Source organism: Simochromis diagramma, unplaced genomic scaffold, assembly GCF_900408965.1.
Source record: "Simochromis diagramma unplaced genomic scaffold, fSimDia1.1 OVJJ01000305.1, whole genome shotgun sequence".
Taxonomy (NCBI): Eukaryota; Metazoa; Chordata; class Actinopteri; order Cichliformes; family Cichlidae; genus Simochromis; species Simochromis diagramma.
The window spans coordinates 978,634-1,092,969 of NW_024387169.1; the positions used below are offsets into that span (position 1 = coordinate 978,634).

Genomic DNA, 114,336 nt, shown 5'->3' on the forward strand with positions numbered 1-114,336 from the left:
CTTAAAAGCAATTTATAAGAACAAAATGAGGCAGAACTCAAGACTTGTACAGTCCTGTAAATAGTGCCCAATATCAAAGTAGACCCCGAGCAGCAACTGTCTGCAAAATAAAGCTAAAGTGAAAGTGCCAACAACTGCAGTTCCTCTAATGTCCACTTGAAGCTGAATCAAGGAGTGCCCACATGTTTACCGTCTGCTACAAAACCTGTTTTGGCCTCTAAAGCAAATTTCACCCTTCATAAGAACTGTACTTTGGACTAATTGTTTTATTACTCACCCGTTCGGATTCAGTAGGGCTTAAAGTTTGGGGCATGGCCCCTTTGACTGACGAGTATGCCAGCACAGGCAGCTGTGGCTGCAAGTCGTTTGCCTGGTTTCACCTCCACTAATTTCACTCACTGAACTCAACCTCTCATGCTGTCGGTGTTTTCTGCAGAACGTTTTTTAAAAACAAAACGATCTGATAAATAGCAAGACGTCTGTGCGCCGCTTTGGTGTCTGCAGTTTTACTTGCATGCTACTTAGCAACAAAGAAAACACCACGGCAGCTGCCAAAGAACCTGTGGGTGCCATCGTGCAGACCTTTCACATCATTTACATACAGTGTGTAAAGTCTGGAGGTTCTTATAGGCAATAAACATAAACAGACCACATGACTGAGCAGGTCTTAGCAGAAACTGGATCCACACAATGAGAAGCCTCAGTCTGCAGTAGAGGAGGTGTTAATTTTTACTGTAACCAGCAGAAACCCAGAGAAGGGCTGTTAAGATGAGTCCAGGGCCAAACACAGCTTGTTAATATAGGATGGAGACAGCTGGGGAGTTTGTCTGTTTTATGATGGCTGATGAAAAAGAAAACAGACACATTTCCAACCAAAGCAGGATTCTAGGTTATGTGGTCTAGCCACAGAAGAAATGAACCCTGGAGGCTTCCGTAGCTGGTGCAGAGAGAACACAGGGTCTTGTCCAAAAATGGCACAAGTGCACGCACGCACATACACACAATGTGAAGCTTTCCCGGCAAGCGACAGTCATCTCGGTGGAAAAATACGGTAACCGATGCATTAAAGCTCAGGACTTTGAGGGATTGCAGGGACGCAGCGACATTAAGACATGCAGACCACACAATATCCAGAAAGCAGAGGAGTTTGTTGGGACTGATGGGTCAGTGCAGCAGCGTACGCCCACAGACTGTTGAAAGGGAATCAAACCAGTATGAGACGGGCTGTAAGTTAGTGTATATGGGAAATGTGTACATATCGAAATACTAGCATGTTCACCATCAAAGCTAGACCTACCCAATAATTGCAGAGATTTGAAACAGTGTAGGCCACAGCTTCTTTTACCAAAAGTAGAAGGACCTCGCTCCTAATAAACAACTTTTATAAAAACAAGATGCCCATAAAAGTAGAACCAGAAAACAACTCGGCAACACAAAAGCCTCCTTGAAACTGGTGACACAGGTCTGTTGCCATGTAGCACCAAACAATGCACTCCTCACCCCATTCCTATTGAGCCTCTTTCCCTACTTCGAGCCATAGCTCTCTCCTCATTAAGTGAACTATACAAATGCCGAGAGCTCCTGGCACTTCTTCACGTTTGTCAGTGTGAGACAGGATTTTACTGCGCACAGTTCCAGGACCCAAAGTTTACGGGGTGAGTGAGCCGCAGCTTTCACTGCTCAATCGAAACAAATTCCCCAAAGTCTAAAAGTTAATCCAGCTCCGGGCTTACCAGGAGCAATATAGCCAAATAAAAGCTTGAGATGACGACAGTAAACCAGCCTTCTGGCTTTCTGATCCAGACTGGTGTGTTCCTGATGAGCTGGCAGACCAGAGAAGTAACACCGACTGTCTTATTAATGCTTAAAGCATTCTGACAGAGCCTTTTGTTACTTACTTAAACCACGCTGCCTGCAACGACCTAATGGAAGTCTAAAAGCCATTAGGCTAGAGGGCTTAGCCAACACAAACCAAGAGCACAGACTATGAAAGAACAGCTAAGGGTAATCAATACATCTCCCCTCATCATCATCCTCCTGCTGCTGCTGCTTTCCTCCTCCAGTGTTAAAGCTAAATGTCATAGCATCGTCTATGGTTGCTGGCGTGTAAAGGAGACACTGGTTTAAATCAGAGGAAAACCAGCAATGGCGGGTGAGCAGCTGGAGAAAGGGGAGATCAGATTTGTCCATTAATACTGGCTGCTCTTTAGCTGCTTTTCATTCTAGGCTTCTCTGCACTCGGGCTTGCACTCTGGCATGCTTTTACCAGCTAGAAATCACAACAGAAAGGAGCGTTACTGTCAGTACGGGGCATGTGAGCAGAGATGGGCAGTAACGTGTTACTTGTAACGCGTTACTGTAATCCGATTACTTTTTTCAAGTAACGAGTAAAGTAAGGGATTACTATTGCAAAAACGGTAATTAGATTACCGTTACTTTCCCGTAGGAACGCTGCGTTACTAAAACCGTGATTTTTTGAGAGAATGTCTCATGGCAATGACGTTAGCAAGTGCGACGTTTGTGACAACAGCTGTGTGCAGATCAACAATAGATCATATATCCAGTGCGGGAGAGAGTATGAGCGTGCAGCGTTTAAAGCGTGGAAGTACTGACCTTACTTTGAGTTTGATTCCATAAAAAGTGACAAAAACATTCGCGTCCATTAGCATTGTGCGTGGGAAGAAAACCTCTTTTTACAGCGAAAAAAAACCCCTAAACTTCCAAGCAAGCACCAAGTGCGCTATGACGTAATGGGAAATTCACAGAGAAACTCGCGGATTCTTCCACTGACCGCTGCGGCACACCTGCACCGGGATAAACCTCCGCCTACCCGACTCCTGCTTTACAGGTGAAAATAGAGCAACAGGACCGCTGAGTCTTTGATTTTATTTATTTTCTGCTGTGTTTTACTTGCATCTATTTGAAAGACTGAGTGTAAACACAAAAAATATATATTTTATGTGCTGGAATGTGCAGAAAATAGGTTTAAATATTAAACAAATCCAATTCCAGTCAGAGAATGTTGCATATAATTACATTTTTGCTTGATGCATAAAGTTAAAAGATTAAAACTAATAAAACAAGTTTTAAAAAGAGACTTTTCCATTTGATTACATTTTGTATGATGGATTATGTAGAAAAAGTAGAACTGGGCTGAAAGATCTATCGCTTTATCACCTCTTCAGGTTGTAAATCGTGTTTTTAAAAAGTAACTAAGTAACTAAGTAATTAATTACTTTTGAAAATAAGTAATCAGTAAAGTAACGGGATTACTTTTTTGGGGAAGTAATCAGTAATTAGTTACTGATTACTTTTTTCAAGTAACTTGACCAACACTGCATGTGAGTGCAGCCTGTTGTCATTTTACCAAAGAGACATGGCAGGGAGGAGCCAGCTGGGGTGTTTCTCTTTAACAGGCATCTGCAGTGGCTGGCATGAAAAGAAAGCCTGAGAGCTGGAGACGGATGGCAGAACCAAAACTTCAAAGACCTCTTCTCCCTCTCTCTCCCCCTCGATGTGCTGTATAACTCTGAAAGAGAACCTGCTAGTTCACTTTAGCACAAAGACACGCACACACACATACGTGCGCTGTCTGTTAAGCACACACACCTGGGATTATCAAGACACCCAACAGACGTTTCCTGATTCCTTTAAAAATGAACAACAGTAGTATGGTGCATTGTGAAAATACATGGTTCAGACACACAGCATTAAACTAATGCACAGCCACACAGACAGAGCATACCAGACAGGTATTTGCCGCAGGCTCTGATACACTAAGGTAGCATAAACTGCAAGGTAAATGTGCGGAGCGAAGGTCAGGGTGTGGCTGCTGACAGAGCAAAGCCTTTTATGTCTAATAGTTTTTTTTCCCCGTCACAGACAAAATAAAACAGACCACTGTTGTAGTCCTATAAAGAGACTAAACAACATGGACAAAAGCTGCTTGAGGCAGCAGAGCTGACGTCACAAGGTGTCTTTTAAGTACTGAGGAGGGCTCTCTGCCCCCCTTTTTCTCTTTAAAAACATCTCCTGTAAAAGACAAACATCTCTCTTTATTCTTACACACACACACACACACACACACACACAACTTCTTGTGCTTCCTGCGAAAAAGTGCTGACCATGTAAAAGAGATAAGAAAGAAACCCCGCGGGAAGAGTCTGTGCCAGCTTTCTGAGGTCCCCCTGTTTTGGCTTACTGTGGTTGAGTACCCTCTAGTGGTAGTTAAAGTGAAAGTCACATCTGCTTGGATTTGCCTCCTAGAACCCCTCACTGTGCCTCTTTACCAGTCAACAGCTGCAGTTAACCGCAGCCCTGCCACAGGGTGTGACTGCAGGACCCAGATGGGGTGAGTGGTGAGCCGGGGAAGGGGGTTAGGCAGCTTTTTGTGGGACGCCCAAGGGGTCCACCGCATTCCCCTATCTCCCCACCACAGTAGCCAAAAAACCCTGGAGAGAGAAAGCCAGCTACCACGTTTTAATGAGGGCTAAAATAAACAATGCAAGCACACAAAATCCACCCTGACTGGTTGACTGTAGGCACTGAAGAGGTGCAGATAAGCTGGGTTGTTACTCTGTGGTCTAAAAACTCGAACGGTAATGCAGAACCGTACGGCTCCCTAAATAATGGGTGCCAGCGTTTGTGTACTGAATGGAAACAGACGAATAAACACATCTTGTACCTGTGGTGCTGCTCAGAGATGCAGACAGCCGAGATGTTCCTTGAGATGTCCATCTGATGATTTCTGCTCCTGTGCACAACAAGAAAGGAAATGATTTATATCATGAAAACACATCAGCAACATTTGTTCCTGTAAAATAAACTTGTATTAAACTACCAAATTGCACACAAATATCTAAAAAATACTATCCTACTTGAACCAACTACACTAACAATATGTGGCTTAAATATTTTGGGATCACTAATAAAACCAATCCACTTACATTAGTTATGATAGTATGATATTATGTTGCTTACACTGATCGTTTTCTGACCTTCTAATATTTTCAGACCCATTATGCTCATTTCTACCTCCATATTTTTATTCTGAGACTCTACTAGAGCAGCTCTGCATGATCGACAGTTTCAAATAATCCGTATTTATCATATCGTGAGCCTTTGTGCGGTCATTAAGTTCATCTGCTGTCTGGAACAACTGTTTTAGCGCCACTTCTTTTTGCAGACTGGTTGTGGATGACTGGAGAGAAAAATATGAAGTCAAAATAAGTTGAATAAACACAATTTTTGTTGCTAAAAGAAACAAAAAAGCATCTGCTGATAGTATCACGCTGACTGTAATGTTCTTAAAGAAAACTGCCCGAGCACTTGGACCCAGTTTTACTGTTAATGGTTGATAAAAGGTGTGGAATGTTGGTCATGATTCCTTTTTTACGCCGACCTCAGCGTATATAAAAGATGCCACAGAGTCGCAGACAGAAAAAGGAAGATTTTGGATGCAACAGTGGGACAATAAAATATATACAGAGGAGCTCCTGATCCTTTGCATCAAGAGGAGCCAGCTCAGGTGTTTCGCATGTTCAACATAATAATAATAATAATAATAATAATAATGGATTGCATTTATATAGCGCTTTTCGAGACCCCCAAAGCGCTTTACAATTCCACTATTCATTCACTCTCACATTCACACACTGGTGGAGGCAGCTACAGGTGTAGCCACAGCTGCCCTGTGTGTGTGTGTGTGTGTGTGTGTGTGTGTGTGTGTGTGTGTGTGTGTGTGTGTGTGTGTGTAAGAACATGAAGGAAAATGTGGGGCAAAACCAGGATACACTTTTCTCAACTGGCTTGGGAAACCTCCAAAAAGAGGTTTTGGCCTTCAATTCACAAAAATCACTCAAATATACTTGAAACCAGTTTTTAAAGTGGAATTTCACTGGAGAAAATACATGTTTGTCTATAAAATGGCCATGAATAACAGGTAAAGAATATCATAAAAGGGAATTCACTGCCAATCATGCATTTCCAGCTCAGGCTTTCTTTTCATGCCAGCCAAAACTGCAGTTACATAGAAACATCCCTGCTGGCTCCTCCCTGCTAGAATGACAATAGACTTCTCTCACATGCCCCTTACTGACAGTAAAGCTCCTCCTCGTTTTGATTTCTAGCTGGTAAAAGCATCCTGAAGTGCAAGCCAGAGTGCAGAGAAGCCAGGAATAAATTACAGCCTCAGTTTCTTGCTCTCAGCAGACAGGAGTGGCACTCGGTGTGGCCTTCTGCTGCCGGAGCTTCAAGGTTTGACGTCTCGTGCTTCAGAGATGCTCTTCAGCATTCCTTGGTTTAATTTGAGCTACTGTTGCCAAAAAGAAACCTAAACAGACTGGTCATTCTCCTCTGACTGCTGGCACTGGATACCTTCTGTTTTTAGGACCATTCTCTGTAAACCCTGGACGTGGTTGTGTGGGGAAATCCCAGCAGATCAGCAGATTCTGAAACATTCAGACCACACACTCAGTCTCCTCTATCCTGATGCTCAGCTTCAGCAGGTCACCTTGACCCTACATGCATGCCTGACCGCACTCAATTGTTGCCATGCGATTGGCTAATTAAATATTTGCATTAAGAAGCACTTGAACAGGTGCATCTAATAAAGTGGCTTCTATGTAAGCATGTAGGCAACTTTTTGTAGCCTTGCTTGCAACAGTATTGGCTTCCTTGTACTGTATCTTTGGGTGGACTACACCTTTAAAACACCGCCCCTACAACACGTGAACCATTTATTACAGTCTTCACACTGTTAGTTTGGTAAATTGCCAAAATATTGATATTTATTACATGTGAAAGCCAAATAACGAGCACTGCGCTCGAGTTTCGCGCTTTCCTGCAGTGTGCCACTCCACATCACTCTGAGCGTATTGACGGTTTTTTCCAGGCCTATCAGACATGGGTAACTTACCACTAGAGAAAAAAGAAAAAGGAAAAAAAGTTTCTGTTGGTGCCAAGAAAGACATGCAAGATGATGGGTCAGTGACAGCTTCTAGGAGTGGAAGACGTTTGGCAAGAAAAGCGCACCTTGTTGAAGGATCAGCACGCCGGGTCGGCGCTCCTGTTAACCAGCCGCAGACGACGGAGGGTTTTAAAGGAGGCGAGCTCATGCCAGCATATTTTCTGAATAACATTAGTGTAGATGTAAGGAGCAGATAAAGAGCATGGAAAGCATTATGGGGGCTGTGAGGTCTGCAGTACTCGAGAAATGCCTGAAATTCACCGCAATCCAACAACAGCAGCAGCAACACCGCGGGGTCTGTGCCAGGATGGCAGCAGCGCCACACTTTCTGCTCACTGTTGAATACGGATACACTCGCACAGCCGCAGTTTAAACCACGTGCAACGATGTGTTGCGCAGTCATCTCTGGACAAAATGGCTTTTCATAGCAGGCAAAGCACAGGTGGAACTAATAACATTAATTATGATTGTGTTCCATATATATGTGCCAGTATCCCGGAGCTCAGCCAGCATGCAGGTTGCAACTGGCTCACCTGAATGGAATACAGCCACTATTAATGTTATTAGTTCATTTACAAGTCACACTCTGGTTTACAGTGTGTTTAGACAGCTAAGACACCCTATTAAGGCGTGCCCGACTGTTGTTACAGAAAAATAGGAAATGCATACTTTCAGAACCACATAATTATAACTATGGTAATCGCTACATAGTACTGGTGCTTAGTGTTCTTCAGGCATTGGCTTCACACATCAGAGCCTGGACCTCACAAGCCACTGAAAAACCAAAAGTAGAAAGGTTGTTTTGTTTTGCTTTCATATGTTCCTGTAATGGAAATAAAAAATAAAGTCAGTCTTTATTTTACTACAATCACATGTCTGATGGTCACTTTATTAACATTTTTGGAACCAACATATGGACAAAATCCACGTCTGCTTGTATCATGTTGTTATTTTTGCTGTTTTATAGTTTTTTTTTTATTTACTGTTTAATGTGTTAGGAAGCATATGATAGTAAGACCAGAAGAATAATGCTGCCTTGTTTCACTATATGATATAAACTGTGGTTTATTATAAATATGCAGCAGTGTATTCTTGTCTTGGCCTGCCAGCAGGCTTCTCTTTGAGACCGCTGAATCAAACATGTTTGTTTGGCCCCCTAAACTATCATAAATCTCAACCCAACAGAGGTTAACTCAGTCTGATGTTGGCTGATGTAGAGCTAAAGCGATCACGACAGAGGTCAGATCATTTGTATACACGTGAGCATGAATACTATGACACTGTAAGTGCAAACAGCAGTGTTTGAAGTTTTATTTCAATCCATCTGTATTATATGCAGTCCTGTGAAAAAGAAAGTATTCTAAGTTCACAATAATTGGACTATAATTTATACACAGCTGTCACAGCATTCAAATTTCTGGAATTGTGACTGATTTGACTCTTTTCTTTGTCAGCCGTGCTGCTGTAGAGCTGCTGCTGAGTGTGGCCTCATTGTCCTGTTTGGGCCAAGCTTTAGCTGCTTGACAGCCTCACATTTGACTCTGGAGCACTTTGGCGTACAGTGACAGCAAAATGCCCAAATCATCAACCTTCGTGCTGGCAGCTGGTATGAGGAGTCTCCACTCTGGTCTTGTCTGTCCAAAGTACATTATTGCAGAACTCTTTGTTTATTCAGATGCAGCTTTACAAACCTGTTTAGTCTTTTTGTAACTGTACTATCATGAACTTTAGGATGTATCCTGCTAACTGAGGCCTCAGAGCAGCGCTTTGTTTTTTGTAGTTTCTCCGAGTATGGCACGGTCTGACCTTGGGGTGAATTTGCTGGGATGTCCTCTGCTGGGTAGGTTGTTGACACACACCTGAAGCTTCCAGATCTACAAACAGACAACATTTCTGTTTTGATGAAGATGCTCACGCTTACTGTTGCTGATTATTTAATAAAGTGCACTTGATTAGTAGCAGCTGGCTGCCAGTTCCTGTTGTTTCCTATGGAAGCAGTAAAGGTGTGTGTAGGATTGAATAGAGTCCTGTTGAAATGTACTTTTTCACAGGACTGTGCATGTTTCATTTAGCGGTCTGTTTGATATTTCTACGACTAAAATCCAGTAAGAGCAAAGATTCATGGGACTGCTTGAATGTGTAACTTTAAATCTTGCCACAAACTGGACACCATTACCCTGAGTGAGTATTAAGGTTCATGGCTGTTGTTTAAATGTTGGCCAAACCAGTGCTTCTGTAACCGTGCGGTGTACGGGGCACAAGAATGAAACAAAAGCTGAGATTTCTGCCTCTGAACGCATCATTTAAATATTGTGTGTAAAACACTCTTAACTTTTTAAAGCAAACGCAGGCTATTCATACTGACAGTTTATTACAAGCTTTGGTGAACTAAGGTGAGCGTTTAACTTACTGACAAACTTTAAAGTCTAATATTTTACACCACAGCAGTGTTTCTGGGCAATATTCACAGCAAAAAGCGATAATCTCGGGTTTTCGTGGCATATAAAATGTTCAGGTCTGTGTCCTGTCAGTCAGCAGGATAAATCAAATACATGGAGCCACATCAAGTGTCAGGTGCACAGAGTCCATATGCAAAGAAGGTTTTTAACACATTGTAGGTCCAAAACCCAGTTGGGATATCACTGTGTACCCTTGAGCGAGCTACTTTACCAGTGTAAATATTTGGTCAGCTGTATAAATGGGTGTCGTGTAAAAACTGCAAATTGAACTGGCAGTGCTGGGAAAGAGTCAATGCCAAAAAGAAACGGATCCACTAAAGCATACACAGCTGATTGAGTTAACATGTTAAAGGTAAAACAGAATGGGGCAAAACTAAAGCTTCAATGAATAATAGATGGGGAAGTTTTCTCACTGAGACAAAGAAAGATCCAAGATTATAAATGTAGTCAGTGTGTCTTTGTAGTTTAGCTGACGTGCTGGCTCCCTCACACGGTGTGTAATAAAGAGAAAAACACACAGATGCACACATGCATGCCTGACCTCGGTCTAATTCTAACCTTAACTTGGAAACCAACTCTTAGCCCTCAAACACCTCTTTGAAGCTCGCTCCAAAAAGCAGAACTCTCCTCACTTTCCAAAAATGTCCTCAAGGTCTAAAACTCAAACTGCTCCTTACGAAGATAGACTTACAAAGCCGCACATTCCCAGTCTACATGTTTGAGAAATAACATTCGGCCCTCCTGGCCTCACCTTCATTACCCAATTACACTAATACACTCGCTGTGTGCTTGTAATGATTGTGTGGTCTGAACGATAGCCAGCCTTGTTGTGTTGGTTCTTACCTCACACACCAAAACACACATGGACACACACACATCTGTCTGTTTGCATCTGGGTGGATTTCCTGCCTGTGAATTACAAGTGGAGTCCGTGTCTTAGTGCTCACCAGTGAGCAGGCGGTCCATGAATCTCTGAGGCTGAAACATGACACTTTAATGAGCTGGAGGGCATCCAAAAATTTTACGCCCCCACACCTTTTTTTTTCTTCTCTTGCGAAAGTTTGGCTGCAATCAGCCCTTCAGAATGGGCTTGTTTATGCGTAGGAACAGTAGGGAATTGGCTGAAAACATCACCAAGTTTACTGCAAATGGGTGTCTTTGGGGGGGGAGGTGGAAGCCACAGTGGGCGGACACCCACATGACACATTCCTTGCAGAAGAACAGAGCTGGAAACAAACATGTTTTGGTGCAAGGATTCCTGTAAATCTGTGTATCAGATCTCCAAATCCTGTAGACTCACAGCAACATATTTGAAGGTAAAGCAAGAAAGTCAAATAGATGTTTTTATTATCGTGCCGAAAACAAATTCCTGCTGAACTTAATTTGATTTCATTTTTAAGAGTTAAAAATGTCAGGCTGACCCGTACCTCTGTGGGATGCTTGGGATGTTTTTGTGCTACCGGTTCCAGTCATTCAGATGTGGATTTCCTCTCTGGCAGAGGCACACATCTGTTTTTGTTAAACACGAGTAAGCGGAAAATAAAACTAAATGCGATACCTCAAATTCCCGTTCAGGCCTCATTCACAGAAGGCTATAAATGGTTCCATAACTGCTACATGTCTACTTTTATTGCAGTGAAACTTTATTCTCACATCACAGCAACACGCAGAGAGACATTCATCACACCAGGAAAAGATAAATAATAACATAAATCTGCTGCTAATGTGAAATCAGGATCCTGATGCTGTGCACCTGGATAAACTGTGGTGCCGATACTCATTAGAAGGTGTGTGTTTTGTTCCAGGGTAAGCTGTTCGTTGGTTGTGAGAAAGCTTGTTTTCAATGTAGAGAAGAAGCTGGACCACAATGTTTGTAGTGTATTCAATATTCTTCATCATAGTCCAACATCAGACAGGTCAGACCAAAGGTGAGAGTGCCAAGGACCTTACATAATAAAGCTAGTAAAAAGCACCAAGTTAGACCTCTTCTACTTTGGGTTGCTCCCTTTAGAGGTCGCCACAGTGGATCTGCCTCCATCTCACCCTATCCCAGCATCCTTTTCTGTCACCCCAACCCTCTGCATGCACATGCAGAGGGTTGGGGTGCATTCACGGATCTTCTCTGCAGTTTTCCCCTTGTCCGGTGTATCCACTTTCTCTCTTCTGCACATGTCCAAGCCATCTCAGCCTTGTCTTTCCATCTTAGCCTCCAAACCGCTCAACCTGAGATCTAATATCAAAAATACTATATCCTAGTTTCCCCTTTTCTCTCAGCTGCTCCTGTTGGAGGTCATCGCCACAGCAGTATCATTTTCCATCTCTCCCAGTTCTCTGCATCTTCCACTGTCACACCAATCATCTCCATATCCTCTGTCATGACACCCATAAACCCCGCTTTGGACTTCTTTTCTTTTTCCCTGGCAGCTCCGTCTTCAGCATACCAATAATGACTCCTCCACACTTATCCAGAGCAATTCAATATCACCTCTCTTAGTTTTTCCCCTCTGATATAACCATTCCTAATCCTGTCCATATTTACATTTCCAACACAAATCTTAACATCACTAAGTCAGCCGCCTCCATCTTTCCTCCTCCTTTTTCTTAAATGGCACTGTTTCCAACACAGCCGCTCTCATCAGTTTGACACTGAGTATAAAAACTCATCGACCGCTTTACAGCTTTACAACATATTTCCATCTGTATTTCATTTGTTTGGAGCTTGTTTTTAATTGCCTTAAGGAACAGTAGACCTGCATAGGTTTTTCATCTTTTGTTAAACACATTTTATTTTATTTTATAGCGCCAAATCACAACAACAGTCGCCTCAAGGCGCTTTATATTGTAAGGTAGACCCTACAATAATACATACAGAGAAAAACCCAACAATCATATGACCCCCTATGAGCAAGCACTTTGGCGACAGTGGGAAGGAAAAACTCCCTTTTAACAGGAAGAAACCTCCAGCAGAACCAGGCTCAGGGAGGGGCGGGGCCATCTGCTGTGATTGGTTGGGGTGAGAGAAGGAAGACAGGATAAAAGACATGCTGTGGAAGAGAGACAGAGATTAATAACAAGTATGATTCAATGCAGAGAGGTCTATTGACTCTGTGCACGTTAGCATATGCTACTTCCGGTGTGGAAACTCCTGTGGGGAGCTTTGTTTCCGGTGTCCTATTCGCGCCTGGTTTATGGTCCAAAACAAGTTAAGCAAATGAATGAATCAAGCGGCGATTTACATTTCTATAGATGTCTTGGGCATTTACCCAATATATCTGTAAATGATGTTCATCGACTTGTCGATATTTTTCCCCTGCACCTCAGGGCAAAAGAGAAAAGGGATTCAAATGTTATATTTCTCAGCTGTCCCTCGTTTATCCCGGGTGTTATGTTGTAAAAATAACCAGCGATAGGTGAAATCAAGTAGCCAATTTTATTTTTTGACGGTGCAAAACGTTTCGTGGACATCGTGGACATACAGTACTGCACTTCAGAGTCACACTGCTAGCGATCGATGCGGCGATTCTGTACTGTACAGGAGAAACGTCACGGAGGAGATCGTCTGCAGCGATCAGGACGCAGGACACAATGTGACGTAAAAATAAGCATGCAAACTTGCACTAAAAAATCTGCGAAACAGCGAGGTGAAAGGTGAACTGCGTTATTAGTGAGGGACCGCTGTAATTTTTAAGGTAAGCCACAACATACTCTTCGTAAATACTAATGTATAGAAACCCTTACCAGCAATCATTCATTTTTTGTGTGGCTTTTTTCACGGTTTGTTAACATGCTGTGTAGGTGTGTACTTGACTAGCTGATCTCGACATAACGGGGGAAACATCTGGTTTGACTATTCTTCACCTGTAGTTTGAATGCTGAACATTTGCCTGTTTAAATCATAAGACCAGTCACTATACAGAGATGTGCTTCTGAATGTGGACGATGTGTCTTCTGCTGCAGTGATGCAGTTCTGCTTGTGTTGAGTGATGTAAACAACTGATCGATCTAAACTCTTTAAACGTCAAAATTGATCATTAGATTTTTTGTGACACAACAGTGGTGAGTGTTCCCACCTTCTGCTTTTTGTACCTTAACGCGATTTTTCCGTTTTCAAGTTTTGGACATGATTTTGGAGGATATCGTCGCAGTAGCGATTGACTGCAAAGTAAAGCTACCGGAAATGTACAACCCCACATCCGGTCTCAAACCAGGAAGTTAGCATTTTCTCGTGCACAGGGTCAATTAACACACAGTGAGTGAAGAAGAAATACTAAATGCATCATGGGAATCCCCCAGCAGCCTGCACCTATTACAGCATAACTAAAGGAGGATATGCTTTAGCAAAAAGGAAAGTTTGAAGCCTAATGTTGAAAGTAGAGATAGTGTCTGTCTCCTGAATCCAAACTGGAAGCTGGTTCCACAGAAGAGGGGCCTGAAAACTGAAGGCTCTCCCTCCCATTCTACTTTTAAATACTCTAGGAACAACAAGTAGGCCTGCAGTAGCGAGAGCAAAGTGCTCTAATAGGGTGATATGGTACTACAAGGTCATTAAGATAAGATGGGGCCTGATTATTTAAGACCTTGTATGTGAGGAGCAGGATTTTGAATTCTGGATTTAACAGGGACCCAATGAAGGGAAGCCAAAACAGGAGAAATCTGCTCTCTCTTTCTAGTCCCTTTCAGGCTTTTCACACACATCTTGTCCTGTTTTTCCATTCCAGCACGTCTAGAGTGATGTTAGGGCTTTAACTATGCTTTTCAAATTCATCTTCCTGTTAGAAGAGGGCTCTCCCTCTCCACTTTTATCACCATAGCAGATCTTCACACTGATGGATTCAGACTGTCTTTATGTTACAATATAACGTTTAAGTGAATTTAGCTAGTTTCATTTGGTATGGGATGTTGCTTTTGGCTGTGAAATGTAACTGAAACACTGATGGTTTAAACAAACACACAAGCCCCGAGTGCCAATAAGAAGTTTATTTAATTCAGTCAATATTGTTAAAAAGAAAAAAAAAAAAAAAAAAGAAAAAAAAAAAAAAAAAAACAACCCAAAAACAATGACATAGCTTGGATATTTTCTTGGTACAACGCCACACTCGCGTTGTCATGAAATGATCTCGTAAAACAAAAATCCTTCCTGCGAAACATCTGCAGAGAGAAACGAGTAAGGCAAAGAGGAGATGCTTTCTCTAGTGTTCAAATCCAAGCAGGCAAGAAAAAGGCCCACGTTTCCTCAAAGGTTCAGATGAAATGCTTTAAATTTACAATCTGAGCAATGAAAACAAATATTTACAATTCCCTTTCCATCAGATTTGTTTTATAACAAATTCACGAAAGGAAAAAAAAAACAACAAAAAAACAAAAACATGGCAAATGGGAGAAAACAAAAACAGGTTTTGCTTTATCCACACTAAAGCACTTTTTGGAGCTACTACATTCGCTACCTCGGAGATCGATCTACATACGGACTGATGACAGAAATCTGCACAGCTGTTCCTTCATTGCTACTCTCCTCTATTCTTCTTTTTTAGTCATAAATATCTTTAGAGTTGCTTTTCGCGGTGCTCAACCCAACATTAGTGTCCTTCAACCTGTGTGTTATGAAGCAGGAGACTGTGGGCGTGTGTGGTTTCTTCATTTGTCATCCACAGTGAGACCAGAATAATGTGCCCCCCCATTTTTGGTTCATAACATATAATCCAAACTATGGCTACAATAAGCACGATGTGTTCGATATGAGAAGAAACTCTACTGATTAAAACAGCCGCTTTCAAAGGCAATAATAAGCTACATACAGGTGAATATTTCTTAGACCTCAGGCTGCATTTTTCCTGCTGTTACTTCTGCAAGCAGTACGGGAAATTTCCTACAGTTCTACCGAGCTACAAGACTTGTGCCCACTTAGGGCAGTGAGGAAATCAGAGCATGGTTGCCAGGTAGATTTACCTGCAGTTACAAATATTCTCATTTATTTTAAACAGCTCAACATTAAAATAAAGCATCTCTCAGTTGATATGTCGACCACTTAGGTTTGGATTAGCTTCTATTTTAACCTGTCAAATACTTGAGCCAAAAAACACTGAAGCGTCAACACTGTTTACATAAACAAAGATGAGGGGAAAGAAAAAAAAAAAAAGCTTCTTAGTCTTCAGAAATCCAAGAAACGGACGACAGTGAAATTTAAACAGACGACAGTGAAATACCAGCGTGTGGCCTTTCCCCCTGCATACGGAGGAAAGGTCAGCTTGAAGGTCACTTATCAGGGAGCGCGCTCGACTCCCAGCATCGACAAGCACTGACGTGCACGCCTGGCTGCTTCTCCGTCGCCTCACAACATTCATTGGCAAATGAAAAACAAAAAGCAATTAAAGGGGACAAACATGAGCAAGGGTGATTCAACTAAAAAGACCTTCATAATGACCGGAAGAAAAAAAAAAGAAAAAAAAAAAAAAAGAAATGAATGACCAAGGGTTCATGCATGGAGTTCACTCTAGATGAGGAGAGAAGGAAAAGAAGTCCAAAGTTGTTGTTTTTTCCTTTATGGTGAATGAGCACATCAGTCCCGGTGCCGAGGATGGGGAGGTGCAGGGGAGTATAGAGAGGTGGTGAGGGGATAGAAGGAGGCGGTCGCGACGGAGGAGCTCATTTGACCAGCCTCTTGGCTACGTCTGCGTAGGCGATCTCGATCTCGTTGTCAGCTGGGGCAAGTGTTGGTGAACTCTTCGCGCGTGTAGGCGTTGTTCAGGTACTTCCAGATGCCAGTCATCTCTTTGGGGATTTCGAAGCCTCTGTACTTCTTAGTCACCACCTGAAAGAATGACGTGAGTCATTCAATCACACTGTTGATGCACAAGTTCCAAAAACTCCACAAATATGACACGTTAAAGGTTAACTGTTAAGATGTACCAAGGGAGCCGGGGTAGCTGGGTAATTTTTGAAGCAGAGCAGTGAAAAGTAAAAAGTATAGAGTGGCAACGGCACAACTTCTGATGATGCGCCAATATTTGCTAAAGCATTTTAACATATAACCTGTGGGAAAATGCTCTTAGTATTTTCTTGAAAATTTATTTCTAAAATGATCACAAACTAAGAAAATTAACTGCCCTGTAGAGATATATTAGGACCGTTAAGTTTATTTCCAGAAGCATGAACAGCAGGTTCATTGCTGGTGACTGAAAAGCTTCAGCTCCGAACAACGAGCCGTTTCTATCCGACCAGCCCGAGCATGCACGCAGGTGTTCTCCTTTATTCAGATTATTAGCCTGAGAATTACACGAGAACCATTTTCATTTATTCCAGTAATTGAAGCCAGTCCCTCCCTTGCAGGTGCAGCATGAGGCGAGAGTTTCCTCAAGTACAGCTTGTACGCTCTCTTCTTAAAAAAAAAAACATCTGATTTGGTGGTTAAATGACAATGCCTGCAGGTGTGTTTCACGACTCACCTTAACTATATGCAGTTTGGGCAGCAGGTTACAGTCAGCCAGGGTCATTTCGTCCCCATCCAAGAACTTGCGGTTAGAAACTTTGACGTCTTCTATGCTGTTGTGATCGATCTCATCGGGCAGCGGCGAGCGAAGATACTCGTCCAGCTTCTGCAGGGTCTTCAGCAGCCCGCGCTCTAGAGCTGCAAAGAAGGAGACGGTTACTGCAGAGCAACCACACGGTGGCAGCATTTCATCAAGAGACGCACACAGAGAGCACTTTATAAATATGAGAGCGCTTCAAATGCCGTCTGAAAAGGAATGCACAGGTGATAGTTTGTCCTCATATTCCACCCATCTACAGATACTAAACAATTCATTCCACAAATAGAAAGTATGTCATGAACACATACTAGGTGTAGTGGTTTGACAGTAGATCTAATCCGTAACTTATCACTGAACCATGACATTCACTCTCTAACTCTGTTGACATAGCCTTGGCTTTCACATCCAGCTCACTGTGGTTTGATATTTTCTCAGAGTGGAGATCAGCCAACTAAAGCATGATATGATAAGTCTGTTTTTTTACATTCCAAAACATCATACTCCCACATTTCCCCCCAAAGAAGGACACAACGGGATTTCAAAGACAATGGACTACTTTTTCTTCACATTATTCCAATAATATATTAAATTTCTGATAATCGTTTACAGACTGTGGGCTACATAAATCTGGAACGAGGGTGAGGTTATGAGCACCAGTTCGCTCTCTGGATCATGGCTGTGCACTTTTCTAGAAAGTTCCAGGTGAGACTGGGAGCGAAAGGACAGGACGAGGCAGCAGAACAAAAGCGCCGTGTGTTCCCGAGTCAGGCTTTAATCCACCAATCCAGGCAGGGCTACCAGTGTCACCTAGCAACCAGTAAAGCACACTACACACTGAAGTCCTGCACCTTCCCGCGTGCATGCGCGTAAAGACTTACCCTCGTTCCCATCTGGTTTGGAGTTCTTGATGTATGCAGAAAACTTGGCAAAGATGTCCATGCCAGCGGTGTTTGACTCTGGATGTCTTGCACCAAGCTTGATGTACCTGCAAAATAAACACATATGAAGCCACGTATGCTGCTGTTATTTTACGTTTTCTCTGTGCAGACATCATTAGAAAATAAAAATGAGCAAAGAACAGCTCAATAAAAGCCCCATTTACTACTGACAGACACCAACACTATAAGTGGAAGGCTCATAAAATGTGTTGACAATAAAATAAATACTGCAAAACTTTATTTAATCGTCATTTACGATCAACAAAAGGCTCTGTAATTAACTGCTCACGGTGCAGTTAATCATAAGTGGGGGGTGTTTGGTGTCTAGGTGTGGCAAGCAGTCATCGCAGGAGTTTGAAACAGAAAGCACTCACTTGGGCGGGGAGAGAACATCCTCGAGAAACTCCTCGATCTTGTTGACGTCAGTTTTGACCTCGCCGTTGAAGGTGATGAAGGGCGGGTGCGTGCCGGGGGCCAGGTTCTGGAGGTCTGCGGGCTTCCTGGGACACGGAGTGGAGAAATGTCAGTGGGCAGATGAAGGCAGAACCAATCCAGGAGCTCGTTTCTAACATGTAAAATCTGCTTTTATCCCCACAAAAGGAACCAGAGATTTAACTTAATACTGTGTGTATAATATACTGTGTAATTAGTTTAAGTTCAAATATTTAAAGGGCTGCGTTTCTGCTGCGTGTTTTTTCAGACCTCTACAACCCCCCCTCCTCCTCCAGCTGGAGCCGCTGTGCTGAGAGTCTGTTTGTGTCCCCTTTTTTCTCTGTGGCCTTCAAACCAGCACATTTGGTGCCAGATGTCTCTGGCAGGCAGATGAGGCTGACACACAAACAGCAATGAGCATGTGCTGAATGAGTCTTCAGTATAAAAACAACAAAACAGCAGTGACTCAGCCGCTGATGGGTTTGTGGGGACAGTAAACAGTGACTGATATTAATAATACCATCAACATCATTCATCCAACAGTGCAGGTTTTTTGAGTCCATGCCCATAATGATGGCGAGCTTTGGGACAAACCATTTAAGGGCAGAAAAAAGGGGAAATTACTTCAACTCTTTGGCATGTCAGGGGGAAGTGACATGCCCACCGATTATCACCGAGGAGCGAGGAAGGAACTGCCTCGAATCACAGAAAAACAGGAGAGCCTTGAAAGACGACAAGAAGAAATAAAACACCATATTTGACTTGGTTGCCATTTTACTGTTGACCCAAAATTACACCAGAATCTGTAGTACAGCCATGAAACTAGTCCCACTTTCAGTTAAAATAAATAAATAAAATAATCAGGTTCTTTGCAGGTTTTAAAATGAGAAAAAACACATGGCACGTCATGCTGTGTTGTTACCTATTCAACAAAAACCAGACGAACCGCAGAAAGTGTGTGAGACCAAGTACACCCCACCATTCAGTAACTTACAGAATCAGTCTTCTGCTTTGTTCAGATGCAGCTTCGCAAACCCAAACCAAGAGAGGAGGCTTTCTCCCAACTAGGGCTGGGCATATCATACTGTTCACGGTAATATCGGTATAATGTAAGGCAACAATAAGAAAATGAAATATCGCGATAGAATATGGGTAAAACACGCATGCGCAGCGCCTTCGTTTTCATACGCACACGGCGGAAAAAGCATGGCGGCGACGGAGAATGAGAAGAGCGAAAGCGGATCGTTAAATGAAATAGAAGAACCAGAATTGGTTTGTAAAAATACTGCAACTTCAGTGGTGTGGAACTGGTTTAGCTTTCGTCCGTAAGATACACAACAAAGCACTATTTTTGGTAGAGCGTGCTAGCGGGCCGACGTTATTACCGAACCGTTTTTATGTACACGGCGCTCAAAAATGTTTTAGTACGACTTTGCTAAGCTACGAAGCTGCACCGCTTGATGGATTGTCGGTGTATTACGGCTATCGGAGGCAGGAGCCTGGCGGAGTGATACGTACTGTTCTTCAACATAATATTACCGTATTGTGTGTGTATAACCTCTTTTTAAGTTTTGTGGATATTAAACATGGTTATTCTGAGGATGTGTCGGCCAGTTTCCACTGGAAATGCCTTTTGGTTAAACTGTCAGCAAGGAATTTGCACTGTTACATTTGTATATAACTTTAATGCACATGAAAAACAGCTGCTTGTTTAAGTGAAAATACATTGTTAGTGCAAAAAACCCACCAAAGTTGTAAAGTATTTTGTTTTGCTTCAGTTAAATCGTTATTGCAAATTTTCAAATATATATATCGTGATAAATATTTTTGGCCAAATTGCCCTGCCCTACTCCCAACAACCCTTCCAAAGAGGCCACACTTTGCAGTTTTTCCTAACTTTTAACACATGCAGACTGACACCAAGTCAGGAAGTCCAAGCTGCAGCTCGTGGGATTTTTTTTTTGCAGTTTCCCTGCAGTTCTTGCACTTTTCCACTCAGCACTGCACGGTCTGACGGGGTCAGTATGCTGGGACACCCACTGCTGTGAGGATTCACAGCTGTGTTGAATGTTTGCGACTTGTGAATAATCTCTCTCACTGCAGAATGATGGGCACATTCTTTCACAGACTGATGAGCAGCAGCAGTTGCTTCTCTGAAATTACTGATGTTGTTCCTTCTTGACAACAAACTGACAGAATTCAGCTTTTATAGCAGTGCTCACACTTCCTGATGATCAGTTACTCAAATGCATTTATTTAACTGGCTGCTACCTACCCAACGGAAACAAAAACGAAACAATAATAATATTTTGGTTTTTTGCTTCTGCAGCAAATATGGCCTTTGGCCAGCTACAGCAAAAGCAGTGAAGGTTATTCGCTCCCTCACACAGAGACTTTCTACCCGGGAGGAAAATATATGCAAAATACCCAAACCCATGCACTCATCCTGAACGTCAAGGCATGTGTGAAAATTAAGCCACTAGTCAAATGGCTCTCACTTTCCTCCTGTGAGCGGTCTAAAAAAAACAAAAAACAAAAAAACAAAACAAAGGAAACACTTTTATCAAATGCATCTCTGCTGTTGCTACAAAGGATGAACGACACTGTGGAAACCAGGGTCGGTAATCTTAAAAATCTAAAGACACAAAGAGAGACTGCAGAAACCAGGCGTCCATCTGACTGGTGGATACAGCTCAAAATAATCAGGCCTAACAAGTGGATAAACATTTAGGGAGTATTTAGATGAATCATACAGACGGAAACGTAGTCTGTTTGGAGCTCCTAGTACTGGAATCCACATGTGAAAGTGTGTTGGCTTGCAGCTGGCAAGGAAAAACAAAATTGTAGAGGATCACTGATCCCAGTGGTTTTTAAAAAAAAAAAAAAAAAAAAAAAAAAAAAAGACAGTTGCCCAACAAATTCTAGGCAGGAAGTGAGCAGAGTCAAGAATCTTAAAATAACCTCTCCAGAGTCTGAATGTTTAGTTTCCCCCAATTTTCCCTGGCCTGGGAAGGGGTCATGGGAAAACCAAATAAGCAGTGGGGAAGCAGCGAGTGTGTCAGAGGTGGGGCTGGATCAAAGCAGTACACTGGGAAACGCCCAGGAACGCTCCAGTAGGCTAACAAAGAAGGAAAAGTGATGGAACAGATGATTATAGAGGAAAGAGAACAGCGCTCACCTCTTTAGATCCACAGTAGTGACGTTGAAGACGACTCCTTTCAGCCACAGAATCATGAAGAGTCTCTGGGAGAAGGGGCAGTTCCCAATGCTCTCGCCATCACTTCCTGCCTTCAACAAACACACAGACAGAGGAGCAGGATTAACCACCAGAAACATATTCCAGGTACCAGTCCTGAGAACTGAGTACACAAAAGATGGGTGGAAGCATCTCACATTTAATTACCACTTGGCATACAACCCAATCTAGCAGACAAAGAGCTAAAAGCACCTATGACTGGTTCCCATGGCCGACAGCACTTTGCTTACTGTTTAGTCCAAAACACAAACAGGTCCTGATAACCTTTTCAGCTGTACTGCACAACCTGGGCGCTTTGCTGCGCTCACCCACAGGGGCCCGTTTCACACAATGACTCTTTCAGACTCGAGCAGGAGGGAAAGACTGACGAACAGACTCACTTGCCTTTAAAGGCGTCTGCACACTTCCCCCTTCCATTTGGAGAACCACAGCCTAAGAGCAACAGGAAACTTGTAGAGTGATTAAGGCTCAGATAGCCTTGTGCTTCCTTCTTAGCCAGACTGCACAAAAACAAGGCCGAGTTGTGGGGGGAACGAGATCAATGGAAGTGGTGTGCGCTCCAAATTAATGACCCACACTCATCGTTTACCGATGGGAAGGAGCGCGGTAAAGACGCTATTTGGATATTAAATTTAATCTGTTTCAAACAAACAAATCAATAGCAGTTCAGCTTAAGTACTGTAAAACTAGGGAATGATGCAGCAAATTAATCTGCGCACAAACACACACAGCAGGCTGTTTTATTAGTTTTACACCACATGGGCACAAATATTATCTGGATTCCACATCAGAAGGCAGAGTAAGCGTTTCATGTGATTAAGAGTTTTACGCGGTGTCCTAAAGAAATCCTGCTTACTTTCTTTTCTTAATTGTCATTTTTAAAAACATGCATTGAGAAAAATGGCATTTTCTTTGTACTTCCTCTTCAATATTCACAAAAGCAGACACACAACAACCTCCATCATCCAGCTCGTGCGCTCTGTGGTGACCAACCCTGCCAAGCTATTCTATTAACAAGGACATACATGGAGGTCGTTGAAACCCTGGCACTCTGGAATTCACTCATTCATTCAGTGGATGACTGTAGCAGAGCCTCTGAATAAGCTGAATGTCATTTATTTTTTGTTGTCTGCCTCGTGTGACGTCACTCGCTGCTCATTCCCTTCAGCTTTGCTTCTTTCGTCCTTTTCAGCCTTTTTCCACCTGCACAGAGGCGTCTGCTATACCAAGTAATGCAAAAGACATACAAATCACACATAAATACCACCGATTTGCAAAAGAGTGCTGAATAAACATAAGATTCAAATGATTTTTAACTTTACAAATATATATTTGTTATTGTCAGATATGCAGGTCCTCAATAGGGCACTTTGTTGTGCAGGGTTCAGTCAGTGCAGCAGCTCCTTGCTGCTGCGGACAGGCTGGCTGCTGTTGTCCTCTGTGTGACGCCCAGTGAGACGGCTCTGTTTGATCTGCCTGCTGGCTCCCATTGTACTGCCACTGTCCTCTCCCTCTCTGAATTCAATTTCTGAAAAGCTTGGATTAGATCACTGCCATTGTTTAGCAAATGAAAGTCCCCTTTTCACATTACACGATTCAATTCCAAAATAAGGCTTTAGCCCTGAGGTGCTGGACTAGCATTAGCTGAACCTAAGGGGATCAGAAAGACATCAATGGGATGATTACTCCATTTTCCCCGCAGCGCTACACCTACAGAGAAGCATTCAGGTCTGCATCAAGGGTGGTAACGCAGCACAGCAACTGTTCCCATGGCAATGGCCAGAACGTATGACATGGAAAGCAATGCATGCATTGTGAAAAGGATTACAATGCACAGGTGAGCGGTCTGCAGCCGGCTCTCTTTTGGTGGTGATAAAATGCAAATACACTGTTGAATGTCATTTGTAAAGATGTTACTGCACATCCACTCAGTGAACCGCTTTCAAGGAGAGTTCATCAGAATTCTGCAGGTCGAGTGGTGAGACAGGAGGCCACAGCAGCTGAGAAAGACATTTCATTTTTTCTTCCTATCTCAGTGCAATTTCAGGTTCTGGGCATTCAGACTCTCTACTACTCTGGACTCTGAGGCAGAGCAGGCTGCAGACACAGAGAGAGAGAGATTACAGGAAACCAGAAGGAAAGTGGGGATCATGTGGTGCTAACCAACAGGAGGGAGAACAAGTGGTAACGGATGCTTAAAGCGTGACGAAGAGGAAAGATAGTAAGCTTCAGTGTGCTTTTTGGCCCTCTTGTTTCTTCCTCCTCCTTCTCTTCCCTCTTTATCCCTTACCCCTTATCCTGGGCCCCTCTGTGGAGTCAGAGGGGGGTTGGGCATTCGGAGAGGAGGGAGAAACTATTCCAGAAATGTCCTGTTCCTCCCGCCGAAGATGGCGCTTTGTTTAGTTTAAGCAGTGATGCTGGCGGAGCTGCATTTCCGACGTGCTCCTCGGGAGCAGCTGCTAGGCACTAAATGAACTGTAAGAACAGCTTTTGATTGACATTTTAAGCACTTCTGCTTTTAAAATAGCCGAAATAAATCCAGAAGGATCAGAAAACCTTAGATTTCGGTTTTTTCTTCTAATATGGAGCCTATGGGCCCAACTGACACTTTCCAGAAGGCCTATATTAAGGTGTGACATTCAGGAAAGGGCTTCAACACAAAGCACTTTCTGTTTGTAGATCGCCAGGTACGTCATCAGCTAGCAGGCAAAAAAAGGCAATAAAACTCTGGAGTTAGGGGAGAAAATCTTTAGACGGCAAAGCCCACGAGTTTGGAAAGAAGCACATTTTACAAGAAGTAAACAGATTCACACAAATCGGCTGCAATAACGTCTGGCCCACAGCAGCAACAGCTGACTGCTGCCAACAGGCTCTCCAGCTTTATTTTAGGCTCAGTGGATGGTAAGTCAGCAGATGCTTGTTTATTTAATCCCAGCGCACACAGCTGCTTGATGAAGGGTGTGAGTCATGTTTAATCTTGGATGTTATCTAGGAGTTCAGGACAGTGTGACGCATCGATGAGTACATTGAGGGTGGGTCTGGGTGGGCAAACACACGCAGCCTTCTCCAGCCAGTGAGATCATACCTCTTATCACTTCCCCTTTCCCTTTCTTCATGGAGCCAGTGATGTAACAACTAAGCCAAAACAAGTCAAAGTAACAGAAGACGACAACACACAAAGTGGTCCTTTCTACCAGCCACTCCCACAAGCTCAAGTTTTCCTTGCCAGCAAAAGAATTCCAAGGAACAGCAAGTTGACCAAACCGATATTTAGAACAAAACACACAGAGGAATGTAGGCAGCGGTACCCAGGACAACCGGCACAAACTGGCTCCAAGTGTGTGACATGGAGGGAGTGCACACTAGTTTCTGTTAAATCAAAGAGAGCAAGTCATCTTTTATAGCCTGGAAAGCCCAGGTGAGCTGCATCAGCTGATGACCTTCTCATGTCAGCCAATTACCAGCAGGAGTAGGCCAGGACTCCCTTGGAGACACTGGAAGGGCCATGACAAGCAGCCAACTCGTCTTGAACGCGCTGAGGTCACACCGCTCATCGCTTCCTCATCCACGTTTTTTCCTATTGGATGGTTCAACATTACTTCCCTTGCCAGGCGTCAGCGGGGATATTAGCAAAGTGTCATGTTTCTTTATGTATTATTGTACAACGCCAGCTCACGGTTGGCTCTCAGATGCTACACAGCCACCCCTCACTAGCCTGGGCTGCACCCCAGGAGATCGAATCAAGTAAGGTGGAAATTACTTTTCAACATCCTTCATTTCCAACATCAAAGCACTGCAGAACCACACTGGGTTGTGAGGCTTTCATCCACCTTAAAGTGGGGATAACACTCAGTTGAGACCTCTTTGAAATCTACATTAAGTACATAGCTGGTGCTGTGCAGTGTAGTATCATCCTCTTGTAAATACGGTTTTTAATCCCAACAATCTCCATACCCTCATGATCACAAATAAATAAATAAAATTAAAAATTAGAAGGCATTTAAAGATCTCCACGAAGCCTCTCACTCTAGCAGACCTGCACACCTGAAACTATAACATAAGTCGAGTCTGTGTGCAGTTTTATCCACAAAAATCCACTCAAATGTTTAAAATGCACTTTGTTTACTTAAGAATCTGATTAATGGTTTCAAATCATCTAAAGCCACACGCAGTATCTGTAGAGACAACGTTCAACTTCATCCATCCATCGCCTGTTGTGTGTCATATTTAAATCACTAAGCCAGTCAGGAACCTGTTGGTGTCCAACAGATCTCAGCAGTGATGACAAGGATTCCCGAACGTTTCATTGCCATCTGAGCTCTTAAAGATGGCTGTACTTTTAACTGGGACGCAAGGTATCCTTTTATTCACTGCAGTCCAATAACATTTTACAACCTGGCACATAAAAGAGTTGCTCAATGTGCAACAACACCTTTCTCTCACTCACAGAAAGGCTCTCATCATTATCTAAGACAGACATTCCTTTTCTAGAGCAGCGGTGTGATATCACAGCTTCTATAGAGAGCAGCTGAGGACAATGATCCTGTTCATGCTGGGCCCAGTCCTCCCAATCTCTGCTCACCGCCTAATTTTAGTAACGTGGTGGCCCTCGCCTTCCCCTCCCCGCACTTCACATTCTAAATAGGTTGGGCTGCTCAGCGAGTTCAAGCCACACTTGACCGAATAAGGAACTGACGAAGTAACGAGCTCTGGAGCTCGGCTGCTTCGACACACTGCAGGAATGTCCGTTTGAGGGTGGGCAGCCCTGCTAGCGTCATGGCAGCGCCTCTCCCTGTTTGCTGGACACACACTCACACACATATAGGCCAAGGTAGGATTAAAAGAAGCTGGACCCAAAAACTGCCCGCTGTTTGTCAGCTTATGCTGGCATTGAATGATTAAGCTAAACAGAGTCAGGCTGGAATTCATGAGACACACTGTCAGACGTGGCAGGGTGAGAGTCAGCTAAAGAACCACAGCCAATTTTAATATTTAACAATGTAAAATAACTGAAAATACAGAAGTTCTGCTGTGGCATTTTCTCCAGAAACTTTCCTAGTTGTACATGAACTGACTCTGTATATGTCACCGCCTTATTCATAAGCTGACGTCTATGAATAAGACGCCAAAAGGAATAAAAACAATAATATGTTCTTATTTTATTAGGAAAGGATCTAATTAATTTTTATCAAGTTTTATTTAAGAATAAAATAAAAATCTGTTTTAAAAACTTTTACACACATAAACTATCCAGTGTTTGGACTTCTGAGACATTTATAGACCAAGCTGATCATAAAGAAGATATAAAAACATAAAGTAGATTATGGATAACAAAAAAAAAAAAACCAACCATTTTTATGTTAATACCAAGCAGCCTGTCAAGTCTGCCCAAATAAATCAATCTGAATTCAGCAGCCGTTTGATGAAAATCAGAAAAAGTAAGAAATGAAGATGAGCAATAGTTCAACATGTGAAGTAAGTTTTAGGTACTTAAAAGGGTTCCTGGCAGACTGACCAAATCAGCCAGTCAGATTTGACCTCTTGGTTGAATCACTCCAACCTGAGACAGGGTGGGTGCCCGAGCGCGAAGACGGGTCGGATTCGGCTGGGACATGGAAACATCGCAACATCCTCTCTGTGGCTGTGACTCAGGCTGACATCACTCAGGGGAAAACTTAAGACTTCCACTGAGACACAGGCCTACTGTTCACAGTCAGATTCAGTGGAAAGTTGTGGAAAGCTGACGTCTAAATGAGGCTTACTCTTGCTGTGGCAATGATGCAAGTTTACTGAATAACCAGAGGAGATAAGCAGCAGCCAGGTCAGGTTTCTCCAGGCCCAGGGTGAGTGGAAGTGATGAGTAATGCATATCCAAAATGAAGGCAGAGCAGACAGTAAATGTGGGAGACGAGCATGAACCGACTGACTCCTCGCTCTGCTGTTTTTTTCAAGTGTCTAATACAAACAATAAGCTGCATACTCAGGTTGGCCCCGACCCCACCTCTGCAAACACTTCACTGACCATAAAGGGAGACGCGCTCTTACTCGCAAACACAAAAGCCAAATGTTTGCGTTGTTCCTGCCCGTTTCTCCTCACACTTTCCTTTGAAATGACACAAAACTGGTTCCTGAAAAAGCCTTTAACAGTAAACTTGAAGTCTGCCTGCACAGTGTTGTAATCAAAGCAACCCCGAACCCTGTAGTGATTTCTTCAGGACAAAAGCCCCGTCTAGACAGCTATGAAGCACTCTTTGGCATCAACACATCCTTAGTGTGCCATTACCACACATGCCAGATACACATATGGCAGCAGAAGCCCAGACCGTGGCTACACAAACACCAGCCACATCATCAGGATTCACTCTGACCCACCAGCGAGCTGCATTTCAGTGCCTGTCTGGTGCATGATCGACAGTTTTTGTTTTACACCATCATAAAAATCTAACATGCAAAACACTCATGGACAAGCCTGACTTTGCATTTCCACATATACAAATGTTTGCCACAAGCAAAGCATCAAGTCAGCAATAAGCATGCACCTTCATCAATGATTGGGATTACAGTCAGTACTGATGTAGTGCATGTAGTTTAACCTCTGAAAATAAAGGTAATAGAGGAGCTACAGCCAGAGGCTGCGGCAGGTACAGCCTTAACAATAGTAGTATAACACATGACTCAGTGATTGGATCCATTCTGTGCTGCTCTGGACTGACCTCATTTCCGGTCATTGAAAAAATGCGTTATTAGCCATCGGCTTCCTGACTGAACAGCACAGAAATGAGACCAGCTCTTCCGCCCCTCAATGAGATGACTCAAGCTTTTAAAATTTGAACATCATTTACATAAGAGCCACTTATTTAGGTACAACTAGGGCCGTGTTGCTTAAGTACATGTTATAGTCCACTGGCAAGAACATAAATTAACTTCTGAGTGGTTCCAAAGCCCCAGTTCAGATTGGTGTAATAACACACTGCCAGATCGATTAGGCCAGTGGCCAAAGAGTCAGTCAACCAGACAGTTACAAAGAAGAAGTTGTGACAGGCCAGGTGCTGCAAAAGCAAGTCCATGGTGCAGAAACGAGGACACACAGCACAAGCTCAGCAAGCTCCACACCACTAACAAGCCATTAATCTCTGTCCTCTAACTCAAGATGCTGACTGCAGCGTTACTCACAAAAAATAAAGCGCTCTATTGATTTTCCTATAAAGAAACAGCACTTAGCTCCCTAGAATACCACCCGAGGGACAAAGGAACGGTTTATTTTATGCTGAAAAGAAACAAACAATAAATGGAACCTCGCTGCTAAGGGTAGCGATACTAAACCTTTCAAACTACCGACATTTTAATGGTTACACCTTTTGGGTGAGCAGTGCATTGTTACGAGCCGCAGTATATAAGCCATGCATCTGACAGTCACATGCTCCAACTGATTGCACAACATGATGAGCCGATCTTGGCAAAGCCTGCAAACAGCTCAGAGTGTAGCGCGTTAAGATGAAGTTAAACCCGAGCTGTCATTGTTCTCTTTTACAGACCGAGCTAACAACGTTTTAGCCTCCTTGACCGCACAGAAGCGCTGCATAGCTGTGAGCGCCTCTCTGGGCTTTGTAGGCCTTCATCTCCACGGCTCCCATGGCATTGTAAACAGTCTGCCACCCAGACCTAAAAGCACTTCTTGAACATGTTTTCAACCTCTGCTGGCCTGAGAGCTGGAAGCAGCAGAAGGCTTTGCGACCGGTCGTGTGACCCTGGCACAGTCTCAGCCAGCAGACGCACAAATGCGAGTGGAGATAAAGGCTGTTTGTTTCCTTTGGCTCATCTATATTCCACTCACTGTCATCCACCCATGATCATATGCTGGTGCAGAATGACTCATTTGCATGCATGTCCCGAATTAATTCAGAGAATCTTCGTAAGGAAAATTGAATAAAACATACAGAATCATTTGAGTGCAAGTTATGAACACAAAACCAACAATGAAGAATGTAAAGAACCAGCATGGCTGTGCTCTCATCTTATGCACAGCTTTGCATTTACATGTTGTTGCTGCATCCTGTCACCAGGTGGCAGTACCAAAAACATGTGGAATAACCATAAACAGAATATAAGATTATAGCTACAATGCTGGCAGGTAGTGTAGGCACAACAAGTTATTGCTCCTGCTCATTTGTGACCATTAAGTAAAATGCAGGTGAAAGAAACCTGAGACCTGGAAGCTTCCTCTAATTTTTGGAAATGTGGCTGATTAATTTTCTAACGTTTAATCAAACAACTGGTCTGTGGGCTAACCCTTGGTTGCATCACTCTTGTGCCTTTGGCTTGGTACGGAGAGGAAATAAGTTTCTCTGTGTCGAGTGTGTCTGTGAAACATCTTCAAGCAACTTTAAGGAGCTTAGAAAGAAAAGTGTCTGGACTTCTTTGAGTCTCTGGAGTGCTTCTGCTCTTATGATCTTAAATGTTGTGTTTTTTAAACTTCTCCTCTGGACAATGAGAAGACTTGATGGAGAAGTGAGGCTGAAGGTTGAATCTGGAAGGTTAGAGGAGAGTCGCCTTCTACCGTGATAGCCCCCAAAACCAGTAGAAGGGTTGGAGCTGAACGCCATCAGGGCGGGAGAGCTGATCGTCAGAGAAGGAGATGAAGTTGGCGAGGAAATGATGTGAGAACCGTTGAAGAGCAGAATGATTGTGTTAAATGTGAGGATTTAGAGGTTGTAAGTGTGAATCTTTCAGGTTACATTTGTAGCCCGAGCACGACTGACCAATCACATTTAAGCAGAGGTTAATTTTATTCACAGAAAAGCCCAACAGTTGGCGTGACCATGGAAAGGGGACCGACAGGAGACAGCACCATTACCACAAAACACTGATCTGCAATGCTCGGCGCTTAGATCAAAGCAGTCTAATGTGCTCCCAAGTCTGGATGATGTCGTGATTAAGAGGAACAATTTCAAATAAATAATACAAAAACAAAAGATAGATACAAGCTTTATTCTCCCATTTAATTACGACATCTCATTTAGTATTCTAATGTGTTGGGTGGATGCTAGGAAGTCACCCGCCACAGCCCAACAGCTACTCATGATCAAAAACAATATCTAACCTGCTGCGCTGTGATGAGGTCAAGGGTCGATCCTCCCACTTACAAAGTCATCACGTTGTGCTGATGTGACAGAGCAATAAACAGAGACAATACGAGCTTCACCTCCCTACCCTCGATGAGCCCACTGCAAGTGTTCCCATAGCAGTTTGACAACTGTTGCTATAAACACTGGTGGTAAAAAGCTGCAAGATAATCGAACAGTCTCTGAACTGGGTGAACCAGCTACTTTTAATGAGTAAACAGTGTCGACGCCTCTCAATCTATAGACATGGACACTGTGGCAACTGATATTATGGAAGCATAATTAGTCAGCTTTGATATGTGGCAGAGGCCTAACAGATCTGACAGCTGTGTGTGGAGAGCACACACACACACTTTGTTATCAGCTGTTCCCAGAGGCCCAGCTAACAGCAATGTGCCTATGGCAACCTGCATGCCAGCCATTGTCTCCCATGGCTGTGTTTAATGCAACACAGTGAAAACGGCTGCATGAATAATAGATGTGTACAAGTCAAACTCTGGTACATGCAACACGGAGCCATGTGAGAGAGAGTGAAGGGAAACGCTAGCACACTTCCACGCAGACGTGTCCAGAAGATACACAATGAAGAAACTTCTGGCTGCGCGGGCTAGAAAGGGAGGGGTTGGGAGGGAAGAGCCGGCCACAAGTGCAAACCTTCCAGGCCTCGGGATGATGTAACCTCTCCTGTAGGCAGTGAAATGCAGTAGTAGAAGCAGCACTGGACAGTTTGTTCCTGTAGTTTTACACTGAGGAGACCTCCTCTTTAAACTCAGGGTCTACAAAAACACCACAAACAGGACGGAGGCGGGGTTTGTACTGCATCCAACTGATATGATCTAATGGAGGTGGTTCTCCTAGATAGGGATCCCTTTATAAATTGGGCTTATTGAGGGTAATTGCTCTCATATGTAGTATGTATCAGTGTTTTCAAAGCCACAATCATCCACTGTTACTGTTATGAGCCTGCCGTTTTGGTCAGTGACACCCTAACGTACCAACACCCATAAACTCCACCACCTAATTCACTACCCCACAGCCTCCTCCCACTACCCCAGCCCCCTTCAGTCCCAGTGTGCTTCTCCCTCTATTCTTCCTGGTGCCATTTTCCCGCTCTGGGAAGCATCAGGCTCAAAGAAAGAAAAAAAAAAAAACAGGCATCCACCGCCACCACCTCCACCAGGGTCTCCACTGAGCAGGAGATCATCCATTCAGCTACCCAACTGCCCGCTTTAAACAATTTTAATGAAAATGCACCAACAGCATTGTCTGACACACAGTTTCTTTTGTGTGTGAAACAAAGCTGGAAAACTGGTGAAGCAGTTTGTCCTTCAGGCTCTTTGTTGCTTTGGTGAACCAAACATCAAACACCCTGCACTCTTATTTACAGCTGAACCAGGGTCAGTTCTCATACCATCTACCACTTAGTGCCCCAAACACGAAAATGCAGCTGCAGCATGTATCCCACTGTCGGGTGGAGTCTTGTGAAGCACAGCTGCTGGGCTTTTGTTGCAGAATTAGCGCCCAGTTTTCAGCACGGCAGGTTGATCTGCACCCACGCTGAGGGGTGGAGAGGTGGGAGATGGCCGTATCCGCCCTGCTGGTGACACTGCAGGCTCCACATGGCCACAATGGCAAAGAGGTTTATGGATGTAAATGAACATGTAGCTCCGAGCCTCTCAAACACACGCCTCCATACAGCCGTCCTGCGTGGAGACACTATTTGTGCAAATCTCTAACATTACTCGCTTTCGAGGCAGAAATAAAGCGCGTGAGAGCACAATGCGCAGATGTGGGTTCAGCCAAGTGAGAGACAGAGAGAAAGAGAAAAACTTATCCTGCGGTCTTACCTTCACAAACAGCTCGATAACGGGCTCACTATCCGCCTTCACTCCGTTCTGCGGGACCGACAGCGACATGGTGGCTGCTGCTCTGAAGTTTCTCCTCACAAAGATGAGTTTTCCCCGCTACCACGCCCGACTTAGCTCTTATCCGCCTCCCCCCTTTTTTTGCGCACTCAATCCCGAAGACGCCTTTTTCTTCCCTCCAGGTTCTGCACAGCAAAGCGGACCAGAGCAGCGGCGCCTTCCAGACAACAGAAACGTTTCCAGGCTACACACGTACGGCTGACCCGTCACAGGATCTATCTGCTGGGTGGGTGGTGATGGTGACGAGGACGGCGTGAAGAAGCTACGGGAATATTTAAAGCGTGACGTCATCAGCGGGGAGGGTTGGAGGTGGAGGGAGTCCGGTCGCTAAGGATCCCAGTAAAACGCAGGGGCGTTTCCAGGACTTTCATAGGGGTGGCACAGGCACCATAAAAAAGTAGTATCATTGTTTGTTTGTTTGTTTTTAACATTCAGTAAGTCAGTTGAAATAATAGTTATATCTATCTATCTATCTATCTATCTATCTATCTATCTATCTATCTATTACGGAAGAGGATTAGGGCCACTGGGGGAAAAAAAGTGGGCACGTCTTTTTTTTTTCTTCTTTTCCTAAATTCTGAGAAAAAAGTCAGAATTCTTTCCTTTATTGTAAATATACATTTAAATATATTTTTTTAATTTTTAAATATTTTCCTTTTTAAAAAATTATATAATAAAAAAATAATTTAATTTAATAATTTTTCCTTTATTTTAATTTCAGCTTACTTTTTTATCTTATTTAAATATTTGGGTCTATTCTGTTTTATTGTAAGCTGCAGGCATTGCTGCTTGAAAGAAGGCATTAAGTTTTAGAGAAATCAGTCAAATTCAAAGTTCTGCTGCTGACTCGAGAAGCAGTTTTTCTACACAGAAACTGCTTTTATGAACAGGTCGTTCAATAAAGGACTCTTCACTGATGTTGATTTATCAGAGTTCTGGGTGAGGAAAAACTAAACCTTGGACTTAATCTTAATGATATTTTAAAAAAATCAAGCAGAACCTAGAGTCACAAAATTCTTCTTAGGGATTCTATGCAGTCCTATGAAAAAAAAATCATTGTTTCCTTAGGAATTAGGAGGGTAAGTGGAAGCCAGGTAATCAAATCTACTTGGTTAACTGATCATCTGCAAAAGAGCAGAAGCTTTTGCAGCCTGCTGGTCTGACACATTCATGCATGTGTTAACATAATGCTACAATTTTGCCAGGTTAGGAAATCCCAACAAATTTACCCAAAGGTCAGACGGTGTAGTACTGAGAGACATTACACAAGCACTACGTCTCAGACTCTTCAGGCCCCAGTTAGCATGTTAAATGTTAAAAATCATGACAGTAAAATTAGAAAAATAGTAAAAAAGTATGAATGGAGAAAACTTCTCTCTCTAAAAAAAGAGTGAAAAGGTGATGATTTGCACTTGTTTTACAGCCACACAATCGGGGCACCTCGGAGTCTCTGAGTTGAAAACAAACTCCTCTGTGTACCAAAGTATTCTAGAGTCAGATATGAGGCCATCTGTCCAAAAGTTAAAGCTTAAACACATTGGAATGAAAGGAATTAGGGCCCAGTCAAAGTTCTGACCTGACTAAAATGCTGTGGTGATTGCAAACCTCAATGAACTGAAGCAATGTTAAGAAGAGTAGAGTAAAATTCCTCCATAACAATGTGAGAGACTGATAAAATTATGCAGAAAACTGTTACTTTGTGTTGTTCCACAAGCCCCTTCCATCATGAACTTTACTTTTTTCACAGATTTCTTTCTTTCTTTCTTTCTTTCTTATTTTTAAAAAAGGACCTCCCTCTTTTTCCTTTTAGTGTTTTTCATCGTCATGAACCTGCAACATATGGAAGCCATCATGAGGAGGAGACGTGCTGCTGAGATCACAACACTGTATGTGTGTGGTGGAGATAATGACATTTACCACAAAATGTCAGTGGTGGTAGAAGCTCATAATTCACAATCATATTTCAGGCAGTTAGAGATCCACCCAGTCAGAGAAATTGTTGCTTTGCTGAGTAATGGTATAGTACTTTTTTCTTTAGGTAAATCTGCCTGGGGGGAAATACACGTTCTGAGGGAGGTGTCTCCTGCATCTGCACTGAAGTCTACACCTACTACTGTGCAAATGTTTGGAACCACCCCAAACTTCCTTAAATTTAGCTTCCAAAGAGCCAGACTTGTAATTTTTTTGTTAAGTGGTGTTCAGCTTTGGTCTTTCAAAGCTTTTCTTTGGCTGTTTTTTGACTCGTTTTCAGTCCAATCCTTTTGTTTGTTAAATCTTATGAATTATTTGAGTATAAAAAAGGCTAACTCAAGGGATGAACCAGTGTTGTGTCTACACATCACAGACAACTTGGCAAAGAACCCATTTTAAATTGGATCTTTAGGAACTTTGTATTAAAAAATAAACACTTCTTTAATACAATCAATGAAAAATGACAAAAGATAGCACAATTTACTGACAGTGATTCCTAAACAGCTATTATCTGAAAACCATTAAGTTCATAAAACAGCATGGTGTGTGTGTTATGAAAGTGGACGATACAGGTACAACAGTGAATCTGCAGCAATCTGTAAAACATGGTGGAACGCCTCATAGTTTGGGGATCATGTAAAAATTGATAGAAGATTAAGTCTTCAAATTTCGATCCAGCATAAAATACTGGAACGAGTCTGTTTACAGCTTCATTTCAAAGTCACAATGATCCCAAAAACACTGACAGCGCACTAAGATCATATCTGGATTTAATTAAAAAAAAATCAAAAAAAAAAAAAAATCTATCTATCTATCTATCTATGGAACACGACCAGTCATGGATTGGTCTCCAGAGCCCAGACCTCAACATTACTGAAACAGTGTGGGCTCATCTTAAGGCAGACAACATCCAAACAAGAGCTTTGAACGTCCCTCAAAAGCCCAGAGAACAATTCCTGAAGAATATTCAAATGTCAGAAGTTACTTAGCTGTCTAAATTAGTTCAGGCTGTGATGAAAAGGTCCTGACCCTTCCAGGTGTTTGTGCTGCTGTATGTTTGTTAAGCTCACGGCTTCTTAAATTTGATCTCATACATTGAAAACAGTTCTATATTATGTAAACTAAATCTAAGCTAAACGAACTCAGGCCTTATACAGAACCTTATTCCAAAAATGTTTGTCGTTTAAGATGGATTTAACAGAATTTTACTGATTTGACACAAAAATGTTTGGCAATTGCACTTTTGATTACGTACAGAAAATAGAAACTAGCATTTTTGCTGCTTGTCCTGACAGCAGCCTATGTTTCCAAACAAATAAAACTAATAATAACGAGGAGAATAATAATAATCCCTTTTTAGATTCTTTTCTACAACATTTTATTACACCAAAAAAAAAAAAAAAAAGAATGACAAAATGTTCCAAAACCATTAATCCTATAAAAAAGGTTTTAATTCTGAAAGGACAAGATGACAAGAGGCAAAATTACTAAATACAAAGATACTATTAGCAGTCCCACAGAGATTAGCTTGGTACAAGAGTGTCAACACAAACTGCATCATCTATCAGTTTGGGGGAAAAAAACAAAACAAAACAAAACTTAAAGCAGGTATCACATTGTCTTCAAACAAGAATTTAAAACTCAAAAATAAGCAGGTTAAATGATGCTGAAACCTCTATTAAGTTACAATATGGGACAAAAGGTTCCGTTACAGCCTCTTTAATAGTGGACACAGCCGTCTCTCACAACTAAAAGGCAAAAGTAACTGTATGTTACTGTATAGTTACCTATACTTCATAAGGTCAGTGGTTCATGCACATCAGAGACAATCACTGCACATGCAATCATTTCTCAACAGAATCTACTGTAGGCTGTGGAAATAATATTTAACCTGCCCAAATCAAAACCTCTGAGCCTAACTTGTTTCCCTGCTGACAAATTAAAATTATGAACATCACAAGCTTCTTTACAGTTCAGATAATACACTAACCAACAAATCAAACCCTTCAGAATGTACCAAACCAGTAAAAAGAAACACAAAAGTCAAGGTTTAACAATTTGTACATTCTAAAGCTGAACCAGGTTGATGACAAACATCAAGAGTGATTGGAAAATTCACGAGTGAGAGCTGCTCGCTTTCAGGACATCTGTGATGGAGACATCTGGGCCTTCCTCATGGAGCGCAGCGCTTTCTCTCTAAGGTGCTTTTCCAGATCATCCAAGGTGTTTTCCACGTCACTGTCCGATTCCTAAACAACAACAACAACAACAACAACGCATCATTTACTCAATGACCTATATCCGCTGTTGTACCGAACAGAAATCAGACAGAGGGGAAACTGACGTTACCTTTCTGGAATCTCTGTCCTCCTCTGCAGCCTGGTTCTCCTGTGTGTCTCCAGTCACAGCAGCACTACTGCTCTTCTCCTTCTTATGCTTCTTGTGCTTTTTATGCTTCTTCTCCTTCTTGTGTTTCTTTTCCTTCTTCTTCTTCTTTTTCTTTGCACCGCCGTCAACATCCGAAGTCTGAAAGAGAAACATCAGAACTTGACGACACAGGCATGAAGCATGTTTATATCAACACAAAGCTAAGAGAAGGATTATGGCAACGGTGCTGCAGCTCAGCTTACAGTTAATGTGTTTCTGTTGGAGGAATTTAGAATTTTACAGTTTCAAGTTTTAAAAACACTGAACATATATGATGACATTTCCTTTTAACAATGCTGCAAAAGTTCAACTTCCTGAGGCTATAACTTGGCATGATTGGCGTACACAGATTTTAACAGTTAGACCATTAACCCCCACCCTTCATTTAAAAAAAAAAAAAATTTCAAAAATTTTTTTTTTATATCTGCGAATAAGCTCAAACCTTGCTTGGAGATCGACTTCCAGAACCGCTGCTGGCTTTCTTGGCTGGTGGTGGAGACGCACTGGCAGAGCGAGACGGGGAGGGGGAGGCGGATGCTTGAGTCGGACGTTTCTGAGCTGCTGGTTCAGGGGAAATAGATCTGGAGGACGCTCTTCTTATAGGCTGAGGGCTTGGAGATGGTCTGAGAGAGATGACACAGGTGACATCAGATAATTGGCACACAAAAATGTCACAGGTAAACAGAAATTGAAACGCTGTTCTGTCTGATACATAAGTGATCCCTACCTCTGGTTGTCACGGCGTTCTGGGGTGCGTGAAACTCTGCGGATGACTTTATTGTGTGGAGGTGACTGCTGTCTGCGCTGGTTAGACGGAGATGTGCTCAAGGTTTCATAGCGCCGTGGGGGGGTTGTGGATCCTCTAACAGCGTGACTGCGGTTTGCAGGGGATGGGGAGAGGCGTCTGGATGCTGCAACAGGGGATCGAGCATCTCTGCTTCGCCGCCCAGGTGGCAGCATGGGGCTCCTCCTGTGTCTGGGTGGAGATGTCGAGGAGGGAGGGGATCGTCTTCTTGGAGGAGGAGAGCTTCTATGTCTGGGGGATCTGGAGGGACGTCGCTTGGTAGCCGGTGAAGAGCGTTTCATTGGCGAGTTAGACAGTTTCCTCTTCTGAGAGGGCAAAGGTGAAGGGCTGTAGCGACGTTGGATAGGGGGAGAATATCGTCTGGGGGATGGAGATCTACGACGGGGTGGTGGGGAAGGAGACCTGTGAAGCAGGAAATACAACCTTTAGGAAATACTTTAAAATTGGTAAGTAATTCATAAAAACCACAGGACAGGAACAATGACTCCTGTATGAAACACATGCTATTGCCCAGGAGTCTGTTTGCAACACAGAAGTTTGGAGAGATCATTTGTCTAAATTTAAAAGGAAACATTCTTATACCTGCGTCTTTGAGGAGGAGAGGGAGATCTGCGACGCCGAGGAGGAGTAGGGGTGCGACGTCTGCGTACTGGAGATGGAGAGCGTCTTTTCCTGCAAGGAAAAAACAAAATCAGAGTCACCAACTTGTGGCCGCCCGCCTCCCATAACTAGACAAGCTGCAGCTTTATTCAAGGTCTGTAAAGAGTCAACACATTTGTTATAAAGACCTTGAAGGAATTTGGTAATAAAGGATTCACTGGCCAAACTAAAGCAATCACTGGATTAAAATATATGCACACACCAGTAAATAACTGCCAGTGACAAAAAAGCTACAAATTCTTAATGTAAAAATTGTGTCACAATCTTTAACTTAGATTTGACTGCAAGTCAGCTTCAGCCACAGTACTGCAAAGCCCAGGGTCGAGACTGGCCCACTGCCAGGGACGAGCACAATGAGCAAGACTTTATATATAAAAAAAAAAGGAAAAAAAAAGATATTAGCTGTTCTATGAACAACACAGACGGTGATCCAGTGCTCTCCAGCTAGTACAGCCTACGTTACTATGTTATGTGGAAAATAAACATCCACTTTTAGGAAGAGCAGCACCCACGCAGCTCCATTTGTGCCACATTATGGATGAAAGTGGGCGGATAGTGATACACTGTACTTAACGTAACACTGTCTGGCCCTGAGTAGGCCTCTGTCGGCGCAGAGGAATAAAATTAATACATACAAACGATATAAGCAGAGCACAAACTATTAAGACTTCGAGGTTAAAGTGAGATAATGTGTAAATACTGTGTTATCTGACCTCGGGGAGGGATCCCTGTGTCGCCTTCGAGGAGACGGTGTACGACTGCGCCTCCTCCTGACCTCACCATTTCTGGCACCTGACCCTCCTGTTGCCCTCTTGGGCGCCTCATCTTCTGAGGATGAAGACCCCGTTTCTGAAACCACACAAACAAATGACATCAAGAGCTGCTTCAGCGAAGCCTTGGCAGTATGCGGTCAGGGAAAAAACACCAAGGTTGGGGTTAGGACACAGCTTCAAAAGTCCATGAGACGATGAGTGCAAGATGACATGGACAGACTCGTTAAAGAGAGAGGGGCGGGGGTATGGGAAAAGAAAGAACGGGGATAAAAACGCTTTTAACCTGAAGACGATTGTCGGTTCTGCCTGCGATACTGACGTCGCTGTTGCACCGAATCTGCTGTTGCCCCTTTCTCATTTTTATCCTCCTCTGAAATGCAGAGCATTGAGTGTCCCATCAGTGTTAGAAAAGCCGGAAACAGACTGCCAAGGAAATGCTACAAGTATTACAGAAGACAGACTTATAGCTGTGATGCTTGGTCTGTCATCATGTTACAACATTTATAGTTTCCCCTTGCATTAGCACACAGTTTCTTAACAGTTCTGGTGGCTCAGCTTCACCCTGTAAAGAGATCCTTCAGGTTACACAGATGCAACCTTCTTAGTGTGGGAGCAAGCCAAAGGCTGAGGCTCGGGAATGCTGAGAATTTCACACAAGTACCCGACTATGTGTTGGTAAATTAAATTTCTCAATGAGAATAATTACAACTAAGCTCTCCAAGTACACAATACGGTGCACAAGCATGACAAGTGAACATGTACATCCTGCTGAAAGCCACAGTAACTGCACAGGGCGCAAAGTGATGAGTTAAAGTGTTAAACAGTCGCCATATTTAGAGATCCGTGAGGTGAAAGGCAGCATGGTTCTTTAACACGTTTTACACTTACCCGAGTCGGAGCCTTCAGATGGTCTGGGCTTGACGTTGTCAGGGGGAGAATCAGCCCTTCCTCCTTGTTTTCTCTTAAACCCTGAAAAACAATGCACAGCAAAAATTATATGCACTTGTCACAGATTTATTAAAATAACAGCGACGAGCTTAGAGATACTCATTAAGTTTAACATTGGAATCCAACATTGGTTGTGCAGAAGAAGCATAAAGTCTTCAAATGTTTTCATAGGTAAAAATATTTTAATATAATGTACAAAGGAGGAACTGAAGCACACCTGATGATCTGGGTGGGGAAGGAGAGCCCCGGCCCCTTCTAGCTCGTGGAGACGGTGATCGTCTGTTCTTGCCTGTGGGACTAATGGAAGTATCAGGATGATGGACCTGTTTTCGGGGTGGTGTGGTAGATATTCTTTTCACTGCTTTTTTAGGCGAGCGAGAGCCTGATGAGCTGCTACCAGAGGATGAAGCAGAGCGGGAGCGCCTCCTGTAGGACAAAAAAAGGCTTAAAGGCGTCTGTATACCACAGACAACATGAAGTAAAATATTAAATCCATGCCAATACAAAAAAATAAATAAATATGCCGACCTGCGGACGGGGGAACGCCTGGGTCTGTGCCTGGAGCTAGCTGGCGCACGTCTAGGAGGGCTCCTACGACGAGGAGACATTCTCCTTCTGGGACTTTGTCTTCTGCGAGGGGAGTACGATCTGATTGGGTAGAGAATCAGCAAATATAGAAAACTCCTTTACAGACTTTGATTTTTCATAATGAAAGTTTAAGTTAAAGCCACACGTCAAATCACCTAGAGCGCGAGCGGCGTCTGCGAGAACGAGAATGAGAGCGTGAGCGATGGTGTCTTTCCCTCCTTGTGTCCTTCTCCCTTTCTCGTGACCTCGGTCTCTCTTCTTTCTTAAGGGTTTTCTCTGGCGACTGTTCTTTGACTTCATTCACAGAGTCGGCTTTCACTACTTCCACAACTGTCTCACTGCAAAAGAAAAGTATTTAAATGTCTTAAGTTCTAAATAATACCAGTCCAACTAAATGCCCACTTCAAATAAAAGCAAGAATTCCACAAACCAGGTGGAAGAAGCTTCTTGGACGACTGCCTCTGGCACAGCTCTTCCTGAAGTATCTGGTTCTACCGGCTCCTCTGAAGATTTTGTGGACAGCTGCATCAGGGGCGGAGGGGGTGAACTGCCACCAACTGGACTAGCTTGTTGGCGCCTTGGTGAGGGGCTGCGTTTCCTTTCCCGCTTCGCTGGTGACCTCCTCCGTGGTGATGGCGACCTCCTTCGCGGCGATGGTGACCTCGTTTTCCGTCTGGCCAGAGAGGCAAATACAAGTGGTTTGCATGTTCTACAACGAATTCACAAGCTGTAGTTCCATCTATGGGTCTCAAAATGAAAATAATCGTACCTCCTGGGGCTCTTTGACTGAGCCCGTTCTCTAAGGTCCTTTTCCTTCTTTTCCTCATCCACCTTCTTCAGAGAAGCAAGTTTCTCCTGTTCAATCTGCCAGAAACAGATCAATGAGAGATGAATCATTTTACTCCTATTTTTAAATAATTACTGAGTTCAACATGATATATTTTATAGTTTTTTTTTTTTTTAAACAGAAAAGGGGTCTTATTACTGCAATTTGTCAATACTTATTTTACACCATTATATTCCCGTGTCTGTGCTACAGGTCCCCTCCTACATGTAATTGGTTGAGGAGCAGCTGTGCAAACACAACAAAAGCCACCCCCCCACCCAAAAAAAGAAAAAAAGTCTTGTATGACACACTTTCAAAAAAAGATAAATGGAAAGCCACCAAGCTCAGCGTGATCTTGCCCATCCCCACTTCCACCATTTAGAAAAACTCACCTGTCTCTGTTTGATTTCCTCTTTCTTCTGTTCCAGAAAAGCTGATGGGATGCCGGCAATGTTCTCCTGGGCGCTCAGCAGCAGGGGCCAGAGGTCCTTCATAAACTCCCGGGCGTTCTTCCCGTTCAGAAAGCCAGTCAGGTTGATCTGCATCATCTTGCTATCCGGGTGCTGCAACACACACACGAAGGGTGGAGAGGAAAAAAAAACAAAACGTAGCCATTGAAATACTTGAAGACCAAACAGGAAGGGGGGGTAGGGTCCCACAAACGGGGCTCCCTACCTTCTACTCCTCTATAAATTTATACCTCAGACTATTTAGATAACCATCTTAAAAACATGTAAGACACTGACTAGGCTATTTAACATCCCTGGGTCCAATATTAGACTCAACCTACAAAAATGAGACTGATTTAAATTGTACTCACAAACTCAGGAAACTGAGATTGTGAGCTAGCTGAGGGGAGACACATCTAATGATGTTAAAGAAATAAAATAAACACAGCATGCAATTCTGCTGCCCTAGATTTACAATCTACCATAACAAAATAGAAAAAGAAGAAAACAAAACCTCCCATAATACAAAGAAATTGCAGTATAATTTGATTTCTTCAGTGCTAGCCCACTACCATACATCCCCTTGGCCGCTACCCACCCCTTGCTTTCCAGTCTCCCCACCGTCTACACTTCAGGAGGTAAACAAACAGCCACAATACAGAGTGCATTAAAACCCAACACTGCAAGTACAGTTCCGGTGTCTTCAGTGAGTCCCGTGGGATCAGTGGGCACGGAGCTCCCTTGGCTTGCTTCCGCCTCCCTACTGCTTGAGACTCAACCACCATGAGCTTAATGTTATATCATTTATCTAAATTGCAAGAGACGAACAAGCAATAATGAGTACACAGTTACACAAAAACTGAGTTTTATTTCAACAACTGATAGAATGATTGTGAGATAGCGTAATCTCATTAACTGTATCAACTGTTTTCCATTATGCAACAGTACCCTTTAAATTTAGCTTAAACAGCCCACCCACTGGCAAGTAAAAGATAAAATAATAAGTAAAAAAATAATACACATGTGTGATGCTGGCGACATAAAATATGAAAATACATACATCTGGACTTTCTTAGAATAACGAGCCATAAACGAAGATAAATGGCACTGAAATCAAAACTTGCATTGAAAAAAATATACGAGTACACTGACAGTATGGTAATTACAAATACAGAGTATAAATTATCTGAAATGTTTCCTGTTTTATAAAGTATGTCTGTGCAATGGAAGTTACCCAAGTTCCAGACATCTTACATGCTTTGATCTATCAGTGGGACAGAGTAGAGTTTATGGAAAGGAAAACAGCTGGACATAATGCTTAAAATAAAACAGCCTGGAGTGAATGTACACTTTAGTCTACAAAAATAGGATCTACAATATTACAGGTTTACTGTTAAGAGGGGTTTTGTAGAAAATAAGTGAACTTGTACTAACTTAAAACCAAGTTGAAAAGTATTGTTTCTTACGGGCGAAAATCGTGTTTATGCTGACCTCCAGAGGTTGAAGTTCTCAACTTGCTGCAGTGACGTTATAACACTTGTGTTCTTGACACCCTCACATGACTGTTTTGTGTGGTAACAAGTGAAAGCGAAAACACTTCTGACCACACTCAACAGAGTGCAAAAGACAGTAAAAACTTGCAATCAGAGGTGGCCAGTGAGACAATACTTTTCAGTTTTGCGTGATAACCCAATTGGTAGAAAGTACAGAAAATCAGGCTGTTTCAGCCCATTTATGTCCTGTTTTGAGCCTGTACCTCCTGTTACGTTTAAAGGGAGTTGGGCAGTCTACCGATGGGCTGTCAACACCTACGAAGAATATGATTATGGCATTTTTTTTTAATTGATTTATTTTTTTTAGGCGTTTCTTTCACTGACATGATATAGGTGATCCCTGCATATAACTCACCTCAAACCACACACTGCATCATGAAGGGAGAGTTGGGCTCAGTGACTTTGGGCTCAGGAGAGAGCTAATTAGGTGTTGGTGCTATACTTCTGATGCAAGGTATAACATCCATATTGGTTCAGGCCTTTTAAATCATAAATCACATCATCATTAGAAGACTGCTGGATAAAGGCACTTTGTCACATAACAGCAAAACATGGTAATGTCATTATAAATCAGTCTTACACCAACTGTTACTTTTCCCATTCAATCTCAGTTTGACTAGGACGTGTAATTATTTGCTTATATCGTTCTTACTGACTAAGCACTAAGCAATGCCCTTCAATATATGACAGTTCTGAAAGAACAAAAAATAAACACGATTAAAGACATTACCTTCTCCTCAAGCTGGTTAAATATGAACTCTATGACGACGTCATCCTCGAACCCCAAAATCTCAGTGACTCGCTGCGTAATCCAAGGTTTGATGACTTCTAGGTTCACTTTGGTCATGTCCACCTGAGCGTGAAACAGACCGTTAGTGATGAGAAACAGCAGCACCTGTTTATATGCACCTGAACAGATACAAGATATCTTTCATAATGTTTTGTCTCTTCTCTCATCTTAACGGTTTATTTCAACCCTGCGCTGCCAGCTCACACTGTTTTATACACAGCTGCTTTAATTCCATCCGATATTTGCGATTCTGTTTTGTAGCCAGATTTAATAAGTCGTTTTTAACTAATTTTTTTTGCTTTGTTATAAATATATTATTATGTAACATGGATTTTCCTGGCTCAAAATGGGCACAAAATGCAATCAGAGCACAAAGCGATTGTGTTATCTGACAAAAACCTGTCCATTTCACTCTGATGTCTGACGACTAAATAGATTACACACAAATCCCACAAGACAAAACAGTGATTCATCTATGGCAAGGATTTAAATAAAGAAGAAAAAAGCTTTACTGTCCTTAAAAGATCTGACTTACATATTTAAAAATCATAAAAGGTAAATTTAAAAACCTTTTTTGTCAAACAAAAGATTTAACATTTTCTCACCAGGGATGGCTTTGGGGGGAAAAACGTAGCACAAAGCTCGGCTTTATATTTCTGCATAAATCTATATTTTACTGTATTTATTTTAATTTAACGCAAGATATTAGTTTTGCCATATTACATTTACTTTACCAAATGTATCATTCTACTCTATAAAGCTGTCTGGTTTTATGTTTGTTGTACTTGTCTTAATTTTTAGCTGTTGTACAAAGAAGTTCCCTTTTGGGATCCAGTTTAATTTTTATCTCGTCGCACCTTAAAATTGTTTTTATCTGACTCTGACGCTTTATATTAATGGACGTCATGGGTCAGTCGTTATGTTGAAGAACCTGGGATCTTTTGCTTGTTAAGACCAATGTGTAACCATGTGTGGACCATGGAACAACTTAGCGGTCATCAATTCAAAAAATACAAAACTTACACATGCCAGAATTTATCAAAAAAAGCTCATTTTCTTTAGAAGCCACTGGGCAAGTCACATGAATCTGATATGTGATATACAAATAAAAATACACAGACAGAAGACAAATACAAACAATGCTTAACGTTAATGTAGCAACTGATCACACATTTGGCTCTTTTAAGATCTGCTTTTAAAACGTCATGTGTCAAGTTTTCCTTATAAGTGATAACGTGTTGCAATAATCACTTTTATTCAAATGTGGTGCGCTCTAGATGGCGTCCTACCCTCAACCGCACTGTCACTTCTTTGTGTCTTTTTAAGAAGTTACAGTGACAAAAAAAGAAGGACTTTAAATCAAAAAATTTTGTGGCTTTCCTTAAATGTTACTCAACTACATTAATTGTTGTCCCACCTGTTACTGACCAGGCAGTCCCCTGCAAAGGATCAAAAACGGCATTTGGGTGGAGACTAAAAATATAAACAGGTTATATATATAAATAAACCAAAGTTAAAGTAATGACTAATTAACAGAAAAATGAACATTTACCTTTTATTTTTGGCTACCGGATAAAAAAACAAACAAACCTGACTTAAGCTCATTAATCACAGGCCTGGTGAGGTGGTGGCCATTAAAATGTCTCTCACAGACACCCTCATACCTGTGGTGTATGAATGTCCAGGCTACACAGATTGCCATAAACTGCCTCATGTTGATACAAGTTTGTAGATAACTATTTAACATGATTTTTTTAACAGTTATTTGAGAAAATAAAATGTAAAAACAAATGTTACCTTTTTGTCCAAACATTCTGCAAATTTCAGCTGCTTCAGCAGTTTCTTCTGCTTGTTGCTGAAGCGGTTGTCCTGCTCCGCACTCGTACCCTGCAGAAATAACAGCCAACATCAGCGGACTCGTGATGATCAGCTTTCATCGGACATGTCAAATCAGAGAAGAACAGAAACACGTCTCAAACAGTGTTTTTAGTCTCAAGCTGCACAGCCTCCTCACTATTGGGCCCATGTTAGTTACAGCAGTCTTACTTACCGATAACATTATTAACGAGAGTCAGCGTTTAAGATGGAAAAACATTACGTTGCTCAAGCTAACGTGTCTTAAAATAAAGACTTAAGACACGTGTGTTCCCTAGAGCGCCGCTTCATGTTCTTTTTAGCTCCTCTAACTGAGCCGCAGGCGACACTGACACCAGTCGGTTAGCATTAGCCATGCTAACCACTTGCTTAATCCTCGAAAGCGAACGGACAGGCTAATAATAGGCACAGCCCGAAGGCTACTTTGACTGACAGCGGAGTTGACAGAATATTAAAAGACACATTAATGTCATTATTCAGCAAACACGGAGGGCTTGCTAAGGCCAGCACAGCAGCAGTCGTGACTAGCTCATGGAGACAGGAGCGATGCACCGCCCGGGCGCCATCTTTAGTTAGCTAGCTAACTTGACTCGTCTATTTCCTGTAAATTTGTCTGTAAAATAACACGTACGGGGTTTTAACGTAAGAAGTTACACACTTTCATAAATTGTAAGACAGAAAACACCAATATAGGGAACACGCAACAACTCCCAGAATACACCAAGTGAAGCAGACTAATTGCAAATCCTGAGACTGTTGGCTCCCAGTTGATAGTCGAAGCCCTGACCGCTGTTTAGCTAGCTGCATGGCTCTTCACTGAAGACACATAGGAAACATCCATCCCATAAAACGTATATAGATCTACATGCAGCTAAATAATAATATACCAAATACAAAGATAAAAGTTTGAAGAACTTACGCGGAAGAATCCCGCGTCCATTTTAGGTGAAATGGATCGTAACTTGTGCTGTGGAGAAAGCTGTGTGCTGGTCCGCCGGTGAAATTCAGGGTGACGAGCCGGATGAATGGAGTGCCCCCACAGGAAGCAACAGGTACTGCAGTTACAGTGAGGAGGAGGAAGAAGATTCCGCTCATCACCTGATGCACGAAATATGGCAGACTAGAATGTGCCTCAATATGCAGAGACAGCTTGCACAGATATTATTAAGACCCAAACCTTGGTTTAAACTGGTTTGCTCAAATGTTGTGGATTTAAAAAGATATTTTGTTTTTATTCATTGTCCAGTTAGGAGCTTGTTAAAACCTGAACCTCACCAACCGCCATTCACCAGTAAGAATAAATGCTCAGATAAACAAATGAGAAAAACAAAAAATAATAAAATTAAAGAGCTTCCCATGAAAATTCTGCATTAATATATGCAGCAAAACAAGTGTTATGTTGGAATAAAAAATAAGATGTAATCTGTCATTTATATCATCACTCTTGTGGTAATTGGGGAAATAATTGAACATTTTTATCAGTTTTTTGTCCTTCAAAGCAACTTCAGTAACATTTTTTTTAGTTTGCTTTTGTCAACTGGTGGTCCATTTCCTACAGAATACTAAACATTTGCATGCATCATAATCACGATCATTAAATTAGATTTCTGAAACTGAGACTAATTGCTTTTTCCGTAAGAGAACCAGTTTTGTTTACATGCAGTAATCCCCTAAACTTATCAACCACGCAATGCTTTTCCAGTCTTATTTTGTCCAAATTTGCTGAGCTTGTGTGACTTGTAGCCTCAGTTTCCTGTTTTTAACTCACCCAGTAGGACTCAGTGTAGTCTTCTGCTGTTGTAGCCCATCTGCTACAAGCGTTGATGTGTTGTGTATTCAGAGATGCTTGTCTGCAGACCTTGGTTATAACTTGTTTTGTTTTGTTTTTTTAATTTACTGTTGCCTTCCTGTTCGCTAGATTTTCACCTGAGCAGCCACTCACTTGATATTTTCTCTTTTTTAGACTTCTGTAAATCCTAGAAATGGCTGTGTTGGAAAATCTTAAAAGATCAGCAACTTAAATACTCAGACTAGCCAGTCTGAAAATAACAATTTAAAGTGTCTTAAATCATGTTTCTACCCCAGTCAGATGCTTGGTTTGAACTTCAGCAGACTATCTGGACTGTTTCTACATGCCTTAATCGGTGTGATTGGCTAGTTAGATATTTAGAACAGGTGTACCTAACAAAGTGGCTGGTGAATACCTTAATTTTGTATATGTTACTCAAACAAATTAGAGAATGAAAGCATAGATGAGACAACTTTAACTATTTCTTAAATAGAAGTTACATTTTTCATTTCATAACGTTCTTGTTTTTAAGCTGATCGGGTGTTTTGGATGTAAAAACGACACAGAAAAAAGAAACTTTGGCAGCGTACGGTATTCAATGCTCTTTGGGTAAATAACATTTTTATTATTAAAGGTCTGATTCAAAGTACACAGCATTTTTAATATATTGTTTTCCTAAGTAAATACGGCCTTATTTGATACTGTTACTCATTCATATTTGTAATCACACCGCTGGCAAAAAAGTAAAGGCTTCCTGTTCTGCGCCACGGCAAAGGTAGTGCGGTTGTATATACTGTGAGTTTCGTTTGATAGCCTATATTATAAAAGAGTGCTTTACAAAACAGCCAGGATACATGATTTTTCATTACAGTCCAAAGTCAACTGAGCCAGTCATTCCAGATGATCCTGGATTCAAAATGTCCAACAGATTTGTTGTTCTACACGTGGAACTTGTCCATATTGTGTTAGATATTGTAACAGACGCTGAAACACGCTGGTGTGCTCATGCATGTGATCAACATCTGAAACTCTTTAAAGCTTAAGAAATGTTTCTGTTCCACCTGAGGCAACATGCCCATGTGTAAAGTGATGCTTATACCATGAGAACAATAAAAACCACAAAGATGAAGAGAAGGTTTGACAGCATCTGATTCCCTGAAAAGACTGAAGTGTGTGTGTGTCTGTGTGTGTGCTGTGTGTGTGTGTGTGCACGTGTTTGACATCTCACTTTCCACTGAATATAAAGAGGTTATGACTGAGAATTTCCATTTTACAATCAGTCCCTGGCACGGTGCAGCGATGCTCCAGACAAACAGATGATACTGGTTGACAATTTGTAAAAGTGAAGTAAAACAAAGTGTGCTGTTGGTAAATGTAGACTGAAGTAAAGTCAGTGGTAGATAGGGCATTGGTTAGTCTTGGTGCAGCAGGTTTTGCTAGCTGACTGGCAAACCCTCGCTGGTCCTCTTGTCTCGGATGGAGCGGAGCATGTCCGACACCAGCTCCTCAAGCCCGAAGGCTGGCGCCCAGCCCCAGTCTCTCCTGGCATTGGTGTCATCAAATCTCACAGGCCAGCTGTCTGCTGCAAAAACCAGCAAGGACAATTTCGTTTTATATTGGTTTATTATCAGTCCAACCAGTGGTTTAAAAACAAAAAGATACCATACCAATGGTCTGGCGGACAGTGTCAGGATTGTAGGTGACCTTGAGGTGAGGGAGATGCTTGCGGATTTCTTGGGCCACCTCTTCAGGGGTGAAGCTCATGGCAGCTATGTTGTAGGTGCGCAGTGACAGCTGGCACTCTGGAGCCTGCATGAACTCTACCGTGGCACGGTGGCAGTCAGAGATATGCATCATGGGAAGACGGGTGTCGGGTCGCAGGTAGCACTCATGGTGACCTGTGCTGAGAGCATCATGGAAGATCTGAACAGCGTAGTCTGTGAAGACAGAGGTCCGGAGCACTTAGTCCATGACATCCAATGGATTGGAGTACATTTGCACAACACACACAGGTAATACCTGTAGTTCCACCACCAGGAGGTGTGTTAACTGATATCACTCCAGGGTAACGCAGGCAGCGGAAGTCCAAGCCGTATTTATGATGGAGATACTAAAGAAAGAGAAGCTGATTGAAAATGAAATGGAGTCACAGGCGTCTCTGTAAGCACGTGTACAAAAAACATTTTACCTCCCCCATCAGTTCACCATGCACTTTAGACACGCCGTAGATGGTTCGAGGTCTTTGAACACAGAGGTCAGGGGCCGGGTCACGTGGAGAAGAGGGACCAAATGCCCCAATAGTGCTGGGGACAAAGAGGCGCAAACAGTTCTCTAAGGCCAAGTCCAGCACATTATGTAGGCCTGGATGGGCAGAAAAGAAGAGAGCACGAGTTCAACCCTGATTGTTCCTTAAAACCTGGTTATGTGTAAAGGATGTGCATGTTCAAGCAGACCTGTGATGTTGATCTTTCGTGCCAAAGCCACATTAGCCTCACCCACAGCACTAAGCAGAGCGCTGTAGTGGACCAGCCAAGTGACACGATTGTTTACAATAAGTTCTCGGAGGTGTTTGTAGTCCAAAACATCAGCGTATACAAACGGGCCTAAAAAACAACAGTGATGCCAGAAAAAAAGTAAAGTAATTGGTAACTTTTAAAGTAATATGCATACTTGAATTAGATTTTACATACCATTGGCGTAAACGTGAGGTGGAGGCTTCTTGATGTCTGACAGGATTACATTGTCCCTTCCATACTGTTTTCTAGACATTAACAAAAATATGATGATATTTAAACTTCAAACCTTTTAGCAAGTTTCAAGATCTCAGGAATTTCTACAATCTCACCTCAGCATCTGTGCAAGTCCCACACCTAACTGCCCAAGCCCACCTGCAGACAAAGGCAGGCGTTAACTTTCTACCTGTGCACATAGATAATCTGTATTTGTGGAAGACTGGTAAATCGATAAAAGTCAAATCCATGTTGTTGGTTTTCACTTTCAGATGAATAAAGCTTTGTGTTTGTTGATCCTAGGACAAAAAGTGACAGCAGGCTATTATTCTCCCCACAGTCACTCATTGGCCCTTTTATTTCACTAGCACTGTCTGTACACACTCTATTGTGATGAATCAAAATGGGCTCCCGCTGTTGGAGCAAAGTGAACACAACTCAAAAAACCCTGCAGCACATGTTTGTAGCATTTCACACTGATACTCCAGTAAAACGAATTCTTCATTATCATATTTCTACACTTGATTTGATCTGAAACTGGGGCTCTGCTCGGAAATGATCCGACTCATTCTCTCTCACAACAATTCAGAACAGAGGCAGCGCGGTGAAAGTGGTAGAAAACAATGGCAGCTTCCCAGGCTCAGTGTTTGGGCAACTGTGGAAAAGTCCTTTCCTGAATACATCAACGTCACACACAAGCAACTATTATGCGTTAATGATGGATGGAAATTTGCATCACCTGTGATGAGCACGCGCACGTTTTCCTGAGGAGATGGGGGGCTGGTGTCCTGGCTGTTCCACCTGCTCATCTGCCTGGAGGTGGAACTGAAGCTGCGGCCGGGCCAGCTCCGCGACCTGCTGACACAGCCTCGGCAAAACAGGCCCAGCACCGCCGCAGAGGGCACACAGACCCGCACACCCGGTTTCATGTCCAGGAGCAGTCCTCGACAAAGTTACACCAAACTTAAGCAGAGCAAATATATTACACCAAACCCTTTAGAATCTCTTGAATGACACCTGGGCACAAACAAGATGTTTCAAAATGTTTTAAAAAAAGGGGGAAATGTATTACCTGTGTCCTTATGATTTAGAAAAAGAATCCCAGGCAGATGATTCTTGTTCCACAAGCAGCAGATGTAACAGTGAATTCACAACTAGTCCACTAAACTAAACTATAAAATAAGAGCTGATAAGACAGCATTTAGGGGTGAGAATCAAAAAGATTACCAGCCCATTGGTCACCGTTTCAGTTCACCCAGTCAAGCTGGATAAATAAGCAGGTGCGTTAAGTCATGCTGGGCTATGTGGTTCTTCTCCACTTTGTGTAATCACTAGGGCTTGTGGCTCCTGACTGAGCAGGACTACAGTCTCCAGCGTGCAAAGCAACGTGTGTGCAAACATGCTGACTTGCTGTGCACAGGGATTTGCATTGTGAAGAGTGTTTAGCTGAGCTTAACAGGACTGGGAGGTGTGTCTGTTATACAGCCGACTTCTATTCATAATATTTATGAGTGAATACATATCATGAAATCATTATCCCTTTGCAATTATGCTAAACACTGGAAAAATAACAAAGCTTTGGCAAGTTTTGTCCTCTGTATTTAACAGCTCCAGAGTTCTGAAGGAATCACTTAGACATGTTGGTGAAATATGCTTGTTCATAGTGATGCATGAGGAGCTGTAAAGGTACTCCTGCTTCAGTCTAGTAAATGTAAATCTATAGTCATAAGGCAGTCAGGTTATCTTAGCATACAGGTTAGAAAAGAGAAATCAGAGTAACATCAATCCTTATTTAACACAATATGGGATAAATATATATGAAAATGCTAGACCGAAACACAAGCCTAGTGTATTAAAATCACACAAGCACCACATTTTTTGTAAGAAAACTTTTATGCAAGTGTAAAAAATACTGTACATTAAAACACATTAGGCATTGCATATTGTTAACATTCATCAGGTTCATCTTCTCTAATTCACACAAGGTAGGATCACAAAGTTCTGCAACTCTGTCAATAAAAAGCACCTAATTTAAATTTAGCTGATCTTTCTCTCAAGTTTGTGTCACCTCCGGACCGCTGCGGTTTTAAGATCCTGTCCAAATATAAAGCATCGAGAACGCCAGCCATTTCTGTTTGTTCTGCTAAACTGGTCTGAGTCTGACTGAGGTAGGAGGGACACTTCATATACTCTATACTGTTACGTCTTTACTGCCGTTTTGAAGGCAAGTCTTCACACGTCTTCAAAAAGACTAAGATTTTCCACTGCGGTAAACAGAGCTGAGTGGTTGGACAGCTTCACTGTTGGCGATTTTTCCTTCTTTGAAAAACATTTTAGTTACAATTCAGTGTGCCATTTTCCTGCTTAACATCTCTAACAATGGGTATCCACAGCTTTGTGAAACAGGTGAATTTAGACATGTATCCAAAATCTAACTGTTTTGTCCAAGTCAATCTAATCCTCATCGAATTCTTCTGCCCCCTGCACATGTTTGAATGTGATGCGTGTTGGAACACATCAAAATCGTGAGCCTACTACTTGAATATCATTCTGAGGAGGAACATGAAGATCGTCTTGCCTTTTCAACGCACTCACACTCCTCACCTGACTGGAACACTGTGGAGTCTGCTGTTTGGTCTGGTACACTGTCCTCTTCACAAGTAAGTACCTTTAATAAAAGCTGGATCATACTGGCATGGAAGTTTTTAAATCCATGGTGTGCAATAAGAATGGGACTTCCAGGTTCAGAGTGATCTACAAGTTTCAGCCAGGGCGAAAACAGTCCAGAAGTGCCCAGCGGGCAACCTTGAAGGCGACAGGTCAAATCAAAATCAGGTATTTTGTTTTAACTCTTTGGAACCATGTGATCCCACCTCATTCACACGAACGAGGCATCAGCTGCGTGCTAACTTCCCCCACTCAATGACCATGTTCCTGATTTCCTCCTGAGCCTCTTCAAGGTGACGAACCTGCTGGGTCCACCTCAAAAAATAGCCTGAGGGTCAGACAGCGGGGCAGAGTGAGCACCAACACTTAAACTAAACTAAAGCGGTAACAACATAAGCTCAGAACAGCAACACTGCAATTACATTAAAGTCTAAAAAAGATGAGGTCTGAAGACAAGTGCAGGGCAAAGCTCACCTTTCCAGAGCTGCAGGGACTGAGGATGAACTGAGGGCCAGATTGCTAGCTCAGTGCGTTCATACAGGGGGTTAGAGTAGTAATCCCTCTCCGTGGGCCTTAGCAGAGCCTGGAACAAACAGTGAGTCCTTTCCTTTACTTCCAAGGCACACCTGATTGAAAGGCAAACAAAGTGTGAATCTTAGTTTGAAATGAAGACACTCAGCAGCAATCTTTAAATATGTAGAAAAAACTGACCTTTCCTGATCACTGTTACACAGAAAGGTGCCATAATCCGAGGCATAAACTTCAGTCGCCAGTCGCAGGAGCAGCGTCTCAGAGAAGCCCAGAGCCAAGGGGAACTGCCGCCAAAGCTGCCACACGCAGTCCAGCAGCAGCAGGAACACCGGAGACTCCTGCTGGAGACGAGCATGGGAGTAAGCTGAGTGAGCGCATCGCTGCTGGAACGGGTGTCCTGCCTGCAAACACACAAACACACGTCAGCTTTTAGGATCTAATTTTGTGGCAACAGATAGGCTCAGTCCTGTAGTCGCTGGGTGTGCTTCTATTTTTAAAAGCTCACGGCTTGTTTGGACACTCGTGTCAGAAGTAGACAGAGATCCCCGACGTTACGATGCATTTCTTTGGATTCTCGACAACATTTATGGGAGCAAATCAAGAAAAAAAGACATTTAAAATTCTTCATAATCCTCCCCGACTTAAAACCTGGCACGCACCTGTATCCACTCTCTCTCCAGCAGTCCCAAGAAGCCCTCCACTGTGCGGCAGCATGGATCCATGATGAGCTGAGCCAGAGTGCTGATGAGCAAAGAGCAGTCTGTCCCTTCAGAGCCGTGAACAAGAACAGAATGGCCATCCCTGGAAGAATAAACACTCATTAACATGTATAACAGTGCATCAGTTATGGCAACTGCCTTCTTTCTGTTTCTTCAAGATTTAAAAGAAGTGGTTGTTGACTTGCCATCACTTCCTTGTCCTGCGTCTGCTTGTTCGTATTTCTGTGTCTACATTCAATTCAATTCAACTTATAGAGCGACAAATCAAAACAACAGTCACCTCAAGGCGCTTTGTACTGTAAGGTAGACCCTACAATGATACATACAGAGAAAAGCCAAACAATCACATGACCCCCTATGAGCAAGCACTTTGGCAACAGTGGGAAGGAAAAACACCCTTTTAACAGGAAGAAACCTCCAACAGAACCAGGCTGAGGGAGGGGCGGGGCCATCTGCTGTGATTGGTTGAGGAGAGGAGAGAAGAAAAACAGGACAAAGACATAATGTGGAAGAGAGAAAGAGATTAATAACACGTATTATTCAGTGCAGAGAGGTCTATTAACACAGTGAGTGAAGAAGAAAAGCCCAGTGCATCATGGGAATCCCCCAGCAGCTTACACCTATTGCAGCATAACTAAGGGAGGATTCAGGGTCACCTGATCCAGCCCTAACTATATGCTTTAGCAAAAAGGAAAGTTTAAAGACTAAGCTTAGAGTTAGAGCAGTCAAGGCAGATAGCTGCCTGTCCCTGATCCTGGTTATGTCCGAGCTCTGTTCCTGTTAAAAGTAATTTCTTCCTCCCCACTGTCACAAAGTGCTGATCCTCGCTGGGTTTTCTCTCTAATATTATAGAGTCTTTACAATAAAAAGCACATTGAGATGGGAGTTGCTGTAAATTGGTACTTTCCAGATAAAATTGAATTAGTCACAAGATATTACCATAAAGTTTTCCAAGTCATAAGAGTGTGGGTGTTATTCATACCTCTCCACACACTCCACCAGCAGGCCGGCAGTAGAAAGAGCATTTTGGACGTGCGACAGCCACTTTGAATTCTCCAGCTTACTGAGCCAGCGGTCCATGTTGTTGGACTCATCACCACAAGCCTCCACCAGTTTAATTAGGCTCTCCTGGAGAGCTTTACCCCTGCACACATATGAGGCAGTGTGAAGTGAAGCAAGTTTGACAAATCAGTATTATCAGACAGTCAGCAAACACACCTTTCCATCTGTCTGTGAAATCTCTTCCAGCGGTCGTAGAACGATTTAGACTCAAACCCTCCACCTGTCATCCTGGCCTGTTGAGCCTGCTGCATGGAGCGAGTGTCAATTATGTAGCCTTTGTCCGAACCCTCAATCACAGCCTGGAGGAGCAGCTCATCTTCCTTGCAGCGCTTCCTATTGGCTCCTAGCAGCGGCTGACTGCTGCGCATGATTACCTACAACATTTTCCATCCTGTTAACAATGTTCAGTCAAATGTGTAGCCTTAACCATAACAGTTTTTTTTAATTTGGGACTTTAAATTCTTTTATTTTCGTGTGATTGCTTTGATTTTGGCTCTCTTGTATTTTGTATCATTATCGAATGAGTTTCTCTATGGCTTCCTGGTTTCAAGTGTTGCAGTTTTCTGACAGTTTTCTTCTGTTCACTGGTTTTATGAGTGTTAGTTTCACTCTCTTTCCTCTGAGTACTGGTCTATCCTCCTGTGTCAAGCTCACCATGTTCAGCAATTCAGTTCTTTTATTTTGGTAGTGAGTTATATTTTATCCTGTGTCTTGATTCTCTTCACCCGTGTCTTGTCCTCAGCCGTTCCCACTTCCTTCGACTATATATTGTCCCCCTGTCTCTCCTGTGTTAGTCATTGGATTGTTTGTTTCCTCGGATGTTTTCTGTTCATGTTTGGACTTTTTGGACATTTTATATTGCTTTTAGCCATTCTGCCACAAACCGTGACACTAAAAGTGAACACTAAATCACCTCACCATGCCGTTCTTCTTGTGGTAGTAGCAGAGAACAGGGAAACGTCCTCCCTGTCTGAATTTGGCTGCTTTTTTCAGCGTGTCGTCGTCTATGCTTTTTGGGACGATGACTGCCGGAGGGTAGGAGGGACAAACCGAGTAATCTCTGTTCACGGTGCTCAATCTCCACTTCTCATACTGAAAAAAAGTGAGAGAGAAGGCGATAAAGGAAAATGTGAGCTTTAGTATCAAGTAACCTGTTATTATTCATGCTAACCTCCCGGTTGCTAAAGTCACAGGGGACTCTTTGAGCTGAGCTGGACTGGGAGTAGTCCAGTTCATAGGTGAGGAAAGTCCCGTTATTTTTATTTTGCATAAAGCGTGTGCTTATGCTCCAAGCTAATCCTTAGTGGATCTTTAAGTAATAACAACTGCCCTATTATGGCTTATTTGATTTCTTAGTAAGAGATTAAGAAAAATAAAAGACCATGACTACTGCTGGACGGAATGTTTTCCAGTTGATGAACTCAGGGATGATTTTAAGGAGATCTGAACCTTTCTTCATGTCCAGACTGCAGGATCACTCCTGTGTGGCCTCTTTTAGGGACATGTTTTCTCAGTAGTACCCACACCTGATTAACTGCAGTCCTGAAAACCCAAATTGTGGAACTTGATTCTAATCGGTTAACCTCATGAATAGGTACCATTTCCTCAATATAACAAATAAAAATGTACTCTAACCAGCTGGTTACTTAAGCATAAGTACTGTAAACAGTAGCTTGGCTCTCTCCCAAGTAAAGAAAGCTTCTTTTCAAAGACCTCTACTGAATATCTGCTTTCCTTAATGTGCACAAAACCTAACGTGGGGCATGTCTCTTTTTAAGTCTTTTTAAGTCTTTTTGGCACTGTGAGGTTGGTGACCAGAGGAGCCTGCCTATAAAAACAGGTAAAATCAAAAAAAATACAGCATAGTAATCAGTGAGCTTCAGAAGTGTTGCTTCTGAAGCTCACTGATTCTTACCCTTGCAGGGCGCCAGATCAGCTGTTTACAGCTACTTCTAATGTTTTTGTAAACTAAGCTAAACTAAAGTCCTTCTGGAAGCCACTCAGCAACTATCTTAAAACATCCCTGCACTCTTATTTGAAACATCACAATGACTTAAAACAATAGCAACCATGCATCAAATCACCGGTCTGCGCCAAAGTAAGGTGTCACACTTCTTTCACCATCATTGCTGTTGAAGAATTCTCCTATAATGTGTCAGGCTAAGCTAAATCACTATAGCTCTGTTTGCCTTACAGCTATAACAACTTTCTCACTTTTCTTAATTTTATCAAAGAAACTTAATCATCAAGTTCCCTAAATTGTAAAAGGTATTCTTCAAAACTCTGTATGAATAGTTGAAGCTCGTAGTTTATAACTACACAGAACAGCTCAGCTCCTGTGGTGATGGAAAGAGTCATTGGGAGAGAAATAATTTGCAAATTCCAGCCACTTTATCCTGGGTGAAAAACACTACTCAGGCTGGTCTGGTTAAAAGCACAGATATCCTACATGTTCTGGGAATTTTGTGTCTGTAAAACACATGCAAAAATGCTGCCCTCAGCTGCGACCCTTCACCATAGCAACATGCCATTCCCACGGGAAGACGTTGGTGTGTTATACATGAATTCAAGCTGTGTGCAACACATTCTGAAGTTAAGGGGAAAACAAATGAAAGCTAAGCAAGAAGGATATCCTGAATCCCGACCCCTACACTTCCCTGGAATTTTCCTGTCATGTGGTTGTAGGGACATTGCTGGAAAATGTTACCTGAAAAATGTCTGTGTCTACAAGTATTAAATTATCTACAGCAGAAAACAAGCATACAGAGTTTTATATGTTGCTTACAAGTTCCTTCATCTGACTGTAGTGCATTTCAGGAGATGAGAGACCCCACTGCTCCGGCAGGCTGAGATCAACAGGTCGGTAAAAGAAGGGGTACATCGCGGACACGCAGTCCAGACAGGACAGTGTCTGCAGAAAGTTAAAGACAGATTACAGATACATGCAAAGCAGTGAAAAACATATGCAGAAAAATAGCAGGCTACTCTAAGACCAACAGTTAGATTGATTTTCTTATGCCTGTGTGTTTCAGGTTGCATTAGTTGTATACCTCGATAGAGTGTGCAATGTTGAGACACTGTTCCATGCCTGGGATGTCAAGCTGGAGCACACGCAGATCTTTACACTTCATCGTAATTGTTCCAGATGAACCAGACATCCTACACACACACACACACACACACACACACACACACACACACACAAACATATGATTCTTACACAAAAGAAAACATGCACCCCCTCTAAGAGCCCCATTTATTGCCTATGGCGGTGCATGAGGCTCGACTTGCAGCAGAAAAAGTGGGCAAAACGAGTCAGGTAGGCTGTGTGTGTGTGTTGGTGGGGGGGAGGGGGGGGGAATACCTACCAAAAGGTTTCAGAGAGCTACGAAGAAAAAAAGCTGTTAGTTGCAAGCAGCACACAGCTCTGAGCATGTGGAGGGTGGCAAACGGAAAAAAACGTTGCGTTAATCTTGTTGGGAAATGTTACTTCTTTAGAATTGCAACAAGAGCAACACACAGCATGACATGGCAACACAGAGGATGTCCAACCTTTCACTGTGGCTTGCATTAGAGAAGAAGCCGGAATAGCCCGTAAGGTTTTCCACACTGGTTAAAAAAGATTTGAGGAAGGAATGAGAGATCAGAGGAATTACCGGCAAGTTCACACCGTTTCGTGTTGATTAGTGTGATTACTGGTTTGATCATGCGAGTTATAATCATAATAAATAAGTTCTAAGAATCACAAGTCCACCATCAAAGGATTTAATCATCAATTTAATCAATTAAAAAATAATTGAGATAGAGAAAAGTGCGACATTGTTCTCGCAGGATACTCGTTACTTTTCTTAATAAGACTTTTGATCTGGTTCCTTATCACCTTTCTGACCTCAATCCTCCCTCACCTTTTCTCAATGGCATCGATGTTCCTAAGGAGCAATAAAACCTGCCGGGAGTCACTCTCCTCCCTGTCCGAGAAGAGCAGGTGGTGGCCGGTGATGCACAGGGTTCCTCTGCTCGGGGGTTGCAGCGGCTGTCGGAGCACAACATCCTCCACATTGGCCGTCTTGATGTGCTCAGCAAACTCCATCAGCTCCCCTTCAAACACCCAAAGTCCGTCTGCAGAACTTTGTTTCTGTTCTTTCTAAACTACAGAAGTGGCCGAGCACCTCAATCACGTCCTCGCCTCTCTTGTAAGAAAACGAAAGCGGGCTTCCTCCTCTGCACGCACAGCTGGTTGGGCAGCGTTGCAGCCGCGCTCTGTTTGATTGGCGATAAGAAGTCTATAAATAGAAGAAGCTTCATATTTTCCTGAACATTGTCGTCCTCTTATGTGGCTACACCTCTGCACACACAGCTGGCTAAGCTTAACTGCCGTGGGAGTGGAAAATGTGCTGCTTTAGGCGACAAAAGGCGGAAGTCTACGTTTCCTGAGACAGTGAGTGAGAAGTGACACTTATCACAACTTGTGCGCACTGCAGAAGGGGGGGGGAGCCACTGTGAGGTACCTGTAGTATATTAGGTTGTCACTAGATGGCGCCATACTCAAGCACAAAAAATCGTCAATCACAACTCATCTGCCAAGTTGGCTTTTGCTGGGTGTAACTATTGAAATCTGTCAGCTACAAAATATTGACACAGTATCACTTTGCTGGTATTACGATGCATTACAGTGTAAACAAGTGTAGCTGGTACTGAACCTACAACTTTCAGCTTTGACTAGTTTCATTATATTTTGCAATTTGAGATGTTTTGCATTAAATAAAGTCACCTGTAAAATATATAAATAAGTATCTAGCCTTATTGTAAAGAGTAAACGTAACGTAATAGAGTACAGTGTATCAGCGCACCCACTTGTGGGTTATTGAACCAAGTGGAAAATATGATGCTTTGTCCTATCCCATCCATCCATTTAAACACACATTTTGCCCCAGGGAATATAATTCATGCAGCATAAACCACAATAATAAAAACAGGAACACTGATGCAAGAAAACACACCACAAACAAGTTTTAAAATGAAAGAAAAAAGTGAGCAACATAGGCCTAAAATAACTAGTTTATATGCATCCAGTAAGTTTTATATGCAATCATGGTGGGTTCCACCCCCAGGATTCAGAAGCTTGTGGAAGTACCTCTGGCAGTTTTCTGTTTGACTTTATCGATGTGTCACATCATTGTGGAAGAGTTTTAGCCCCGCTCGTCTTTACAGCGTTGCTTCAGCTCATTGAGGTTTGCAGGAATTCATTCATGCTCAGCTCTTTTCAGTCACGTTGAGTTTTGTACTTTGACTGGATCATTGCAGCACATTAATTCTTTTGCTTTTTTTTTTTTTGGCCAATTTTTATCTGTTGGACAGATGTCTCCACATTTCATTCTGCATTGGTATACAGAGGAGCTCACGGTTGACTCAGTGACTGCTAGGTGCCCAAATCAGCACACTTCCACCACCATGCTCACAGTTGGTATAAGGGGTTTGGGCTGATAAGTTATGTTTCGGTGTCTCCAAACATGGTGCTGTGCGTTATGGACAAACAAATGGATGTTGTTCCAGAAGTCTTATGGATTGTTCATTTGCAACTTTGCCAACCTAAGCTGTGCTGCCATGTTATTTTTAGAGAGGAGGCTTTCTCCTGGCAACCCTTCCAAAGAAGCCAAGGTGTTCTGTCTTTTTCTAATTTTATTGTCATGAACTTTAACCTTTAACATGCTAACTGGGGCCTGTAGAGTCTGAGATGGAGCTCCTGGGTTTTTGCAGTTTTTCTGAGCATTGCTCAGTCTGACCTTGAGGGGAATTTGTTGGGAAATTGCACAGTAAGCCTGTAGGCTACTTACTTTTTTACGTAGCTGAACAGAAAACTTGGTTTTTCACCTGACTGTGTGTAAGTATGTAAGTATGTATAGATTTTTCTCATACATCCAGGCGCAGGTTTGTTGTACTTTACTTGATTATTTCCATTTTCATACTGCAGATGGAAATTTAATCTGTACTTCAGTGCACGCAGTTAATTGACCCACTTTTAGATCAAAACTACCCCAGAATGCAAAGCAAGGCAAGCAGAAAGAGAAAAGCGATTCCTGCACATCAACCTGATGTCCAGGAAATACATGCATACATCTGTATTCGTTTCTTCTTTTGGCAGTTTCTCCTGTAATATAAATGCAAAACTATTTTAAATAGTTTTAAGTCATTTAACTTGTGAATGCACAGTAATAAAATCTCAGACTTTGGTTTCAGGATATCTTTTCCCCTCGCCTGACAAAAGCTTGCAAACTCTCCAGCCTCCCTGTCCTGTGCGGGATGGGCGGTCACTGCGCTATTTCTCCCTATAAAGGAGGAGGCATGGACCTGTTGCGCTCTAATCGCCAAGCTGCCAGCGCAGAAAGCGAGCCTGCTCCCTGAATGCTCAGCGTGTATCAGCAATCTGCTGCACCGATGGATTTTAAGGAGCTTGGAGACGGCTCGTCCTCCGAGGGCGACACGGAGGATCTGGACAGCGTGAAAGCGCTCACGGAGAAGCTGAAGTTACAGACCCGCAGACCGTCCTACCTCGAGTGGCAGGAGCGCGTACAGAGCCGAGCGTGGAAGGAAAGAAATTCCGCGGACGGTCCCGACTCAGGAGGACAGCAAGTCGTTTCCGTGCCGGCAATTTTGAGGAGGTCAGAACTGGTTGTGGGCAGCATCTGTGGCTTTGACACTATGGACGATGCCCTGGAGCATCTTAGAAAAGAGCTGGTGAGTTCCTCCAGAAATTTGATTTGATTTTTATCTAAAGATGCGTCACGCCCTGAGAAATAATTTGCACTTCTTGATAATCTCCAATCATTAAAACTAATTAATGAATAAGTAAATAAATAAATAATACAGAGTCCTTATCCATTCTTGAGAAATACAGATAGCTATCTCCTACTTCACCTTTAAAACAGATAGGCATCTCTTTAGGTGAGAGTGATCTTGCTTGTATGACTGCTTGTCTTAACTTAAAGGAAAGAAGTCTAAACACACAGATTGCGAAACAATATGGTGCCTGTTTTCTCATAAGCTGCAACCCATCTAGTCCACATGATTTTTACCCTTTGATGAGGAGATAGGCACCATCCAAATCCAAACTTCCACATATGTTCTGCTAAACTGAACACTGAAACTCACTTTCTTCTCAACCGCGCTCCCTCCATCCCTCCTCTACCCTCAGAGGGAAATGCAAGTTCAGGACAACCGACTGGCCCGTCAGCTGATCCGTCTGCGGGTGGAGATCCATCGGCTCAAAGTGGAGCAAGTGTGCCACCGTCACAAGGAGATGCTGGACGACGCAACGTACGAGCTGGAGGAGTGCGGAGAGGAGTCAGACCTGCTGTGTGATATCCCCATGAAGGCTGCCTTTGCTCTGTCCACCCCTCTAAAACATCTGGGCCTCACCAAGATGAATATCAACTCCAGGCGTTTCTCACTGTGTTAAAGACCGCAGGCCTCACTCGTGCCACCGAGGACGCTCCGTCACCTCCTCTTTGTTTGTGTAGGCATTATTGTTATAAAGGGTTATTTTCGTTGATGGCGCAGTGGGGCAAAAGTAAAGATGAGCCACTAGCAGCTGTGAATGAAAATGAAAACGATGATGACTTTGATGTGTGCCTTGGTATGACATGCATGAGGAAGCCTGTGCATACAGACCTGCAGGGGCATACACCTTTATCATCACGCAGCTTCCTGCTGGATGAGGTCTGGGCAGCTCTGCTGTTGACTGAGAGAATTAATGAAGACTAAGAGCTAGACTGAAGTATACTCAGTGAACTGAATATATTTTTAATATCAGAAACCAAGGTGATTTGGTGATGCAAATTCATATTTAACAAAGAAGTTTAAGCGGGACAATAACTCATTTATAAATCTGTTTATATTCTTGGACTCTGTAGGAGTGCAGTAGAAATTCACATTTCAAATATGCCTTATTTACCTTCTACTGAGTTCACTCCACCCACTGTTAGAAACGAGCTCCTCGAAGCCACCTTTATTGTGATTGGCTGCCCCTCTTGAGACGAGGTGAGGCGATTTTGTTAAGGTTATCCCCTCTCATTGAGGTCATTAGAAAAAACTGTCGGAAACTGTGTTTGGAGCAGTCTGTGCCTGAGCTTTTGGCTCATGGGGATTACTTTGCATACACTGACCTCATTATTGGGAACTTAATTCATGTTTAATATGACTGTTCTCCATTGTAATGTGCCTAGAACAGATATAACTTATATATACAGTGATTAACACATGCATTAGAGCATGCCTTCGAAAATTACCAAATTAACTTTTATGCTTCTGAAATCTGTCAGCACGTGCAGGCGCTTTAATCAAATTCATATTTGCAATGAAAATAAAATAAAAAATATAATTAATGTTATCTGAGAATTACAGTCATTTACTTGCATTCCTGAAAAGAAGCAACAATTTGCCTGATAAAAAAAACAACAGAAAATCTTCTTCTTCTTCTTCTTCTTCTTTTTTATTTTTTTAACAGATTTCTAAATCATTTCTGATCTTATTCATTTGACAGAAAATGAGGAAATGTTAGGTCAACTTTAAGGTTATACAGAAATGAAAGTAGCCCTCCCACGTGTTCAGGTCACACTACTTTACATCACCTCAGAAATTATGCTGCCAGCCTAAATAGGTCTTGGAACAAAAGTGAGATGTTACAATTTAGAAAATGAAATAAAGACAAAACATATTGAAGCTGTTTTCAAGCTTGAATCCGTGCAGAAAAAAAAATATTACATATTTCCCCTGTGGCCTGCAGTGCTACTCATGCTACTCATCTCTCTGGCTGTGAGTTTCAGTAACTGGGTCATGACCTCTGAAAAGAGTCAAATGTATTCCCATTAAATATATTTTTCGGCACTTTGAATGTCAAGTAAGATTTAGGCAAAGCCATTAACGACCCTTTTAAAAGGTCACGAGCCAAAAAGTTTGGGAAACACAGCTTTACTGAAACTGAAGCATGAAGGCAGCTGCTCCTGTCTGGTCTGGGCCGATACAGAAATGCTCAGCAACACGTTGAAGTAAACAAAGTCCTTTAATGCAGACACTTAAAGCAGCCACAGGCAGGTCACACTCCAGCATTTTTACACCTCTTCTTCACAAACCAAAAATATCTCTGCAACCTAGCAGCTGCAGTGACACAAACCAGGAGCTCGTGTCCGATGTTCTTTGTTTTTCATTAGCACGTCAGGATGCTGCAGAGCACTGATTTTAGACTATATGTGGCTGGCCAGTGACCAAGTGTATTTTATGTTTTAAATGATTTTGTCTTTAGTTTAGTTTTTTAAAGAATGAATGAATTTAACTTTGGTTGCATTAAAAGTGTAAAACATCTATTAAATGTATTATTCTATGCAGATTGTTAAATCAAGTTGTAATATGAATGTAATGACTTAACTGAATGAATATATATAAAAAACGCCTTAAAGTGTAAATTCCTAAATCTTTTTCTTTCACATAAAAGACATATTAAAGAGGTTTTATTTATCATATTTGAATGAGTTATAATTACTATATGATGGGAGACAGTGTTACACCTGCCTGTTCAGAATGGGTCACAGCTTTCTCAAAAAAACCTCTCATCTGAGCAACGTAAGTGTCTCAGGAAACCACACAGCGAATAGAGTGAAATGAAAACATTCCCAGCCATCTTTTTCAGAAACAGGTTGAGGTTTCGAGCGTTTAGAGTCATGATATTTTGTAAAAGCTTGAAAGTTTTGGTTACATATCTCTTTTCTTTTTTTAAACAGCCTTTTTGTAAGTCGTTTTGGTTGAAGTTAGAATTAGGGTTAGGCTTGTTCTGAGATGGGAGGAGCAGACATGAGTATGGATGAACAGAGATATGAAATGCTGATGATTGTATGATTTCTGTCAGTGTAAGTGAGGGAAAACATCCCCACATGTTCCAGCACATCCATCTCCATCATCCACCCTCGGTCCTAAAGCCACCCAGGCACAACGGTATCTTCTTTCCTTCCCAAGAGACAGCCATGACCTGCTGTAACACTCAGACGTATGAAAGGGGCCCTGGAGGGATGTGCAGAAGCAGACATAGTCAAGCTCGACACCAAATATGCCTTGGCAGAGCGCGGACGCCGTGTTAAATGAGAGCGCAACTAAGACTGTTGAAATGATCACAAGTGGCATACTTCAGGAGTTGTGTGATCTCATGTGGGTCGCGGGACCTCAATAGTTAGACACATGGAAATGAGTATCATATGGAAGACACAGAGGATTAAGTACTACGGCTTGAGGCCGTATTCTTGAGTGAATGCTTTCAGAATAAAGGGCTGCAGACTTGTGTTTCTCAGGCTGCTCATTCTTTGCCCTGTAGATACTTTCCCGTGACCCTTTTTCGCCCGTATCTTTCTGCTTGCCATCAAACCAGCAGAAGATATTACAGTGTAAATAAAGAATAATAATCCATCTGTTTATCATAAAGCCAAGTAAGCCTACATGATGCACATGAGTAAGCACTAGAGGCAAAAAAAGAGCCCTCATTTACATTCACGAAAGAGGCCAGCACCTGCATCATGTAGCAGGAGGTAGGAGGTCTGGAAAACTTTCTGCACACTGATAGCATCGCAGTTTGATTGCGTAACAGAATGTGATTTCCAACCACATTTGGAAGTAGTGACAACTGTGGTCGAGAGGAAGAAAGGAATACCCTTAAAGCTCCAGAAGGCCTGCACAAAGCTGATCTCCAAACATGGCGGGACACTTCTTCTCCCAGCACGTATCAAAGAAGAGTTCTTGGATGATTAGACTTTATCTTCAGTCACATGCACCTACCTATTTACATCACTCTCAAAATTAAAAAAAAAAAAGAAAAATGAAGCACGTTTCACACATCCTTCTAGATTTATACTCTGCACTTTAACGGAAAAAAGAGTGAACTCAGGTGGTTTCATCATGAGTGAGACTTAATCTATGCTGTGGCAGTCTTCTAAGCACATATTTCTGTGCACTTCCTGTAATGTTTGGACTGACTTCCTGCCAGTGCACGCTATGTAGCAGCAGCCGTTCACCACAAGAGAAGAGATGCGGTCCACGGCTAGAGTTGTATGAAATGTCGAAAATGCGACAGCACAGGCTTAGAGGGTGTTAACAGGCAGAGAGGTTTTTACTTTATGCCTTCTCTCGAGTTGAAATGTGACCATGAGACAGCCTGCTAGAGCTAAAATTATGATTCTATGTTACAAAATGTTCTATAAAGGAGATGTGGAGCTTGTGACGAGGCTTTTCTCTTTATATTTTCACATTTTTTAATAGTAAGCTGAGTAAACCAAGACCAAAGGTTAATTTTAAAGCCTTTTTTGGCCACAGACAAGAATATCCTCAAACCACATGTTTGACTAAAAAAGAAAACTTTATAGTCTTGTTGACTTAACACCTGGGGCATAAAACCACGACACAGGAAATGCAACTGTCCCGAGTGCTGCAAGATATTCAAATATCTTTTGAACCGCTCTGGACCAACACCTCAGCTGCACACTGAAGATGTTCTTTACTTTAAAGGTCAGCAACTCGCACGTTAAATGCAAACAGCGAGCGACACAAAAGCGCGGCCTACAAAAGCCCCCCGTCTCTAAACTGTTTTGGAAAATTCATGTCTTGTTCCGTGTTTGGGAAAGGTGCTGTCCTGACCCCTTTACCGTAGAGCCCATAACGTTCCCCCTTGCTCTCACACAGCTGCATAGTAAGCACCTGTTAAAAGCCTGCAGAGCAACCCTCAACCTTTCAACGACAGGAAACTCTCTGGGTTGCTCCCCTCCATAGTGCGCATGTGTGCATGCAGGCGCCGCACAAGTGCTCCTGTGATAGTGTTATAATAAGAGAAGCGGATGATGACATCTTCACACCTAGGCTCAAGTGCTGAAAAACCTGCTTGCTGCACTTAAACAGCTCTTTTTAAAAAAAGAAGATTTAAATAAGATTTCCCAATGGCGGCACCTGAAATCTGACATTATTGGACATTATTGGACGCTTGAGGAGACGTTTCATATCCAAAGAGGTGAGTTTCACACGTGTGATTCTTCTTACTTTAAGATTAGGTCAAAAAAGTAAAGTGAAACTGTGATAAAGGTGTAACAGGAAAGGATTTAAACGTCTTTCTTGTCTTAAAGCAAATATTCTACATAAATCTGGGGCTTGTTTTCAAATTTGGTCTTTTCTATGAAGTTTACTGAACTTAAAAAATAACAAATAGCAGCAACGCGAAATAAATCCATAAATAAATGAATAATGTTCAGCCTGCTTCACAACAGTAACAAAGCGCATTCAGCTACTGGTTGTCTCCTCTGTTGATATAAATCTGCATTAGAAGGAAGATGTGACCACAAAAGAACAAACCGTTTTCTTGTAATGAAATACCAACGCTTCTGTAAATCTACTTTATTAATCTGTCTTTAAATAACATTTTCAAAAAAAAAAAAAAGTTTGGGTATTAAAGTATTTTGATACAAAGTTGACACTTCCTATACAAGTTTGTCTGTATATGGAAACAATGTCGACAATGACAACTGTTAAAACGGTAAATAAATTTAACAGTATGCTGTTAAAATGGTGTCCCAGCAATTTACATAAAAACTTAAATCAATCGAATATCTATTCCACTCTATTAAAATCTATTATTTTTTACAAAAATATGATTTTTTTATGGTTTGTTTCTTCAAGCTTCTGAACTGACAATGAGTGACTGAAGTCAAAAGTCTTAAAATCTTGGTTCATCACATCATTTCTGGTACACTTAATATCTGAAGTAGCCTTGGTTACATTGGAAACAATAACAACAACCATCAGTATGATTTTGGAAAAGCCTTCAGATGTCGATGATAAAAAGCAGAGGGTAACCCCTCAGTGGAAAATGCTGACTTGTATTATTCCCCGAGTGTGTGTCAGTAAGTGTAGGAGTGCTGATGATAAAATAAAAACATCTTTATGATCCCTCTGTGATTCCTTTCTTGGGGTCTCGGGGCAGTAGTGGGCTGTTACTCTCCAGATTTTTCTCACGGCTTTGAGCCTTTGGGACAGACGGCTGCTGCGATTGGCCCACTGACCTTCTTCCATGAATGGTCTGGTGGGAGCCAAGCGAGCCTGAGAAAGCCGGTTCATACAGAGTACCAGTCTAAAACACAATATACAGAGCACGTGCAGATGCTGGATTATACCAGATTAACACTGGTACACTTCTGCAGGGCCTGCTTTACTTTCTCCAGAATGAGAGCAGGAAACGCCCCGATGTGACTGAACATTGAACAGTGCTGAACATTATAGCAAAACTGTGTCAGTTCTGGATGTGATTTTGTTTAACTGACGCAGGGTAGCATTTAAAAAAAGTCCCTTCAGGTCTCAGACTCTTATTTCTGAGCCCGATTTCCCTCTGAGGCTCCATTTTGAGGCGAGGCCCTCAGTCACATCCGACTGAAGCAGTTTTCGGAAGCAAAAGCTTTTTAGAGCACACAATTTCAAATTTAGCCAAAAAAGATTTACTCAAGCTGTTTTTCTTTAGATTTTCCAAGAGAATTCCACTTACATAATTTTAAATAGTGATTATAATATGTGGTTGTAAACCGACGTGGAATCATTCGTTGGTGAATCTAAGATGCCATTTCTTCCACTGCTAATTTGTTGTTCCCATTTTATGAGCATCGCATTTTGAAAATAACCACAAGTTTCCGTTGTGCAGAAAAGATGGGCTGCAACTGCAGTTCGGACTATTCAGACAGTGACTGGATCGAGAACTTGGATGAAATCTGCGAACACTGCAACTGTCCCATACCGCCACAATCATGCAACCCAGTAAGTGTTCATCTTGTGTGTAGTATGTGCACATTAGTGTGAGTGTGTTGGTGCACATGAATGAGCGTCCATACATGAAAAGCTTCTGGTTTGTGGTGTGTGTGAATGACCACTTGGGGGACAAACACATAAGCTGTAAACCCACAGTGTATTTTGTGTTGTGTGGATTGTTGTTGATTATTGTCATATATTTCTGTATAACTTACATAACTGTGAGGAAAGTTTCCTTTTGGTTGTGTAACTAAATGCGGGCGTAACTATCCGTCCAATGTTGTTTGTTTCCTCTCTGAGAATTAGATTTCCCATTAGACTGGAAATGACAGAAATAAAGGAGAAAACCACATGTCTTACGATTTACCGTCACGATCCACGTATGAAACCGTAGAACTTCACGGTCTTACAGTGAATGTGACGTGCGATGGTGTCTTGTTTGACCGCATAAACCTTACAAAGTATAAAATGGAAATCTAATCTTGTTTATTTCTTCCCAGTACACAGAGCAGCTGATTCCATATCCATCGCAGATGACACCTCCTACATCACCTTTACCAGGTAATAAGTTTTAGAAAAAGTTAATTTTGTCTATAAACTTATCCTGATGGAGTTAAATCCATTTTTAATTATTTCGCTTAGTTACACACGACAGCCTCAGTTTAGCACTCCAGACATTTTCCTGCGGGCTAATAGATGCACTGCATGAGTACAATTTGAAAATAACTGTATACATAATTATGTAATATAGTTTTTTTTATTGTGTCAGTGTCAGTACATCTGGACTTTTCCCTCATCCCATCACATTATAAATATTTCCATTTCATTGTTTATGAACACAAAGTTTTCCATTTGCTTTCCATTCTCTGGTTTCCGCGGTGATTCCTCTTGCTGTTTACACAAATATGACCAAGTATGCATGAAATTATTCAAGTAACTTTGGGCTTATTGTGTAATCAAGTACCACAGCCACACTTTGTTTCCTGGGTCCTTTGTGTAATAATGAATGTGATCCAGGATCAGTTGCAGCAAGTAGTTACAGTAAATCATGTAGTGACACATTTTTTATGATGATTCACTTCCCCATGCAGGAAACAGCTTCTGCTAGTTTATCTATTATATTTTTAGCCTCTAAGTTGGAGTTAGTTCTATAAATAATGAAAAGACAAAACAATTTATAATGCCATTATCTTGCATTATAAATAAATCTTTAATTATTCACCTGTAAATGTCTACTTGCTGTTCTTGTACACTCTGACGAGAGGGGATCATTCGCCATCGCCAGCTCACGCTCACAGGGGATCGTTGGCTTTTTCTGTGTAATGTCGGGTGGTCTTTGCATTACAATGTGCCGCCGTGAAAGGGCCCCACATGTCTTTGTCAGATATGTAAAATGGAATAGGTTGAAATAAGCTTGACATAAGCTTTTCATGTTAATTGTAAGTAAAATTGTATCTAAAACTACAAATTTTGTCTTGCAGTCAACGTTGTGGTGGCCATTTACAGCTATGAGCCCACTCATGACGGCGACCTCGGCTTCGACAAAGGAGACAAACTCAAGATCCTCAACAAGTAATCCGCTTTTAAACACACAGCAATGTCTTGCAACGAAACCAAGAACTAATCTGGTCCATTATCCACTCACCCCATAAATAGTGCAGCATAAGCTATAAAACCTTAACACCAGGACATTTAACTGATGATTGTACAAAGACAACCCAAACTGAGAAACTGCATTGTTTTGTTTTTAACTATACATACACTCATTTTGACTTTAATACCAGAAATATGTTTGAAAAAGTTGGGACTGACACACTTTCCACTGTGTATCGTGACCCTGTGTATGTTAGGAAAACGAGAAAATCAATCGTTGCAGTTTTGAAAGTGAAATCTCTTTTTTGTTTGTTGATTGGAACAGCTGGGGTAATCTTGTTTTTGGGATGGCTGACACATCTGGACCACAAGTGAAGCCAAGCTGCTGTAATAATAATACAGAGTAGCAGTGTTTTGCTAAAATAAGCAAGAACGTCTGTCACCTGCATGGCAGCACGCATTGTTTACTACACCAAAAGATGGCTGTGGTGTTTTTAGATCATGGGTATCGATATTTCAAGTGCTCAGCCTCGCCCTAGCGTTAAATACGAAAGACTCAGATAAAGACTTAAATTAGAAAACATCTGCGCGACGCTCGTTATAAAAACGATCGTGTTTCTAATTAACATTTCTAGCTTCATGTTCCACCAACTGCTTTTTTTTGCGTATTACACAGTTTTTCTAGTCTCTAACTGCTCTTTCCCCACATTTTCTTTTAATGTATTGTTGACGCCAAATTTAAATTGAGCACATTTTTTGCTATATTGTCTTTGTACGTTTTCAGTTAAATATTGGGATTAACTTATTTGCAAATGTGTGCTGTGTGCTTTTAATCACTTGCACACAGCTGTGGGTCTGCTGGACTGCCGAGCACCCACTGTAAATACACGCCATATGTTTTAGAATGTATTTTCAGATCGGAGATGTTATGACTACATGATCTCACCCAACACTTCCTGTCACTGTGTGCTGTTGAAAATTGAATAAATGCAAAAAAATACCCCCAAAAAATTCAGACGTGTGATTTTGCGGGTTTGAAAGAGGAAACACAAACTTTAACAAGAGAAAAACATATATATAACAGCAAAGGAAATAAAGCCATATGACATACTGTGCTATATATATGTGGGTAAATATAAAAATGTGCAATAGAAACTCATTCGAATAGGTGTATGTACGCAGAAAAGAAAATAATCTTTTGCTTGAAAGTTAAAGTTAATATATCAAAATATAAAAAGCTAGTGTTCTGCATGCACACTTAATGTAGCAAGATTTACCAGTTTTTTAGTAAAAAAATATGTTTGTGACATAGAAAACATAACTTCCTGGAACGACTGCTAGCTCATATTGTATTAAAACGTGTGACAATTGTTAATGATTTTAGGCAGAACTCCAACGACATAACAAGATTAATTTATGTAGCTCAAGATCTTAAATCTTTAATTTTTAGGGCCGTTTACAATTAAGTCTGTGCTGAGCATCCTTCTTTCCCTTCAGCGTCTTCTTCTTTTACACAGAGCAACACATTTTCTCCCTCCCAGCGATGCGCTTCATTTTATTCACGTAAAGACTATTGAGGCCTTTTTGGGGTTGAACTGAACCTGTTTTCTGAAGCCGTGTGACACACATCACGGCTATGATAACTAACTCAGAGTATTGTTGCTGCCTCTTCTGACATGCAGGGATGATCCAGAATGGTATCTGGCAGAGTCTCTCACCACAGGCCAGCAGGGCTACATCCCCTACAACTTTGTCGCATTGTCCACCGTGGAGACCGAAGCGTACGTCACACAGGAAGCACGCTGACACGCCTTTCAAAGCCATGTCATTCAACCTCAACACCATCTCATGTCATACAATGCATTATCTGTCCCTGAGGGAAGGGAAGTGGTTAGCTCAAAGTGTGAAGCATATGGTGTGTTTGCGCTGCAGGTGGTTCTTCAGGAACATTTCGAGAAACGAAGCCATGAGGCTGCTCCTCGCTCCTGGGAATACGCAGGGTTCCTTCCTGATTCGAGAGAGTGAGACCGCCAAAGGTAAAATACTCTACAGAAAACCGACTGCGCAGATCAGCAGGCGGTTTCTCAGCAGTCTGTTTTACTTCACATTGAGATGCACTTAAATGCTAAATGTCACATTTTAAACCTTTAATAACCTAAATGGAACAAGTGAGATCATGAACAATATGACTGGCTTCCTCAGTAGCAGTCAGTTTTGTTATTAAGTGCATTTCCCGTAATCCCACTACCTGTTTCCCAATTTGTCTCATCTGTTTTGTTTCAGTTTTGTTTTCCTGCTCCTTGCTTAAAATAAAAATATGACTTACATGCTGCATTAATTTCACTGGAAATGAAGCCACGACTGCTAAATGCTCACCCCCCTGAAGTGTGCCACGATTCATTATTTTAGCCACTGGCACACAGTTCTGTACGGCGGTCTACACTGTGCTTTTTTAACATCGTCGAATGGACCTTATAATTGTTAAAGTACTCGACTGTGCCCACGTACAGCCTCACAGAACAACGCAGTACAGTGTGATTACCACAGATATTTAACTCTGACTCATAACACACTGGAACACACGGTGACTCACATTTTGTGAGAAAACTGATGTTTCTATGCATTGTAGTAAAATGACTATGAAATATAAATTATTACAATCAATCAATCTTTATTTATCCCAGACTCATAGTCCATAAAAACAAGATAAATCTCATAACACATAAAACAATAAAAACAGATTAAAAAACCCACCCAAATCGTTTTCCAACAAAAAGACGACCACACCAGCGTCTCTACAATGTAGGCTGGTTACTGAGGGGTGTTCCCATATGTGCATTAAGCTTTACAAGAGGACCCCAGCCACGTAAACCAAAACCTGTCTGAGAATCATTGTCATGCTTTCTTCATTGCCAGCTTAATCGAGTGATGGTTGCATCATTTGGTTGCTTGTAAATCCTTTTTCTTCCTCACACTTTTGAAGTGGTAAATTTTCAGAAATGTAACAGGATTCAAACTCTCACCTTCAGCTGAATAAAACATAAGCTGTGTATAAAAGATGGATGATTGCACAACTATGTTTTTCAGCTTGAAGTTTGGCATTATGGCCTTCACTGTTGTGGAGCAATGAGTGATAATACTTGGACCAGATGGTTGAGTGCTAATATGAAAACCACAAGTCGTTAGCCAATGAGCATCCTCTGATGCTCAATGATAAAACTTTACAAAATGGACTTACGGTAACGTTTTACTCAACAAATCGAAAATCTCACCAAAAACCAGCGACTAAACCCATAAAACCACCAGGAAACTGTTAACAGAGACCAGGGCTGGGGCTGTTTCTCACTGAGAAAACTGTAGTCTGTTTGCAAACACCACTATCACCCCCATCACGTTGGCCATCTTTGATATGGTCAGTGAGTGCTATATTAGCTAGCTTAATTGCCAAGATGCATCCAGATGCACACACAGCTACTCGCTGTTAGTAAGTCACTCACCGAAAAACTGGAAGAGTTTGCTGGACGGTCTGTTAACATGGCAGCAAACATGCTCAAAAAGTCCATTTCGGTGACAGGGAGCGGGTGAGGTGACACCTGGAAGACAGCTAGAAGCTACACGTATTATCGACCTGTCACTCACAACAGCTGAGACCCTAATACTGCCTCATCAAAGCCTTTTCTTAATTTTCAAGCCCCAGAGGTTACCACGTGTGTTCAAGCTATAACAACTCCATGACACCAATATGCTTCCTGTTTAAAGCGTTATGGGAAACAAAGCAAACATTTTTATGTTACATGGGAGTAGATAGTGCATGTATCTCAGGTTTGTCAGGTGGAAAGGACTTTCAATGCTCCTGGTTGGTAAAAATGATCAGATTAGCAACTTTAAGCATTAAAGCTGTCACGATGTTGCAAATCTACGCAGAGCGAATCAGCCCACAACATTATTTCTGCTTCAAAGGCCATTTTAGCATTAAACTTTGTCTATATTATGAGAAAATTAAAAAATTTTAATAGTACTAATGTACTGATGTATTAATATTGACATTTCCAATACATTAGCTACTAATTTCATGCGTTGTAGTGGATGATGTATTTTGGAAAGCCTTCAGTGTCTGACAGTGAAAAGCTTAGTTAGGACATTTTAGAGTAAATCATCATGGTTCTAACTTCCTGTTCCAGGATCATACTCGTTATCAGTGAGAGATCTGGACCATAACACAGGTGAAGGAGTGAAGCACTACAGGATCCGCAACATGGACAATGGTGGCTTCTACATCACAGCGAAGATATCCTTCAACTCGCTGAAGGAGCTCGTCCATCATCACTCACGTGCGTACAGCCTCTTGGGGGGATTATCGATATTGCTGGTTACTGTGGGGTCTTCATTCTAATAATTTTATACGTTTCTTTTCTTTGTCATCCAGGTGATGCAGACGGGCTGTGCACAAAGCTGGTGAAACCATGTCAGTCGAGGGCACCGCAGAAGCCCTGGTGGCAGGACGAGTGGGAGATTCCTCGTGAGTCTCTGAAACTGGAACGCAGGCTCGGAGCTGGGCAGTTTGGAGAAGTCTGGATGGGTAAGTGCATTTCCATTTGCATGACTTTTAAAGGTTTGCAGAATTTTGCAGAAAAAGATCGTGTGTACAAAGCCCAGTTGCTCAATCTGGCTGTGGCCTTGACTGCGTGGCTGCCAGAAAGTTTTCGCCAGGGTTTTTCTGCAGTGTATGCAGAAGCGTTTCCTCCATGCAGTCTTAATTGTAGGCTTGTTTGAGCTGGTTAACTGAAGAGTGATGGGAGGTATTAACCGTGTTACACAACATCGCTCAATCTGGCTTTCCTGTGAAGGATTAAGGTAAACAAGACACAAAGTGTTTGGATCACATGGGTATCAGTTGAACTAATCTGTACCACAACCCCATTATTACTGAATTGCAGGGGTAACTTTCCCTCTATTCCCCATCCTCATTTGCCAGCACAATTTAACATCCCAAACAAACCTCTCTTTAAGAGCTAAACATTACCAACAATGGAACTTCTCCACTCACAGCCACTTTATACTTACAATGTTTGCTCCCATGTAGCCAGAGCTCTGTTTGTTTCTTCATCCTCATCCAAACATTGGTTCAGTGACATTCTTGAATTGTGGGTGCGACTGTCCCTGGCTTTGAAATGTTTATTCACATGCACATGAAAATACACAACTACATCTTCTAACGAGATTTCCATAGTAGATAAAAGGGGCAGAGAGATGCTTTGAATAGTAAAAATAATTTGCTCACAGTGTGGCTGCACTTCATGTTTGGTGTGAATTGTTCAGCGCTTTGTGTAACTGAAAGTGAAACTGCTCGGTTGTGGCTTTAGTTGGCATGAGGAGGGTGTCAGTGTTCCAGAGCTGGAATGAGAACCTGTTTGCATGAAAGCCATTCAAAAACTGTTGCTCGCCTGGCCCACATTGAATCGCTCCACTGGTGACAAAAGAGCTGTGTTTAGAGTCATCAAATCACCAGCCGGCAACTAGACGGGCTTAATTACTCGTGTGGACAGAACAGAACATTCTTAGTTGGAGTAGAGGCATAGCTTTGTTTGGCAATCAGTTCAGGGTTATAATCTAACATTTGATTGTGGATAAAAGTCGTTACATTTTCTAAAAATGAATAGAGTGGAGTCCTGCTGACTTTGCTTTGTTTGACATATTTGGCACGATATGATATCAATCGGCCTTCATTACAGGGAAGGAAAAAAAGACAATAAAATAAAGATAAAACATCTTATTAAAAGACAGCTTTACCAAATGTCTCCATAGCTGGGATTGGTGCTGTGCGATAATAAATCTTCTGTTGTTACACCCACAATGATTTCATTTTCAGAAGCACTGAGCCTGCAAACATTTTTATACACCGCATTTCGCCATTCAGCTTTAAATGCTCCTCCCCTCACCCTCAACCCCAGACACGGCAGATGGCTGCCCCGAGCCCGGTTCTGTCAGAGGCTTCTTCCTGTTAAAGCTGAGCTTTTCCTTCGAGCCACCAAGTACTTGCTCATAGGAGGTCATCGGATTCTTGGGTTTTCTCTGTATTATTCTAGGGTCTTTACCTTACACTATATAAAGTACTGGGTGACTTGTTTCAAGCAGCACTCTAACATTTGACTTGACTTGGTTAGTCATGGCCGCACACAAAAGTAATGATTTAGCATTCAATGTTATTTAATCAATGGCAAACGTGGAGTCACCCACTTCATTTTAGCCATCTCACTGACAAACCGCTCAGCAAGTTACAGTCATAGTCTGTGCTGGTGCACTGCACAAATACTGGACTGGTGGTGGGTAACAGATTAAATATTAAGACACTCAAGACAGACACACCCTTGTAATGTGTAACTCCAAAGGCTAAATGGATGTGTATTTATATAACACTTCTTTTGTCTTTTTCAAACTTCAACCCACAGTCATGCGTTTGCATGTCCTCTTGCCACGATTTAAACAGTGAAACAGTCAGAAACCTGTTTTTGCACCAGGCTATGGGAAGGTTGTTAACTATGGGAAGGTTAAACCAGCCTCTAGTGGCCATTCAAACACTTGCCATTTTTTGACACTTGCTTGTTAGCTCAATTTTTTCAGCTCTGACATACTAAAGTAAAAAGTGCTAACTGGTAAACACCAGCATGAGTTAACCCTGTGATATCTATATGCCCATATGTTTTCAGGTGTCTACAACAACGACAGGAAAGTGGCAATCAAGAATCTGAAAATGGGCACTATGTCAGTGGAAGCTTTCTTGGCAGAAGCCAACATGATGAAGAACCTGCAGCATCCTCGCCTCGTCCGCCTCTTCGCTGTGGTTACCCAGGAGCCGATCTACATTGTCACCGAGTACATGGAAAATGGTAGGCAGAAACACAACATGTGTCACAACCTGGAGAATTTTACTAATGAGCTAGTAGCGCCCAACACTCAAGAGGGAATTCCACATGTCAGCTGAAGCATTAAAGGAAAATAAATCAGTGTTTCTGAGCAGTTCCTATTTGAAGGTAAATTAAAGAGATATGCGTTTGTAATCACACCAGCTCCTTTCCATTCAATTAAGTAATCTAAAATATGTCTAAGCCTGTCTGACATCTCCTGCCGTGTCAGGGTGAGCTCTGTGCCTGCAGCCTGCAGCAAAGACAAAAGAATTTCTGTTGTAAGTTCTCGTGCTGTTATAGACGCTCAGGATTAAACATGTTGATCTCCTATCAGACTTTGGGTGAAAGCACATGCTCGAACAAAAGAGCGGGCAGCCCAATGCGTTTCTTCTTTACCCTGAGTCATAATGTCGTCATACACCTGCTCCACCTCAGTGAGCCTGTTGAATCAGTAGAATAGGTTTTGATGGTACATCCACAGCTGCCCTTCTGTTTGTTTGACTTTGATCTTTGATAAGAGATGAAGCTCTGTAATTTTTACATGAATCGAGTCGTGTGAGGAAATCTGAATGAGGCAGCCACAGTAACTCACGGGCCCTTCCCCTCAAAACTTGCTGCTTTGATGAAGCGGCCAAACTCTGATAGGCCATTTTCGGCTTCTCCTCGTGGCCTTCACTGCTGGCTGCTAAAATGTTTCAAAGCAAACATGAACTTTCACTTCTTTGCTGGGCCTCTTCCAGACAGGTTACTGGTGTTTACGCATCGAGGGGAAGTCTCTCCGGGCCCGTCTGAGACGAAGGGTGTTAAATTAGGAGAGGATGAATCACTGTGTTATTGTTCACACAGACCCCTGATGGTGCCTGGCTCTTTTCCAGGGACACATTTACACAAATGTCGGCACACTGCACCGCTGCGGCCGTAAACAAACATGCCGCAGCGCTTTGAATAACAGTTTGTTCAGCATCTCGCCACTGTGTCTTCCTCTTTTCCCCTCTCCTCTTACATAACATATGAGGAATTGCAGTGAATCACAAATCATGTTAACAGTTTCAGTACTCTCAATAAAGGTTTACTGCCCACAAATCTTTCACTGAGAGGAACAATCGCAAAATGCACAGAGAGATGCTGTCACAAACACAACAACGGGCCTACAGCTGAAATGAATGGCGTGCCTTTGTATAGTCGTCTGTGAGTAGCTTGCAAACCACCAGCACTGGTTCTACGTGAGGCCGTGTCTTTGTCTGGGATCCACATGTTAACGGGACACAATTGTTGCTTCTGTTGTGAAAAGAAAGGACGGCTCTGGAGTTCCCATCTTTTCTGCTTCTCCCTTTTTTTATTATCAGAGACAACAAAGATGGAAAATAACAGGCGTGCCATCCCAGCTTCCCTTTGTGACCTTGACAAAGAGCTTTACCCTGGTTCTCATACTTCAAAAACTGTCTTCCGGACTTAAGCAGAAGAGTAACTGCCTCTTCTTTCCTGGCACAGTCATTCCTCTGAAACTGTTTCCTTTGGTCTGACTTGGTTGGGTGGTGCACAGAGGTATTGTTCTCTGCTAATCAAAGTCAACACAAAGTCAGCTATCAGAAACTTAACTGATGGTCTCTGCTTCCTCCAAGTAAAATGTTCACTGATTTGAGGTGCTATTCTGGTCCAGCTCGCTGTATTTATGGCTGCGGAGAATCGCGAGGGCTTTTTTTGTGGATAAAGGGAAATATAATTAGTCTTGTGGACAGTGCATGGTTTTTTTCAATTCATTTTAGCATTCATTGTTGCCTAATTTTGTTGCATAACAGTCAGTAATGTGGACGCGCCATTCTGCAACTTGTTATTCTTTTTGAATGAATGAAAACTTAAGTTGTATATTTTTCTTACAGGTAGCCTGGTGGATTACCTGAAAACAACAGAGGGGAGCAATTTGTCCATGAACGTCCTGATAGAGATGTCATCTCAGGCAAGACATTTATTGTTACAGTGAATATATCTGCCCACTTATCTCCATCCTCTCTTCAAGTTATTTACAAGATTTCGTTTTTCACTTCCTATTATTCTAGCACAGCACTTCCACGCAGTAAAGTACCCACTGTTGAGGCTTAGTTTAATCTGGTGATAATATCAGAACCGTGTGTGTGTGTGTGTGTGTGTGTGTGTGTGCGTGCAGATGTGAAACCATGTTGATGAATGCAGGCTGGTCTAGACACTGTGGCACATATACCACAGAGGCTTATTACCACCGAACAAGGGGGCTATTGCCTGAACATTTTATCTTGTGTTTTTTTAATCACACATTTGCACAAAGATGCCAACGTAGCTAAAATTTTAAAAGTATGGCCTTTGCCACCGAATACATGTGGCAGTGAAAGTATTATAATAAGCTTAGGTCGAAAACGAAAAAGTGTAGTTGAAACTTCTTTCAAGTCAGACCCACTGCTTCCTTATCTTTCCAGTCTTAATGCAAAGCAAAGCTAAACCAGCCAACTGCTGACTTCACACTGGCTTCAGCTGCAAAATTTTAAGCATATATTACTATTTGTACCCACTCCTACTTTGTGAAATATAACCTGTCAAAGAAGTTAAATGTGTAGGTTTGGGAATGGAAAACAAAACCACAGGAAGGCAGGCTGAAGCTTCAAAGTCTAACCTGACGAGATTCTTGATGTGCAAGAGGCAAATTCTCAGAGCTCGCTGCAGAGGGCTGGAGTTTGTGCACAGCAGTGAACGCATTTTTACAGAATCAACGTTTTCAAGCCAGTTATGCACTGATAGATTTTGTGGTAACTGTAACCACCATGCAGTGGACCATAGAGACAAATGTGATTTATTGCTGTGGTCACAACCCTACCTTATGTTTAAATCAAAGTACATGCATGCAGTTAGAGGAATTAGAGATTTTACTCATAATATTTTGAGAGTGGCAACCACAAATCTAAGTGTGGTTTTAAGAACTTTTTAAATGCTTTCCATTATTTCTTTCATGCCACAATCAAATGAATGGAACAAAGGTGTAAAGAGGTTTAAAGAGGTAGAGGTGGAGGTCACACTGCCACTTTGTGAAAGACGCAAACATACGTACATCTCAGGTTTCTCCCCGCCTATGTGACACATTCTCACGCCCGAAATATGCACCGCAGCTTCAGAAAAACTAGATAAAACTAGAGAAATGAACAGATCGCCATAAATGTATCAGATAATTTGTGTTTGTGGAGTGGTGAATTCTGTGGAAATCCTTAGCATCAATTTCCTTATTCATCAGAGTGCACTATCAGAGTCCCTTGTAGGTCCACGTCTTTCAAAATGAGCTGTGTTGTACCTGAATGAGTCACAGACTGCCACTGTAATAAACTCTCAGTCTGTGGGAAGGCAAAGCCAGGACTGCAGCGTTTTGTTTTGGGAAGTAGAGCTGGTGTTGTGCACCTGGGTGGAGCACAGAGGTGAAAGGGTAGAGAGAACTGACCCGAGGAAGTAGTCAACTCCCTACTTTGGGAATCTGTCTGGTTCATGTGTCTAACACACAAACATTGCACAGTGCTAAAATACACACAGGCCGTACACAGCCATTTATTTTGTGCTTGAACACACACACACACTCATGCTTCTTTTGTCTTGTGCTGTCCCCTGCAGGTGGCTGACGGCATGGCATTTATTGAGCAGAAAAATTACATTCATCGAGATCTGCGAGCTGCCAATATTCTCGTCTCTCATGAGCTCATCTGCAAGGTTGCCGACTTTGGACTCGCACGACTCATAGAGGACAACGAATACACAGCGAGAGAGGGTAGCAACAGCTTTACCTATATCATCTCTTCGGCTCTATTTCAGAACATTTCATAGATTCTTGCTTAATCTTCTCCATTGTTTCTAGGTGCAAAGTTCCCCATCAAATGGACGGCCCCAGAAGCTATTAATTATGGCACCTTCTCCATAAAATCTGATGTGTGGTCATTTGGGATCCTCCTTACAGAAATAGTGACATATGGACGCATTCCTTACCCTGGTAAATGATCACACTCGTATTACTCATTCTAGTAATAATAATAATTGTAAAAACATTTGATTTCTTATTTGCTTATTTATTTTTTATCAGGTATGTCCAACCCAGAGGTAATCCAGAACCTGGAGCGGAGCTACAGAATGCCACAGCCTGACAACTGCTCCGATGCTCTTTATAGCATCATGTGTCACTGCTGGAAGGAGAATCCGGAGGAGAGACCTACGTTCGAGTACCTGAGGAATGTTCTGGAGGATTTCTTCACATCCACAGAGAGGCAATACCAGGAATAGCTAGGAATAGACACATGCAATAAACAGATTCAAACTAAGGCACAGCCTGTGACAGTGGATGCTGGATTTTGATTTTTTTCTTTAGAAGAATGCATGCCTTTCTACTGATAGGGATAAACAGACATTTTCCAAGTTTCTGCATCAAATATATTCTGACGTGACCACTTAGATATGATACTATTACCTATGGAACTATGAATATGAACCAGAAACAGCTGGATCAGAGCCAGCAGCAGAGGGGAGAGTGATCACCAAGCTGCTTGAATTAACTGGGGACTGACTGATGTAGCTGGATAAGCAGCTGCTCTCCTGGTGCTTGTTGTTAACGTGTAAATACTGTTCACTGCTTCAGCTGTGTTTTACCTCTGCTGTTTAATAAATGTTTTTGAAAGTGTTTTAATTTCAGTAAAAAAAGAGAAGCTGTTCATGAATGTTGTTTGTTACCAGATGACATGTGCATTATTTTAGTTTATCATTGCTGATGTTGCAGTGCGTTACCCTAAAATCATGAGAGCCGTCAAACTATTGCTATTGCTCGAGTACTGTAAGTTTTGGGGTAACTTCTGAATCTTCCATTGATCTTGGGTTCTTTAAACTTGTACTGCATTTCGTTTTAAAGGCAAATAATATTTTTACAATGCTGTATTTATTTTAGGGGCAGCGCTACTTGCTTATTGTAGGATTTTATTTACATAACACAGACGTTTATATTTGAGAAATTTGCCTCTGATTAAATATGGAGAAAGCAGCTGCATCATTAAAATGCTGTTTACAACACAGTCATTTTTTTTGTTTTTTCTATATATTTATTATTTCTTTTTTATTTTTGTTTTCCATTTAGTTTTCTTTTCCCGAGTGGGTTTGCTTGAGTAGGTTTACTGCTTTTAGTTTAGTTTATACTAATTAAAGCATCAGTTCTAGCTCAGTTTTTCATAATAATAATAATAATATAGGGAGGCTTTCCCCAAGTACTGTAATTTTTTTCCCTAAACAATTTATTTTTGCAAGTTAAATAAAACAAAATCAATCTGAGTTTTAGCTTTGACTTTACTTATAATTAAATATACTAATTGCTTTGTTTTTTGACCAGACAAAAGCCAGCATACCTGTAGTGCTGGTTCCAGTCCTGGATAAATCGAGAGAGTTGTATCAGGAAGAACACAGTAAATTTTTTGCCAAACCAAAAATTAGATCTTCATACCTTTTCAGTCAGATCCCAGTTTAACAATGACTTCCTTTGGTGCTGTTGGGCAACAGGGTGAAGGTGGAAACTGTGCAAAGGTCGGCTGAAGACAAATGAAAAAGAAAAGAGAAGGTGTGTTAGGCAGCAGAGAGAGAATGAAAGGCAGGGCAGAGGTGAGAGTATGGACTCTAACTTTAAAGACTGACAGGTAACGGAGGAGAGCTGCTGGTTCGATGGAGAGAAGCAATGGTGATGGAACAGTTGACCCACACGATCAGACAGCAGGCTCTGAGGGCTATGAATCATAGTCCATAGTCCATCTTTTTCTATGATAGAAAAAATATGGAAAATGGAGATAATGATAGTAACAAAAAAGACAGGTGGTCAAGCTGAAGATTTTCATTGATAGAAAAGATAAGGAATGCCTACATCAGAAGGACAGAGACAAATAGAGACAAAGTTGGAAAGGTGAGGCTGACAGGATGCTACAGATCGGCTGAGATGGAGGCAGATGATCCACTTTGGCGACCCCTAAAGGGATCTTTATCTTTATTATACTTCTGCTTCTATGTTAATGTTGAGATTTGGATGAAGCAAAATTTCTTCTAAGTAAAATAAAAACAATTATGATATTGCTGTCTTTAATGAGGTAAACTACAGAAATAATTTCATCCGCGCTGTGGTTCATGTTCATGTCGTGGATTCTGTCAGCCTCTCCTTCTGTCGCCCCCTGTGGCGAGACTGTAGCATCACACTCCATTGATTGGCCGTGGCACAAACTCTCCGCCTCTTGTCGCCGTTGTCTCCTGCGGTGTGTGTGCGGCGGCGGTGAAATTCAGCTAAAAACGGACTAAAAATGGCGCTTACTTCTCAAGGAACAAAGAAAAAAGTTTGCTACTACTATGATGGTGAGTACTGGGGTGGCTGCACTCTAAACCGCTGGCCTGTTGATGAATCAAATCCGCCTCTCTGCACTAACAAAGGTTACCGTTTCTTTTTTTTAACCTCCTGCTAACCTGGCACTGTTGCTAACGTAGCTAGCTCGAGTCGCAGGCGGCTTTGCAGCATCTGAGCCGCTCACAGTCCCGCTGTGTCCGAGCAGAGCCTTAATGTTCCAATAATATTTGCTCAGACTGTCTAAATACTAGGGTTTCTTTTCAGATGTTGCTTAAATGCGTTTTCTTCCGGACCTTGTTACTTTAACTGGACTAGTTAATGTTACTAGCTAGCAGGCTAACAATGGGTACTTCATTGTTAATACAGTTGGTTAATAGTAGGCTAACACTTGGTTAGGTCGTCTTACTTCCTTCAGATGTCGGTGGTTCTGGTTAAAAAAAACCGCTTTTCATCGATATTGACCCACAGTGCACTAAATCCTCCGTGTACGCCACGAGTTTGGACTTTAACAGAGACTCTTTGATCTGCGTGTCTTGGCTTGAGGTCCTTAACAGACCTGCGTGAAGTTACAGCTGGATACCTTCACAACCTTTTCCGCTGCATGGATGTTTCATACGTGCAAACCTCTGTACTTCAGCTCTGCTTCTCCTAACTGAGGTCGTGACTGTAGAGTAAAATAGTAATCCAGTGTGTTTTTATTTGTTCTCATTTCAGGTGATGTTGGAAACTATTATTATGGACAGGGGCATCCCATGAAGCCCCACCGAATCCGCATGACACACAACCTGTTACTGAACTATGGCCTCTACAGAAAGATGGAAATATACGTATGTGAAAGTTACAGTCTGGATGTGTAAGTTTGGTTTTAGTAGCTGTAAGTAATTTGCCCTTTTTGTTGCAGCGTCCACACAAAGCGAGTGGAGAGGAGATGACCAAGTATCACAGTGACGATTACATCAAGTTCCTGCGTTCAATCCGGCCCGATAACATGTCAGAATACAGCAAACAAATGCAGAGATGTAAGAGACTTGCTGTTTAGCTAAAGTCAATTAAACTGATTGTGTACGTTGACTAATTTTGTGCTTTTCTTTACAGTTAATGTGGGGGAGGACTGTCCAGTGTTTGATGGATTATTTGAGTTCTGCCAGCTGTCAGGCGGGGGCTCCGTTGGTGAGTTTTCTTTATTTGAACTCTCATCAGAGAGGCATGCAGCATCTTTCAGTAATAATGTCAGTAATCTGCTAAATTCAACATAATCTGATTCTCAATTCTCACATCCTCGCGGTCCTCCAGCCGGTGCTGTGAAGTTGAACAAACAGCAGACAGACATTGCTATCAACTGGGCTGGAGGCCTTCATCACGCCAAGAAGTCAGAGGCCTCTGGGTTTTGTTATGTCAATGACATCGTGTTGGCTATCCTGGAGTTATTGAAGTAAGTCAAAAATGCTACAGCAGGGAAAAGGGAAGTAAAAGTCTCTGCAAATTACTTCTCCAAAAGATACAGTTTTAGATGAGTAGATTGAAAACAAAAGTTGAGGAGGTCCCACACTCTTATCAGTGATCAGTGCAAGACAGATGGGTTGGTAGGAACTATACCACGATACAAACAACTTTCACACAGCCTTAGATGAAGAATTATAAGTATGCACAAATTGGAAAAGGCAAAATAGCTTGATTGCTCATCAGACTCACTATACTCAGTATAAATCCATCAAAAGTCATACCAGGAGGTGTAAATAAAGGCATGAATGATGACAAAAACACTGTAGAAGTCTCAAGGCCCACCAAAATCCAAATTCAATTCAAAAGACCACATTTGGGAGGGCAGAAAAAGAAAAGACGACACTTTATACCAAAACCTCATTCCAGGTGTAAAACATACTGGAAGAAGCATCGTGGTTTGTGGTTTCTTTGGTACCTCACAGCTGATAACAAACTGTTCTTTGAAGAAACTGTGTTGTTGCAAGATGAAGGAAGCCACTGACCCAAAGCACACAAGTGATATAGCCTCAAAAGTAAATGACGATATTTCTGACATTATGTGGATTCCAAGAACTTTTCCTTTTATTTTCAGATACCACCAAAGAGTTCTGTACATAGATATTGACATCCATCACGGAGATGGTGTGGAAGAGGCTTTCTACACCACAGACCGTGTCATGACCGTGTCCTTCCACAAGTATGGAGAGTACTTCCCTGGCACCGGTGACCTCAGGGTAGGTCTTTGATGAATAGATTTCAAAATGTCAGTGTGGTAATGCAGTCAGTTGATATTTGCTTTGTTCTCTGTAGGACATCGGAGCTGGAAAGGGCAAATATTACGCTGTGAATTACCCGCTGAGGGATGGGATTGACGATGAGTCCTACGAAGCCATATTTAAGCCTGTGAGTAAAAAACTATTGTTAAATTTTGCACTTTGACATTTTTGTACCGAAACATTCGTGATAGTGTTTGTGTTGTTTGTGTAGATCATGGCTAAAGTGATGGAGATGTACCAACCCAGCGCGGTGGTTCTCCAGTGTGGAGCCGATTCGCTGTCTGGAGACAGGCTTGGTTGCTTTAACCTCACCATCAAAGGTTGGCTAACTAAAACAAAAATCCTCTTCTCTTGATCTAAATTGGACTGAGACTCTAAAGAAGGCTTAATGATTGTTTCCATATTGTTTGCTTTAGGTCATGCTAAGTGTGTGGAGTATATGAAGAGCTTCAACCTGCCACTGCTTATGCTGGGTGGAGGAGGCTATACTATCCGTAATGTGGCACGCTGTTGGACGTATGAGACTGCCGTGGCCCTAGATACCTCCATCCCAAATGGTGTGTTTAAATGTCTTTGCTGTAATTAAGACACAGACGTTGGGTAACATTCTTCTGTGCTGGTCCCACGAACTAGCAGCAAACTTTGGTTTCATAGCACAAAAGGAGGCCAGCAGCCTCCTTAAAGCATTAACATACTTTTAATAAAACTTGCTTCACAGAGCTTCCATACAATGACTACTTTGAGTACTTTGGGCCAGACTTCAAGCTGCACATCAGCCCCTCCAACATGACCAATCAGAACACCAACGACTACCTGGAGAAGATCAAGTAAGCTCATGAAAATAGATTAAATTAGTATTTTTTTAACCTTTTTTGAGCCACGACACATTTTATAGAACAAAAATATCCTGTGGCACCCTGCTAGCAAAACATGTTCCAAAATGACACATTGTAGCCTAAAACAGAACCTAAATCAGCAATTTGGTCTGTTTGCTTACACTCAGGCCCAGGTTTCACACAGAGTGAAACCTGGGCCTGTTAAATGAACACAAATCTGGTATCCTGGCTAGAATTGAAGAAAGGCATACACAAAGCTCTTCCTCAACAGCTCTTTAGTTTTTATAGCAGCCTTGCTGGAAAAGAGCAGCTCACATAGGTTGTGGAAAATGTTTTGACTGAAAAATCCTCTTCCTCCCCTCTAGGCAGCGCCTGTTTGAGAACTTGCGGATGCTCCCTCATGCCCCTGGTGTCCAGATGCAGGCCATTCCAGAAGATGCAGTGCAGGAGGACAGCGGGGATGAGGAGGAGGAGGATCCCAACAAGCGCGTATCCAGTAAGAACCTTCACACAGACCCCAGTTCAGTTCAAACTGCCAGACGGGAGAGTGTAACATGTTCAAATTTAACCCCTCAGTTCGTTCTCGTGACAAGAGGATAGCCTGTGAGGAGGAGTTCTCTGATTCGGAGGATGAAGGTGAAGGAGGCCGCAGAAATGCTGCCAGCTTCAAGAAGGCCAAGCGAACTAAATCCGAAGGAGAGAAAGAGGGAGAAGAAAAGGAGAAGAAAGGTGAGGGAGAAACAAAAGGTATCTATGCTTTTCATTCTCATCTCACCTATCTCATGTAGTTCTGTAATATCATGAGCACTTAAATATGATTTTTATGGCTCTCGGGGTGGTTGATGCTATTTTTGTTTTTAACAGAAGTCAAAGAAGAGGAGAAGGTGCCAGAGGAGGAGAAAATGGACACATCAAAGTGAGAAAACAGTGCACACACACACACATTGACCCTGCTGTCCAGGAGGTGGTTAAGTGGGAATGCTAATAATGTCCTTACTCGCTGTTACTCTGGGTTCTTTAGGCCAAAAGAGGAATCCAAGACACCTTGAGGTCCTCAGCACCCAGTGACGCCAATACAACAGATCAGAACGGAGATTTTGTTTGGATAAGACTGCTGCAGTGGAAGCAAATAAAGGACTTTGACTTTACAATGAGACCTCTCTCCATGAGAATGGAGACGGGTTCTGTGTTTTTCTAGAAAACCTTTTCAACTTTGCTGTTAATGGACTGAAGTGTTGTTTTTGTATACGGTTTCGTTTTTTTATGCTCTTATACTTGCTTTTCCCCCCTCTTGTGACCAACATTGTAAAAATGGCTTCGCACATGTCTGCTTTTATATATCTGATGGATTTAATTTATTTAAATCATGATATTTTGGCTACTTTATTTTAGGTATTTCAGTCCCACTTTTGTCCCGTGCCTCTGAATATGTAGTTGAACAGCATGCTGGTACCCTAGATCCTTTTCTGCAATGTTGTGTCACTGGTCTTGCCTGCCAAAGTCAGTGAGACGCTTGAACATTCACAATTAGCTTTTATGTGGCACATCGTAAGCATATTTTTATATTTTAGGTTCTAGTTTCTATCCTTTACAGACACGATGACATCTGTCTGATTTCTGGGGCTCCCGGGTTGTGATATTGATAACGTTTTGTCAGATTGAATCAGACTTAGTGTAAGGCTTAGATCTCACAGGAACTTGAGAGGCAAGACATGTCAGAGATCATCTGTTGTGTGTGTATATATAAATTTGTATTCTGAAAAACATCAGTAAAAGTGTTCAACACAAAAGACGACAGCTTCCAGATGTTATTGAGCAACAAAAGCTTCCGTAGTTTTCAGTTTTCTTTGGAAAAGTTTTAATTCTTTGACACAAGAATACAAAAAAAAAAAAACCAAGATAGCTTTTTTTTTTTTTTTTTTTTCTTTAAAGAAAATAACTTTTAAGCTACAGGTGGCAGCTCTGTATTTAAGACATCAGTACATTAAACAACAAATCTAAATATTAAACCAAACCAGTAGCAGTACTGTTTGATCGTGCATTTTGATATAAAAAGGCTAGCCCTATTGTCGACTTGTCTTCATACATTAAATGTGTAACACTCCACGCTTTAGCCAGTGCAGCTCAGCACTTTGTAACCTATTCTCTTAGATTCAGCTGCTTCAGAGTAAGTCACTCTGCACCCCAGCAGTGTTGCTGTCCAGCAGGTCATCCTGCTCTGTAGATCCCACTTCAGCGTCCGTCTCCCTGTATTGCCGTGTTGGTGTGGTTTCAGCAGATCTCCGCATCTGAAATATGAATGATTTCATATGATGTTTTCCAACAGTGGGGATGAGATAGAATTAATGGCACAGGTTTACTTCATGGTGGTATAAGATGTCAACTTCTAATTTCTTGGTTAGAGCTACTGCAAAGCTATATATGCAGAAATTGGTTCAAAACACAAGTACATGTCATGCAACATGCATTGAGACGGGAGTTTGTTTTGGGTTTTTTTTTAACATGTAGCTAAGATGTTACATCCAAACAGTTTGGTCCACAACTCATTTTCCAATCACATTATTTCATATTTTCTAGAGTGCGCAAATGTGTTTTCATTATTTTGGGTAATATCTGGGTTTGAGATAACCCAACAATCACAAAATTTAAGTTTTAATTGTGACAACATTTATGTACTAGTCATTGTACTGCTTGGTTTGAAATTGGTCTATATTTAGCTGAAGATCTTGCAGATTATATAAGCTATGCCATATCTGTAGCACCAGTTACCACTGTCCTCCATTTGTCTGTATTAAACTCAAACACATATCACGTTGCTACTTATGGATACAATGAAGCCTACAATACAGGATTTTGGAGTTATCCACGAAACTTCAGGCTTAACCCTGGGTTTGAACAGGACTTTACAAGTGTTTCATTAGCATTAATATATTATCATGAAACAGGACACGTATTTATACTTGTGGACGCTGTAAGAAATCCACATGCAGCTAATGCCCGAATTATGCTTCAGCGGGAAAACTTCGAAATCAGGCAACGCAGCCCACAAAGCTTCTGCTTGGCATGGACAGTTGGAGGGTAGGTTAAGGGAGATTACATCATAAGTTATGGAGTAGATTTCCTGCTAAAGCTTAATTCGGACATTAGGCTGATTTATTCTTTACATTCAGATCGTTACGCCACACCGATGCTTCAGCTGAAAAAATAAATAAAACTGTGTTACGCACAAATATTAATTTAATGGAAGAACAAATTTAATGCATCAGATTCGGTATTAATTACAGGGCTACGATGACAGCAATACATTTCTTGCGTAGCTGGCTTTTTTCCTTACTTCAAATAGGTGAGACCTTATTAATATGAGCCCTGGAAAAGTGCTTATATAAAAGTGCTTAAAGTGCACACGTTCAGTTTTTAATATTGTTCTAGCGCACAGAGACACTCAAAGTCTGCTGCTATTTCTGCATCAACCTCTGTGTTTAACTTCTTCACGTTTTCTTAAAATTATTATGCCATTTTTTCCTAAAATTAATCATCGCTTCCCTTCTTTGCTCTGCTGCCACTCAAAAGTGATCAGTGACTGTAAAAACAGAACCAGAGAAGGATAGCTGTACATGTATGCTGGATGGATACTCTAATTCCACCAACGATAGTTATCCAGTCAGACAAGCAAGAGATATTATTCACACTACTGCAAAACAGAAGGCACAAGTGATAAGAATAGGAAACATGGTCGTTAAAATGATCAAATAAAACTATTCTTGTACACAAACTTTCTCTTGCTAGAGAGACCAAGAAGGACGTCCCACAGATGGCGATATGACATCTTCAACATCTTTGCAAATTTTCTTTTCAAAGTATTTTTCAACCAAATCTAGACAAAGTGACATCTGGCTGATGATTATTCAGCATTTACATGTCTGCCTTTTTAATATATATTTATTACAGAGAGATATCATTGTAAGAATGTCAGGTAGAAAATTATCGTTATCATTTTCCTCACAAAAACAAAATCTTGAAATTTGTTACTATGATGTGACCCTAATAAGTAATGTAATGCTAACGCTGCTGACAATGATCTGACTGTCGCTTACCCTGTTCTTCACACGTGGCCTCTTCCTGCATGGACAGAGGTAGAGGAATGAAGTGCAGGCAGCAAAGCAATGGAAGGAGAACACTGCTTCCACAACAGACATAAAGATGAGCGGCAGCCACAGAATGATGGTGGTCGCCTTGATGAAACAAAGTGCAAAACTGATCACCACACAACAGTTCAAATCAGAAGTGTGGTCACTAGATGAATGTTTATATTAAACTTACATAGATACGGGTGGGATCAAAAGGGCATTCGTTTGTGATGCTAAAAGAGCTAATATTCTGAACGGCTGCGTTGCATTGTGTCAGCAGGGCCTTTCCTTTGGACATAATGGCTGTAATCACAGAAGCTAACAAGCCCACGGTGGAGGCAGACGCCAGGAAACCTGCTATGAAACTGAAGACCAGCAGGACCCATATCTGCAAAAACAACACGACGAAAACAGAGTTGGTACAATTCGAATGATCTTGAAAGTCAATACTTGGAATGACCACCTTTAAGAACTATTCAGGAAAAGTTCTCCAGGCTTCTTGAACGACATTCAAAGCTTTGTGGGACTGTGGGGAGGCCAAGCCATGACTCAAAATGTCCCATTGTGTGTTTTTCCATCTAAGTATGCTTTTTTTGCACTGCCAAAACAGCGCTGGGATTATTGTCATGCTAACAAATAAATAAATCAAATGAAGCTGTGGCCAATTAGACACATTCCTGACGGAAAGTGTGTGATGGGTGAAAATCTGATAATACTTTTCAACATTCCATCAGTTTTAACCTTCAACACTGACTGAAATGCAGTTCCAGACCGTGACAGAGCCTCCACCGTGTTTTACACATGTAGACACTCCATGTAACCCCCTCCTTACCTTTTCCGTACAGACTGACGCCAATTTTAGCCAAACATTTTCAATTGTTCACCACTCCACAAGAACTGTTGCCACTGATTTTCAGTCCAGTCGACATTTTTTGTCCCAGTTTCTGATGAGGCCTCAGTAAACAGTAAATGGATCAGCTAATGTTCCAGATACATCTCTGTCTCTGGTCATCTTTCTTAAAGATGTGACTTTCAAATATTACTAACCTACAGTTTTTTATTTTTATTTTTTTAACCTGCCACTTCTTATTTATCGTTCACTTGTCCCGTTTCCTTGAATTTCTGAAGGACACACTGCACATCAGGCTAAGATATGCTAAGATCTAAATTTTCAGCCAACAGCACTCTGGGTAAAACTGCTATTTTATGCCTGTCAAACTGTTATTTTTAAACTGCAGCATTTTTCATAGAGTCAGTTGAAGAAACTGGAAAAAACTATGTGATTTTTGTGACAGGCTACTTGTAACAAAGTTCCTAAAGAAGCAATTTGAAATGCGTTCATATAGGTCAGTGTTACGTGGATTAACAAAAAAAAAAAATCTCAAAAACAATCATCTGAAAATTTTCAGATACAGATACATAAAAAACAAAAAAAACAAAAACAACTTTGGACGCTAGCTTTAGAATGCCTGGAGAACTATTGCTCAAGAGTCTTGATGCATGCTCAATCATCCAGGTAGGTAAATCTCCAAAAGTTGATTCTGTTCATCTGGAGTGAAAACGCTACGTCCAGATGATCAGAGTCAACTTTTGAAGTATTGCTCAAGAGCACTCCTTGGTAGCACAATATAAAGAAGTGTGAGTTGGCTAAAGCCTTTTGAGCTGTAGTGTATGTTGGGAAGTCATAGAAATATTTCTCCATGATAGAAAAGATGACATTTAGCATGTAGCTGATGGCACAGATTGTTCAGTGAAAACACATCCAATGTTTCAAACATGTTTGGAGCTTACGCTTGCATGCAAGTATGTTACGTATTTAAATCGTTATCTACACACACAAACACGCACTGAGTCACAAACAAAAAGCAGGTTCTAACAGCAGCCAGGAAACAAGAGCCGTTTGGCAAAGTGAATATTTACCAGGATCCTGTTTTTCTTGTTTCTGGATAGGACTATAGCTGTTATTCCACAGATCCCTCCCTAAAGAAAAACCAGAAGTTCAGCAAAAAAGGATGATTACTCAGACAGATGACGCAACATGACTCAAACATTCAGTTTAACATTCAAGTGACTGAGAGGACACTCCAGCTGTATACTGAATGTGCCATTGTGATGGTTTGATCATGTTTCCGATTGTAAATTTGTCTCTGTAAACCTGCTTCTCCTACAGCTTTTCAATGGGTTTGTTTGTTTGTTTAATCCAGGGATTGGCCCTTTGGTGTGGTCAGGATAAAGCCATTAATGACCCTTAAATATATGTCCTGTAATTTTGCCTCTTTTTTTCCCTTTTAATATGCAGTATGTAACAGTACGCAGCTGTCAGTCCTAGCCCTTACCAAAAGACCTGCCACGATAGCGATGATATTGGCGATGGGGTACACCAAATTCTTGACCTGGCGTTGCAGACTGATGTGTCTGAGCACAGTGCCGTGCACCAGTGCTCCAAGAATAAAGTTTACATGGCCCACCAGCACCAGCGCCAACCCCATCTTCATCAAGATTTTGTTGTCCTTGAGGTTGGCACAGCATAGTCCTGAGGGAAGCCAAAACCAAAAATATGTTATTTTGAAATCATGAGCTTAACTTAGCTTTGAACATGATGATCTCTGCCGGGGGAAAAACGGATAAACAGCTACATCATCATTGCATTGTGTGTGCAGCAGTTCATACTTTCTGACAGCTGTGTGCACATCAGCTTGACGCGTGTGCATACAAGTTTATTAAATGTGAACTGAACTGAAATACGATCTCAATGTGAAACACTGAGACCTTGTGTGAAGTTAGTGCAGACTTTACCGTGGCTTATGCAAAGTTAAAAAGGAAGCGGGGCAGCGGTTAGCACAATATGAGAACAAGGCAGTAACCACAATTATCCCCAGCCCCCTGCAGAGAGGCCTGAAGATGTCTTCCACTGCATGCAGAAAATACTGCAGCTGTGGTAAGACTGCAGGTCTCAGCAGGCTCACGCTGCACTATTCTGTGTCCCTCGTTTTAAGAGTGAAGCACACATGTTTAGAGACCATGTAAGCAAATCCTGAACCAAACAAGACAAGGCTCAGGGTGGGGTGTTCAAACATTTATCAGCACACAGAGGTGGCCCAATGGTCCGCTGCTCTCACGCACAGGTGGGTGCTGTTGAAATACTTGTTTTCAGTCATAATATTGGCAGTTTGTCCTTTGTTGCCACACATTTTCCCACCGCAGTGTAAAGTCACTATTAGTAGCAGTAACAGTACTGAATTCCCAGTGTGAATAGATAAAGTATAAGCTAATGCTTTCACCTTTGTTTGGCTCCATACTTTTAAAGGATGCTTAGAGGGGTACAGGCTCCATACCGTACTATCCTATCCAAACTGTTAGCATCCAATAATTCACAGCTATCCAAAAGATTCACTTGCATATCAAGGAAAGTCTAAAGAAATATCACTGATAGTAAAACCTAACCATACGATGGGTGGATTATTCTTAACTGGTATAAACGGCGAGAAAAACACTAAAATATTAAGTTATAATAGAACAATAACACTGTGGTTTGATTATGTCTCTTCCTCACTGAGCTCCATGTTCAAAAGCACAGACCACGCCTAGAAACTTTAGCACGTACATTCCCCTGCTCGGTACCTGCCAGACTACGTGAAAGGTTAACTCACCTGTGCCCGTCTTTCTGTTTCCTTTGTTTTTCATATTATTGTCGTTTGTAAATTCATTCTCGACAGCTTTCTGACTCGACCGTTTTTCGGCGGGTTGTCGGTTTCTTCTAAACGCTGCACACCTGGGAACACACGGGCTCTACCTGAGCGGAAGCTCCGCCCACGATACCTTAGAAAAACAAAACAAAACAAAAAACACTCCAGTGTCGGTCGGAGACAATAACAAGTATTCATATGTTTACAAACAATACAGCTTTATTCACATAGGCTATTGTTATAGTTTATTAGATTGTTTTTAGATTTTAAAAAAGTGTCATGATCGTGATCCCATCCATTAACCTCCTTGTCAGGGTCGCAGGGGGACTGGAGCCTATCCCGGCTGTCTTAGGGGGAGAGGCAGGGTACACTCTGGACAGGGCCCTATTTCAGGAAGCCGGTTTAGAAAACTCAGAGTGAAAAACGATACTCAGGGTTGAGTAACCCCGAACTGTCCAACTCGGAATATTCGGTTTCAGAAAGGCTGATAACAAGTAGTTCAATCAACGCGGAGTTGCTCTAACCCCAAGTTAAACGCGCGCACGAGGATACATAAAGCCCTGATTAGTGGAGCACAGATTAAGCGAGTCACCATGGAGACGGAGGGAAAGAAGGCGCGGTCAATGTATCTTACAGCGCTTGAGGCCGAAATTCTGATGGCAGCATATGCCGATAACATGCAAATTCCGCGGAAAAAAAGTAACACAGCCTCAGCTGCAAAAGAAAGGGAGCATGCATGGCAAAACAAAGCCGACAGAGTCAATGCGTGAGTGTTAATTTAAACATTGATCTAGGGATTTCCACCCATTTAACACGTTATTTTATTTTATTTTATTTTATTTTATACATTTTATTTTGTGATGTGATGTGAGCGCAGGTGCAACCCAACAGGCCCCAAACGTTCCTGGCAGCAAGTAAAAATGAAATATAAAAATATAGTCCAAACAGGTAAGGTGTAATTGTATTATGAGCCATAGTGCTTGGTCTGTTTGTCCGATGTAAATCAATTGCAGTTAGAGGCTACATTAATTTTCGTTCTGTAAGCACTCATTGAAATTATCTGAGCACATTACAAGTACATATTTGCTTACTCTGTATGCTCAAATGTGACCCGTTATAGCCAACAGAAAAAAAAGCGGAGGCCCGAAAAACAGGTGGGGGTCCTCCACCACCACCACTCACAGAGGCTGAGCAGTTGGCTTCCACATTTGTGATAATGTTGGCAGCATCACATATGATCTTCACAGTGCAGAGAACACAAATTAGCATCCATTACTATAATGAAATAATTTGTTAGTTTGAAATGCTACAGGGAACTATGTACCTGTACATTAATGCTGTGGAAAGACTTCCTGTTCACACAGTCTCCTTCATTTACTGAAGGAGCAATGATTGGAATGTGAGTGCCATCTATACAGCCAATCACGCCTGGGAACCCTGAAAATAAATGTAAAATTTAAGTAGTAGTTCAAGTATCACCACATCATGAATTAAGTTTTGTTCATCCTGATACCTGCAATTTTGTGGCATCCCTCTTTGATAAATCTTGTGGGTCTAAGACCGGGGAACACCACAAACAAGTACACGAGACGTTTCAGTGCAACTGTAACATTCCTGACTGCCCGACAGACGGTAGCCTTGGAAACGTGCTCAGCGTCACCAATATTATACAGAAAGCTCCCGTTTGCAAAAAACCGAAGTGCAATACAAATAATATGTACAGAACTGAGAGAATGTCCGCGATGTGTCACATGAGCAATATTAGGCCTGAGGATGTTATTCAAATAAATTATGGATTGTGCTGAAAAACGGTAACGTTCACACAGAAAATCATCAGGAAATGATAAAATGTCCGAACGCGCTCTAATCACTCTCTCCCGGCGGAGAGCTCTGCGGAGAATTTGGGCTTCAACATCTACTGGCTCTTCAAGGAAGGGGCACGCCATGTCTGACACTTCCTACAGTCAGGTTTCCGACACAGAGGCGGAGAACGTCAGGGTTAGTTGAAGTAAACCTGCTAGGGGGCAGGTTAGCTTCACGGAGTGTGTCGTCATAGTAACTCACTCAGAATTAATCTAAACTCGCTTTGTGAAACTGAAAACCCAGAGTTTTCGTTAACTCAGGGTATACTTACTCAGAGTTTGCACTAAACCGGCTTCCTGAAACAGGGCCCTATTCTCCCAGAATGAGAATATAGGCCAATTGTTATTTACAAGACCAAAAGTCTTGAATCATCCCTTCATTTCATTTTGCAAGGAAATTGGGAATTAGTGCAGCTACTTCTTAAAACGTGTAGACTACACTATATGAAAACAGATAAGGCACAAGCAGAGTTTGTACAAGTCTAACAAGCCTTGAGGGGCCGGGGAGTATTCCTTTGTGTGTTTTTATATTCAGGTATGCTTTTACTGCATTGTTAGTGCGCTTGGGATCATTGTCATGCTAAAAAAAAATGAAGCTGTGGCCAATCAGATGCTTTCCAGATATCAAAAAGCTTTTCTACATTAATAATCCCATTAATGGGAAACACACCATGTTTGAAATGGAGCCCCAAACATGACAGCACCTCCACTGTGTTTTACAGATAGCTTTCAGATACTGTTTCATCCTCCTCTTGTCCAGTTTCCTCAGTTTTTAAGGACTGCGTGATATATGCCAAAGTTTCAGCTGATAGCTTTCTGGGAATCCCTTTGTGCAAAAGTAATATTTCATGCCTGTGAATATATTTTATCTCTAACAAAGATTCTACTAAAGAAATGGGAACAATCTGTAAAATTCTTTAAGACAAAGAGCCAAAAGTTACAATTTAAATTTGTTTCTTGGTTTTTTGTTCTAACATGTCTATTATGTGTAGACAAAAAACTGGTTCCTATGAGTTAGATCCCTTTTTAATGCTTAAGTGACTCATATGTCAGTGTTAAGTGTCTTAACGAATGTAAAAAACACAACAAAAACAACCAAACACTCTTCCAAAAATTGTCAGGTACAAGGACGGGACTGAAAATGAGTGAAAATGTGGCCAATGTTCAAAGAAAACCTTTGAAAGACCTCCAGAAAACCCAGTGGAAAAAAATGTCTGTTTGGAAGCTAAATGTAAAGAAATGAGGGGGGCTCAAGACTTTTGCACAGCACTGCATTTGCCTGCTCAAGCCTTATATTGCTGGGGAGAGACCTAGGTTACAAATATAAAATTTTCCTGACTTTGCGCAATCCATCACAACAATACCAGTGTCAAATAAAAGAAGAAAGTGTTGGGCAAATGCTCTGTATTCATCGGGTCTTAATCGATTAGTCAGCTGCTAAAAAAAAAGCAGATTAAAAACCACATTCAGTGCCCCAAATTCAAAATCTGCAACTATCCTTTGAAGCACCGCTCCTTTAAAACAGCAATAAGGATAATGATTAGGTTATTTACATTATCAAATAACAAAATAATTTAAAGCAAAAATTGGGAAACGTAAAGTCCGAAGTCTTTATATTAAGGGCCATCAATCAAACAATACTGTTTGCTCTGGGTCTAAACAGAGCGCGTTGTGTGTGACATCTTCTTTTGCGCATGCGGGCCGCTTTGAGCGTTCACACTAGAGCGCGTTTGCTGTTGCATTTTATTTGTAGTGTGAACAAGCAGAAAAAAAATCGGATTTGATCAAAAAATCGGAATTGAGCATTAAGACCTGCAGTGTGAACGTAGCCTTAGTCAGCTTTTTGACAATGGCTCCACCTAGATGAGGCAGAAGGTGGTGTGCTCCCAGTTTATGTCTTTCTTTAATCTTTTATAACCAGTTTCCTCTTATGTGCTATCCTTCAACTCCTTTCATTCCTTGAAAGTATTCCAGAATTATAGTGTGATTTTGTTTTCTGCCATGTGTGCCGACACACATCTAACACATGTAATCTTAAATCTTAAATCTCGAGGTTCGCTCAACACAGAAGAAAAGCCAGAGTTGAATTACATGTCTTTCATCTACTTAATAGAAGTATATAATTTTGAATATTTTTGCCTAAGAAAATTCTGTAACATAAATACAAGTTTTTTGGTGTTATAGACATTAGATTAACCCAAACTAACCAAGTTTTCACAACTTTTGGTTTGTTCAGATTGTAGCCGAGGAATGGCCTGCCAGATGACTTAACCTACAAGTTTTCATGTTATCACCAAGCCCACAAACACCTTACAAACAGGCATAATTCTTATATCCAGCACCATATTTTTTGTGTTTGGAGTCTACTAAAACAGTTTTGTATAATTTATAGTTCCAAATAATCCTGACTCATCTAAACTGGGCCTTGGTGCAGCCCTTCAGTGTCCCTCTGTCTGAAACGAGCTGTTTTCAGCTCGTCTCCATATAAAGCCATCCTGTCTTTATGCCTTCTGGTTAGAATAGTTCTCAAGAACAGGTTTAAACAGCAGCTGGTTGGGCCTTCAACGGAGTGATTTCTAAAACCAAGTTCTGAACAACCACAAATGTGAACAAGATACACATTTTGCTTCATTTATTTTTGCATTTTTCACTAATAGCATCTTAGATGTGTCCCATCCACCTGCCGTGGTGTTAACACTGAATAAAGAATCATTTCCAGTCAGCTTCATTGGCTTGATTGCCAGCACCTGTCTCCACTATCGCTGCACCTTATTAATGACGCACTTGTCAAGGCGAATGAGCTGAATTGTTGGTCCTGTTTGGGGCTCATGATGGGGACCACGCAGATATCTTTTTGTGTGTTTCTTGGTTGTGTTATTGCTGTTCAGTCTGTTCTGTATCACAATGGCAGATTCACCCAGGATGTTGTGGGAGTTTATGAAAATCGAGTGCCTTTTTCATTTGGAAGAAACTTTGATTTTACTCCGCAAGGCACAATCTTCAGCTCCTGGCGATCCTGGACCCCTGACCTTCACAGGCTAGCTGGACTCTCTCCCTTCCTCAATGTTCCCAGAGTACAGGTGTATTGTGACGCATCTACACTAACCGTGCTGGTTGATAAGAGTGTCAGTGGTCTCAAACTGACCAGAGAGGAAATACAGCTGGGCAATGGCTGCTTCAGCAATGGAGAGCTTGCAAATGAATTTGTCTTCACTTATGGTTTTGGTGAATGTGGAACTACACCTATGGTGAGCATAAAGTTCTGTTGCAGTTCTGCATCCTTTTTATGCAGCCTTTACCAAAACTACACCATCTTACAGGTGGAGGATGACTTGGAGGTGTTCACCAACACCCTGTTCTTGAATCTGAGAAGAATTTCTCCCACCTGGTGGGAAACTCCCTCTGCAGTCCACGTGTTCTGTGTTGCAAAAAGGTATGTTCTTACTTCAGTGTCTGCAGCTAGTCACCAACCATACTTACAGTAGGTCCATGTATTTACAGGTTGAACAAGATGCCAAAGTTTAGCGACACAGCACTTCCTGAGAATGATGACATTAGCATCAAAGCCATGAGTCGTAAGTAATAAAACACATCCAACGTCAAGTTTTAGCTGCAGCTTAATTTGTAAACACAGTTCTTTGCTGCAGCGTCCTGGACGAGCCCAGCAGAGTCAAATATCTACAAAAGAGGCCAGCTTGTCAATCTTCAGGTTTTGGCTAAAACCAGAATAAATCAAGAGGCTTTCATCCAGTCCTGCTTTGTCTCGGTGTTCCCTGAGCCTCGGGCCAAACCGAGGCAAACAGTCATATTTAACAAAGGGTGAGTTTTCAGTTGGGTGTCTATCTCAACTGTTTTTGTTATGTCTAACCTTCTGATTGCCTGTGATATCACTGCTTACTGCAGGTGCGTAACCCCACTGGGTTCCTCCACTACTAGAGTGACGTTTGTGGCCTCCAACAGCGCAGATGCGGTTAATTTTGTTCTGAACACGTCTTATCTCATTTCTGAGGTAAGTCTCTATAAACGGATTGCACTGATGTGCAGCTCTGAATCTTCTCTGAACTGAGTTGTGTACTCTTCTCTACAAGTTGTATATCCACTGTAGCGTGCTGATCTCAGGCCAAGGTGTCACCCCTGGCTCTAAATCCTGCAACTACAATGTGATTGAATCAAGGTATCAATATTCACATAATGTATGTGTTTGTTTCTTTTACCAATGTCTTATAAATTAAACTTTCCTTTCAGATGGGAGGAACTAAGTGGTGATTTGGAGGCATGTGAGTGCTGTAGCTCAAGGTGTAAAGGCAAAAACCTTCCTGGTGGTAAGTGCTTTGGTTTTCTGTCTGAAGGTGATGGAAGACAGAAACTTTATAACAGACTTGCTGCATGTCATTTCAGATGCCAAAGCTGTGGTCAGCACTGGTCCCTTTGTCATTGTGGATGAAGATGGTGAGAGAACTCTGCCTTCAATCGCCGAAGAAGAAAGCGCTAACGTCCCAAACTCCATGCAGTCTGCTCTTCCAGATCTTGCTGATGTGATAGTTTCTTCTGTTCCAAGAAGCAAGTTCAATGCTGGCCCAGAGGGTGTAGTGGTTGTAAGTCAGGACCCTGCCACCAGGCTGACGCTCTGGCTACCTGAACAGGTGTCTCCTCAGTCTGACTCGAATGACATAACCAAACTGCATTCTTCAACCACAAATCAAGAACCTCATCTGAATCCGACCAATGAGATCAAAGGTCAAAGTTTCAGTAGTGTTTCTCCGTCAACTATGAATTTGCCAACTATGGTTAACGGATGGAAGAGTCCTCCACACCCAGCTGTTCCAGAGGACTTCAAAAGAAAAAGCCGGTCTGGAAGATCTGGCAACTTTGACAGCAAAGAGGAACCGGTTAATTTTTCTTTGCCAGCTGAGATTAGTGTAAAGTACCTTATGCTGGTTGAACGGCCAAATTCAGCAGAATTGGACAACACAGCTGCTGTAGAGGAATCCCAAAGTGAAAAATGGCTGCAGAATGAGATTAAGGACCCAAACCATGATGACCTGCCCCAGATGCTGACAGATGGTGCTATGATGCCTGAAGGAACAGATGAAATCCCACCAATAACGCGCTCCAAACTCTCCTTTTCCAAAGCTGCTGATGGGTCGCAGACACTGAGTTATGAGGAAGAGGCAGTGGTACACAAGACAAGTCCAGTGGAAAGAAAACAGTTGAAACTAAAGGGGCTGCACTCAACTTTCTTGAATCTGTTGAGGTAAATGACTTGTTTGCAGTTAGCTGGCAGACTGTTTAATGCATGTGAAGATGGCTGATTTAATTTGGTTTTTGTTTTTCCTCAGGAGGATGAAGCATGCAGAATAACCACGGCTTTAAAAGACTTTAAACTTGTATTTGAGATAAATAAAACTGATGTGCACTTATCTGGTCTCATTACTCTTGCTGTTTTGTGTTTTTTAAATAAAAGTTGTATCAGTCCTTTATTTATCCAGGTAAAAATCTCATTTCCAAGAGAAACCTGGCATCATAGCAGCAAAAGTCTGAAATACAAGCTGCATTTTTTTTAAATGACACTGTCGACTAAATAAGGCAGTCATACTCATTCACAACATTTCTCCACCGGTGCTCAATAGTGCATCACATTATTAGCCTGTTTATGAAACGCCCCATCCTGGCTACAGTGAAAGGCTTTTATTCCCACCCAGATGTCGCTGTAGGGAGCTGGGCGCTGTAGTTGGGACAGTACCATGTGCGCTCTCCCTTTTACGCCGCATGCTCAGTGTTTTTTCTACCCCAAGTTTGACCCTGGCCACTATTTCCTCCGCACCGTCACTCTCTATAAAGTGCCCATGCTTCCCCCCACGCAGTCTCTTTCCCCGGCCACAAAACAACCGTGAGTGTCCAACTCACTGTTCCTGAAAAACTTAAAATAAAAATAATATAAAAAATATAAAATCCACAAAATCTTAAAAAGTGCAGATCTACTTAAAGAAATAGAAACCTTTAAAAAAATAGCAAAATATTATTTTAAAAAAACATAAACATCAGGCCTCCGGCTTAACTCGAAGTTGTCGTCTTTTTTAAAGGAAACACTTCAGAAGACACACGTCTTTATCGCGCTGCTTTTTCCAGGTTTGGCATTTTCAAAACGCCCGATCAGCTGTTTGTGCAGCGTGTCTTTAAGCCAAAGCGCAGTTTGGATCCGGATTAGAGACCATACCGACATTTTTCTGGCGTTTTTTTAAAACGAAGCCTTGCGTTTATCCTCTGAAATCAGCGATATGAACACAGCGACGGGGAGTTATCCGATGGCTTCTCTCTATGTTGGCGACCTGCACCCCGACATCACGGAGGCTATGCTGTACGAGAAATTCAGCCCAGCCGGACCGGTGCTCTCCATTCGGGTCTGCCGAGACATGATCACCCGGCGGTCCCTGGGATACGCTTATGTGAACTTCTCACAGCCGGCTGACGGTAAGCAGGGATGGGATAGCTGTGCTGTGTGAGCACGTTGTCTCCACAAGGCGTGAACATGTTGACGTTTCCAGCTTGCCATTGAAACTGTGTACAGAGCCTGAATTAAACGCAAATAAATGTGGTTAATTTTGCAGTGTGAAATGTTCATAGCAGTTCTTTAGACTGTATCAGTTATTTGACCTACATAAGCACGTCCCAGTTCTCGTGTATGGTTGGTAATATAGCAGCCTGTGTGTGTCTCTGATGTAATTCAAGCCCCCAGAACATGCAGAGTTTAAACTGTCCTTAAAAGTTGGCCAAAATCAACAAACCATCCCCATAAATCACAGGCCTAGATTTGGGTAAATGGAGTCTTTTCTTACACCTTTTTAAAAACCAAAATGACCCATTTCTGTGCCTATTTAAAGGGCCAATGAGTTGAGTGAAACTAACTCCCATTGCCCTCTGCTGGCATGTTCACTGAAAGCATGAAAGAGACAAGCACAGCTGAGCCTGCTGCACTGCTTGTTGCTTGTTTGTGCTGCTGCTTGTCTGTATATTCACTGCAAATGGAAAAACCTGATCCTGTTTCTATTTGAATTGAATCCCAGCTTTAATAGCTGGGATTAGTTCACTCACACTGTTGGGTTATCTGTTATATCCTCACCACTTAAAGCTGTTAATCTGTCATGATACACAAAAGTGAATGTATATGTAACCGTATCAGCAGTGCTGTTAAGTACCTTTTGTGATAAAACTGTTTCCAGTTACAATGCAGGAGTATCAAAGCACTGAGCAAAGGTAGCAGGTGTTGTGGTTCTCTTTGGGGGTGCGCTGACACTGTTTGTCCTATCAACAAAAAACACCTGTCACAGCTTATCTGCGCTCGAGTTGGTTACCAAAAGCCAAAGTAAATGAGAGGTTACGAGTGGCTCGCTTCCAGGATATCGTTCCGTTACAAACGTGAGAAGAGCCAAAAGTTAGAAGACACCATTTGTTACAAGAGGTGTAGACACCAGGGGGGAGGGGGTGTTGGCTGCTGGGCATTTATATGGAGTCCTGAGCACGTGTCTGTGGGGCAGTAGCTTTGTGCCTGAACAATACAGCTACTAATGCAAAACTATAACAAAGCAGTTGTCAGTAAAGAGCGTTTCATATGAAACAGAGCGGTCTTCATGCTTCACTGTGTTCCCTGCTGCATTTCTTAATGTCACAGTTGTATCTGTAAACAAACACAAACCCGGGTGTCGCTCTTCTGAGCATTCTTTTTAAACATGTCTCTTCCCCATCAGTGGTACAGAATGCCCTACTCGCACTCCATGCCAGCACATACCTCTCAGGACCCCTCTCTAAATATAGCTTCCCCCTGTGCAGCCCAAAACGTGCCTGCTCCGTAATGCTTAAATAAAAAGTGGTTAACAATAATGGGTAATTCAAGACCGTTAATGGCTCCATTTTCTCTTCTAAACGACACATCTGATATATGAGGTCAACAGAGGTCACTTTGGCCTTTTTTGAATAAAGTTCCCAACTCTGAACCTTCCCGAAGTCCCCGTTTTTTGTTTGTTTTTTTTGACGGTGACCACACACCTTCCCTGAGCGCACAGGTTGTGAAGTACAATTGCAAACCAAACTGCTGATGCCAGCAGACGCAAGGCAGCTCCGCTTTGTTTACCAGACACTTTCAGCTGGAAAGCCGTGTGTGTGTGTGTGTGTGTGTGTGTGCGTGTGTGTGTGTGTGTGTGTGTGTGTGTGTGTGTGTGTGTGTGTGTGTGTGTGTGTGTGCGTGTGTGTGTGAACAAAAGGATGTTTGGCATATGCCCACATGATGTGTGAGGGGGTGTACATTTGTTCGCCTGGGCCTACAGATCACAGAATAAAGGTCAATGCAAACATATTACTGCTCATCTCTACCACATGAGCTGATATTCTGATAGTGTTTAAATGAAGGCCTGCTGCATTGCTAAGTGGCATGTGGCTCAGCAGCATGTGGTTAATCAGAACAGGGAGACATGTGCTCCAAGCTAGCCCACTGCAGCTGCCCCCCACACTTTTACCAGCTGCTTGCAGAAAGCTCATCAGCCTTATTGTCTGCTGCAGTACCTTCACCCCTTTGAACATGTTAGCGGCCTGTTTTAACGCATTTAAGCGGTTTCTGTCTTTTATTATTATAGTGCATGCATTAAAAATGGCTGCATTATTATTGTTGCATGGTATCAGCAGATAACAGACCGAAGCATGACACATAAAGGTGACTGATATGTTTTCTGACATGTAAATAACCACCAGTGACCTTTCCTGTGACCTCTCTGCTCTTCCTCCGGCAGCTGAAAGAGCCCTGGACACCATGAATTTTGACGTGGTGAAAGGGAAGCCAATCAGAATCATGTGGTCCCAAAGAGATCCCTCCCTCAGGAAGTCGGGTGTGGGCAATGTTTTTATCAAGAACCTCGACAAGTCCATTGACAACAAAGCCCTGTACGACACCTTCTCTGCCTTTGGCAACATCCTCTCCTGCAAGGTACAGTTGACATAACACTGATTTATTTATGTATTAATTTATTTGCTGGTTTGAAATTTAACACATACATTTAAAAAAAATCATGGTTCCAACAGGAAAACTAGTCAAATTGCACCTTGAGCATAAATAAAGTGATCAAGTTTAACAGAAGCCTTTTAGAGGACAAATGTAAAAAAAACAACGCCTCAACTGCTTTTTGCCTCAGTTTCTGTAAAATGCACCAAGTTTGCAACTTTTTGGTAGTTGCACACGTTCAAAACAAGAAAAGGGAACAGGAATGTCCCCACACCTGTTTCTTCATTTGGACCTGTTAGGCCTTTCTTTAGTTTTTCTGGTCTGATGGTGAAGAATAGGTTCTATCCAATATACCCCCATATTGATGTCATAAATTAACTTTTCTCATTGTTGCATATTTTAATGCTTCAAGCTTTACTTTTGTGGGTGAATAACATGCACCTGAGGGAAAAACCAAAATGAGATGCTTTGGTAAATTATTATTTTGTAAGATTGACAAATTAGCACCTTTAGCACAGTTATTTATCACACATTAAATTTTATAGTCAGGAAATTATTGTTGTGGATAGGTGACTCCCAGGCAACAAACTAACAAACACCGGGCAACATGATGGTATAATAATAGATCATATATCATTATATTCAGAGAGGATATATATGGATATACAGGTGATGTTTTTTGTCATAAAATAAGAACGATAAAGTGCCTTTATATGGTGTTAAAGGTGCATAAATATGAAACCTGTGGCAGCTTTAGCTGTTGGTGGGTGGTTGTTAGGCAACGTGATCAAAATATCTGATATAGATAAGAACCTTCAGAGGTCTGAGATGTGCATGTTGGTTGCTGAACTCCTGACAGATTTGGTGTATTTGGTGCAAGATTACTCTTCCTGTGGTGGATGCCTCCATTACACGTGGGCATTGTTTCCAGTAATGACATCAGTTTATGTACAAATAATCCTTTAAAGCCAAAACCTCAGGATTCACTCCAAATGTTTGATTTCAGATAGTTTATAAGCTCCCCTCAAACTTTCTGTTTGTGAAGGTATTCCATTTGGGAAATGGATATATTGAGGAGATAGACTGGCTTGTTCCAGACAGGCAATCATGCAAAGCTACTCTAGAAAAAAAGCATAATGGATCCTTTTAAGCAATACTTAAACAGTATTGCTGTTTAAGCTTGTAGCCGATAGCAGCAGCCTAGAATCTGTTATTGTATCTTTAAGGGGGGAAAAAAGAAAAGAAAGGAAATTTTAATTAAAAACAGTGAAAAAATATATGAACAATTACAATTAAATTAAAGGAGTTTAACAATAAATCCATTTAAAACAGCAAAACATCATTTCTTCACTGGACACATCCAGAGAAGTGATAAAACCGATTTGAGTCGCCTTACGCCACTCTCCAAATGTCGAACTTGCTTCAAAATGAAAGAACTGCCTTCATTCATAGTCGTGTCTATGTGCGTCTCCCTGCACTGTAGGTGGTGTGTGATGAAAACGGCTCCAAGGGGTACGCCTTTGTCCATTTTGAGACCCAGGACGCGGCTGATCGCGCCATCGAGAAGATGAACGGCATGCTTCTGAATGACCGCAAGGTGTGAGTGTCTGATAATCTCTGAACTGGAGGTGTGGATGTTTAATGTTGTTGGAAGACTTTTGAAGAATTTGCCTGAATTTCAAGCTGACTTTGATATAATATGAAAGTTATCATGATATTGAAAACCGCAGCTTATGTGCATCAGATCGTGTTGTTTTCTGTGTCTAATGTATAAATCTGACTTGTGTGTTCTACGTTTGTGTTGCGTCAACTGACTTTTTGTGTCTTTTTTTCAGTTGGTGAGCTTGTGTGTGAATAATATGACTAATACACTCATCTCTTACTGCCGCCAGTCTGACGATAGCCTCTAAACTAAGAGACAACAGACTAAAAACCTCTTACCTTTCCTTCCTACCAGTTGCATTTTCTGTTGCCTCAGTTCACTTGCTGGTCACCCATCTTGGAGTGTTTGTGTGTGTGTGTATGACCATGCTTGTGTGTTTTAGTGATGGATCGAATGCAGGAATGCAATACTGGATGGCAGAAGGGGAGAGGTCATCATGGCAAGGTATATAAGATCATTTGGTCCTCCTCAGCTTTCGTTTGTACTGTTCCTCCATCCCTCTCCATCTACCTCCACATCAAGTTTTGGACCAAGAATTAAGATGGTTGCCACTGTGTTGTCTAGCATGCCGACATATCTGCCTGCGTCTGGTGGTATTAACAGCAGTTCAATGGATTGTACACGTTGTTCACCCCAGGAATGATGAGTCCCATGATGAAACGTAGCTGTGAATTTGTGTTGTGGATGTTGTCCCTGTTCTTGTGTTTGCGGGGTTAGGTTTTTGCTGATCATTCTTAACGTGGAACCCCGGACAGCCAGTGTTTTTGTAGACTGGAAAGTGGAACTCAAAAGAGATGGAGTCTGGTTTGTTGTTTTTTGCTTTTTTCTCTTTTGTCAAGCCTGTTTTCCAAGAGTGTGCCTGTCCCTCTGTCTTCAGGTTTGTGGGTCGTTTCAAATCTCGCAAAGAACGGGAGGCTGAACTCGGTGCCAAAGCTAAGGAGTTTACTAACGTTTACATCAAGAACTTTGGGGACGACATGGATGATGAACGCCTGAAGGAGATTTTTGACAAATACGGTAAATCTAAATTTGTTTCCTGATCATTTCCAGATGAAGAGCTGCAGCATTTGCAGCGCTCCTGCTACTTTTAGATCGCTCTGACCACTGGTACTTGCAGTTTCACTGTAGACCTGAAACTTGGAAGGACTGCAAAACAAAACTTCTGTGTCAAAACTGCTCATCCTTCTTGATTAGGATCATTATGAGCAGTAGCGCAAGCCTGAAGGTGGTGCATCTGATTAGTGGGGCACTGAGGAGCATGCACATTGTGTACTGTGAATTTGTCCTCCAGGGGAAGGCCTGGGAGTGATCAATCAACCAAAAAGACCTAAAAGTGTGGTTTATTGCTCCACAGTCTATCCAGACTTGGCTCCCTTTGACTTTGACTTGAAGGGTCACTGTTTGGAAATAGTAAAGATAATCCAGTGCACACTGCAGATGCACAAATCCAGAACAGAACTTCCTGGGGGGATGATCCGGTCTTGGCCGGTGCACTGGGAGCAATTTGTGAATTGTACTTTTAATGGATGAAGTTGAAAAATGTTGTACTTCCCTGATATTCCTGTGCAGCCACATTGTTTCATTTTCCATCCACTTTCTTTGGCCTTTGCAGGTAAAACACTCAGTGTGAAGGTGATGACAGACCCCAGCGGCAAATCCAGAGGGTTTGGATTTGTTAGTTACGAAAAACACGAGGATGCCAACAAGGTACTTTGTACTTTTGGAAATGTGTCAAGTGTGCGTTTGTCTGTTTTCTCTGACAAATGTGGCTTCATTTAAAGGCTGTAGAGGAGATGAATGGCACTGAACTCAATGGCAAGACTGTGTTCGTGGGCCGAGCTCAGAAGAAAATGGAGAGGCAGGCGGAGCTGAAGAGGAAGTTTGAGCAGCTGAAACAAGAGAGGATCAGTCGTTATCAGGTCTGCAGAAACTACTGGTTGTCTGTCAAAATAAAAATCAGTTAATTTTATATTTCAATGTCAGTAAGTAAGCTGATGGTTCTGGATAAATCGTAACTTTTGTTTCAGGGAGTAAATCTTTATATTAAAAACTTGGATGACACAATAGATGATGAGAAACTGCGCAAGGAGTTCTCTCCATTTGGCTCAATTACAAGTGCTAAGGTAAAAATGGCTCAATACATTGAATAAATAAGAGACTTCAACACATAAGTTACCTCTGCTGTCTGTATTTTAGGTGATGCTAGAGGAGGGGCGCTCCAAGGGCTTTGGCTTTGTCTGCTTTTCCTCCCCTGAAGAGGCTACCAAGGCTGTGACTGAAATGAACGGACGTATTGTTGGCTCTAAACCTCTCTACGTGGCTCTTGCTCAGCGCAAAGAGGAGCGCAAAGCCCATCTCACCAACCAGTACATGCAGCGAATAGCTGGCATGAGAGCCATGCCAGCTAATGCCATCATTAATCAGTTCCAGCCCACTAGTGGATACTTCATGCCAGCTGTGCCCCAGGTGTGAGAATCAAATTCAGGCTTGATGTGCATTTTAAAACTGATTGTATTACTGTGTTTAATATGAAAGGGTTATATTACAATCACAAATGCACAGATGCTTTTCACCTTCTTTGTTCAACTTTACTATTTTTGTTTAGAGCTGTAGTGCAGGTGTTATTGTGAAAAAGCTCCAAAAAGTGATTTCAGTCATGACCACTTGGTTAAAAGATGACTTCTTTTGCAAAAACAAAGAAAAGACAGAAGCTGGATGAGCAGCAGCGACACCTGTTACAGGACAGAGCAGGCAGTAATGCCATGCAAAGTGGAGATCGGTTGCAAAGTGCATTGCAGAAGCAGCAGCAACTTAATTCTTCTCCCCTTGAAAGCCTACAAGTAGGAACGCATGCATGTTCAGGGTGGTTTCTGTCATATTTCAGGCCTGCTTGAAGAACAAAATGACTGGGTGTGCATCAGAGGTTAGTGAGGTGGTCTCTGGCTATGAAGCTATCCTTGGAAAAACTCAGAAATTATTCTAATGGTCGTCCCACCGCATTTTTATTGATATATACTGAGGTGTCAAAACTGATCATTGAGGGTGCTGGGGTGTCCTCGAATGTCGTTTTTATGGGGGAAAGAGTTGATTTATGAGGACTAGTTACTACGGCCTGAGGCTGGGCTCAACATGGAGAGAGTATGGTGCTGTCAGGGTTGTTCTGATTGTCTCCAAGGACCCAAAATAATAAGTTTGTATTGATCACACATTTGACTTTCTTGCATTCATCAGGCTCAGAATAGGACTACATACTATGCACCCAATCAGATCGCTCAAATGCGACCAAATCCCCGATGGCAGCAACAAGGTGGACGAGGTCAAGGTGAGCCTGTGGACCATGATGGAGCACATGTCTGTGATATATTGAACATTATGCCCATACTCACATCGTTTTTATCTGTTCTTTCATCACTTCCAGGGGGTTTCCAAGCAATGCCCAGCTCGCTGCGTCAGCCAGGGCCCCGTGCCAACCTCAGACACATGAGTCCTAGCAGCAGCACACAAGGCCCACGAGGTGCATTCACAAAAAAATAGCATCAATTCGTTGACTACGGGTTTGGAATTTGAAATCAATGATACTGATGTTATACAAATGTTTTCCGTGTTATTAACTGTAACTGTAATTTCTTCCTCGTGGTTGCTAGCTGGTGGTCAGAGCATGGGTTCTCGTCCTTCAGTTGGAGTCCCCGGTCCTCGGGCCATGCCTCCTTACAAATACGCCACTGGTGTCCGTAACCCCAACCCCCAGGTGGTGCAACCTATTGCCTTACAGCAGGTATCACATTAACTTCTCCCACATTAAGCATCCAAATGTTGACACATTGTTCCTCATTAAGTCTTAACTGTGCCTTCCAGACTCAGCCAGCTGTGCACGTTCAGGGCCAAGAGCCCCTCACGGCCTCCATGCTGGCTGCTGCACCTCCTCAGGAGCAGAAACAGATGCTGGGTAAGACTGACAGATACAAACAAATGCTGTTCAGGGTTTTGGTTTTTGGGCAAATTTATACTCACTCACAATTTTTTTTTTTTTTTTTTTTTTTTTTTTCTGTCTTTTCTCCGTAGGGGAGCGTCTGTTCCCACTGATTCAGGCCATGCATGCCAACCTAGCAGGAAAGATCACTGGCATGTTGCTGGAGATCGACAACTCTGAATTACTACACATGCTTGAGTCCCATGAGTCTCTACGTTCAAAGGTACCTCGCTACCTCAAGCACACTGAATAGTCTGGTATCCATTTTCTAAGCTGCGTCATGCTCATGTTTGTGTTTGTACAGGTAGAAGAAGCTGTTGCAGTTCTACAGGCTCACCAGGCGAAGAAAGACGCCACCCAGAAAGTAGGTGGCATGGCTCCTACTGCTGCTGCTGCCACATCCTGAAGACTCTGAGCTATTCTAACTTGGTATGGAAATCCATGTTTAGTCAAGCTAATCAATCAGGTTCATTAGGCTATAATAAAGATTGTGCGGCACTAATGGGAAGACATTGTGTTGTTTCAGAGCATAGAAAACTGAGAGGAGATGGGAAGAGACGCACTACACTGGAAAGCCCAGAGTCTTCTGAACAATCGCACGAAAACAAAAATCAAGAAAAAAAAGGAAAACATTATTTTAAATGTACACTTTGAAAAAATATTACATAATGCATAATTTTGTAGTTCTGTAATACTTTTAACGCTGCACACCAGATGCAGTGATGCAAATGAATCTTGAACAAAGGCCCTTTATTTTGTGGCAAAGGAGAGGAAGTAAAAAGAGCCTTGTTCTCTGTCTTTGCTTGAAAGCTTCATGTTGGTGTGAGATGACTCCTCCATCCTAACACGTTATCAATGGGTGTGTGGTAATTTCAATAAAGGGATGATATGTCCAGGCGACTCACCTTGTGTTATTTTAATTGAGAAGGAAAGTGTGCAGAAGCGGAGAAGCATATCAAGTAATCTGTGAAACATGATGGAGGTAATGTTATGGCACGGGCAGTGGAACTGGACCACCAGCTTTAATGATCATGTGACTGTTGATGGAAGCAGCAGGATGTGATGTGGAGTGTGCAGAGCTATAGACTCTGCTCAGGTTCAGACAACTGTAATAAAGCCGCACAGAGAGCACTACAACGTGCAAATGGAGAATTACACAGAGCTGCAAAAGCAAGAGTTTACCCCAGGTAAATAAATCTAGATAATCTTCAGTGGCCAAGTCAGGCACCTGATCTCAGCCCAATAGAGCAGCCTTTTCTCATTACTGAAGATAAAACTGAAGGCACAGACCCACAAACCAAGCAGCAACTGAAGGTGACTGCAGTGACAGCCTGGCCGAGCATCTCAAGTGATGAAACGAAGCACCCGATGATATTCATGGGCTCTAGTCTTTCAGCAGTCATTGATTTTTCATCCAAATATTAAAAACAAGAAAAATTATTAAGTTAATTTGTCCAGCTGCTATTAAACCTCTGAAAATGGGGAACTATGTTTTTAAAAATGGTTAAAGTCACTCCAGTCACGTCTTGACTGTTTGATATAAAATCCATGGTGGTGGTGTGCAGAGGCAAAATTGCAAAACCTGTTATTGACCAAACACACTTAAGTGTGTGTCTGATAAACACTTTGGTACCAAGTAATACTGAAACATGATAACGTACTTATAAGTTGTGTTTGGTGTTATTTAGGGTGTTTCTTTTTTAGCATTTAATCAAAAAGAAGGAAAAAGGTTAGGAAACGTTTCCCTATATTCAAATGATCCAGTGGGAAAACTGTCAAAGTGGCTTTGCAGTGCTTACACATTACTAATGAAAATGCAAATTTTGCAAAGAATTAAAAGGTTGTAGTAAAATGTTAAACTCTATCTTTAGCTTGTCCTATTAACAGTTTTGAGGAATTGTGAAGTTTGCAGTTGTTTTCTACTATTTGTGATTAATTTCTCTGACGGATTAAAGGACTGGTTTCAGGCAGAGAGAAAATATTTGATTTAGGAGAGACGTGGAAATTAGTTTGACTCTATTAAAAGTTAATAAAGAGAAAACAGGAGCCTTTACGAATTTTATGCCCAAAGTAATCGAAACTCTAGGTCCTCCTGCCATTTTCGTTAAGTCTTCTATTGGAAACCTCGGAGTATGTTTTAACTCGGCCTTCACGTTGGATGCTGCCATTAAATTTCTGCTTTGCTCTTGTTTTTGCCACTGAGCAATCTTACCAAGTTATGCTCCATTGTTTTTACACTGTGAACTGTAAGTTGTTGCTCGTGCCTTTATTTAATCAAATCTGTACCCACATCAAATGATTTTATTTTTGGCTTACTAACATGGAAGCTTGCCTGTAAGGGTTTCTTCACTTGTTTCGAGGAACCCAGTGATAAAATGGTTTAACATCTTCCCTCTACACCAATTTAAAGTGGCAGTTTAAAGAGAAACAAAAAAGTAATCCACGGCAATGTAACTATGATTTAATGGCACTTTTCAAGTG

General features: G+C 41.9%; 10 protein-coding genes across 14 annotated transcripts; 5 read left to right on the plus strand and 5 right to left on the minus strand.

Moving 5' to 3' along the window:
* Positions 1-14,851: 14,851 nt before the first annotated feature.
* Positions 14,852-32,893, minus strand: clic4 (chloride intracellular channel 4). Its single transcript, XM_040048942.1, is given in 7 exon segments — positions 14,852-16,122; positions 16,124-16,234; positions 16,869-17,050; positions 17,831-17,937; positions 18,265-18,390; positions 21,501-21,610; positions 32,548-32,893. Coding segments are annotated over 7 exon segments (759 nt in total). The 5' UTR covers positions 32,617-32,893; the 3' UTR covers positions 14,852-16,068.
* Positions 32,894-36,020: 3,127 nt separating this feature from the next.
* On the minus strand, positions 36,021-47,340 carry srrm1 (serine/arginine repetitive matrix 1). 2 transcript variants are annotated; one of them, XM_040048932.1, is made up of 17 exons: positions 47,210-47,340; positions 46,213-46,302; positions 44,356-44,478; positions 42,016-42,186; positions 41,567-41,661; positions 41,228-41,470; positions 40,953-41,135; positions 40,738-40,857; positions 40,427-40,635; positions 40,150-40,230; positions 39,545-39,631; positions 39,202-39,337; positions 38,411-38,500; positions 37,751-38,230; positions 37,466-37,646; positions 36,946-37,122; positions 36,021-36,845 (listed from the first exon to the last, which is right to left on the minus strand). In XM_040048932.1, the coding sequence occupies exons 1-17, from the start codon at positions 47,228-47,230 to the stop codon at positions 36,735-36,737; spliced, it is 2,598 nt and encodes an 865-aa protein (XP_039904866.1). In that variant the 5' UTR covers positions 47,231-47,340; the 3' UTR covers positions 36,021-36,734. The 2 variants fall into 2 exon arrangements, with proteins under 2 accessions (XP_039904866.1, XP_039904867.1); XM_040048933.1 differs by lacking the exons at positions 44,356-44,478; positions 46,213-46,302; positions 47,210-47,340 and adding an exon at positions 43,981-44,295.
* Positions 47,341-48,631: 1,291 nt separating this feature from the next.
* On the minus strand, positions 48,632-52,568 carry tdh2 (L-threonine dehydrogenase 2). Its single transcript, XM_040048899.1, has 8 exons — positions 51,548-52,568; positions 50,925-50,967; positions 50,770-50,840; positions 50,533-50,682; positions 50,268-50,440; positions 50,099-50,189; positions 49,747-50,016; positions 48,632-49,661 (listed from the first exon to the last, which is right to left on the minus strand). Exons 1-8 carry the CDS (start codon positions 51,735-51,737, stop codon positions 49,516-49,518), a joined length of 1,134 nt encoding a protein of 377 aa, XP_039904833.1. The 5' UTR covers positions 51,738-52,568; the 3' UTR covers positions 48,632-49,515.
* A 156-nt stretch (positions 52,569-52,724) lies between these two features.
* On the minus strand, positions 52,725-75,379 carry zgc:154055 (uncharacterized protein LOC556036 homolog). 3 transcript variants are annotated; one of them, XM_040048892.1, is made up of 11 exons: positions 59,693-60,238; positions 59,340-59,396; positions 58,838-58,946; positions 58,573-58,698; positions 56,706-56,879; positions 55,944-56,161; positions 55,708-55,869; positions 54,666-54,807; positions 54,187-54,407; positions 53,950-54,101; positions 52,725-53,803 (listed from the first exon to the last, which is right to left on the minus strand). In XM_040048892.1, the coding sequence occupies exons 1-11, from the start codon at positions 59,875-59,877 to the stop codon at positions 53,703-53,705; spliced, it is 1,647 nt and encodes a 548-aa protein (XP_039904826.1). In that variant the 5' UTR covers positions 59,878-60,238; the 3' UTR covers positions 52,725-53,702. The 3 variants fall into 3 exon arrangements, with proteins under 3 accessions (XP_039904826.1, XP_039904827.1, XP_039904828.1); XM_040048893.1 differs by lacking the exon at positions 59,340-59,396; XM_040048894.1 differs by lacking the exons at positions 59,340-59,396; positions 59,693-60,238 and adding an exon at positions 74,693-75,379 and having other exon boundaries at positions 52,727-53,803.
* On the plus strand, positions 62,137-66,111 carry fam167b (family with sequence similarity 167 member B). Its single transcript, XM_040048901.1, has 2 exons — positions 62,137-62,522; positions 62,980-66,111. Exons 1-2 carry the CDS (start codon positions 62,190-62,192, stop codon positions 63,241-63,243), a joined length of 597 nt encoding a protein of 198 aa, XP_039904835.1. The 5' UTR covers positions 62,137-62,189; the 3' UTR covers positions 63,244-66,111.
* On the plus strand, positions 67,674-83,163 carry lck (LCK proto-oncogene, Src family tyrosine kinase). The gene is made up of 13 exons (XM_040048896.1): positions 67,674-67,824; positions 69,499-69,611; positions 70,103-70,163; positions 71,084-71,174; positions 72,878-72,976; positions 73,128-73,231; positions 75,377-75,526; positions 75,622-75,774; positions 77,903-78,082; positions 79,981-80,057; positions 81,725-81,878; positions 81,966-82,097; positions 82,188-83,163. Exons 2-13 carry the CDS (start codon positions 69,504-69,506, stop codon positions 82,382-82,384), a joined length of 1,506 nt encoding a protein of 501 aa, XP_039904830.1. The 5' UTR covers positions 67,674-67,824; positions 69,499-69,503; the 3' UTR covers positions 82,385-83,163.
* Positions 83,164-84,333: 1,170 nt separating this feature from the next.
* On the plus strand, positions 84,334-89,350 carry LOC120744463 (probable histone deacetylase 1-B). 2 transcript variants are annotated; one of them, XM_040048898.1, is made up of 14 exons: positions 84,334-84,475; positions 85,179-85,291; positions 85,366-85,483; positions 85,560-85,634; positions 85,758-85,896; positions 86,539-86,680; positions 86,757-86,849; positions 86,934-87,042; positions 87,139-87,279; positions 87,441-87,549; positions 87,924-88,054; positions 88,135-88,287; positions 88,423-88,474; positions 88,580-89,350. In XM_040048898.1, exons 1-14 carry the CDS (start codon positions 84,424-84,426, stop codon positions 88,605-88,607), a joined length of 1,455 nt encoding a protein of 484 aa, XP_039904832.1. In that variant the 5' UTR covers positions 84,334-84,423; the 3' UTR covers positions 88,608-89,350. The 2 variants fall into 2 exon arrangements, with proteins under 2 accessions (XP_039904832.1, XP_039904831.1); XM_040048897.1 differs by having other exon boundaries at positions 84,335-84,475; positions 88,135-88,305.
* Positions 89,351-89,483: 133 nt separating this feature from the next.
* tmem54a (transmembrane protein 54a) lies at positions 89,484-95,497 on the minus strand. The gene is made up of 6 exons (XM_040048900.1): positions 95,336-95,497; positions 94,022-94,218; positions 93,606-93,665; positions 91,879-92,073; positions 91,653-91,790; positions 89,484-89,846 (listed from the first exon to the last, which is right to left on the minus strand). The coding sequence occupies exons 1-6, from the start codon at positions 95,367-95,369 to the stop codon at positions 89,721-89,723; spliced, it is 750 nt and encodes a 249-aa protein (XP_039904834.1). The 5' UTR covers positions 95,370-95,497; the 3' UTR covers positions 89,484-89,720.
* Positions 95,498-100,018: 4,521 nt separating this feature from the next.
* zpcx (zona pellucida protein C) lies at positions 100,019-102,653 on the plus strand. Its single transcript, XM_040049012.1, has 9 exons — positions 100,019-100,481; positions 100,554-100,666; positions 100,735-100,808; positions 100,881-101,052; positions 101,137-101,242; positions 101,322-101,407; positions 101,479-101,555; positions 101,632-102,487; positions 102,573-102,653. Exons 1-9 carry the CDS (start codon positions 100,062-100,064, stop codon positions 102,592-102,594), a joined length of 1,926 nt encoding a protein of 641 aa, XP_039904946.1. The 5' UTR covers positions 100,019-100,061; the 3' UTR covers positions 102,595-102,653.
* Positions 102,654-103,080: 427 nt separating this feature from the next.
* On the plus strand, positions 103,081-112,748 carry pabpc4 (poly(A) binding protein, cytoplasmic 4 (inducible form)). Its single transcript, XM_040049013.1, has 15 exons — positions 103,081-103,704; positions 106,014-106,207; positions 107,706-107,821; positions 108,763-108,902; positions 109,498-109,592; positions 109,667-109,804; positions 109,913-110,008; positions 110,082-110,351; positions 111,117-111,207; positions 111,304-111,399; positions 111,530-111,660; positions 111,741-111,831; positions 111,948-112,078; positions 112,160-112,284; positions 112,382-112,748. Exons 1-14 carry the CDS (start codon positions 103,512-103,514, stop codon positions 112,259-112,261), a joined length of 1,884 nt encoding a protein of 627 aa, XP_039904947.1. The 5' UTR covers positions 103,081-103,511; the 3' UTR covers positions 112,262-112,284; positions 112,382-112,748.
* Positions 112,749-114,336: the final 1,588 nt, after the last annotated feature.

What these genes read in the sequence shown, in the direction of transcription:
- lck (XM_040048896.1), top strand. Translation starts at nt 69,504, where the DNA reads ATGGGCTGCAACTGCAGTTCGGACTATTCAGACAGTGACTGGATCGAG. An exon ending in GCTCGTCCATCATCACTCAC is followed by an intron (nt 75,527 to 75,621) that starts GTGCGTACAGCC and finishes TTTGTCATCCAG; the next exon opens with GTGATGCAGACGGGCTGTGC. An exon ending in CGAATACACAGCGAGAGAGG is followed by an intron (nt 81,879 to 81,965) that starts GTAGCAACAGCT and finishes CATTGTTTCTAG; the next exon opens with GTGCAAAGTTCCCCATCAAA.
- fam167b (XM_040048901.1), top strand. Translation starts at nt 62,190, where the DNA reads ATGCTCAGCGTGTATCAGCAATCTGCTGCACCGATGGATTTTAAGGAG. An exon ending in AGCATCTTAGAAAAGAGCTG is followed by an intron (nt 62,523 to 62,979) that starts GTGAGTTCCTCC and finishes CTCTACCCTCAG; the next exon opens with AGGGAAATGCAAGTTCAGGA.
- srrm1 (XM_040048932.1), bottom strand. Translation starts at nt 47,230, where the DNA reads ATGGACGCGGGATTCTTCCGC. An exon ending in CAGAATGTTTGGACAAAAAG is followed by an intron (nt 44,479 to 46,212) that starts GTAACATTTGTT and finishes TTTCACGCTCAG; the next exon opens with GTGGACATGACCAAAGTGAA. An exon ending in CAGTCAAAGAGCCCCAGGAG is followed by an intron (nt 41,471 to 41,566) that starts GTACGATTATTT and finishes CTCTCTGGCCAG; the next exon opens with ACGGAAAACGAGGTCACCAT.
- tmem54a (XM_040048900.1), bottom strand. Translation starts at nt 95,369, where the DNA reads ATGAAAAACAAAGGAAACAGAAAGACGGGCACAG. An exon ending in TTGATCCCACCCGTATCTAT is followed by an intron (nt 91,791 to 91,878) that starts GTAAGTTTAATA and finishes TGTTTCATCAAG; the next exon opens with GCGACCACCATCATTCTGTG. An exon ending in GGCCACGTGTGAAGAACAGG is followed by an intron (nt 89,847 to 91,652) that starts GTAAGCGACAGT and finishes TTCATATTTCAG; the next exon opens with ATGCGGAGATCTGCTGAAAC.
- LOC120744463 (XM_040048897.1), top strand. Translation starts at nt 84,424, where the DNA reads ATGGCGCTTACTTCTCAAGGAACAAAGAAAAAAGTTTGCTACTACTAT. An exon ending in AGGTGAGGGAGAAACAAAAG is followed by an intron (nt 88,306 to 88,422) that starts GTATCTATGCTT and finishes TGTTTTTAACAG; the next exon opens with AAGTCAAAGAAGAGGAGAAG. An exon ending in GAGAAAATGGACACATCAAA is followed by an intron (nt 88,475 to 88,579) that starts GTGAGAAAACAG and finishes TGGGTTCTTTAG; the next exon opens with GCCAAAAGAGGAATCCAAGA.
- zgc:154055 (XM_040048892.1), bottom strand. Translation starts at nt 59,877, where the DNA reads ATGGAGTTTGCTGAGCACATCAAGACGGCCAATGTGGAGGATGTTGTG. An exon ending in ACATTGCACACTCTATCGAG is followed by an intron (nt 58,699 to 58,837) that starts GTATACAACTAA and finishes AACTTTCTGCAG; the next exon opens with ACACTGTCCTGTCTGGACTG. An exon ending in CTGGTGGAGTGTGTGGAGAG is followed by an intron (nt 54,808 to 55,707) that starts GTATGAATAACA and finishes TTATTCTTCCAG; the next exon opens with GGATGGCCATTCTGTTCTTG.
- tdh2 (XM_040048899.1), bottom strand. Translation starts at nt 51,737, where the DNA reads ATGAAACCGGGTGTGCGGGTCTGTGTGCCCTCTGCGGCGGTGCTGGGC. An exon ending in TCCTGGTGGTGGAACTACAG is followed by an intron (nt 50,017 to 50,098) that starts GTATTACCTGTG and finishes CTGTCTTCACAG; the next exon opens with ACTACGCTGTTCAGATCTTC. An exon ending in CACTGTCCGCCAGACCATTG is followed by an intron (nt 49,662 to 49,746) that starts GTATGGTATCTT and finishes TGGTTTTTGCAG; the next exon opens with CAGACAGCTGGCCTGTGAGA.
- pabpc4 (XM_040049013.1), top strand. Translation starts at nt 103,512, where the DNA reads ATGAACACAGCGACGGGGAGTTATCCGATGGCTTCTCTCTATGTTGGC. An exon ending in CTTCTCACAGCCGGCTGACG is followed by an intron (nt 103,705 to 106,013) that starts GTAAGCAGGGAT and finishes TTCCTCCGGCAG; the next exon opens with CTGAAAGAGCCCTGGACACC. An exon ending in CAGCACACAAGGCCCACGAG is followed by an intron (nt 111,400 to 111,529) that starts GTGCATTCACAA and finishes CGTGGTTGCTAG; the next exon opens with CTGGTGGTCAGAGCATGGGT.
- zpcx (XM_040049012.1), top strand. Translation starts at nt 100,062, where the DNA reads ATGATGGGGACCACGCAGATATCTTTTTGTGTGTTTCTTGGTTGTGTT. An exon ending in AATGTGGAACTACACCTATG is followed by an intron (nt 100,482 to 100,553) that starts GTGAGCATAAAG and finishes ACCATCTTACAG; the next exon opens with GTGGAGGATGACTTGGAGGT. An exon ending in AGGCAAAAACCTTCCTGGTG is followed by an intron (nt 101,556 to 101,631) that starts GTAAGTGCTTTG and finishes ATGTCATTTCAG; the next exon opens with ATGCCAAAGCTGTGGTCAGC.